This window comes from Semicossyphus pulcher, unplaced genomic scaffold (assembly GCF_022749685.1).
Source record: "Semicossyphus pulcher isolate SPU_LCO1_2020_fin unplaced genomic scaffold, fSemPul1.0.p SCAF_17, whole genome shotgun sequence".
NCBI classification, from domain to species: Eukaryota; Metazoa; Chordata; class Actinopteri; order Labriformes; family Labridae; genus Semicossyphus; species Semicossyphus pulcher.
In genome coordinates this window covers 23,813,879-23,956,952 of record NW_027211681.1, presented here as the reverse complement: position 1 = coordinate 23,956,952, position 143,074 = coordinate 23,813,879, and the positions used below count along the sequence as shown (strand labels likewise).

At 40.4% G+C, this 143,074-nt stretch overlaps 9 protein-coding genes across 9 annotated transcripts; 4 read left to right on the top strand and 5 right to left on the bottom strand.

The window, feature by feature from the left end:
• The first annotated feature begins 34,237 nt into the window (after nt 1-34,237).
• Nucleotides 34,238-41,402, top strand: grap2b (GRB2 related adaptor protein 2b). The gene is made up of 8 exons (XM_069666274.1): nt 34,238-34,259; nt 34,472-34,630; nt 35,236-35,323; nt 37,033-37,124; nt 37,349-37,471; nt 39,517-39,679; nt 39,806-39,886; nt 41,124-41,402. Exons 3-8 carry the CDS (start codon nt 35,246-35,248, stop codon nt 41,307-41,309), a joined length of 723 nt encoding a protein of 240 aa, XP_069522375.1. The 5' UTR covers nt 34,238-34,259; nt 34,472-34,630; nt 35,236-35,245; the 3' UTR covers nt 41,310-41,402.
• A 1,988-nt stretch (nt 41,403-43,390) lies between these two features.
• On the top strand, nt 43,391-53,857 carry fam83fb (family with sequence similarity 83 member Fb). The gene is made up of 5 exons (XM_069666806.1): nt 43,391-43,962; nt 50,082-50,249; nt 50,564-50,685; nt 51,479-52,227; nt 52,360-53,857. The coding sequence occupies exons 1-5, from the start codon at nt 43,492-43,494 to the stop codon at nt 52,398-52,400; spliced, it is 1,551 nt and encodes a 516-aa protein (XP_069522907.1). The 5' UTR covers nt 43,391-43,491; the 3' UTR covers nt 52,401-53,857.
• Nucleotides 53,858-56,843: 2,986 nt separating this feature from the next.
• On the bottom strand, nt 56,844-74,389 carry cyth4b (cytohesin 4b). Its single transcript, XM_069665793.1, has 13 exons — nt 74,304-74,389; nt 70,526-70,608; nt 70,331-70,395; nt 68,705-68,771; nt 67,017-67,135; nt 66,351-66,431; nt 64,524-64,636; nt 64,123-64,271; nt 62,198-62,309; nt 61,632-61,708; nt 60,961-61,032; nt 59,777-59,931; nt 56,844-57,866 (listed from the first exon to the last, which is right to left on the bottom strand). Exons 1-13 carry the CDS (start codon nt 74,320-74,322, stop codon nt 57,785-57,787), a joined length of 1,194 nt encoding a protein of 397 aa, XP_069521894.1. The 5' UTR covers nt 74,323-74,389; the 3' UTR covers nt 56,844-57,784.
• A 2,326-nt stretch (nt 74,390-76,715) lies between these two features.
• Nucleotides 76,716-98,152, top strand: rac2 (Rac family small GTPase 2). The gene is made up of 7 exons (XM_069665278.1): nt 76,716-76,846; nt 88,270-88,341; nt 91,304-91,421; nt 92,033-92,095; nt 95,594-95,753; nt 96,465-96,598; nt 97,573-98,152. The coding sequence occupies exons 1-6, from the start codon at nt 76,812-76,814 to the stop codon at nt 96,593-96,595; spliced, it is 579 nt and encodes a 192-aa protein (XP_069521379.1). The 5' UTR covers nt 76,716-76,811; the 3' UTR covers nt 96,596-96,598; nt 97,573-98,152.
• Nucleotides 98,153-104,987: 6,835 nt separating this feature from the next.
• LOC138594916 (kallikrein-8-like) lies at nt 104,988-107,481 on the bottom strand. The gene is made up of 6 exons (XM_069666194.1): nt 107,442-107,481; nt 106,947-107,118; nt 106,194-106,382; nt 105,965-106,026; nt 105,469-105,623; nt 104,988-105,352 (listed from the first exon to the last, which is right to left on the bottom strand). Exons 1-6 carry the CDS (start codon nt 107,479-107,481, stop codon nt 105,200-105,202), a joined length of 771 nt encoding a protein of 256 aa, XP_069522295.1. The 3' UTR covers nt 104,988-105,199.
• Nucleotides 107,482-114,286: 6,805 nt separating this feature from the next.
• LOC138595047 (putative trypsin-6) lies at nt 114,287-116,954 on the bottom strand. Its single transcript, XM_069666366.1, has 6 exons — nt 116,915-116,954; nt 116,104-116,290; nt 115,736-115,930; nt 115,494-115,555; nt 114,924-115,075; nt 114,287-114,798 (listed from the first exon to the last, which is right to left on the bottom strand). Exons 1-6 carry the CDS (start codon nt 116,952-116,954, stop codon nt 114,655-114,657), a joined length of 780 nt encoding a protein of 259 aa, XP_069522467.1. The 3' UTR covers nt 114,287-114,654.
• A 6,003-nt stretch (nt 116,955-122,957) lies between these two features.
• Nucleotides 122,958-126,548, top strand: LOC138595046 (anionic trypsin-2-like). Its single transcript, XM_069666365.1, has 6 exons — nt 122,958-122,997; nt 123,921-124,101; nt 125,263-125,463; nt 125,642-125,694; nt 126,030-126,187; nt 126,257-126,548. The coding sequence occupies exons 1-6, from the start codon at nt 122,958-122,960 to the stop codon at nt 126,407-126,409; spliced, it is 786 nt and encodes a 261-aa protein (XP_069522466.1). The 3' UTR covers nt 126,410-126,548.
• A 2,745-nt stretch (nt 126,549-129,293) lies between these two features.
• On the bottom strand, nt 129,294-134,184 carry LOC138595045 (serine protease 1-like). Its single transcript, XM_069666364.1, has 5 exons — nt 134,145-134,184; nt 133,754-133,928; nt 133,348-133,524; nt 133,106-133,167; nt 129,294-129,316 (listed from the first exon to the last, which is right to left on the bottom strand). The coding sequence occupies exons 1-5, from the start codon at nt 134,182-134,184 to the stop codon at nt 129,294-129,296; spliced, it is 477 nt and encodes a 158-aa protein (XP_069522465.1).
• A 6,009-nt stretch (nt 134,185-140,193) lies between these two features.
• Nucleotides 140,194-142,202, bottom strand: LOC138595044 (kallikrein-8-like). Its single transcript, XM_069666363.1, has 6 exons — nt 142,163-142,202; nt 141,612-141,786; nt 141,214-141,309; nt 141,004-141,065; nt 140,475-140,632; nt 140,194-140,358 (listed from the first exon to the last, which is right to left on the bottom strand). Exons 1-6 carry the CDS (start codon nt 142,200-142,202, stop codon nt 140,194-140,196), a joined length of 696 nt encoding a protein of 231 aa, XP_069522464.1.
• Nucleotides 142,203-143,074: the final 872 nt, after the last annotated feature.

The window sequence follows — 143,074 nt, the reverse complement described above, 5'->3', positions numbered from 1 at the left end:
GTCTTCTTTAACATTTATTTCAGGTTTGTGCAGAACTCTGTGAAATAGCGCTTCATGAAAGGAGAGATAGAAAAAACAATCTGATGAATTGGACACCTGCGCGCATCAAAGCCCGATCCGACCATGCGCCTCGGGAATCCACGTGTCCATCCAGTCTTTCCTCTCCTCCCGTCTTTTTTAATCTCTTCTCTTCACCGAAACAGGGGGACTGGTATTGATGAGGGGCCCGGAAAAGGTATCCAAGTTGACCAAGGAAGTAGCCGCTCCATCAGCGCAGACTAATGCGCTGCGCCCCGGAGACTGGAGAGGTTATATGCGTCTCTAGAAGGCAGGTCGCTGTCGTTTTCACCGGAGAATATCAAAAACCGTCAGAGAGAGAAGAAGGGGAACAATCGAAAAAGACCTGCAGGATTGTCTCCAAGCGAACCTCTGTGCTCTCACCTCGCAATCGATGCCCCCACGACCCCCGCAAGGTTTTGGCAAAACGATGTCCCCAGATGAATTTCATTCGAGGCAGTTAAACTGAAGGATATCGTTCACCGCCCCTACCGACAGTGGGTTTGAAACTGCGCTCTCCTTGCGCGGCTCGTTTCTCCAAAGTCAGGGAATTCCTCAACTAATGCGCAAATGCGCCTTATTGCATCAAATGCTGACGGAGTCGATACACCCAGGCGGTGGAGACTATACAGCCTCCTGTTGCGGATGTTTGGTGGCTCCCCGGTGCATTCCGGAGGGGTGGGGGCTGATCAACAGTTTGCCCAGTCGCCACTTTAGCCTACGCACAAAACATTAACGGGCTCCGCAGGTGACTACATCTCAGCCTGAAGATGCAAGCACTGACTGACCGACAGTGAGCCACAGACCGCTTCCCTTGATTTATAATATGTGATTTTAGACATATTTAGTAACGATATGATGGTATATGATGAATGTAAAGTAATTCATTTACATGTAAGAGCTTATAAAATATAATTTTGATAATGTCTTTGTTTGTTTCCACAAGCCACAATCTATATGTGGCTGCGCTGGAGGATACAGGTGGGAGGCAAAAACGGGCCTTTGAGGTGTCGAAGATTAATATTTTAACGCGGGAGGTGTGTGCGCGCGTGCGTGGCAGAGAGACACACAGAGAGAGAGAGAGAGAGAGCGAGAGATTTAGGAATCAGAATCAATGGTAAGCAATGTGAGTGTGCGTATACGTGTGAGCCATAGTTGTGAGTTTCGGAGACAGTGAGCCAGAGAAAACACTGTAGAAAAGATACAAAAAGAAACAAGTGTGTGATACAGAAAAACCGGCTCAGAGAAGAAGAGAGGGGGATTGGTTGTGTGGGCAGAAAACAGATTCTCAGATCAGCACCACGGACAGCGACTGGGCAAACATTCACCGCTCTGGCCGCGCTGGTTTCACTTTTTAATGGTTTCATTCCGTATTTAAACCTTACAAGCTGTAACTAAAATGTGCGAGAGGTCAGGCAGTGTTTCCTGACTGTGTCAGACACACAGGAGTTAATTATTTATGGTCCAAATTTGGCCCTGATTGGCTGTAAGGCTGATCATTACTGGTTCCGGCTCGTTTCCATGTCGATATGCAAGACAGCAGCTTATAGGCACATTAACACTTTTTTATTCGAAACAACTCGAATCACTTTTCACATACAAATCGAAACAACTCAGTGTATTTACTCTTCAAGTTCATTCTATTCTGCTATTATTAGAGTTCCTGTATAAGGTTAACGCCATACATGTAAGTAAAATGTAGTAAATCAATATTGCTGGCAAGTTTAAGTATGGAATGCTATATAAATATATACATGCAGTCTGTCTGACATGTAAGAAAAAAATCACTGCTTTGCTGCAATAAAGTATTGAAGTGATGACTAACACATTCGCTGTGTGCTTAAACCCACTGAGGAGAGACTCAGTCCACTCAGGGAACAGTCTTCAAAATAGAAAGAATAGAGCTAGAAGTAGTTGAAAACTCAACAAATATGTAGACTCACTTTACTGCAAGGAACTTTCATGCTGTGTTAATCTTGGCGATCCATGTGGACAAAGTGGTAGCCTACATCTCATCTCTTTGCTGATCCTGTCCTGTACATGCGTAGGTCATATTCTGTAATGGAAAAGTTCATCCTGCCGTCTTTTAACAGTGAAACAAATCTCTCACTGTGATATGTCAATGTGATTAAAGCCACTTTCAGTCAGAATCTTGCTATCATCATATCAAAGGCTTCTTTTGGTGACTGCTATTTAAAGTTAAGTCAGACATGTTTGAAAAATCAAGCAAACTAACAACAGGGATTTTTAAGCATCAGCTGCCTTTGAAATCACTGTTGCACTGTAAGCAACTGAATGCAAAGACAGAAACAAACATTGAAAGTGGCAAAAAGACTCCATGTATGCGGCGTTAACTTAAAACTTCTCATACTGAGTCTGAGCAACAACAGAAACAGAGTCAAGCAGCTCTGGCATCTTAATTTCAAATTTCTCCATCACCAAAAATAGATTTGGTATTTATGGCTTGTACGAGGAAGTATATGCAGACAGTTTTTTCTCATTTGTGTGAATTGGTTTCTGTGTCTGTCCCAGCCTTGCTATTTATGTATGTAAATGGCTGACACATTAAATCCACTGAGGCAAATCCTTTTAAAACCCAAAAACAAAACACTGTAAGCAAAGCCAGGGTGTACGTGCCAAGTTGTGCTGGGACTGCAAAGTTAGAGGAGAGAAACCTTCAATGTTCAAATGTTTCTGCCACACTAAACACACACATTTTTTTTACTATGTAAGACAGGTCAGGTTGCTTTTAAAGGACCAAAAGAGTTTTCTTTTATAATCATTATCGTAAAATACAGTGTATAAGACACACTTGATACTTTTTTTTGTCCTACACTGGTGCAACCAATATACCAGAATAGAATGCAGAGATGTGTGTTATCGTGTTACGGTATTTTACCCAGGCGAGGGCGCTATCCGGCTGTTAAGTGGTGACGTCACATCCCCACATTAAACTGTTTCTTGTTCCAAGCCACTACAAAGTTTCCTGTTTACAATATGGCACAGTGCTGTTTCCCTCGCTGTTTTAAGCTAGGAAAGCTAACATGATTGTTGCTAATGCTTCGTCACAGACATGCACCCACATGATCTCCATTGCAGCCGCTACCTTCACAACAATCAACATTGCCGTAGGCTGCCAGCTACTGCTAGCGACATTACCAGTCGCTAGCAGGATTGCAAACTTGACATGGCGAAAACAAATGCTAGGCTGTAATTTGTGTGTTTTCAATGTGTTTTAAATGAAAATAAATTGATATAGTGTTGAAATAACTTGTATACACGTTTTTATTAATAAATAGCTATAGAAGCCTTTTTTTCTACGGGGATACCCCCAAAAACATATATTCCGGTGCAACTTGTGATAATCTGGATTTTCATCCTAAAGGATCGCACGTACGCACACACCCCGGTTACACCCATTTCCACAGCGCACTCACCGATTCGCCCTGGCTCGCACCACCATTCAAACCCACTTCCTTATTTTGCTGTCAGTGTTGAGTAGAGGGAGAGAGCTGAAGCTTTTTACTGAACTCAAACTTTGACTTAAAAAATTAGTTGAGACTTTGATTTGAAAAACTGAACTTTATATTTTTTGCTTGCAATAATATATTTTTGGACTTTAACAGAAGAGTAAAGGAAAAAAGAAAACCTGAAGTGGAACTTTGAGTCGGACTCTTTTGTATTGCTTTGTGGATTTTGGGATTTGTTGTTTTGTGCTTTAATATATTGATTTGCAACTGAGGATTTTGAGTTTGTGTTGTTCTTGCTGGGTGGGGCTTTGGTTATTGTGGGTGTGCATTTTATGTGTTCATCCATTGTGAGGTTCAATTTATACAAAACTAACTGACTACTTATTTTACGGTAGTTCATCTTACCATTATTATAATCAGAGCTAGACCAATATGGGATTTTTTCAAGGCCGACACTATTTTGATTTTAGAAGTGAAAAATGCACCAATAAGTGATGTCTTGCACAAGGATGTAAATTTTTGAGATGGAATAGACTTTTTCTTTGAGCATTGTGCACCAAATTTGCACTGAAATGACTTTTCAAAAGGGACTCAGACTTCCTGGAAAATATATTTTACTAAAGAATATTTAACATTATTATAAATTGTCAACCAATTCTTGTGTGACCACCATCCGCTTAGCTGTGATGCTCTCGTACATGTGCTGCAGACGGTGCTGAGAGTATTGTAAACAGAGGACAAAGGGTGCGCTCTGCTGGCCAAACTATGTGATTACACTGGTTCTGAGAAGTTCCAAGCTTTGTTTTCTGCGTAAAAAAAGATGTCATATCTGCGCTTAACGGAAAACAAATATGCAGATACTGATATATCTGTAATAGGCTCATATTGGCCCACCAATATATAGGCCTATTGGTCAAAGTCTACTGAGATGATAATTAATTGATAACATTTTTGACATAATAAACAAGAATAATACCAGCATCCTGCCACTGTCCTGTTGTTTAGTCGTATCGCTTGCCTTCAGGGATATCTGAACTGATCCCTTGTCTGTCAATGCTCCCATAGTTGCTGATTTCATGACCCACAGGTTTGGTACAGGGCTGGACTTTAGTTTAACATCAATAGACTAACATTTCCAATAGAACAGACTTTTTCATGTCAGAGGTGAGCTCTGTCGAGTGTCGAGGGTGCCAGCAAGCTAAGTCCAAATCAATTCATTTACATTATAAGAAGAATGTCAGGTGCTATATTCTTCTATTACTATTTAATCAGTTCGGCTAACTTATTTTATTGATCGTCAACCAAGACTGGAGTCCTCGGGGTCTTGACTTGGCATATTAAAGTGAAACTAAAGACATAAATTACATTCAAACTGCCCTGAGGGACAACTTGCACCCACCCAGAATTCAGTGCAAAAGAAAATGAGCCAAGATGCAAATTTTGAACAGCCATTCCAGTGTTGATGGATCGGTGAGCGGTGTACGATATGATAATATCCACTCTGACTTTCACTGACTTTTGTTCTCACGTAGTCAAGGGCAGGCTTCTTGTTTTGAAGATTCACTCATCCTTTCCACACAATTCATATGTTAATGCTGAGCCGGAGATGCAAGAAATCACTGATTGAACACACTTCTATGTGAACAAGACACACCTGCGGTGTTTGGATGCTGGTCATCCTCTCCTTATCATCATTACAGCTATTTACCTCCCCTTGGCTTTGCACATCAGTGGGCCCAGCAGCCCCAACGTCGCTGCTGTTGTTGCCCATGATGCAGATGTCTGCTTCACTTGAGCTTGTTGAGCTTCGAGGTGGAAATAGAGCTAGCAGCAAACCAAAGAAGTAGTTTAATATTTGATAAAAAAAAAAATTTTATAGGACATTTTCTGTTATACTTCTCTGCGTGACTTGGGCCACTTTGGTTCATTTATTCCCGTCTCCTGCAGCAATGATGGAAAATACCCTATAATCAAAAGGAAAATAACCTTTTTCTATTCAACGTTTCTTTCTGCTCTGCTCTTTTTGGGACATCTTCTTGCTGGCAGTTATGGATCCAATCACAAAACCACCCCTGAAAATGACTGTAGTTCAGCTCTTTTATCTGTCAGAGATGTAATATCTGCTCAGAGACCTTCAGTCCTCAATTTTAATCTAAAGCCACTCTTACCAGTTGGTCAACATACATTAGTACCACTGTTTGTCTGGGTCGCTTTCAAGGTAATCCTTGGCGTCTCTTTTAAGGTCTGTTTTCTTCCTTTTTTACATGTAGCTAGTTCTTTTTCAATCTCGGATCCCATCAGCTACAGTCTGAGACAATACAGGCCCTGGGGACACCGGCGAACGTGCCGGGCACTAAGCGATAATCGACTTCCTGTAAAGACTTCCTTATCCACGAGCTGCATTGTTACAGAAAGAGAAACTGTTCTCTTGTGATTTACTTGTTATTAACGGGTCTTACCTTCGCCCAAATTTCAACATCATGATGCAGATTTGCAAGAAGTAAAAATTCAAGCTTTGTCAGGTCTGTCCTCAAGAGGAGAAGGAAACTTTTAAGATGCTCGTTTGTTGAACGGAGGCTGGATCGATCTGATGCATTCGAAGAAGTCGGGAAATCTGAACGTTGAGCGGCTTTCGTTAATTCATCTCAAGTAAAAAAAAGATCTAGAATAGATTGTTAGCTGTTCGCATGCAGATGTCTGTTTATAGAGATTAATAAGACGATAAATCGTTGGTCGACGCTGATGGGAGCCAGGATGTCATTACAGCGGGTTACGTTCCTCTACGGACTGTTCTTCCCGCATACGCCGCAGCCTACTGATACATGATTGGTCAATATTACTCAGACTACAAGCGTAGTTCAAACAGAACATTTGCCTTCCCAGAAATCCACGTCCTTGCCTACTGATTCTACATTTCTATGTAAATATGTAAATAGAGATTAGTTCTGTTTTAAAGATATCTCGAGGACTTCAGTTTCGTTCTCTTTGGTGACACCTTTGGTGATAAACGGTAATTTCAGGAGTACACTTTCCAATTTAAGCAGATACTATGGTTGGCTCCCTTTGTTACGGTTGTAACTCTTGATTTTCCTCGATGACGCTCGCTTTCCTTTTTGCCTTCATCTGAGCGTCGAGTTTGTTTCTTTAGATTTTTCACTTATTGTTGAAGTTGTATCTGTAGTCATCCATCTTTTCTTTGTTTGTTCAGCCATAGTAGATTACTGTTTACTTGCAACACTTGCAGAGAGCGGAAAAGCAGCTGCTTAGCTCCGCCTACCCTCTCTGGCAGACCAACCACTGCTGGCTGATGGGAAACGTGTCACTAACTGGGCGCTGCTTGGGATTTTTTTGCTTTCTTACGCCTGGTTTCATGTCTTTTTGGTAATGCTTAGGTTAAAAAAAATTACTTGGCCAAGTTTGTTAAAAACCTTCAAATTTAAAAACATCATTCAGAAATGTACGTTTGAAAAATGGCTGTAAAACCAAACAAGGTGCAACAAATCACACTATAGCAGCTGATGAACCTACCACACTCTTCCCGACACAACTCTTCCCTACTCTATCTCACACACACAGCCACTCACAGAAACACACAGAGAAGCACAGCGGAGGTGACAGCATACTTTATCAAAATCGTATTGGATTTCACCTTGTCCCCTGCCCCGGCAAACAGAACAAGGAAGGTCAAGCGGCCTCCAAGACGCTGCTGAGCAATCCCACCCCGGAGGGAGAGTGGTTGTTGTGCACCTCGGTCACGTTCCCCGCTGTCCGCTCAATGCCCACTTGTCTCTTTTCACATCAGCTCCTCATACATACCGGTGATGGAGCACGGGGAATAGTAGGAGGTAGACCACTGAAATATGGCAAGCAGCATTGCATGACAGAACACACCCTGATTGAGTTTTTTATTCTGCGTATGCTGCACACATGCTTCTCCAGGACAAACTAACAAGGTGAGAATAAGCTAAAAGCAACCGGTGGCAAGGGCTGCAAAGATCTGAACCAGACATCTCAGTGCCATTATAACAATGAGGAAGCAGGGAAAAAATACTTGCCAATGCAGGATGTTGACTGACTTGTAACATAAGTGAGAAACAAGTGGTCTGATAAAATTGTCTCCCCATTTAGTCTTGTGTGTGTTCAGTCCACTCCCAACCGGAGACAGCTGCATGAGTTCAATGAATAAATATATAAACTCCAATCAGCTACCACCACAAATAGAATCTCATTCTGTAAGAGACACAATTGTTATATCTTAAGCCAGCAAATGAATTATGCCAGGGCATAGACCATCTTCAACCCCTTGTTCCCATCCAGCGCCACCCTCTTGTCAAAAACGGTCACCTTTGGTTCCAAAAAGCAAGATGGAGGCGACCATAATGGCAAGATTGAGGCTTCAAAACTGAAGTCCTACAACCAATGGTTGACGTCACGGTGGCTACATATTTGATAGCTAGCGTCTTGCAACCCCCTTGTTCCTATCCAACGCCAACCGTCTTGTCAGAATACGGTCACTTCTGGTTCCAAAAAACAAGATGGCGACGACCATAATGGCAACTCCAGGCTTCTAAACCAAAGTCCAAAAACAAATAGTTGACATCACCGTGGCTACGTCGATTGTTGCAGTTGCCCTACCAATGTGACTTTGAGAGTGTTTGGTTTTTCAAGTTAATCAAAGAAACAAACTATTTAGAAATTGGTATTTCTGTATGGCTGCATTGATCTCATTCACGTGTGTTATTATATTTCTTGCTCTGCCACATGTATATTCGGCTCAGTTGCTTTTTAGTAAAAAACTTATGAATCACTCTGTATTAAATTAACACAATCTGAGATACGGGCAGCAAAACACACAAATGCACAATGTTCCTGAAAGGCCTATGAATCATAATTACCTTGCTTTACACATAAAATGACACAGGTCTTAACAACACTGCACATATGGTATGCAAATGTTAACACAGTTAATCTTTTGGATGGTGTCTTAACTGGGCATTTGGAGGTAGTCATCATGTATCATGTTAACGACCATCGCGTTCACGGTTTATTTCCTGTTTCTATATCACACTGACATTTATAAGCTCTCGTGGTGCTACTGGGAGTATCTAATGAGAAAAGTGAGGTAAATAAAAATGAAGATAACAGTTTGTTTAATTTAGGGGAATTATCAAACCCATCCAGTTAAATTAGACCAAGATATTAAAGCTTGAGTCAACAAGTTTAATATTAATCAAGCTTAAAAGAAATACACCTGGCATCAACTCAAATGTCACGAAAGGTGACATTAAAGCGCTCACTCCTTCATTAGTTTCACAACTCCAAGATAAAATTGTTCATCCGTGATTTCATGATCGGAATAAAAAATTGGATATCACTCAGCTTTGCTTTGCACGCATGAACAGTATTCCAGTCACGCACAGTGAAGTGCTGATCACACATGAAGAAAGGTCCCCTGAGGAGAAGTCTGTTCACAGTTTGTCCTCCACTCGGTCACCCTTTCACCCCACCACTATGTGGCTGCTACAGTCTGTCAGTCTTAGACCTCAACTAGACAAGGCTTTTATCACGGAGGCCACTTCAAAACGTCACCTTGACTCCACCAAGCATCCACTGAAAGCAAGGTTTTACAAGAGCCGTCTGTTGTTGTTGAGTGTCTTTAAGTACTGTTTAACTAAACTTCTCTATAAAAATGAAATGATAAGAAAAGCCTGCATGAAAGAGAGGGATTTTTCTTTTCTTTTTTTACCTTGAGGGCTGCAGCACACTCCATGCTGACAGAAGTTGGATGTGGCCGGTCTGATGACGGGCCATTGAGCAGCCTCAGCAGGGGGATCTTTGCAGATGAGCCTGTTCCAGCTCCATTACAACTCACTCGTGGCTCTGTGTCAGCTGGAGTGACCTTGATGTAAGAATGAAGTGTCCCCAACAAATGGGCCTACTCGTGTCTGGACAAGGGAGAGGAAAGAGAAACTTTAATCATGCAGACATGGGTCTGAGACTGCAGATGGATGAGTTTATGGCAACATTTCAGAAAGGCTAAAGTATTAATCACATAAAACAGGGATGCATGATAATAAAACAGGTCATTCATAAGGCCAGATAAAGGCTTTAAATGTAACATTTAATGCCAATATGACAGAGGAGATCACCATTGAATAATGCTTGCCTGTTGCAGGCTATTGACCATTCAGATGATCCAACGGCATTCACTACACACCCCCAATTTATCAGGCAAATCTAGCACTTTCAATACAAGAGATGCAGCCTCGCGTCTACAGTGACGTCTTATACATTTCCCTTAAAGTGCACAGCCAACCTCTGCACTGTACCCAACCACCAACTTCACATCTAGTTACGCTAAGTCAACCTGCGTATTGATTGTAAGGCTAAAATTAGCTAATGTCAACTTTAACCCCCTCATGTTGAGAGCTTTATGTTTTTGTCAGTTGGTCGTTTCTTGTAAAGACTACATGTCTTTTTATGGTGTTCAATAAAATGTGGATAATCGGCAGACAGCAAGTCCAACAAGGGATGGTTTATTGTGGTACTGAGGCATCAAGTGACGGCTGTTAGTTAATTCCTCAACACACAGAGTGCTTGGAAGGGTGAGTTTGTTTGGTTTCCCATCCTTGCCAAATATTAAAAAAAACACCCCAAAAAGCATATATTACATTAAAGATATAATCTCGAAGATTTTCATGTAAATAAATGTCTGTTAAGTCTCTATCTATCGCCGAATGAGGTAACACATTGGTGATTGAGCCTATGGCCCTCTGATGAAAGCATTTGCATTTGCAGTATTGTTACAGACTGGGCGTCTGTGGCAACATTCGCGGCGCTAAGCGGCTGCTTTTCCGCTCTCTGCAAGTGTTGCGAGTAAACAGTAATCTACTATGGCTGAACAAACAAAGAAAAGATGGATGACTACAGATACAACTTCAAAAATAAGTGAAAATCCAAAGAAAAAGAAACAAACTCGACGCTCAGATGAAGCAAACAGTCTTAAAGGAAAGCGACCGTCAGCCAGGAAAATCAAGAGTTAGCCTACAACCAGAACAAAGGGAGCCAACTGTAGACGTCTGGTTATCTTGAACGTATGCGCACACAATTGCCTTTTATCGCCATAAGGTGCAGCCAAATAAAACGAAACTTCGAGATTATATTTTTAACTTAAATCACCCTGGGGCTGTTTAGTCACCTAAAACCACACTGTGAACTTTTTTTTTGCTTGACATAGCACTAATGAGATTTGCCTAATGTAGAGCGATCAGTCAAAAGACACACTTTTGACCAATGCAGATTTGACTGAAAATCAATGACCACCACAAGGACATTAAGTCTTTCCAAAAGAAAACACATATGTAAGCATTAGTGCTTTAAAGGTCAGCTGTTATTCTCTTTCAAACCACATTATAGAGCACCATCATCAACAGAATATGTCTGAAATATCTGGAGAGTAGTTTCAGAAGTCATACAGGCTTCTTTTCTCTGTCTCTTCTGTCTGTTTTATATAAGCTAGAAGACATGAGATGATTGAGACTGATAATAATTTGCTTTGAGTCATTTTAATTTGTGTAGAAGATTTTCTCTGACCTTAAACCTCTTGTTATAATTGGAAATGATTCACATTTTACAAGCGCAGTATTTAAGTGAGACATATCCCCAGTGAATGAGCCCAAATGGACCAGGAAGTAACGTTCGTTTTACAGTGTCATTTATGAGAGTGACTGAAATAAGTTAATAATTTTAATATGCACATTATCATGTCTTTAAAATGCTTTAGCTGTATCTTCCTCTCACGTCTTTAGCTGTAAAACCTAATCACTCTCTTCTTCTTTCTCCCATCATCACAGCCTGGCCTCCATCCTCCATGCATAGAAAATGCCCACAATAAAATATGATACAATACAATTAAACAATACTGATGAATTTTTAAACTATATCCTAACTGTAATAAGTACATTATCTTATTCTTATCAACCGTTGCACTGGCTTGTTTCACACATTGTGATGTCTTGAGAGGTCGGGAGCTTTTCTCTTGGAGCTTTAGAGGTGTGTGTGCAGGGAATGAAGACAGTGAAGCGTTGTTTTCCAACATAAAGACAGTGTATTCAGTCTTATCGTACAGGTAAACTTAATTCTTGCAGAAAATAAATTAAAAACAAGGATTTCATTTAAAATTCTAGTCTGCGGTCTTATTGTTAAGCTGCCAAAGGCCCTGTTTCGTCTGTCGGCCATTCTCCTTCTTCTCTCTACACTGTTTCCCTCTCACTCGTTTCTCCCTCAGGGTAATCAGCTAATATGGTTCAGCTGGGCAGCAAGCATTGTCCTGACTGCCCTGCTGACCATGGGCTTTGTAGTCTTTTAATGGAAGCCATGACGGGTCGTAGTCCTTGTTGCAGCCACAAGGAGGTAATGTATCTCCCCCTCAGTGACACTGACACTCATGACATGCAAGCTCTAAGATTTTTTGCCATCTAAACCTTTACTTTGTTTTGGTAGAAGCACCACACTCATAAAGTAAACCAATACTAAAACACCACCCTGTTGGAGTTGTTGACAATGTCAAAATTGTTACAATGTTACAAATGTAGTTGTTAAGCAAACCAGAAAAGCTTTACTGCCAGTTCACCAACATTAAAACTGTGGGAAAATGAACTATGAACATTTAGGCTCTGTAGTTTAATTGCATGCTAAATAAGCAGGCAAATAGCTGTTAGGTTAGATAGCTTGTAGTCAGTTGATAGCACTTAGCCTTCAGCTATCTAAGTGAATTAGTTTGCCACCCTGATAACCTGTTAAACATCCCTATAAACCTGTACTTTTAAAGTCTTACCGTGGTTCCTTCTGTACTGTCAAAGGTTGCCAGGCAGCTGTCCGGTGGCATACCGAAAACATTTGAGTGCTCTGGTTCCTCCCACTTGTTTTGTCAGCCAACCGGCGCGTATACCTGCGACGCCATTTGTATCAGTGTTGCCAGATTGGGCGGGTGTCCGAGCTTCTTTTGAGTACCTTGGGCTGGGGGAAATAGTGTAGGGCTGGTAGATGAATGTTGGGCTGCTTCTGTAAACATTTGGTGGGGTTTTGAACACCAAACAAGCTGTCATTTTATAATCAAAAACAAAGATTTCATTGTTTCCACTCACTCATTGTTTACCCATTTGATTGACATGAGTTAAGTATTCAGTCGTATGAATTGTATGAATAATTTTGCCACATTTCATGGCAGTATTTGATCACTTTATTATGGTTTCGGCACAGCTCCAGGGTTGCATTTTGCAATTTGTGTTTTTTGGTTTTCTAACTACCTTCTTTTCAGGTTGCGATAGCATATTTATCTAACATTTTATCTTTGGGTATTTGATGCAGATATGTAGCTTTGTATACTGTTTTCTGTTGCGTATGTAATTGTTTTACACAAGTTTCTGGCAAGGTTATGAAAATTGGGCCGTCTTTGAGTTGTAATTGGGCTGGAAACTGTCAGTCTGATCTGGCAACACTGGCCGGTCAATTGCGCAGACTCGTCCGGGGCGCGCGGACTCCCAAAGTTACGGAAATTGAACCGGGCCAGTTAGGTTAAAGCCACCACGGGGCTTTTGAAAGTATTTTAAACCCGGATTAATACAAGGACTACTGCTGAAACACACACCCATCTCTAGGGAAATTAGCTCGCCTGTGAAGGCTGTCTGAACTAGCGCTGCCAAAGCTTACCAACGTTTACACTGTCGGCGGTTGAATGGGAGATCAAAGCGACAGCAACAAGTAACTTAAGATCCAGATGCGGTCAGAACCCTGGATTTTACCACCGTCTGTGTGCCTGCTCATAAGGGAAATGAAAACACCTGTTTTGCGGTAAGTCTGCGTCCTTTGTAACTGCGTGATGTGTTTGTTTTTCTGTCTGTCTGCTTGGCTGAATTTCAGTGACTGACTTTGTGACTGCAATAATACAGAATGAATGTGCAGCTTGAGGGCTTTGAATAAAAAATGCATCAAAATGTAATTTTCAGCGAGTCATGCGTGTTTGGTTTCCTCTCCTGTGGCTATTTATTAAATTGTCAATGTGGATATTGTACATTAAGGGGTGTAAAGATACACATTGCAGAGATTTAATGCTGTGGTCAATTGCTAGTACAGACATCAGATGTTTTTGTAGGCCTATGTAAACCAGGACAAATTTAATAACGTTTTTGTAATTCGGAGGCAGGCACACTATTAGAGTAATTTTTTAATTGCATAAAACTCAGCTGCTGTATAAGTTATGTATTATTATGTGAAAAAGCCTTACAAAGTTGGTGTAATATGGACTTCACCTAGAGCACCTATGTAGTCATTAGTGTTCATTACTTTGCATTTGGATGTAACATTGTTTATGGTGTGCTTTGTGCTGTCTGATTTAGTACATAATCAGTAGCCTTGATGCACCCACATTTGTAGAACAGTCGAAATAATCATGTCTGGACTTGAATGCTAATTTTAACCACACAGACACCTCAACTACGACTGCCACAGTAGGAGACATTACCGGGAAATTGAGATGACTGTTTCACCTTATTGCATCTTGTCTTACTTCTGTTTGCATTATCACAAATTGGCACATGCTTAAAAATCCTGCCTCCACTCTGAGGACCTCTCTCTCTCTATGTCTCGTCTTTTCTCTTCCTACCTCTCTCTCTCTTCTCCTCTGTCTAATGACACTACACTGAGACCATTAGGTAGATAATTAAATGTGAGACTCGTGCAGCTCCCCGGTGCTCTGCAGGCCCTGATGGTAGACTACATGCTTGTCTGTTCTTTGTCCATCTGTCTGTGTGTTCCTCTAGAGCCCAGTTGCTCTTCCTTGCAGCAGGTTAGGACTCTTTACTGCAGAAGGGACGGCACACTGGTGGCTAACATGAGTAACTCTCATAAGAATTAAATGGAGATGATGCAGTGTTTCTGTCTTCTGCAAGAGACCCAAATGTAGTGCAAATTTGTATCCAAATTATTATACAATTGTCTAAAGGATATGCTAATTAATCTCCATTTCCATCCACAACTATTATGGGAATGATAGGAGCTGGGAAAATCAAAAAACAGTTGGTGCAACTTTGCAGAAGAGGAGTGCAGAACAAGATGACTATTTTTGTCTCGTGTAGTATTTTTAGGAAGGTTACACTCTCCTCAGGGCTCCACACATCTGGAGTTTTGGTATGCCACTATCTTTTCATCTCTGTGGAGCAGAAGCTACAGAGAGTTTTTTAAGATTTTAATCACATGTTTTATTCACACCATTTTTTTTTGCTAAGTCCGGTTTGGTGTACGGAGGGCGAGTTGGGTCGCCACATTTTTTGTTGATCGCATTTCTTTTGATCGCTGTTATTACTTTAAGTATAGTTTGTGCACGTTATAATGGCTTTTCGTTAATAAACCTTTTTCAAACGTACTTTTGAATCTCAGCGAATCTTTTGTTAGCGCGTCACAGATCATCCAGGCTCAACCTCAGCCTCCAAGCGACTTGTTTGTTTCAGTCGCTACATTGTGTTTTTATCAATGCTTCTTCCTCTTAGCAATGCTACTTCTAGCTTTTTGTCTCAGGTAGAACGATTCACACTTCCTAATAAAGGATTACCGTAAAATTTGGTGTATAAGACGCACTTTTTTCTCATCTAAAAAGTGGGCTGTGTATACAGATGTGACCAATATAACTTTATAAAATGCAGAGAGTTGTGTTATTGTGTTACGGTATTTTACCCAGACGATGGTGCTATCCGGTTGTTAAGTGGTGACATCACATCTCCTGGTCCAAGCTGCTTCGTCTCCTATTATCAACATGCCTCAGTGCTGTTTTCCTCGCTGTTTTAAGCGAGAAAAACTAAGTTGTTGCTAACACTTCGTCACAGACATGCACCGTCATGATCGCCATTGCAGCTACCACCCTCGCAACAATTAACGTTACCGTAGGCTGCCAGTCGTCAGGTCTTTCCCTTAAAGAGTACTTTTACCCAAATTACAAAAAATATAATTTACCACTTACCTCTAATAGTATCTAGTCATATATTCAATCTTCCACAACTTCCAGTACCTAAACTGTGGAAAACTGCAGTACCTACTTATTTTGGAGAAAGTCTGACTTGGCATTTCCCCTGCCTCTCTTCATACAGACAGGGTGCCCTTGAGCAAAGTACCAAACCTCCATCTGCTGCAGTGGAGCAAGTTAGTGGGGTGATTGCTGTTTCCCTGGCTGTACCCTGTATGTGGACGTTTGTGAGGCAGGAAGGTTCAGATTGTTTGTGAAATTAAAATTGACTGAGAATATAAGTTTTAAGTTACAAATGTTTTGCGTGTGTGTGTGTGTGTGCTCTCAGAGATATCTGTTAGTGATTCGTGCCAGATTCCTTGGGTGAAACTGCACAGATATTTAAAGTAGGCAATAGGTCTGATGAGTGAGTGAGTGCTTTGCTGCTTCAGTCGTTGCTGCTTAGCGGTTATGATAATGTAATAATGTATCAGTGAGGCAGAAAATAATTTCTCTGATGTCAAGAATATATGTTTTTTCCTTTGTGTATTATAGTCGTTTATGTTCATCGTTGTGGTTTTTATGAGCTATGTGGATACACACTTCTCTCCATGTGAAAATGTATCATTATTATCATGTCCTATGGATGGATGGATGGATGGATGGATGGATCAACAAGACACACTCAACTCACTGATGCTTAAAAGGACACTTGTAAAAAGTCTCCAATCAGACACACCACATGTTGCTTCACAAAGTCCTGCCATCTGCAGACTCATCAACGCCTACAGACTTGGCCTATCTCGACACTTCCACACTCAACGTTTAAACGCGCTCACACAGACACATTTGCTTACACACACACACACACAGTTAAATGCTGCTTTGCAGTAATGCTGGCAGGCCAAGAAGTAAGGTTGCTCTGCACTTAGCGGCACTGCTTTTTTACTGACTGCCAGCCGACAGCTCAGCACTTACGTGTGTGTGTGTGTGTGTGTGTGTGTGTCCTCGTGCTTGCGTTTGTCATTGAACATCTGTCAGCAAACACATTATACAGTACTCATGTGAGTTGACAGCTAAACACCTGTGTGTTTGGCAAATGCATTATTCATAGTCCCATATGTACAATATATTATAAAGAAACACGCGCACAGTGAGCGTGTGAGTAACTTCATTAGTATGCGCACATTATGCTTCTCTTTGTCCGATTTGGAGGAGCTGGACCCGCTCCAAGGCTCGCTCCCTGGCTGCACAGCCCAGATTAGTGGCCCCTGACTGGGCTGCGATGGCAGAGCGAGCTGCCTCATCATCCGGGAGCTCCAGGGAAGCTGCAGGCCTCTGAGCACTCCTTAAAAAAACTCACATTGTACAGCAAGTGTCTATCTCTCTATCAGCAAGCCAGGAGACTTGTGCTCTTTTGTGCTTGTCATGATACTTTAATGGCCAATTATTTTGGATGCACTGGGCTTTGGCCTGATTTGCTGAGACATTTTGACAGCCGACAGTGGGCACAAAACAAGGCCACAGACCCTCATGTTTACTGTGCTTTTCGTTCTGCCTTCCTGCTCTAGCCAGAGTGTGGTCGCATGGCCTCGTGCTGCATAGTGCGCACCAGCATACTGTTGGCAGGATCTTTACTTTTGTTTGAAAATGTGATTTACTACAATTTAGGCTTGTACAAAGTAAAGGTTCTCAAATATGACAAATAACAATTATCCTAATATGTTATCTAATTCTGACGTTTACTTGAAATCACACACGTTTATGCTTTGCTTTTTACTGCAGCAAAATTAATTCCAGTAAAAGATTGAATACGCCGCGCTAGTGCTGGGTATCGATAAGAATTTCTCAATTCGATTCGATTCTGATTCACAAGGCCCCAATTCGATTCAATTACATAGCGATTTGGTTAGGTGTATTTCAGTTACAATATCAATGCACCTCTAACCTGGTGCATTAGCAAAAAATAAGAATTGACCCCAAAGAAGTTACATCATGTTTATTTAGCATGACCAACACACAGCAGTCAAAACAGTATTAACAATTTTATGAAGTAGAAAGCTTATGAACTTTTTTTCCAGTCTCAGATTTTAGTCTGAACATCTGGCTCATGGTTTTGATTAAACGAACTTGCGCCACGAGCGCGAAGAGGAAAATCACACGAGGCTAAGAGATATGGGGAAATTCTACCATTTGTTACCGCCTAAATATTTAGTTTTGAATACAGTAGTTAGAATCCCGATCCACACTCCATACCAGTTGGTGGCGGTAATGCACCATAACGTTGTTTGCCGACTACCATAACATACCACAAGAAGAAGAAGATATAGGGAACGGTATATTGTAACATCATACCGAAAATACGCTTGCGACCAAAGCCGAGAGCAGAGAGTAACATGAACATCCGTGCAAAACTAACTTACATATGCATGGACGCACTCACGATGAAAAGGGGTCGGCGATGATCACTGATGTCTCCGTAGGTGGTGTAGTAAACAAGTCCGGGCATGTCTCCCTCACTGCCGTGTTTCGGGGGGATGCGCTGAGTCGTGCTGCGTTCAGGAGCGCTCAGAATCGTGAGTGATCAGACATGTTTTTATACTTTTTAAAGATCGATCTCAGGATTTTGGAATCGATATTGGGTGATTGAAATCAGAAAAAAATATTATTTAAACCCAGCCCTACACCGTCCTATACAGCAAGGATTCACAGGAAATGATGCAACATGTTTACCATCAGCACTGGTTTTAATTGTGAGATTTAATGTGAGCTGAAGTCTCTTTTTGCCGTTTGGGAGCGACAACATGTGGCGTTGGTTCCATGCACGTTTCTAATGTGTGTTGTCTCAGTAAGACACCCTGGTTGAAAGGCAATCTGTCAGCTTGATCCCAGATCCTGTTGTTTTTGCTGGCGTCACTTGCTAGAGGAAATAATCTGCAGTATGTTTCTTTTCTTAAATGCCTCCTTTTGCCTATTCTTTCTCCATCTGTATTTCTCATGTCTGTTTTCAAAGAGTTAGCCTAACTGAAGCAAACTAAACTTTCTGGAAGTCTCTCTCCTCTTATCTACGCCTTGCCCGTCTCTGTCTGTGGTCTCTCAGTGCTGTAAATGAGCTGACAAAGAGCCTGAAGCGAAGAGACTGAGCTCCACGCAGCAATCTGGTCCAGGTTCAAATGTCAGTCCCTCAAACTCAAACAAACACACGGAAACGTTCCCCTTTCATCTCCTGTTCTTCTGCCTCTCCTCTGCAGCTATTAATTTGTCCTCCCCTCATCCCCCACCTCTCTTCCTGATTCCTTCCTCTCTCATCGCTCCTATTCTCTCTCTTGACATTTAGAACCTGCACTCATCTCTTCTGTAATTTCTTGTCATGCTCAGAAATCAAGCTATCTAAAGGGAGGACTGGAGCTAACATAGACAGGAAGGGGTCGAGAAAAGGGGCGTGGATGTTTGATGGCTTGTTTACGGCTGCTGCAGCCGTCGTACACGGAGCCGATTATTTGACGGCGCTGAGCGGTCATTACGGGACTTTTAACTGAGAGCTCGACAGCTGTGAGCATATCGCCTCTGTGTGATGCTGTCAGAGTCTGGGACTGTCATAGTCACAAAACACAATCTCAGTGTAAATTCTACCAGATCGTCTCACTGTTGATCGTCCTCGCCAACCAACGGTTTGATTGCACAGAGCAGGAAAACCCATTTCTAACGTGTTCCTCATCTCCATCACAAAGAACAGCTTGAACAGAACGCCCCCTTGTGGTTTGGTGGTCAACTGCCGCCCCAGCCCGCTGCCAGAGTATGCTTTGTTTTTTTTTCACTCTAGCGCATCCCCCAGACGGTAAAACATCATCGACATGAGTGAAAACAGCATGCGCGGTGGAAACGCGAGTTTATCATCACTACTAAGTTTGTATCCCTGTTTGTTCCGAGGAAAGCCGTGGTGACGGGCTAGTTGTTGTTGTAGCGGCTGAACTTGCATGTTACGAGACTGCACACGGGCTCATCTGTGTCGATAAGATGCACAGAGGGTTTAAACAACGGCGCTCTGACAGCAAGGTTTCTTTTGCTGATTACTGTGATTTTTAGTTTGTTGTCCACAGTGTCATTCATGTTCATTCTGTATGGACAGATGAGGTGCGTCCCTGGGACTTATGGATTAAGGCTAGGTAATCAATATGGATTTCTATACTCGATTCAATTCCGATTCACAGGGTCTCAATTTGATTCGATACGATATCGATTTTTGTTTGGGGTATTTCAGTTACAATATCAGTGCACCTCTAACCTGGTGCATTATCAGAATGTTAAATGTTTACAATAGATTTGAATTTGAATGCGCCAGAGACGCAGGGCGCGCACCATCACTACATCACTGGCTCTATATTTAAACTTTATTCTATATTTAAAAAAAATAAAAAAGCGGGGATGACTGTCACTGGGTCTGATTTGGGTTTGATTAAGTGTGTTTAAGAGATGTTAAACAATATGTGTGAAATATTCAGATGACTGAAACACACTCCGGTCACATTTCAGTTTTGACATCCGACTAAAGTGCTGCTCATTTAGCTTTGCGGTTGAGAGGATTTTAAAGTGCTCGAAACAATGATAGGGCGCTTTTATCATCTCGTGTTCACTTAACTGGACATGTACAGCAAAATGTTTTACATTAAACTGGGTCAACAGTAAAACTGTTTGAATGAAGAAAAATACAGAGATAAAGACTCAAGATTTGACACACTGAATTATTCTTAATGTAATGGCTATTGGCAGTCCTGCTATTTTGCCATTTTAAGTTTCATATAAGCAAAAGCTAGACATCTGCAATGTGCAAATCTACATGTAAATGCACTTTCAGCCTTTCAGGACCTGCCCTGTACAAAGTGCATTGGCTTGGTGGAGCAGGGTGGGTCTTGGGGTCTGTATCGGTGCTGTATGATGGGGGGATGGAGGCCCCGTGGCCAGGCACACTCCCGTGGATGTGCCATCTGGTGCCCCTGGCAAACAAGGGCATTGGTGTGACCTGGTCTGTACGGACAAACATACAAAACATGGCAAGCTGAACACAGAGAAGTGGAATGGGCACAGGAGTGAGAGGATGTAGAGAACAGAGAGAGTGATGGTGCAGGTTTGATCTTTTAAATCACATAAAGATAAGAATAAAAGATGTGCGGAGATGCATTAAAATAATGTGGACTTGTAGGGTGACGATGGGGCAGTGAAAGGGTTTTGTCGGGCATGACCATATTCAGTATCTGGTTCTATAGAAAGCAACACTGATGGGATTAAGCTGGTAAGCAATTATGCTGCCCACAAAATGGAAACAGTAAAGTAGCCCATAAACTTCTTTTTGGTTTGTTTTCGTGATGTCAGCCGTCTCTTAAGTCGTCTGTGAAGTTCTCAGTCATCCAGCTCCTGGTAATTTGGAGCTCAATCTAAAAGGCAACTGGACTCTAAACTGACTGGTGGACGGAGCTAGAAATATAAGCCTCTGTAGGTCATTAGTATGCTAATAGATGTGTAATCAATGGAGAGTTGTTAACCCGGGCTGTTGACCTATAGCACGGAGAGTCATTAGCATCATAAGAAGCCTTTCGGATGAGAGGTGAAACGTCTTCAAGAACTTCAACCAACCAGTTGCCTTTTAGATTAAGCTCTGAAGCATCTCTTAAGTCCTTGCTTTGGCTCACTGTTCGGTGGAATTAAGTACGAACCAGGACCGAGTGCAAAACCAAACCAACAAGTCCTTCAGCCAAGAGGACCACAAAGGTAATTTGTTCCTAGGCGATTAGACTTCCTGCGGGAAGTCTACGCTTAATCCAAAAGGCAACTGGAACTGGAAGACGGTTCACCTCTCATCCGACTTCTAGCTCCGTCCACCAGTCAGTTCAGAACTGAAGAAGCCTTTCGGATGAGAGGTGAAACGTCTTCAAGAACTCCAACCAAGTCAAGTTGCCTTTTGGATTAAGCTTAGAATTACCACGACCTGGATGACTGAGAACCTTCACAGACTTCCTACAGGAATGTTTGTTAAAGTTTAGCCATCAAAATGACTTGATTAAGTTTAGAAAGAAGATGTGGTTGATGTCAGGTTTGGTATGACGTTTGTTGATTAAGTTTCTTACTCGGCATAAGCGATGTTACGCAAGTGACGCTTTGTACATAAGTGATGTGAAGCATGTAAATACAAAGAAATCCAAGTAGTGTTATGGTTTTATACGAGATTCGAACTACAGTCTCCTTAATGAATGAACCATCCATTAACCCCTGCCGCCCTCCCAGACTATATCGCTGTATTCCTGATCACCTGGCTTCTGATTTTTCTCCTATTATATGAGAGAAATAGCATCATAACTGGCACTGCTATAAGTCCAGACAGTTTATTACTGTCCGTCTGACACTCCGACCCTCACCCAGCTGGTAGAGTCAGACGTCTGTCCGTCAATGAGTCTGGTTCTGCCCGAGGTTTCTGCGTGTTACAAGGAAGTTTAAAAGATGGATTGTTTGAATAATACTGCAGGGATCTAGAGGAATACTGCCACGGTGGCTCTGGGTTTCTAACTTCACTGATGAACATTGAGTCTGTAATGGATTGGTAGTTTAGCTCAAGGAGAACATCTCGACCTGCACGTTAGCAGTTTACTCAAAACATCCATCAAAAACCACGAGGGACAAAACTTTGTGAGCGAGGGTGAAAACTGTCTGTGTGTTTGTCTTAGTGTCAGTCAGAAGGGAGAGAGTGCGACAGAGGATCAAAGACCTTACTGTGTGTGTGTGTGTGTGTGTGTGTGTGTGTGTGTGTGTGTGTGTGTGTGTGTGTGTGTGTTTTGTGTGTTAAACACAGAGGCACACCATCAAGGCTGGTGGCTGTCGGCTTCAGAGCAGCGTGAGCACTGTGTAGCATCATTACTCTGCCATGTCTGATGGACGGGCTGGTCTGTGTGTGTGAGTGTGTGTGTGAGTGTGTGTGTGTGTGTGTGTGTGTGTCTCCCCTCTACTCCACTGTGGATTTTAAGTCTGCATATTTAATCAGACTGCAGCGCTCTACTGACCCCTGCTGATCAGGGCCAGTAGTATCACAAAGCCCCTCGATATTCATCAAGTGTATAAAACATGTTATATTAACTTTTCTCTTATTGAAGACTTTTTTTACGATCACATCCCAATTACATCAGATATTGAAATGAGCTTTGTTTTATCCTCTGTTATGATTGGCAGGGACTTAAGAGGGAAATCAGTAGAGCTGTTCTTAACCTCTAAGCTTAAGAGCCGCCCTTTCATTGTTCATAGTTCAGAGTTTATTTCATTCAAATGACCTCATGGGTAAAAGCATACATTCCCATTTAAAGGGGACCCCGTCGAAACCTTCACTTTTGGCAGTGTTCTCCTTGACTAAATGAAGACTCTGTCTCATTCACACTGCTTTAGCCAAACAAAGCAACAACACAGAGCTGAAACTGTACTCATAAAATGTATCCTCTGGCATTTAACTCTGGAACAGGGAGAAAACTAAACTTTTACAAGAACCTCAAATTTGGAAAGTAAGTAGAGTTCTGCAGGCACTTGATCAACATTAATTTCTTCCTGTCAGTTTCTGATAGAATTCGAGGTGAAATGGGACTTTATCAGAGAGCCTGGTTTGATGTGCTGCTTTGCCTTACTGGAGAAGAAAGTGTTTTAGTTCGATTTGGGCGAAGTGAATGTAGGTGTCACAAATTGTGGAGCTCTTTCCCTCTGCAGCTCCATTTGATAATTTAGACTGAAAATGTGTGTTTCAGTGACTGTGGCTGACCATAGACTCATCAACTATGTGAATCATCAGTGTGGATGACTCTGACACTGGATGAATCAGTAGGCTTTTTAAGCTGTGTCATTATACTGTCGGGCAATGCAGGAGCAACAACACGGCTGGCTGTAAATTTGATAAACCATTTGTTTTAAAGGAAGTAGAGGTGTGTGTCATTCAGGGGTGGAATTACCCACAGAGATCCTCTTGTCTCGTAATCAGATGGACCCTGCAATTAAGGCCAGTGAAGAAACTGAATAAACCAGCTTCTTGTTGAAAATGTGTTCCAGTGCTCTTCAGCTGACTTAAATCCCTTATCCAGGTAAATGATAAAACAAAGTTGAGGTGACATGAAATACTAGTAAAGTGGAGACGTGTAAGACTGGAGATGTTAGAATGTTTGGCTGACAGTCGGGCTGTACGATTGGCCAAAATGATAATGATTGATGATTATTTTGATCAATATTAAGATCACAATTATTAATCACGATTATTTCTACATTTTAGGGACCTTTTTTATTGCACATTTAAATAAACAGAACTCTTTCAGTAACATTTTGTGCTGCATTCCAGCTCATGTACAAATTTTGCATCAAACTAAGACTTAAAATTAGGTTCCGTACCTGAATTTGGTGCATCATGGGTAATTTAAGTGTGTCTTTGGGAGTTGGGTGGATAGGGTGTTCTGGATGTCTGACTTGACGCTGGATGAGGACGAGGAAATGCTCGTTTGTTGAATGGAGGTCGGCTCCATTATTTGTGATGCATTCGAGGAAGTCGGGAAATCTGAACGCTGAACGGCTATCGCAAAACGGCGTCAGGGAATTTATCTCAAACTCTAGAACGGATCGTTAGCTGTTAGCATGCAGATGTGTGTTTATAGAGATTAATAAGAAGCTAAAACGTTGTCAGATGGCCGCTGATGATCTGGAATTTTATTATGGCACATTAAAGTGGTGATGCACGTATCAACTTTTACATCAACATCAACAGACAACTTAAACATCAACAATCAACATGATGAGAGACAGGGAAACAGGTCTATGGGCAACGAGGCTCTCTGTACTCCTCTGTTGCAGCCACAACTACGGCGTTACCATAGCAACTCCAAGTACGACCGCAATTTAAGCTAGCTCAAACGATCTAATACAGATCTGCTCACTGACAAATTTCACAGCAATAAAGCATCTCAAATGTGGTTTTAGTTTATCCAATTATTTTTACCTGACAGATGTTCTCCACACATTCAGTCACCAGAGAAATGTTTTATCAGGATGACTTCCTTCTCCTCGGTCGGAACATTTTTCAAGCCAGAGAGATCACATGACCCCAAATCTGGGCTGTGATTGGATCTGGTGTAATTATACATGTTGACCACAAGAGGTCACTGCTGATCTGACATTTCCAGATCAGAGGAGGTTGACCTTTTTCATTGTAATAATGTACAGTCAATATTGAACGTTGACGTTGATGTTAAAGTTGATACGTGTGATCACCACCTTTACGTTCCGCCTGATTTTGCTCAAGGACCTGCATACGCCGCAGCCTGCTTGATACGTGATTGGTCAATATAACTCAGACTACAAGCGTAGTTCAAACACTTGCCATCCCTAAAAGTCCACGTCCCCGCCCTGAAAACAGAGATTACAACAAGAGTAATATTGACTCTTAAAATGGTGAAAACAGCCAGATCTGAATTTTGTCTTGAAGACTTTACGAGTCGTTAGCATACGCCATAAAACCTGAAGAAGTTTCATGTATCCTCATCACTGACTGATCACTGACAGTTTTATGTTCCTGTTCAGTTTCCTTTTCATCGTCTATCCATCTTCTGTTTTCTTTTCTGGTCTGCATAAACCGAGGGCTGCTTCTTTAAATGATTGCCACCTGTGTTGTCTTCCATATGTCTCGTGTGCTCTGCATCAATCTTTTAGTGTCTACTTTCTTTGTACTGTTTGCAGTAGGGCTGAGGTTTCCCATTAGCTGTGCTCACACTATCTAAGTTAATCTGCCTTCTTGCCTGTACAGAAACATGTACAGCTGTATTTGGCAGTAAGGACCTGTTAGCTGATGCTTGGTCACTCTTGTTTTCTCTGATGAATGCTGAATGATTTTACCAGTCTAAACTGACTCTCTGTCAAGCATGTGTTATGATCATCATCGATTAGAAATGTTGTTTCTGCACTTGAGCGCCAGAAACTCATTAGTCTTCCTCTCTCCTCCTCCTTCATTCCCCACCTTCCTCCTGTCGCTCCAATTTTCTGCCTCCATTTTCTTGATTTTTCACCCCCCGATCTCTGTTTGCCTCTTGTCATTCTCTCTCTGTGTCTCTCAAAGTGTGAATTAACTGCTATTCCAACAAAATCACGAAACAAATCATTGGCACAGTCTGGTCAAACAGACGCTGATTCATGCAGGTTCAGTGGTTTTGCGCACAGGGCAAAGTGCTCACAAAAAGGTGTGTTACTCATTCTTTGTTTACAGAATGAAAGTGACAGAAGACAGATGAGAAAAAGTGAGGACAGAGGAATTATCAGAGACAGAGCAGAGATTAAACTCACAAACTATAATTCTACGCTATTGGACGTTCATTCAGAGCATAATTAGAAATATGTAAAAGGTAAAGCTGGTGATATTCTATATTTTTCCTATTGTTGACAGATCCAGTTATAACCAACAATGAACTTATTCTACCAACGATTATTGCTGGTATATTCAAAGCCTTATACAGCTTATTCCCCCTGTGGCATAGAGCTCTGCTGCTCCAAAAAACTATTAAAAACACATCAGTGATCCACTGGCTCACATGTTCCTTCATCACCAAGCACACGGGCACTGCTGACATGAATACCCACTCCTGCTCTCAATGTGTAAAGTTAAAAATAAACCCCAACAAGTGCACTCTTTACTCCTCTGATATTAAGTACTACACTGTGCAGATGATTCACAAATGTAGTAGCTATATTTACAGAGTCAGGGTCTCTATTTACAGACTACAACTAATTCCTGTTTAGATTACTTCCCCATCCTGCTCTTGATGTAAATGGACAAGAAGGAAACAATGGAGCAGGAACAAAAGACACTTTTGTCCACAGCTGCGCTTGGGTGTGCAGTTGTTGTTGTTATCCACAGTGGTTTAGGCCTTAGCTTTAGCTGGGTTAGCATTTCAAGCGACCAAGACCCTAATGGGGCATTTCTTTCCTGCCTATTACTTAGCACGTTGGTGTTCAGCTTGGGTGAGCTGCTGAAAGATATAAAATGGCAAGAAAACACCCAACTCTTACATTCAGGCAGGACACAGTGACCCTGTCCCCTCCGTGTTTACATCTACCAGGTTTGCTACTTCCTGTTTGCTTCTGGAGAGAGCAGCTATTGGTTGCTGATAATGTTTAAGTCAAGTCACACTATTTGCATGCGCAAGACTAGAGGGACAGAAGACTCACTTGACCAGCTTCAAATTAGTTTAATGACCACCTTACACCAAACAATTGAGATGATGGAAGCAAATCATGGTGGTGTGCAATCGCTTGAAAAGGTGTTTGGTGTAAGGCCAGCTTAAAGGGCCAGTTCAACGATTTTCAACCTCAGTCCTATCATGCTATTATGGGGAGCTAATGTCATTATGGTAGGGAAAAAATGCAGTTTGCCTCTGTGCCTTTGGAGGATGCTATCCGCTTCTCCAATGGGCCCTGGTAAACCTCCGCCAGATGACGGGTTTTACGTAGTCTGGCGAGGGAGCTTCCTAAACTACACTTCCTCAATCTAAGACACCTGCCTCCGATGTCATGTCTCGTTCAAAATCGCAAGGTTTGAAACGTAGACTGCAGACCTGAAGATTTTTTTAGATGATCCACCGGTATATTCTCATCGTATTTCGGATTCTGTCCCGCTCTGAGCTGTTGCCTGCAGTGAAACGGTAGTTTTTCACTCCAGCGTCTCTCGCTGGGCCGTTCCTTTCAGAGGGAGGGGCGCAATGCATGCTGGGTGTTGTAGGAGTGTAGAAAGGGCGAAACCACAAGCTGTTTGTACAACTTTCTCCACAGCTATGGCGCCAATTTAAAATATTATTGCTTCTATCGATTACAGAGAACACCAGCTTTGACTGACAGTGGCTTCCTTTAATGCATGTTGGTCTTCTCGTGGGATTTGGTGGCAATAAGAAAAATAGTATCCAGATTTGTTTTTATACCAATAAACATGGGCAAAACTGAATATTCTGATGTACCCCTAAAGTATGTTTAAGATAACACATGGCATGTACAATCTTTATACAAAAATGTTTTATACCACTGTGACCAATATCCATTTACATTGCAAAATGGTCAATGTATGCTAGACAAAAACTACAGAAAAAAAAAATATATATATATACATTATTTCTTTTTTTTGATATATATATAATTTTATTTTATTCTTATTTAAAAATATATATATATATATATATATTTTCTTTTTTATTTATTTTTTTATTTTTTTTAATTATATATATATATATTTTTTTACTAAAAAATATATATTATTATTAATTTTTTATTATTATTATTATTATTTTGATTAGGAAACCATCAAAATTCAGTATTCAGTATGGTACCACTCCATTACCGCCTAGTCTCACATTCGTTGTTACATTCCTGTAGTATTAGGGATCGTGTCTACACCTCAGTTCTCTGAACAATAACAAATCTAACTGAAGCATGTGATCAAAGTAGAAAAATGTAGTCATGATATCAGCCGAGCTATTCCTACAGTAATGACCGACTGATTAACCAAACCGTTGTGTGTGTGTGTGTTTGTGTGAGACTGACAGTCCACAATCCACACACCGCTGCCCTCAGAAACATCTCTGCTCTGCTGAATTATTCAACTCCCAAACCTGGCAGGGGGTCATGTGTGCGTTTGGGTGTGTGTGTGAGTGTGTGTGTTTATGTTTTTAAATGTGTGCACTGGCTTCTATACAACTCTTTCTCTATGAAGTACTTGCCTTTCTTCATCCCTCCATCGCCCCACTTCATCGCCACCTTCACCCGCTCTGACCCATCCTCTGTTTGTGTGTCATGCAGATGAGATGAATATGCATGCTATTGAAATGAGGGTCATCAGCGCTCTTTGCAGTGGCTCAACACATGGGAACTGTTGCTATGGTGAGGAGCATTTTATGCAGATTGACACATCAAGCAAACAGTCATACACATATTTGATATTACTTTTATTTGCAGCAAACATTAATACATGCCGGGATGATAATCTCATGTTAAAGGAACATAATGACATCTTTAAACAGAATCCCATTCTTAATTTAGCCTGTAACTTTGAGTGTTACAGACCTTATATTGGTTGGAAGAGCATTAAAGGGACAGATAGCTCTAAAGTAGAGTTTTAGAATAAGAAAAAAAGTATTCCAACGACTTCATGAACTTTGATGGACAGTTTCTGCAAATCGTACCACCATTAATTTCACCGCCGTTTGAACCTGAAGGCACCATCGGTGTTCTGCAGCATGATGCATGGATACAATGATGTATGATGACGTATGAGTTCAATGGATGAAGGTGAGGGATTGACTGAAGGGCTTTTGTATATCATTATGTCCAGAACAAGAACAGGGCACTAAAAAGCAAAGGAGGGCCTCCTTATATATGATGTTTTATTGATACTTGAGGTAAAATTATCGCTTCACTTCAGCCCATTTCGCAGAGAGGTCACGGTCAGCCATGAGTGGAGTTCATTCAGTCTTGTATTGGAGGAGACTTCAACAGTGCTGCTCTGAGCCCTCTGAGTGTTCACTCTGCTTCTCAAACGTTACTACAGTGGGAAGGCTAGCTCGATTAAATATGTATAATCAGAGACACAACAGAGAGCAGCAAAGAAAAACTCAGAAGTTGAGGTGGACAATACACAGAAGAATAAAGAGGGAAAGGACCAGAGAAGTTGGTAGGCAAGTATCATTTGACAGAGGTATGCAAACCCTTGGCCAGGGCTGGACAGTAACTAAGTAAATTTACTTGAGTACTGTACTTAAGTAAGTTTTTTGAGTATCTGTACTTTACTTGAGTATTCTTTTTTTGGGGAAGCTTTTTACTTTTACTCCACGACATTTGAGAGATAAATATTGTACTTTTGACTCCACTAATTTCATGAATGTTCTCGTTATTCGCGACTTTTGCTCTGAAGTCAGCTGATGAATTTTCTTTTTCAAATATCCAAAAGACAACAAACTGTGTTCGTGTAGTTCTGCGTGTGGTTTGTCTAAGTAGTGTTGCCGTACGTGACACATGCATTCAAGGATGCTCCGTAACCAAGAGTGTGCGTGAGGACATACGCGAACTTGCGAGCTCGCAAACAGCCGCGGTAGTGCAGATTTTTTTGTCACAACGAATATTAATTTTAATATCCGAATATCTGTTTTTTATTACAATTCGATTATATATATTCGGTTTTAGAATATTCGTTGACAGCCCTACGATACAGCGATTCTAATCGTATAATGATTCATTAAGATATCTACAATGAACTTCTTCGGCCAGGTAATTTCTGTTTACGTTATCCTCATTCATGTCATGTTGACGCATATGCCATGTGCCATGTTAGTGGTATAGTAGTTGATGTTATTGGTTTCAAACTGGTACATGAAGATTCTGCTTCTTATAATGGAGTGCCAGTGTTATACACCATCCGATTTATGAATGTTGGAAGGAATTTTGTATTGCAGAGACACATTGTTGGATTTGCTGCTTTTCAAATCCTGGTGGGATATTTTCCATCTCTTTTTAAAATTTCAGAGAGTTGTTGTGTCACAGAACTTCAAAACCCAGAATCTTTCCTTTCTTCCACACTCCTTTTGCCTCCCTCTGCCTTTTTCAGATTTGGACAGAGGCTCTCGAGGTGGGAGAGGAGCAGAGCGAGGTAAGGTAAACAGAAAGAAATGTGAAGTTTGCTCACAGAATACTTATCATATATGTCTCTATTTCTCTGCCTCTCTGTCAGCTAATACGTCCATCTCGCTCTCCGTCTCTCCTCCTTCCATTTTCACCCCCTCATCTCCAGAGTTTGAAGTCCCTCAGCACCTAAAAGATGCAACTGTCGCAGAGTGTTCACACACACATATATGCACACAGTCACGCACACAAACAGGCCCATTAAAGCTGAATGGCACCTCTGCATTTAGCAATATACGACTCCTCTCCACCTGTTTAAACAGAGTTTTATGAGCTCGGTCATGGAGCTGGATGGAACATTTCATGTGTTCAGACCATTAAACACAGTTAGTAGCATCTCGCACACAGAGACAAACACACTCACCATTTAAATAGTTACACCTGTACCTGTTTTGTTTTTTATGATGCTGCGTAACAGGCAGAATAACAATAGATGCACGTACCTCTGTAGGTCACCTTGGCAACAGCTATCAAGAGGCAAATGATTTTTGTGGCATTGTGAAAACGAAGCGGTAACACAGACGTCTATGAGGGAACATTGGAGTCCATTCATCAGCCCTCTCATAGTGGGAAGGCTGATTGCTTTGAGCTGCTTTACATTTGCTTTTCAGCCTCGTCGCGGGATTCAATCCCCGCTGAACACCGCACGGGGATCTGAGCATTCAAGGCAGGCGGCCGCTGAGACTCACTGTGAATGTCAGAGGCAGAGCGTTCGTGTGGCAGGATTTCTGCTTGCATTGCCACTCGCTGCATCTCTGTTTCTGTCTCACTCTCTCTAACCTCTCTTAAAGCTTTTCTCAGCTGACTCTTTCTCCCACCTCAGTCGATCACGGTAAAGAACTCTATAATGCACCTCCTCCTTCTCCTATACATTTCTCTGTCTTACCTCCTTCCCCTCAGGGCACATTCCATATTTCTGACACTACAGGTGTGATCACAGGCACCATTTGATTTCTACTGTATGTAACACAGTGTAAAATGTTGCATATTGAATTTTCAATGTAGATAATAATATGTGAAGGAAGGCTTTCAAGCCAAAAGTGACATAAACATATACGTGGCTTTGCTATACAAAGATTGATGTATTGATTAAAGATCTATTAGAGCTGCACAATTAATCGAATATCAATCCCGTTCACGATTTTCACGATGCGTGCTCCGCTTGTAGAAAACTCTGCTTCTAATGCTATTTGCTCCATCAGTCAAACAGCCACTCCCCCTGGAGACGATGGAGAGTTTTGGCTTCGCTTTTGGGGGAGCTGGCATGTCATGCCATGAGCATAGAGTGGAAGAGCAAACAATGGAGGTGTTGCAGTTCAATGAGTGACCATGTTAACTGGCGACTTTCAGCCAGTTGCATCTGTGGTTGTCCTTGTTACAGCAGCTGTTGAAAACGGGAAGAGGATATGTAGCTGTCCTCTTTGTTGTTTTCATTACGAGCTCAAAATATAGGTATGCGTAAGTCTCTGAAGCGTTTGTGCAAACGTGTCCTGAAGGCTACTGACGCTGTTGTTACGCTAAAACAGGAAGAAAGCAAGTCGGACATTAAACCAAAACACCCGTCCCCCGAAACGGCTCGTCATCGGTTCTTTAGGGGTATGTAAGTGACGTTAAGCAAGACAAAAGAATATGCAAAGAATGCATGAAACCTTTGTCTGTGCCACAAAGCAACATAACTAACATACAGCACCAACTGCAGCATGATGAGCGAATGAAGGCCAAGAGGAATAACGTCCTTGTCCAGCGTCAGTCAGCCATCCATTACAGAGACCCTGTACGGCGCAACACCCTACCCCCCCCAACTCCAAAAGACACACTGAAATTACCCATGATGCACTACATTCAGGTAAAGAACCTAATCTTAAGTTTTAGTTTGTACATGAGCCGGATTGCGGCAAAAATTTTTACTGAAAGTGTTACTTTGTTTATTTAAATGTGAAAGTACATTAAAAAATAATGTGTCCCTAAAATGAATAAGTAATGCGTGATTAATAATCGTGATCTCAATATTGATAAAAATAATCATGATTAGCATTTTGGCGATAATCGTGCAGCACTAAGATCAATTGAATATTGACTTTAAGTTCTGCTCGTTGATTAACAACATTGCCCATAATGGCCTAAAGCTGCAGAATGCTGCGGCCCACCTTGATATCTAAAAGTATTCTGGGGCCAACCAAAACCTCTAATCACACAATAGTGATGATCACTTGACAAAGTATTGGCCAATACATTTATACATTTAAACAGAAAAATTCTATGTGAAAGTGGGCCTACGTCAATGCGGTGCTAATAAATAATCCATCCACATACGCATAACAATTTGTCTAGCAACAAAAAAAGTTAAGCACTGCAGTGCTCTTTAAAGGGACAGAGACTGATCACTGCAGCCGTCCGGGCAGTGATTGCATGCTGCTTGAGTTTGTCGTCATTGCTCTCGGCCACCAAAGTTATTTTGTCTCTTTCCTAACAGTACCTGAACATATTCAAGATGTATAACATCAGCAAAAAAACAATTGATTATTATATTATATTATATATGACCTGTCAAACCACTTCTTCTTTTCCTCCTAAAACTGGTGAGGGACTTCTTGAATTATAAAAAAAATCTTAATGTCTGTCCTGAAATGTCACCGTCTAAATATTCCAGGAGTGTAGTAAATGTATGTAAATATAATGAATGTACTTGGTTGTGAATAATAGAGATATTTGAAATAGTTTGTTATAGTCTGCTGCCATCATGTGGCGAGCATTCACTATAGCAGGATTTAACACAAACATCCAACTATAGGAAAAGACGATTCCACCATTTTCACAATCTTATGTAGGCCTGAAGTTGTGTCACTGTCACATTTCACAACAATGATCACTAAAAAAACAATAAATGGAGACATGCAACTTTACCATTAAGTATATTTCACTGAGATTCTTCAACTCCTGCTTTTTCAACAAGAATGAAACTAAAATAATGCTTTATTTGGCTGTCACAGCTAAATACAGGTAATCAGACTAACAGGTAGATGCTGTTTATGTGCAGACAAACTTCAGTATCACTCGGTAACTCTGTTTGCGGACAGGAACCAAACTTCTAATTAATTTAAATGTTTGTGCTTGTGTTGCTGTCCTTTGCACTTGTGTCCACTGGTTAACTAAATTAACGACATTAGCAGGGCTGCATTGGGGGGATAGTGATGCGGGATTGCATCTATTTTGTTTTGGTTATATTCAATTCCATCCGTCCATTATCTATACCGCTTATCCTGTTGAGGGTCGCGGGGGGCTGGAGCCTAACCCAGCTGTCATTGGGCAGAAGGCGGGGTACACCCTGGACTGGTTGCCCGTTAAGAGTTCAGACGACGTTAAACTTTCGCAACTTTCGCACTCACACCCACACCTACGGGCAATTTAGAGTCACCAGTGAACCTAACGAGCATGTCTTTGGACTGTGGGAGGAAGCCGGAGACCCCGGAGAGAACTCACACAAGCCAGATTATGTGTCCAAATTTTGAATAAAAAAATCCCCAAAAGACTCCAAAAACACAAACAGGAGAAGTTCAGTTCAGTGACTGTGTGTCTGTGTTGACGTCTAGCAGCCAGCAGTATCCACCTGTCATTCAAGTGAGCTGGCCCCCATGATTAAAGGCTTAATATAATTAAAATGTGTGAGTTAAAAAAAAAAATCATCCCCCGTACATCTTGAACAATAAAATTAGCCATTTATAACAGAACAACTTTTTGTGCCAGGCTGTAAACATGTAAAACATTGGCATTTTCCCATCTGGACTAATGTTATTTCTTGGCTTCTGGAGCCTCAAGTGGCCACTCGAGGAACTGCAGTTTCTTGCACTTCGGCATTGGCTTCCACACCGGAGGCTGCCGCTTGGTTTATGCACATAAAAAAAACAGTGTTTCTGGGGGCGGAGCTTCCGCAGGAGCACTGAAGGGAGAGATGTATTTGTTGGTGTGTTGAGTTCAAATATCAGCCACTTTCTTCTGAATCACATACCCAACCAGTAAAGGTGAGTAAAAGGTAAGCTTTAGCATGCTTTAGGCTGCCCTGGTGTTTTTCTACACTCAGTCCATTCATTTATAAACCTGTGCACTGTGTAGGACTATTTATGCTTTCTAAATATGCTTTCTAACAATAGTGTATTCACTTCCCTTTACATGTGTGCTGTGCATCTAAGTCCAAAGCTTTTACTGCGTGTCTTTGCACCTGTTTCTATTTCAGTGTGAGCTCCTGTGACTGTGCATGCAAGGGGTCAGCAGCAACAGAAAGTGTTGCAGCTGCAGACCGACTGCGTTTCCTGTGAGCCGACTGCAGGAGTTAGTCACTTCTCTTTGTTTAACTCTACAATCTCGGCTCTGCAGGTACAACGGCACATGCATGGTGAGTAGTGCAATGTTTCCGTCTCTTAAAGAAACCAAGAGCAGCAGTTTGTCATTTTGAAATATGGTTAAGTGGTTTACTGTTTTCCAAGCTGCACAGACTTTCCTACTTTAATGCACTGAAGGTAGCATATTGGATATAATTGCACTCTCCATGAAATAAGGGAAGTAGACAGGTATAAGCACTCCCTGTGGGGCTTTGGACTGCAATTTATCATAAAGGTGTCGTATATAAAAGATGTTGTCTGCATTTGAACACCTTTAAATGTTAGGTTCGTTTTAACCTCACAGTGTGTTTATAGTACAACTACATCCAGGCAGCTTTGTTCATTTGTTTTAAAATCTTGTATCATGTTCATATACTGTATCAGTAGCTGATATAACCTGCAAGCCTGCTTGTACCTCTAATATTTAAATTGCAACATGTTATCAGAACCTAAGAGTGTCAGTTAATTTGACTATAATGCAAGTTAAATAAAACTATATAATAATTTATTAGTAAAGTAAAATAAGAAACGTAGCAGAAGATAATTTACTTTGACTGTTTGTAAGCTTGCTCATATAGCTCTGTTACACCTTGTCTTTGTTTTAACCATCTTCTTTTAGCTGCTTTACTATGGAGGCTACGGCCAAGTTCGACTATGAGGCGACAGCTTCTGATGAACTCAGCTTCAGAAAGGGAGATCAGATGAAGGTTAAGGAACACACACACATCTACAACACACTCACACCAAACACTACTGGAGTTTCTACATAGTTCCAACTTTGTGTATTAAGGCGCCTAATATGTAACTATATCAAATATGGAAATTAACATTCAAATTGTCGTCTGTCGTTATGGTGCGGGCAGCGTTTCTATGTAAATCAATGAGGAGGTGACTGGACATTCAACGAACCCATACAGTGTGAATAAGGACAGTATTTGCATCTTTGTGACACCGTTCTTCAGTTTGCACAGCAGGTCATGAAGATGTGTGACGGCATCTTTCTGATGTTTCCTTTTTTTTTATTACAATATACTGAAATCCTTATTTCTTTTTTGGCTTTTCTTACAAAAATAAAAATAGAAAAGGCAAGAAAAAAGTTCAAGAAAAAATATTGATGCATGACTACGGAGCTAAAATAAAGTACATTAACAACATTCAAGCAAAGAATGCAAAAAGTTTGTAGTCTGGCAACCAGAAGGCAACAATTTCTGTCAAACCGACAAAGCTTGCAAAACAGCAATAATTAACGTGTACAAAATACAATAAAGAAATACAAGACAGTTTAAGAACAAACCATTCAGCCTCCAGAGACTTTTAACATACCTTAGAAACAAAAAACCACAACCACAGACACACACACACACACACACACACACACACACACACACACACACACACACACACATGACAGTAGAAGTAAACTAAATAAAACTCTGTTTACAAAGGAGAGCCGTTCCAATGAACAGGACGTACAAACTACTTTTCTAAGAACTAAATTCTTCCTTCAGCCAGTCATTATCTGCGTTTCCACCACAAGACCCATGGAGATTAGGCCAACGCTGAGGTGGCCAACCCCAAAGGGACTTTTTCAGGGCACCATTAGTGCCAGGAACTTTTAGTTCCAGGAACCTCTCTTCAAGGAACTAAATGGTTCCTTTGGCAGGTGGCAGGAAGATTATATAAATCAGGCCAATGATGTAAGGAGAAGTAATAAAAGTAACTGCAATACACGGCCAGTCCAGTACGTGGTGGTAAGCAGACGATGAAAGCCACACAACAAAGATGACGGCATAAAAAGCAACAAATGGGCCGGTATCATCATTTGTGCGACACTACAGTTAGCCTGTTAGCATTCATCTCAAAGCATGGTGATAAACAATATGGAAGCACAGTTATCACGCTGCGAGTACTAGACCAATCAGAAACGATCAGCACTGCAGGCCCCGCTTCGAAGGCTCCGGGACCTTTGGAAAGTACTACCCCCCGAGCAGGCACTTTCCAGATGGGTAAATCAATTACCCCGGAACTAAATTTAGACCCTGGTTCATGCTATCAAAACGCACAGAGTTCTTTGAAAGGTTCCAAGTTCCTGGGGAAAGTTTATGTTGTCGCCTAAAATCCCCAGAACTTAATTCAGACCCTGGTCTCTGCTGTAGAAACGCACTGAATTCTTTCAAAGGTTCCTAGTCCCAGGGGAAACACACTTATGAATTAATATAAACAGAATCCTTTTCATTAATGAACAAAAGGTAAAAAGACCAGCCATATAATTTAGTTTAAGTCCTGGTTATAATCCTCTACTTTAGTTAAACCTCCAGATCAGTATTATGTCAAGAATGCTGTGTAGTATGTTCTATTTGATGTTGCTTAATTTTGAGTGAATGGGTCTTATATATTTTTTCTCCCACTGCTACAGATTCTGCAGACCACTGGAAACTGGTACAAAGCAGAACTCAATGGAGTTGAGGCGTTTGTACCCAAAAACTTCTTAAACCTTCATCTGCCGAGGTACATGTAAACTTAATGCCAAATGTAAAAGGGGAAAGGTCATAAAGAGGGGGATAGACATTGTTTTATTGTTCTGATATAACAAAGAATAAAGGATGATGTCATCTTCACATGAAAGAAGCATTTTATTTTTCATAAAAATACCATAACGTTAAGTAATCACATCACACTCAAAAAATTCATGAATGGTAATGTCTGTCATTTCTGCCTCCTCCATACTCCAGCTGGTACCTGGAGGACTGCAGTCGCAGCGACGCCAAGGAGAAGCTGATGTCACAGCACGTCGGGGCCTTTGTCATTCGGAGCAGTCGTGATTCAGCCGTGGGTCACTTTTCCATCTCTGTCAGGTGTGTTCATTGTGTCTCTGTATGTGCATATAGAACTAGCATGAGCTTAAATGTGGCTACTGTTTTCCAAATAGCTTAATGTTAGCGGTACGTTTTTAGAATACTGCAGGCAAATTTATTAAGGTGCTTCTCCAATGTTGCTAGCATTAGCATATGCTAGGCCTTGTAATATCCATATTCAAATTTACATGTATATTTGTATGCCTTGAACTCAAAGATGAACCGATTAGATTATTGTGTTTAAAGGTTAAAGGTCACTGTTATTCAACAAAAATCAGGGCCATAACCATGCGGCAACCTCCAGTGTTGAAAAATATACATGTTTACAGCCTGGTACAAAAATACGGTTTTGTTATAAAAAGCTGATTTTATTGTTCAAGATAACTGTACAGGGGGTGACTTTTTTCACAACACTTGTTTTAATTAGATTCAGCCTTAAATCATAGGAGCCAGGTCACTTGAGTAGCACATAGATCCTGCTGGCTAGACGTCAACACAGACACACAGACACTGAGCTTAACTTCTCCTGTTTGTGTTGTTGGAACCTTTTGGGGATTTTTTCATTCAAAGTTTGGACAAATAATCTCTCTCTGTGGGATGTATGGATCGTCCTTGCCATGCAAGAAGTCTGAGCTCCAGCTTTTCAGTGAGGTAAATTCTAGTTTTATTGTATTGATATATATTTTGCACTAAGTAGCAGATAACTGTGCTCGCTATAGCTGGCTTGACAATCGGTTATTTTAAGTTTTCCGTTACGTGTCGTTCACCGGCCGCTATTTTACCTGCCGCGCGAGTGGCAAGTCCGCTACTTCTTTAGTCTGATAAATAAACACCTGCAGTTCGTCACCACCACAAACAGAATCTTCTCTGTGGGAACAGAAGTTAAACTAGCTCATTCCCGAGCTAATAGATCAGACACACAAGATTTAGCCAAGTCTTACACTGATAACGTTTTTCTGCAGCACCACCCTCTCATCCAAATATCGTCACCTCAACTCGCATTTCTCTCCACCTCCCTCTCTCTCATTCTGTGTCACTATCACACCATTGTGGGCTGCAGTGAGCCAAAATTATTTCTGGCGCGTGCACTCTAAATGTTATGTTTGACCACACAACTTCCTCCATTCAAGGCACTTCTGAATGTAACGGCTAAGGTCATGCACACACCACACAGAAAATGAAGAGGTGTGTAGGGTTCAGAGGTAAGGTAAGGGCGACGAAGAGAGACAGCAACGTCTATGGTGCAACATTTGTGTACAGGTTAAGTCCACGCTTTAAGCCACTGAGGTGCTACACCACGGGTTAAGTAATTGACGCACCTTACCGGGTCTGATGCACGTCTTGTTGAATTAAAGACCAACTTTTCCTTTGAACAGTTGTCTGTTTATTTTCTCCTATTTTCCTTTTAGCCTCCATAAAACTCGAACATACAATGCAAATACAAGCAAACAAACATCCAACACATGAATGCTACCACCAGTTACCGCAGCATGTGTGTGGTCAAAAACTGTTGAGCTTCTGGAGGGAACACCTGACCGGACAAAGATTGGTTCCTATTTATTAGCTCAGGAGCGCTTATTAGCTCCTACAATTTGTTTGTTTGTGACAGAGGACGGGGAGAGAGAGGCAGCCTCATGTACACGGTAAAGTTTAGATATTTAAATGTAGCAGCAGGGTTATTCTCAAGATGTTCACCCTTGTAGACCCCTTCCTTTACAGCAAGAAAACAAAGTCTGACAACCAGCTTTGTTCAATGATATTTAGATCCGTGAGCTTAAGCTTAAGTGAGCTTAAAATACATAGTTTTGTAAATTAGTGACTGGATTAGATTGGGTACAACATTTGTTGGCAAGTGGTGTAAGTTTCAAAAATACTCTCCAAGTTTGCATGCTCCATGATTGTAATGATTGTGGTGGAAGCACCATCTTTCGCCCCTGTTCTTCTCAACAGTATTTGAATGTCGTCTGCTTCTGTCACGAGAAAAAACTTGACATTAAAAACTAAAAATAATAAAGTATTCTCTTTTTTTGTATACTCCACTGTAGACATGCAGCAGATGTGCAGCACTTCAAGGTGTTGCGGGACAGCAGGTGGCAGTATTACCTGTGGTCAGAAAAGTTCCCTTCCCTCAACCAGCTGGTGGAACATTACAAAAACAACTCCATCTCTAAACAGGCTCAAATATTCCTAAAAGAGACGCAACAACAGGTAGAAAGCTGTGTGATGAAGCTGAACCTTAAAAGATCAAATTAATTCTATAGAAACATTCATAGAATTTAAATAATTTAGTTACAGCTGTATTTTTCAAATGAGAAACTCTTTGTGTCCTTACAGCAAAGAGGAGGTTTAGACAATGAACCATCTCTTCCTGCTCCAACACCCCCAGATTGCCCACCTATACCTACACCACGACAGGTGTGTATTTGTTTGTCTCTGCATAAGCTGATGGGTTTGTGCATGCTGTCTGTCTGAACAAATGCCTGTCTAACTGTAGGCTACTTTGTGCATCTATGCCGAACAGTAAATCTACTCTATTATTTAATATACCCCGGTTATGTCTTTGTGCATTGTGTTCGCAGCAGCTAGCTACCGTAGTTAGATGACTTCTGCTGTATGCTGTTGCTCGGTATCTCCAAGATATCAACTAGACAGATGATAAACATAAGAGTTTATTCTGGCATGATGCATTCTAGAAATCTTAGCAGATAAGGAAAGGGAAGTTGAAACTGAATCAAGCTCTATCGCTGTAAAATCTTTTTGATGAACCTGTAAACTTTAAGGGGGGAATTCACTAAAGGATTGCACGGCTTTTGCGCCCGCTAAACCTGTGCAAAGGACACAAAAAGACTCCGCCTCATTCTCCAAGCACATGCAGAGGGTTAAATGCACCCCAAATTGCACTGCAGACCAAACCGCGTGCTCCGGTGCTGTTTGCATGTATTTAAATTAGTTATTATGCAGACATTCGGGGCAAATTTGGTCCCTTTCTATGCAAACTGTGCTGCAATATTATAAGTTTACACTGATCATGACGACAATTCAACCTTTTGTGTGACCAAAAAATGTAATTGTCTGTAAATATAGTCTGTTGATAATATATTGTCATTATTATTATAATCGGGAGATCAATCTGTCTGGGGCTGAGCATCATGGGTACACTTTGTCCACATGTGTGGAGACGGTCTGGAGCCGTTACACATGACAGGGGTTATTACATGGACCAGCTGCTGTTGCGTGCTCGTTTATAAAAAAAGCTTCGTTACAGACAGTTAAACTAGTAAACACCTGTCGAGTCTGGACTTACAAATAGAAGAGCTGCCCCCTCCTCTTGATGCTCATCACCACGTGTGGATGGAGTTGAGATCCATCAGTGTGCAGCAGAGGCGAGGTGCTGACAGCTTCTCTTAACAATCAGATGCACAACAAGAGCAAACTGCACGGATCTGCGAAACTTTAAGGGCGTGTTTGCGTCTGAATATCATCAGTGCAATTTGCCTTGTGAATCAGACCTTGAGACGGAGCAGATAGCGGGTGCAAATAATATGCAAATGATGGTGCTATCAGCGGCCGCAATTCATTCTGAGTGAATCCCCCCTAAAGTTTGTTAATCTGACAGTTTCTCATCAAGTATGTCTTCCTCCTCTGTGTCCAGCACATTGCCTCCTCTGCACTGCAGGTCAGAGCTCTGTACAGTTTCCTCGCTGAAGAGAAAGACGAGCTTGCGTTTAAAGCTGGCGACATCATCAAAGTCCTGGAGTGCTCGGACGAGGCCTGGTGGAAAGGCCAGCTGGGGGGCAAAACAGGCCTGTTCCCCTCTAACTTCACCAAACCCATCTGAGGAACTCACACAGACAGACGTGTTCTGTTAACACAACTTTTCATCCAAGAGTCTATTGCCAAGTCTTTTACTTTACCCTAATTTATAGTAAGTTACAACAATAAACTAACAGCAGAAGCTGCAGTGTTTTCTAAGGAAGTGTCTGATGTCAAGATTGAAATGAAGACTAACTTGTTGGTTCTGGCACACAAACTGTCAGGTTTGTTTTAATTCTAACGCGTCTCCTCGCGTCGCTTCCTTGTGTCTTAGCTCCTCCCAGCTAGGATTTGAGAGATGCAAGGACAGAGAAGGCTAATTTGCCAATTGAGAAATCCGTGGTTCAATAGTTTCACTCTAAAGCGACTGATGACGTGCTGCACAGCTGTATCAGCTGTCAAACGGATCCATAGAAATGTTCACAGAACTGCTTCTACAACAATTTGAAACCTTTGATCCTTAGTGTCTTAGATATATACATAATTATTATAGACAGATAGCTGCTTGACTTTGTTCATTTCATTGTAAGAAAAAAAAGTCACGTCTTTGGTTTCACAACTTTTTTTTATTTTTTGGGACTTTTATGCCTTTACTTAGAGTTAATTTAGACTTGTAGAGTTTTAAGTTAATATGCACACCCTTATGAGTGAAAAGGCAACTGTACAGTTCAGGAGTGCAGATTTTATTATTCAAAGTACGAAGAAAAGGAGGAAAACACAGAGGCCTTGCATACCTTTTGTCAAATTGAAACAAGTATTCATTCACTGTCTCAAGGCATGTGACACGGACGCTACCTCATATGACCTACGTATAAAGTTGCTGATTGCTCAGTTTATGGGGCTAGTGCGTCTTTGTAGCATGAACAAGCAGTGACCAGGCCTAGAGGGGAAAGAGAAACTCCTTACAGCCCCACATGCTCTTCAGCAAAAAACCCAGGGAAACATCTGCTGCCTTCAGGGTCTTTCTGCAAGTTGGATATCCTAAATGCCATCACTCTGTGTTGTAAAAGTTAATTGAATTTCTTTTTGAAAGGGTCTGGTAGTGATGGAGAGTTGAGGTGTGTACTTGGGTTGACAGTCCAGTCCTATCATGCTGTTATGGTGAGCTAATGCCATTATGATAGGAAAAAATGCAATTTCGCTCTGTGTCTTTGGAGGACGCTATCCGCTTCTCCAATGGGCCCTGGAAAACCTCCGCCAGACTTCGAAGAACGCGTCATCTGACGGAGGCCAGGGAGCTTGATAAACTACACTTCCTCAATCTATGACGCCCGCCTCCGATGTCATGTCTCCTACAAAATTGTCACGTTTAAATTGTAATTGCTCCTTTAAATTGAAACAGTGTGGCAAAGTATGCCAACGTATATATTATGAAAAGACAAAAAACACGAGATGTCAGATTAACAGCAGAAAAATCTTTGCATTTTCTCCACGGGTACAGTTTCAGCAAGTCTTAATGCTCCAATCAGGAACATCATTTTGGGGACAGTTGCAACAACTGTATTTTATTTTATAGTTACATATTCATCAACCTTAATTAGATTGCAAATTGTTCTATTCTTCCTCTATTTCTGAAATAGAGGGATAGAACATAATCAGTAACAATTGTTTACCTGCTAGGCCTATATTCTAAAGAACGCATAAACTAAAGAACTACAAAAACTGTTAGATATTTTTTAATAATCAAATATTAAGTATTGTAGTAATATCTACATAAATAATACTATTTATTGTAAGCATTGCATATATTTCGAATACCTTGCTTATTGAGACAAAGATCAACTTGTAGAAGAACTTTAACATGTTGAACTATAACAGGGTCAGTTTCAGTTGCAACATCTGACTTCTTCCGTTCAGTTAAATATAGCAAACAATATCATATGTAATCATTTTGAAATGGAATAGGTAATTAGCAGACATGTAAGTTAACTTTGACGAATGCAAAAAGTGTTGCAACCTTGCCCAGTCTCCCCTAATTTCAGGCTACTTTGACATCAGCTTCTCATCAGCGTGCCTGCAGAGCTCTAAGTTCCGTTTGTATATGAAGGCAGCACGGGTGTTCTGCCCTGAGCCCCACCTTCTGCCTCCCGGCCAGGTAACAAAACTTTCCCAGCATTATTATCTCTTAGGCGTCACACAACTGACAAACCCCACAGGCTGTCAGGACACTTCCTGAGGTCCAGGAGGGGGGAACCGCCGCCACAGCCATGGCCGAATCCCAACTCGTGTGCATGGAGGACGGCCACATCGGTGTCAAGATCCCGGAGTCCAAACCCGAGTTTTACTACTGCGAGGAGCATCGCGCGGCCATCGAGGAGCTTCTCAAGAATGGCGACGGTGCCTTTAAAACGCGACTCAAAGATGACAACATGAAAGACTTTCTATCGGCCCGAGAAGTCAAACATGTCACGAGCACTTTCAAACAATACGATTTGGGAAATGAGGAGAGCAGCAGCGGCAGTAAGGCGTCACCGTCCGGCACAGACGCGGATTCAGGGGTCCATTCCACCTACTGGCCCCAGATGTCGGACACCGAGGTGCCGCCGCTGGATATCGGCTGGCCCAACGGGAGTATATTCAGAGGGGTGACCCGGGTGGCCGTGCACACACACCCACCGAAGGGAGACGGACCTCACATCAAAGAAGTGGTGCGGCGGCTCATCCAGGAGGCCAGCAAGGTGAGGAGGACAGTGTTATTAATGCATTATTACAGAGCATTTGGAAGGTAACGGCATGATACTATGGCGCAATTTAAACCTCTAAAATACCAAACTTAATTAAGTATTTAAATAAATAAGTCATTGGATTTAAGAAAACGGGGAAAGAAGATGGTGTGAGGTTCGTCATCACAGAATGTGGCTAAATGTTATAGGCTACAGTGAGATGAAAGGGCGTGATTGAAGCTCTGAGAGTGAAAGAAAAGTTTTGTTTACTTTTCCAGCTAACTCAACACCCTTTAACAGGAAGTCACAATCAGTGTATTACCTGCTGAAGCTGTAAATGCGTTGTGACCCACTTCACATTGGCCCCACCTTATTCATCACACATCTTATCTTTTAAAGACAATAAAGAAAATGGTTATGGTGACAGTTTTGTTAATTTCATCCTGGTTGGTCAGTTAGTCTCCAAAACCAAAATGTTCACTTTTTTGGTCACCAAATGCACCAGTAAATATTCACGTGGAAAAGTGGCAAAGTAGAGTGAAATTTGGGCATAATCTCTAAAAAGACTCTCAAATAGTCTGTTTTCTTTATCAGTTACTTTACAAATTAAGACATTGAGTTATTGATTCATTCATTGATATTAAGATTTATTAAGCTGGCTCCTTTTTTTAAACAAATGAAACAAAACACTGACAAAGGGGAAGATCTTTGGTATAAGAATTGCACCAGACTTAGAATTCTGTCAGAAAAATCTGATTGGGCTGTTCAATATGAAGATTGGGTGATAAGTTCCTTAACTACTACATCAGTCTACATGACCCTCATATTTTACCTGTAAGACTGACGTTTATCACAGATGCTGTCAGGTCCTTTTAAACACATTTCCAATCGACTACTTTGTTAATGATTTAGTACCAATATTTTAAATTGTCATTTACACAGACGAGGGGTTGCTCTGCTTAGCTTGCTGAAAAGTGTCTGAGAGTCACAGATTTTAACATGATAATACTTTATTCAATGTTTTTACAGGTTTTAAAAGCATGATCCGTTTGTTTTGGAGAGAGGGAAACCTACGTGAATAATTCAGCTCCTGGTGAAAACTGAAAGAATCTGAAAACCAATCGCATAGTTGTCACAAATCCTCCTGACAACCTGTGTCCACTAAGGAAGAGCGACGAAAACACTGATTTTTAACGTGCAGTGGTTGATTTAGGGTTTTTACCTGTGAAATTCACTGGCTCTGTTTCGTTCTGAGAGGCCTCAATGGGGTTATTTAAAAACACTAAAGCTGTGTGTACTATAATGCAACTTAAAGCTGTAATCTCGAAGATCTCTGTTCCGTTCTCTTTGGCAGCCCCTATGGCAAATAAACGGTAAGATATGATTAGATATGATAAGAAAGACTTTATTGATCCCCCATTTGGGGAAATTCACTTGTTACAACAGCTCAAAGCAAAAGACCTTTGCCTTCATCTGAGCGTCAAATTTCTTTTTCTTTGGATTTTCACTTATTTTTTAAGTTGTATCTGTAGTCATCCATCTTTTCTTTGTTTGTTCAGCCATAGTAGATTACTGTTTACTTGCAACACTTGCAGAGACTGGAAAAGCAGCCGCTTAGCTCCGCCTACCCTCTCTGGCAGACCAACCACTGCTGGCTGATGGAAAACGCGTCACTAACTGGGTGCCGCTTGTAATTTTAACAAGACTTCCATCAGTGGGCCATAGGCTCAATCACCATTGTGTTACCTCATTCGGCGATAGATAGTGACATTTATTTAAATGAAAATCTTGGAGATTATTACTTTAACAAAAGTGCTGATCTTCCTGACGGTTGACATTTTCAACCAATAGGGGGCAGCTCTATTTGGTAACTAGTCAAAGAATCAGCAGGAAGGGACCTTCAACAAACTTGCCACAAACAAGCTGCCACAAAATTTACAGGACACTTTTCTCTTAAAGTCATTTCATGTTGTGATGAAGTATTAAGATTTCCTATATTTTGAAATAAGAAGCCCAAATCATTAAGCCTGCCCCAGACCAAGAGGAAAAACTGGATGGGAGATGTTAAGTCTGTATACTTTCATCATACGATAGTTTACTGGTACAAACTAACACACAGTCTCCTTGGCTCTTAGATTGTTTGCACGACTGCAAAGCGTTCAGCGTTATATTCAGCTGCTTAAGTCCCAGGCGGGTTGAATGGATGTTTGAGTGATTAATAATTCCTTACACAGTTACAGCTTGAAGTGGGGCTGTGTGTTTGAGTTACCCATCTAAATGTTTACTCATGGACTGCCGGAGCTGCGCTGAGTCATCTGTTCCGCACACTCACAGAGACACAGAGGCTCTGCTCTGCTCTGCCTGACTTGACTTGACCTGCCTCATTGTGCCTCTTTGAAATCAGGTCAGGGAGGATGACAGACGCATGTGTCAGATACTTAGTCAGGGATTTTTAATTATTATTTATTATGCAACTCATCCGTGGATTTCCTGATAATTTTCTTTAGAAATTCCCTGTAATTTTTTCTCTTTTTTTGCTTACTGCACCATTCATATCGGAATCGTTGCATGTGTGGAAACGAAAACACTGGCGGAAAAACTGCTCTTTTCCCTGCTTGTATGGGCTGTACGCACATCAGTCTTCGCTTCCTTGTTGTTCAGCCTACCAGTTATTATCTTGTCATGAGAAAGTACTTAATTAATTATACAGCAGGTTGTTTAGCTTGGTGTGAAGTGTGGAATGTATCAAACATAACAGGTCTGTCATCTTTTATCAGAAAGGAAAGGAGCTCTTCCAAAAATAACACACACACACTCTCTGCAGATAACACATGATTAGGAACCAGTTCTCCTGGCACCGGCGTGCTCGTCACAGATATTAAACTTACTCTCATGATCGTCTTTTGTTATTTCTCAGCCTGTAGACTCAGATTCGACTGTTTACATGACTAAACTTGTATCTCTGTTGTAACACAGGTCCACTCTGTAGTTTTCCTCAATGAGAGATAGGGTGGAAACTACAGAGCCTCTCAGAGAAACATTTGTTGCAAATTTAAAGAGACACTTTTTCCATGACTTTGCTCTTCAGGGAACAGTGGAACAGTCGAATAATACACGTTTCCCCAAACTACCTCCTCTGCTCGTGCTGAACATGTCCCGACATGTTGGAAAGGACAAATTCTCTTTATTTTGTCCCTTTTAATCTTTAATCCTGCACATCTCTGTCACGTATATCAATAAAATGAATCTTGTTCCAAAGCACTGTGGCGTTCACTCTTAACTTTACACATAAACTCAACTAAAAATGTATGGCCTGCAGACTTTTCCTTGTAATCTGCAGGGAGTTAACTTCTGTCCATGCAACACTTCTCTGAATATCTTAAGCTTTATAAAAACAAGCCCTTTATTTGAGGGTATCAGCAACAGTGCTCGTAGGCCATCTAAATGATACTGAGTTACATGCATACCCTCCAATCTTGTAAGCAGTTGGGCACAAACTTTGCTCAGGACATTTATGCTCCCAAGGCGATAAACCCTTGTTTGTTATCACCTTTTTTATGGCATTTTATCTTGCTTATTTGTAACTTTTATAGCAAAAAGACGCCTGGTTGAGAGAAATAGCAGCCACAGCATGTGCGGGAATATGCCAAATAACCCCACTGAGGCAGCTCCTGGATTTCTGTATGCCCACTTTAGAGTACTCAATTCAAGGAGTGTAGTTACGCAAACACAAGCTCTGCAGAAGAACAACATCAAAGAGAAATTATGTAATAACAATGTTTGGTTCATACTGAACTGTGTCAGGTAAGAATGTTTGAAACAATGGAAACCACACCCATGTTTATATGTATGCACATCATTAGGCTGCAGAGCTCGGTGATGACAGAGCGGGTTGCCAATCCAGTCGCTCAGCGTGATACACATAAAATAAACTATTAGTAATGCATTAAGAATATATACAAACAATTAAGTAGAGAAAAATGATTAGAAAAAAGCCGTACTCAAACTTTATTTAACTTCAGCGGCCAAGCAGAGAGGCTCTTGTCGTCTTTTTTGCCCCCACTCGAAACCCCACCATGAACCAAACCCACCAAGTTAGTGCACCAGCAACAAGAAGCTGATGAACTGGAAAAGGGCGCAAAAGAATTCAGCTCAGGGTCCAGAGGGTTCAAATCTACCTGCCTTTAAATCCTTGTGTTCCTAACAGTTAGCTGTTACAGAAGGTTTCACTGATAACACATACCCAGCCTTTTAGAGTGCTCTCAGTCGTATGTGAATGCATGTTCTATTTGTGTTGATGGGTGTGGCTTTGTTTATGGCATGTTGCAGTATGACAGGTATGTGCGAGGTTGAAAGTGAACTCTCTTTGGCCTTGTTTTACACCTTGTGTTTACATGCGTCCTGAGTGATCCAATCACAAGCAGACAGCTCCAAGTACAGGTGTGAACACAGCTAAGACACTCTTTCAGCAGTATGTGCGCAAATGTGTCCTAAGCCACACTAAAAGACAGTCTACTGAGTTCATACTGGTACTAGGTTACACTTCTAGTGTGTAGTGTAACTGCTGACCCTTACAGTTCCATTATTTGGTCAAAGTGCAAACCTCTGCAAATCGAAACGCTCTGGCAGAGGGGAAGGAAAAACCTGAATGGAAGCCTTTCTGGAGACAGAGACTGATTTAAATCTGGATTCCTCCCCTGATCTCCTCTTGTTTTCATAAAGCTCTATCTCTGTGATCTGTCAGCCTGACTGGAACCAGGCAATGCTTTCTACCCCACCTAAGTTAAACCAGCAGCTTAGACTCTTTCATGTAGCCTTACTGCGCCCTCTGGGTGAGTGCATCAGCAGGAGGCAAAGTGCTTTGGCTAGACAGATTGGCTTCACCTGCTGGTTGAAAGCTGTGTTTAAAGACTCTGCTTTAACACTTGTATTGTTCTTTTCTTGGCAATAGAAATGTAACACGGAGAGTGCCGAGTCTAAGCTGACACTCACAGTTGAACAAGCTTGTCCCCCTCAACTGTCCTACTTTGTTTGACATGCTGGAAGAAATGAGTTTTGCTTCCGTTTTTGGTCGACACAAATTACATCCAAACCTTCCAACAGATATTTGTTTGCTTGAGACCAGGATCTCAAAACCAAAACCTCTTCCTGGTGACTTTTTGGGAACGATGGCCTCATGTTCTTTTAGTGCTAGTAGATGCGCAACTGTCAAAAACGTACCTGTGAACAGTTATACCTTCTTATACATTCATACCTTTAATTTCAAGTGAGAATGTCGAAGATTTTCATTCAAATAAATGTCACTATCTATCGCCGAGTGAGGTAACACAATGGTGATTGAGCCTATGGCCCGCTGATGAAAGCCTTTGCATTTGCAGTATTACAGACTGGGCGTCTGTGGCGACTTTCGCAGAAAAAAATCACAAGCGGCGCCCAGTTAGTGACACGTTTCCCATCAGCCAGCAGTGGTTGGTCTGCCAGAGAGAGTAGGCGGAGCTAAGCGGCGGTTGTGAGTAAACAGTAATCTACTATGGCTGAACAAACAAAGAAAAGATGGATGACTACAGATACAACTTCAAAAATAAGTGAAAATCCAAAGAAAAAGAAACAAACTCGACGCTCGGATGAAGCAAACAGTCTGAAAAGGAAAGCGACCGTCAGCGAGGAAAATCAAGAGTTACAACCGGAGCCAACCGTGGACGTCACACATGCAGCACTGTCTGGATATCTGGGAAGTGTGCTCCTGCAATTACCGTTTATCACCATAGGTGCCGCCAAAGAGAACGAAACTGAAAGCTTCGTGATTAGCACTTTAACAAAAACACCCAGCATGTCATTATGTCATAATATTTTCTGAAACCATTGAGATTACCACTTTATGGTTACAATATATTTTAGTTTTCAAGCACAGCCCTAAACCATAAATTTCAACTTCATTGATTAAACTGATTGTAAGAAAAAAGTTAGCACACATACGCCAAGTCTGCTTTTTCTTGTCTTTGTCTAGTTTTTGTGTCAAAGTTGTAGCTCGTTGTTTCAAGTGTTGAAGGAGAACTTTCTGTAAATGAAGCTATAACCAGGCACAGTCAAACACTCTGATTTGCCTTTAAACCATTCCACTGTTTCTCTTGCAGGTGATAGCGATAGTGATGGACATCCTCACAGACGTCAACATCCTGCAGGACCTGATGGATGCGGCCTGGCGTCGCTTCATTCCAGTTTACATCTTGTTGGATAGCCAAGGTGTGCCGCACTTCCTGGACATGTGCTCCAGGCTGCAGATTGGCTCACAGCACCTTCGGGTAAGACAACAGCATACCTAACATATACCTGAGGCTCAGTGAAAGGCAGTATTTAAACTTGTTCAAATTTTTGGGTAGATTGAATTTCAGTGGAATCCTGTCAGATGCCCAACTGAGATTTTTTTTTCATCCTTTTGCAATGTAGCTATTGTAATTTTTATTGTACATACAGATCTCCTTTTAGATCGTTCATTTACTTTTCTTTTAAAAAGTATTTTAGCTGAGCTGAATGTGTAAAGTTCATGTGCTTGTTGAAACTGTTAGCAGTGTTGACTTCCTGTTCACATTCTGACTGTGATCCTCTGTGGCTGCAGAACATCCGAGCCAGGTCACTTCGGGGAGTCGGCTTGGGTTTGTCCTACGGCAGACTTCCTGGTTCACTGTGTAACAAGTACATGCTGGTGGACGGGGACAAAGTCATGTTCGGCTCCTACAGGTGAGGTCCGCTTCAGCGTACAGTCAGTGCACTCTCTGTGAATTGTATGTGTTTGTTTTGTGTGGCGTTGTTAAGTAAGGGATAATGACCAGTGAGCAGGTTGTTATCGCGGAATGGAACCCGGACAGGTTGAGCAGGACCGGTCTTGTCTCACCCTGAAGGGCTTCCTTTGCGATAACAACCTGCTCACTGTACATTATCCCACTTATTACACTGCTTTTTACCAATGAAATCAATTATTTGACACAAAATATTGGTTTGGAAATGATTTTATTAATTAAAAAATGATTATCTTAACGTTTTCCGTTTATGGATTTCCACTGATGGTGAAGTAAGACGTAAGAAGTAAGTTAAACGGGACTGCAGGAATCAGCGCAGCACCTGATTGAGGTTTTCTGTCTCGTCACTGTCTGTTGACATTTTCTTTTCCATTCACTGTCTTTAAAATTTGCCGTATCCTGTACTTTGTTCTGTGTTTACTTCATGTGCCGTCTTTAGTTTTGTGGATTTGTCTCTGTCGTGGTCTACAGTTTCTGCGTCGTTTCACCTTTATTGCTTTCTCTCTGCTGTTTTTGTCTCTCTTTTTTCCCTCTGTAAACAAATCGACTCAAATTTGATCTGGATTAATGCGTTTAAACTTTAAATGTCTACAGCATTCTTTGGCAGTTTTTAAATATTTTTTATGTCTAGTAATTTATTTATTTGTACATTTTATGGAGCAATACAGACACACAGAATGTTGTGAATAATAAAATGAAGTTAATACCTGTTGTCACACTCGTCTGTGTCCCAGTTTCTCCTGGTGTACGTCTCGTTTGGACCGGAACATGATCACCGTGATGTCAGGACAGGTGGTCGACTTCTTTGACCGGGACTTCCGAGAGCTTTACGCCGTCTCTGATAAGATGGACCTCTACAAGGAGTTCCACGTCAGCCCGCCTGCTGCTGACAAAAATGCAACATTGCGCTCCAGAGCGGGGTCCAAACGTCCACCTTTACCAGCGACCACATCTCGCTTCCAGGTTACCTTAGGGGATTCAAAGAAAGCTGACATTCAGGTGCCTGCACACAAATTCTACAACCCCAAATACTCTCTGGTGTTTGGGGACAACCCTCCACGACCAACGGGGTCTCTGCAGGAGCCCGGGTCCAGGAGAAAGTCCATTCTGGCTGAGGTTGTTGAGGAGATGGACCCAGAAAGGCCGCGATTGGCGAGCAGTGATAGGACGGAACGGATGAGTCCGCTGCCTTTAGAAGACCCGAGCGAAATCTTCAAGAAGCCAAATGGGCACACACAAGAAAAGAAGGGACGGCGGACATTGAAAGTCGACTGGAATAAATTCTCCAACAAAGATCAGGTTAGCAGCCTGGCGCACAGTGTGAGCCCCTCAACCACAGAAATCAATACGACTGAGGAGAACGAGGACAGCTTTGAGGTTATGGTAAAAACTCCAAGCAAATGGCGCAAGAGTAAGAAGCTGTCGAAACTGGGCCGGAGGACAGTGTCTGAACAAGCAGTCAACACTGGACAGGACAATGACAGTAAGTCAGAAATATATATTGAGAATATAGGACAAAAATTACTCTGGCATGTCTTTTCTTCAATCATATATTAGTGAACTCTTAATAATGTCTCTGTCAACTCACTCCTTTTAAATCCTCTGTGTTTTTCAGGCATTCTGAGTAAAGACAAAAAAGGCTGCAAAATCTCCTGAGAGGAACCTGCCAGTCCAACCGCAGAGCAGATTACATCCTTCTTTAACACTAACATTACCTTTGATTGTGCAATAGTGTAAGGACTTCATAAGCAGCACCTTACAGAAAGACCAAATGAATGTATGGTCCTTCAGTTACTGACGAATGCAGTTTTTATAGGATTGTGCCAAATGTAAAACACTGAGTCAATAAGCGGAAGGCTCTGGGATACATGTTACTGTTGCCCTGGTGGGTGCAGAGAGCTTTAATGAGATTTTCCTGGTGATAGTTTGCATGTAGATTGCTCTGGTGATTCGAATCAAAGGGATTTTCGATATGTGTATTAATACAGTGATTCCCAAACTGGGGGGCCCTGAGTAATTTCAGGGTGGGGGCACGGCAAGGCAATAAAAACAATGCACACAGTTCTGCGCTGCTAGCAAAGCTTGGTCAGTTTTATGAAAGGACTGCCAGGTAAACATTAGTCTGACGATGAATCTCTACCAAACAACGCAACTACCAAAAAAAGACTGTGAAATATGAAGAATCATATCTCTCCTACGTCTCGTATTGCCGTGTGTTTGCCGCAAGTGAAGCCGCTACACGGCTACGCTACACGTTAACACTCCACGGCACGTCCACCCCGTGAACATTCCGTTTAAGTGTAAATCAGAACCAGGACGTGTCGCTGATAACAGCGTATCGAATGTCTACACGACAGAGCTACGTGTTTTTTTATTTTTTGGTGGTGGAAGAAAATATAGAAAAAGCATTTTTCTAAGGAATACAAATAAAAAAGTGATCAAATATCCAAATTGTGAACCAAAGATTCAAAACCCAGACGAGCAGCACATTGATCCAAAGACCAGTGAGCCGCTCTTAATGTGAAATCCAATCTTGGTACGCGTTGGCTATCGACTGATTAAGTTTTCACCTGGGCCAGTATTTCAGGGATGAAGGGTAAAGGATACACAGGGCGAGACTTAATTTTCCATGCACTACATGCTTTTGCACTCCATGCATACAGGTATGCTGCATACGATCATAGCCCAGTCAAACATCAGAACCACACAGTCTACGAGGGGAAACCAGAACTCTTCAGACATTAAGAACCCTTTCGCTCTGCATTCATTCGTAGATATCTGTTTATAAAGATGAGGAGAAACACAAAGCTGGACACTGTCTGGCCTTGATTGATTTCTCCGACTCCTCCACCAAATAAAACCAAACCAAAAGAAGGTTTATAAATACCTACCTGTGTCACCCCTGTGTGATGAGGTATTTGTCCTCCATGTGTACTGTACTGTCCTATATTCTTTATTTTTTTCTGTAGTTTTTTTAACAAATTAATTATATGTCACTTAAAGATTAATATGTGAAAACATGTTGCACAGTGTTTTTTTTCTATGTCCATTCACACTTCTAAGATGTGGGATCGTTTTCTACAAAGTGCTCAATAAATGGTTTCAGAAAATGTTATGACGTAATGACATGCTGGGTGTTTTTGTTAAGTGCTAATCACGAAGCTTTCAGTTCTGTCGCTTTGGCGGCACCTGTGGCAAAAAACGGTAATTGCGGGAGCACACTTCCCAGATATCCAGACAGTGCTGCATGTGTGACGTCCACGGTTGGCTCCGGTTGTAACTCTTGATTTTCCTCGCTGACGGTCGCTTTCCTTTTTAGACTGTTTGCTTCATCTGAGCGTCGAGTTTGTTTGTTTTTCTTTGGATTTTCACTTCTTGTTGAAGTTGTATCTGTAGTCATCCATCTTTTCTTTGTTTGTTCAGCCATAGTAGATTACTGTTTACTCGCAACACTTGCAGAGACCGGAAAAGCAGCCGCTTAGCTCCGCCTACCCTCTCTGACACACCAACCACTGCTGGCTGATGGGAAACGCGTCACTAACTGGGCGCCGCTTGGGATTTTCACAAGACTTCCATCAGTGGGCCATAGGCTCAGTCACCATCTGTGAAAGTCGTCACAGACAAATAAAATTTGACTGAAGTCTTCGAAAACTCTTTTTGTGTTGATTTTGGTGACACCTGTGGACAAAGCGATGTGTCCTTTTTTGATCCCATCCAGTACATGCTTGTGTAGTAAGAGAAATCTCATCCTACTTCCTGTTAACTGTCGTATTACGTGTTACTCACTATTACTAGTCACTACATCGGACTCCAACTTGGCGGAAGTGGTTACAGACATTAAGAATAACTTTATAGAAACATTCTTCCTGTTGCTCTTGTAGGTCATATAGAGGCATCATTATTAATTTAAGCCTGTTTAATCCTCACAGTATGTTCAGGATTGTTCATCAGTTTTATTCTGCCCAATAATTATAATTTTTTTAATGATAATTCTGCGACAAAAATGATGTGATTTAATTTTTTACTGTTTTGCCCTTTAAATCAGCCAAGTCATTCCAAACCTGAGGCATCACTTTGATGAGCGCTCCACCCGGTGGTAAGACACAGTAATACATCAACATATAAGATAGAGACTGATGATTGCACGGCACTAACCCACCACTAGCTGCCTCCCTTGTCCTCTCTTCCTCAGCTTGTCTGTTCTGGGTGTTTGCTCACAGCTCAGACCTCAGAGAGCAACCACAGGCCTGTTAGGAGCTCAGGGTTGAGCTGTGGGTGGAGGGGGCCGAGAGATGTGGTGCAACAGTGAAACAGGAAGTCAGAGATGCAGCAGGAAGAGGCGTTATCGCAAGAATTTATAGACTAAAGTTTACTGACAGACTATAAGCTTGAAATTAGGTTAAGATATTTTTTCAGAGTTCTGCTTCTTAAACGTAGCGGTCAGATCTTGTCAATTTTCATCAAATTTCTCATCTAGAACACAAGTTTGGTTAAAACAGACACAGATTACAGTATGAGGCAGCTCACCCTCAGAATGGATCACATCTTGGGTTGCATATTTTGTTTTCTTGCTGATAGTTTTGCTGAATTGAGCATGCAAAATGAGATTGACTGACAGAGTATGTTAGAATCCATCTGCATCATGCTTTCAATAAATCAGCCTTTGATTTGACTTTTGTTTACAGCAGTAAAGGCATCTTTACAGACAGAAAGTTATTAGAAAGTTACCCTACATCTTCTTCTGTTCTTCTGGATTTATGACTTCAGTGAACTTCTTCCCAATGAGTTTATAGTCTCAATCCCTACTTTCTGGATAGACGGTAGCTCAGTCTGTAGAGACTTGGCTTGGGAACTGGAGGATGGCCGGATTAAGTCCTGGTACGGACTAAGGACTGTATATATAGCTGGAAAACGCGTCTCCATCTGCTCCCATTGTACGAAATTAATGCCAAAATAGCCCCTGTAATAGGCGCTGCCATCTTGCGATGGTGACGTCATATGGAGCCAGAGACTGCCCAGTAGAGATCGGCGAGTGAAGCGGCTGTAGCCACGTCCGCTCACCCAAACACAAACTTAACTTACCGAAAAGACAGCAAGGATCCCGCACGCCAGCGTGTTTAACAGCAGAACAGCTTCTCTGTGTTGGTCTGAGGTTAACGTTCACAGATTTCCCCTCAGGGATTAAAAAAGCATATCTTCTTCTACTCCAAGTCTTCTTCTTCTTCAGGTCTTCTTCTCCAAGTCTTCTACTCCAAGTTCTCTTCTCCAAGGCTTCTTCTTCCTCTCCAAGTCTTCTTCTTCTTCTTCTCCAAGTCTTCCTCTCCAAGTCTTCTTCTTCTTCAAGTCTTCCTCTTCAAGTCTTCTTCCTCTTCAGGTCTTCCTCTTCAGGTCTTCTTCTTCTTCAATTCTTCTTCTTCAAGTCTTCTTCTCCAAGGCTTCTTCTTCTCCAAGGCTTCTTCTTCTTCAATTCTTCTTCTTCTTCAAGTCTTCTTCTTCTTCAATTCTTCTTCTTCAAGGCTTCTTCTTCTTCTTTTCAAGTTTTCTTCTTCGAGTCTTCTTCTTCAATACAGCATGATGTTCATTGTGTAAATTATAGGCCCATAAAGCAGGATATGCTTTCGTGCATTTATACCTTTATATATAAGTAAGCGAGCGCTAGCGTTAGCTGTCTTAGCATTTGCTAACCTTGGAGCTTACAGTATTTACAACTCAGCTGCAGCAATAACTGCAGTTGTTTATTTAGAAGCTGCATAGCATTGATTTGGTCACATTCAGGAGAGCTGATGTCTAACTCACAAACATATTTGAATATTGCATAAGTAAGTAAGTATAAGTATAAGTAAACATAAGCGTCTTTGAATGCAACATGAAGAAGAAGGGGTTGAACATGTGAGAATGAAGAGGTCAGAGGAAGCTGCACATAGGTATGTTGTGTTTAACAAAATTAGATGGTTTCTAAACCTATATTGGTGATTTTGCATCACACGCATGCTTTACCCTTAAAGCTGCTCATGTAAGGATGTGAACTGAGCATCACAACAATACTCACACATAGTAACATAAGAGACAGTAGAGATGAGGAAGTGAGGTGTGGTCTGATGGTTTCAGTGCGTTCTACTTAAAACACAGCTGTCGAAACCAAAAACAGGATCCAGTCGACCGGTCAACAGGCACCTGTATACGTTTTATTAAATAGTAAATTCACATATTACATTTACAATTCTAACTCAGAGGTTTCTTCCATTTACAGTGTACACATTGCAGTTAGATCAAAGCAGATGGAGTGTATATTGCACTTATTTTACTGTGCGAAAAATGTAGATTACAGTATTTAAAAAATGCTTGGTCTGATTAGAACAAGAGGTCAATCTATAAAGTACTTTACAACAAAAAAATGAACTCCCAAAAAATCGTGAAAAATGTGTCAATATTTACAAGATGAAGCAGAACGCACAATCCCCACATCAAACTTCACCATAACAGAAGGCTTCGATGTGGATCCGACTTTATGCAACAAATAGCGATCCACTGCACAATAGTTAACCTGTTTACTGATTTTTTTTACTTCTCTGTGTCCATTTTAAGCCTTCTGGAAACTGTTAGAAAGCTGAGAAACATCTTGTTTTTATGCCGCATACATAGAACTGCTTAGTTTGTCCTCTAAATCTTGGGGACATCAGGCACCAATCACTGACTCGCCGTAGATGACGTCCTAAAAGATATCCTTTTTAATTCTGTGGAAACAAAGCTGCTGACAAAGATTCAGTTCTACCAACAGAATTTTGTCGACAAATTCTTTGCGGCTTTTCACGCTGACAGTGAGGGCAACACACACGAGTCAGTGTTTTTCACCTTTCACACGGTTCCGTCCGGGCGGTAAAAAAGAGAAGTGGAAAGAGAAGTCCTTTATTTAGACTGAATGTCCACAGTCTGTGTCTAGCCTCCAGCATCCTCTCTCAGTTAGGTGTTTCATTCAACTTGGGGACTGAATCCCACTCTGGTGCAGTACTTTATACATCCATGAGGGGGCGGTGGACAGCTCAGTCCTGGGGAGCTTGGTTTATCACCTTCTTCTTACGGACTGAGACCAAGTCGTAGAACGGATCCTTGGTGATGCTCGCTCTGTTAAAGTAAAGAAGATAATGATTAAGGAGTGGCCAGTGCAGCATTTTGTGTGTGAGTGCGTGTGTCCTGAGATGGACTGTTAAAAACTCACACAATGCACATTTACAGTTCGGGACCATGTTTTGTATTTTGTCCAGCGACTTATAATATTCTTTATAGACACATCAGGCAGCTATTATCAAAGGAAAGCTCAGTAAAAGTCAGTGTGTTTTATTTGTCTACTTCCAAATGGCAGACAGATGCAGTTAGCGGCTAGCTAGTTAATAAAGTTGAACATTTAGCAACTTAAATGCATAGGTTTTTCAACAGGAGTAAGTTGGAACAAAACCAGAGTTAAAGGCCGAATGAGTGTTGCACTTCATTATTGATTCTTCATCAAGGATGACTGTGGACTATGGACTGTATATAAGAAGTGGATGTAGCATGTTTGGGAAGTGCCATAAACCTGCATAAGTATGCCCACTAACGGCGTTTTTTGCGCTAGCAGCGGCTATTTTCTATACAAAACCGATGCTTTTCAGCGCTCAGCGTCCTCAGCGTAAAAACGCCCTTGGCATCAGTCGTTTTTTTGTCGCACTCACAGCGCTCTCAGTTGAAAATAATTCAACTTTTGGAAAGCCACGCTTGTCAGTGTCACTTCTTCCTCACCATCCAATCAAAATCAAGAAGGGGCGGGTATTCCAATATCAACTTTGTCAACAATAATAGCGGAGGAGAAGCTAATCCTTTCGTTTTTCCGCGGGTACAAATTCAAGGTCTAGAGCTGCTGCTAACGCCAGGACCCGATTCTTTGTTTTAATGTTTTCCTTGTAAAATTTTATTGAATTAAAGCAAATATCAAGCATACAAAACAACTGACTTAACAATCCCTACCGAGGGAAGGGAAATTCCGTAACCTGGCAACAGTAAGTGCCGGCGAGAAGCACTCTGAAATTGAGGTTGTGGGCGCTGCCAGTGCAAAAAGCGCCGTTAGTGGACACAGGCCCTAATTTCTAACGGCCATCAGGGGGCGACTACAATGGTTGCAAAAAAGTCAGATTGTATAAAATGTCTGTTACAGTCATGCCTCACCTTTCAGTTGTGGTAAGCAGTTTTTTGCTTTAGTTGATTTAAATTGACAGACGCTTGCTTACCGAGCTAACGCTAGCATTAGTTCTCAACTTAACAACTTCTATGCTCTTACTCCTCTCCAGCTGAACCCTCGTGTCTAATAAAAAACATATTGTCACTTCTCCAGATGGCGGTTAGGTAACTTTTATTCTTGATCATTGGACCATTGGACTGCTTTTCTGGGTTTAACCTGAACATGAAAACACTTTTATTGGGTGAACTGAGGCTAAAGGTTCATGCGACCTTTGATGACTTTTATGGTCAAGATATAACAAGGAGGAGCTCTACGAATAAGTATTTATGGGTTCCTTTTAAAGGACAGTAGTTATGATGTTTTAATCGAAGCATAAAGAAATAATGGCTATGGTAAATTTTCCTTTAAAGAGTAGCTACACCTAGCATAATAATCCTGCTTGCACTGTCAAACATTGGTGACTGTATGCTCTTCCTACATCCTGTCTACCAGCCTCCACAGTACAACACAACAACAGATCTGATCACAACTGTATGTGGTCTCAAGCGAGGGAAACCACACTTGACTTTCCCGCAGCTGTGATGCTGGGCGTTGGCAGATGTTTACCAGACAGACTTTTCAAACCCCAGAAGTGAAGTGCAGCGATGCTTTTCCTCCATGAAAGATTTGGTGCAGCGTTACAGTGTTAGGTTGGATGTTAAGATGTATAGAGAAGGGACCAACTTAATAATGGTCCTAACAAGTATTGTAATACAATCAACAGGGACTGCAGATCAGTGTGTGTGTGTGTGTGTGTGTGTGTGTGTGGGTGCATGTGGTTTACCTGATGGCCTCGATCCATGAGTCTCTCTCCTCTGCGCTGGCTGCACAGATGGTATACGACTGGTGCTTTCCCTCCACCACTCTGCCATCTGTCTCTGTTTTGCACGCTTTGATCTTCTGCCCACGACTGTTGGGGTTGTAGAGCTCCAAACAGTACTAGATGACACCAGAAGAGATAAGCGATAATTAACCTTTATGTCTTTCCATTGACTGAACATTAGTGATTATCCAGTTATTAATACAGTTGTTGTTCCGTTAATAGTACCAGTTTGGAATCAGTTCAGTACCACAGTTGATGACTTAATTAACTAAAACATCAACTTGTTTCTGACTTTTGAAAACAGTAGCCTACACAGCAACTACTGTTTTAGAGCAACAAAGAAGAGCTGATTTCAAGTAATTTACAATGTAAGATTAGTGAGCAACAATTGTGCAGTGCTCGCTAAGAATGTAAATGTAATGTAAAAAGATTTACAACCGGAGCCAACCGTGGACGTCAGACATGCAACACTTTCTGGATATCTGGGAAGTGTGCTCTTTGAAATCTTCGAGATTATATCTTTAAGTGTATGAAACAAATTTGACACAATATCTTATTTTTTTTACTTTAGTGGTGCTGTGGAATTTGTTTTAACCTTTTTACGGAGCTGTTTCCAGTCTATATGCTAGGCTAAGCTAACTCACTGGTGACTGTAATCTGAAGGCAAACTGTCTAAAAAGGAAAGCGACCGTCAGCGAGGAAAATCAAGAGTAACAACCGGAGCCAACCGTGGACGTCACACATGCAACACTGTCTGGATATCTGGGAAGTGTGCTCCCGCTATTAACGTTTATCGCCATAGGTGCCGCAAGAGAGAATGAAACTGAGATCTTCGAGATTACAACTTTAAAGATAAGAAAATTCAACCTGGAAAGATGCAAAAGAGTATAGTTTAAACAGGAAGTCAAGAGTAACTGGAAGCCCCGCTGCTGCTAACGTTTGCTTAGCTAGTATCTAGGTGCTCTAATTCTGTTTATAGCAATGGCAGCAATCATATCACAGGGTTAGTAGTATACAGCTGCTAAAAAGCTGCTAAAAAGTTTGTTTTATCACATAGGTACTGGAGTCGTGCTATTGGCAAATACTCGAGGCTACTTATCGGTGAGGAAAAATTTACACTGGAAATGGAATAACAGCTAACATACCGGTTTGCGAGGATATGGCACTTCTCTCACACACAGGTTCTCTAGAGGGATGATGCCTCTGGGCTCTTTATCCTGCAGACAGATGGAAAAAAGAAATGGAGAGAGATGGGGATTATCTAGTGGGCAGGAAGGAAGAGGTGAGAGTATAAATGTCAAAATATAAGATGAAGGGAGGCCCCAGGACTCTTGTCGCTGTAGGGGCTCTCCTTGTTTATAGGTTTGGATTCAGCTAATGTTAATCATTAATGAGTTTTAAACTGAAGCCGAATTATCCACAGAGGCCTCCTCCTTTCAAAAACAAACAAACCAGATCTTTATATCGAGTATAAAAACTGAATGAAGCAGTTTCTTGTTAAAATCGGTGTCTCTCAGATGCTGTTTGGTGGGGCATCAGGACTGCCGCTGACTAAGGCTCACGAGCTGACTTAAATCCTTCAGCCGTAATAATTATGTGTTTAAAACACAAGAAAGTAGTTGGAAATGTTTTAGTATCTGCAGCAGGCACTAATTTAAACTCTGATAAACATGCAGCGAACAGGTTAGACATGAGACTGAAATAAATGTTTGTCATATTGAACATTCAAATCTGAGTTCTAAGATGGGTGCAGCCCTTAAAATAGAGTAAAAATAGTGAGAAAAAGAGGGAAATCGTGGCATGGTGGGAGCCTTACAGTGGTGAACTCAAAGTAGTAGAGGCAGTTGTCAGTCAGGATGAACCATCGCCTCTTCCACGTCTTAACTCGACCTCCTGAAATACAGGAAAACCAGCATATTAAGATATAAATACACAGTTATTTGTGGAAACCAACAAGCATTCGAATGTTGCGTAACTGCACATTGAGTTGACTGCAATACAAATCTTAGCGGTTATTTATCAGCAGTTTAACTTCTTCATAACCTCATGTGGTGTGGTTCGCATGCAAACACGTGAGGGTAGACTCCACTGTTGGGTCATTCTCTGGCCGCTTCCTCTGTACTTTCCTGTTTGCAGCCTTATGTTGCAGATTAAAGTGGCACAGTACCACAGAGCACACTTAAACATCCTCTTGTCTGGTTTTTTGGTATCTTAAAATCTATTCATTCATTCTTCAACTTATTTTCTTCTTTTTGAATTATTACTTATTTCTAAAGCAAATCCGGGAAGTCACTTGCAATCCCACAAGATGCAATCAGATTAAATGCAAGACAACATTTCCTTTAAGTCATTCGGAAAGTCACACATGAAGAGGTGTTTTACCCAGTTTGAGCAGCCAGCCTTCTCTGTCGGGGTTGAAGAAGGTGTGCGTCAGATCATTCCCATCATCCTCTGGGATTTTGAAAGGCTCGTTACGAATGCTCTCGTACAGTTTCTGCATAGAAAGAAGTCGAAATGTTTTTTAAAGTAAAAAAATAAATAAATAAAGGTTCAAATACTGCAGCCATCATTTGTATACAATTCCATTTACTCAAACTGAGACACCAAACATGTCTGTGTGTGTGATTTCAGTTAAGAGTGACACTGAATCATGGGTTTTTCTGTTGGAGTGGGACATTAATAGTGAACCATGTTCAGCCCACAGCTCCTGCAGACGACCTCCAGACCTGTGGGTGGAAACTGAGCCTGAGAACAAGCTGGACGTGTTCACTTTATGTATGAGTGTTTCTTTCCAGATGATGCGGGGATTGTGAGATAGTGGTTTTATTCGTTCAAGCAGACGAAGTGCTGTATTACTCATTAAAAAGTAAACCAGCATGCTTGGAAGCTGAAAAGTATGAATTCAGAAGTGAAACTCAGGCAGAGGGATTCACTTGACTGACAGTAAAAAAAAAATGGCTAGGATGGTGACAGCAACATTTGATTTGTCAAGCTGAAAACATACCCCCGATGTTCTCTAGGATGTTTGAAAGCCAATCACAATCGCCTTGGATGAAGCAATGTTCTCTTGCAAAATAATGTCACAAGGCACCGTGCTTTGGTGGAACATCCATCCATCCATCCATCCATTATCTATTACGCAGGGTCGTGGGGGCTGGAGCCCATCCCAGCTGTCATTGGGCAAGAGGCAGGGTTACACCCTGGATTGGTCGCCAGCCAATCACAGTGCTGACACATAGAGACAGTCAAACTTTCACGCTCACACCCGCACCTACGGGTAATTTCAGAGTCACCAATGAAGCTAACGAGCATGTCTTTGGACTGTGAAAGGAAGCTCGAGTATCCGGAGCGAACCAACGCATGCACGGGGAGAACATGCAAACTCCACACAGAAAGGCCCGCTGCGTCCGAACCGGGGTTCGAACTAGGAGCCTTGTGAGGCAACGGCACTAATGGGGGAACATTGGCACCCAAAATAATTGAAAGAAACAAGCAGATCTGCCTTATAACATGATCCAAATCTTTGTCAAACGTGTTGTTTGCTTGCTGGATTGAGGAAAAATCGGCAAACTGGCCCTATAAAGCAGCAGCAGGGATATTAAAAACGGATGGTAACAGATAGAGGAAGAGAGTTAAGTCTGCTGTAGGTACCAATAGGCTTATGTGAACAGTCTACTTCCTGTAAAACAGGTCATTCTGAAAGGCGGGAGTGTTTCTTTATTGCTTACATTTGCTAGCTTTGACTCATATTACAGTCTCTGCTGACTTCGTTCTCTTCTTCTTTGCTTCTCTTTAATAGTAGTTGCAATTGGCAGCCATGATTAAATTATTGCTGTGTTGGGGGCTGTTTTGGAGAGGAAGAAACAAGCTGATTTTTGGGGTGATGATAGATTATCGTATCAGATTGATGTGTTAAATTGTGCATACTGGATACTGCATTTTAGGCAGTGTCAGAAGCATTATCTGTATCGGAACAACTTTAATTGTAACTTTTGAATATTACCCCTAAATTGGTCTTTTGTGTGAAACAATTGGACTGAGGATTTTGTCTCCCATCTAATTTCTTAGTAAGCTTCAGGAAGACATCCACTAATGGACCGCTTAATGATAATTTCCGTATAAGATGACTAAATTTAGAGATGGACTGCAAAAGGTGTGAATATAAAGTCATATGTTGCACTGAGCTGACTGTAATAACCAAAATATCTTCAAAAATAGCCTGCCAGTTTTTCTCCAGCTGATTTAGCATTTGGGTAATGACTTCCTGGTGTATGGATTGGACGCTGTGATTGGCTGTTGTTTCTCACCGACAGCAGGTCATCAGGTAGATTGTCTCCGTTGTTGATGCCTCTGTTCATGGAGATGAAACGCTCCAGCGTGGTCTTGTCCTTCACGTTGGGGTTGTGCAGGCTGGTGTTGAGCATGATGATGGCAAATGACAGGATGTAGCACGTATCTGGAGTTGAAGAGGAAGATGCACACGCACAAATAATAAGGAAGCAACTTGATAGTCATCATATAAATTCTAAGAATTAAAGTAAACAAGAGTCAACGATGAAGAAAAAGAAGAAATGAAAGACAGAGAGAGAGAGACAGAGAGATGATGTGGTCACATAAACACATCTTCCTCTCACACACGCATTTTCACACAGGCATACACCGACTGTTCAGACAGGAAGTGGACAGGTGTATATTTAGCGTAGCTCACCAGTCGACTGGAAGACTTGAGCGTTGCAGTCACAGTAGCGTGTGGCGAAGGCCTCCATCATGCGGTCAATCTTCTGGGCTTCACCCGGAAGACGGAAACTCCACAAGAACTGTCTGTCACAGTAATACGCACCTCAGTATGTGATCTATACATGTTCATGCTGAGTGAGAGTCTGCTGACAGCAGGTGCACAGTGACCAGCTGAGGAGCTAACATTTCCACACAGCATTGGACGTACTGTCATCACTTATTGTATAAAAGTTGTGATTTGTAATGGCTCTCATTATTAGTCTTTTTAGTCATGTAATGCATCCTCAACTACTCCTTATGTACTACTAACACTGTTGAACACATGTTTTGAGTGAGACATTTTGAATGCTTAGCATGCTAACCCTTCTTTCTTATTCATTACTTTTACCTAAAATCATTATATTTCTGTTTCACTTGATTGATTTGACAGCTATAGTAACAAACTAACAGTGTTGCCATCGCCAGCTTCCAGCCCAAATCATAACCTTGTCAGAAACCCATGTAAAACTGTAAAACCATTACATATGCAATAGAAAACAGATCATAAGTATACACAGCTTCATATCTGCATCAAATAAACAAAGATAAAATGTCAGATAAATATGCTATCACAACCCAAAAAGAGTGCAGTTAGAAAACCAAATACAAAAGTTGCTAAATGCACCGCGGCGTCGAGCAAAACCACTAAAAAGTGATCGAATGCTGCCATGAAATGTGGCAACAGAAAAAATCCAACTTATTTAAAAACTATAGGATTATGGAGGAATGAACCTGCCACAATCAAACATAAATAAATAAACAAAATATAAAAAATATTATATGACGTCAAAGTAAAGTGAAAACAACTCATGTCAACCAAATTGGTAATCAAAAGAAGCCCTGCAAACTAAATCCTCCTTTCTTGTTGTTTATTCTAAAATGGGCACTGCATTAACTAAGAATTGTAGCCTTCTTGAAATAGATGCTAACACCCCAATGCTAACTTTCTCACAATAGCAATACGCTGTATGTGAAATAGCATGCTAACTTAGGCAGGAAAGGCCTCAGCAGAGGAAGAGGTAATGCGACTTTGTGGTCACTGGTGTGTTTAAAGCCCAACTTTACATCCTACAATTCCCACAATGCAACCAGAAGTACTTCTCCTGCCTGGTATTTGCCCACACACTTCAAACTCCACAACCCCGATAACCTAGATGACATCACTGTTACATCATCAGACAAGACAAGGGCCACTCCATTTATACATTAAACAACAGTTTCCCCAGGCTGAGTGGTACTCCCCATGACGAGTTAACGGGTTCTTATGCGTAAAACTGGTGGAGTATCCTTTTTTGACTCTGCCAGTCACTGATGTTTCTATGGTAACAGCCCCTTTCATTGTATATGCAGAAACTCACTGAAGTTTGTGGATAGTGTGTAGTGTTCGGTGGTACTCGTGTGTCATGCTACACCACAGTGATAGATGGTCACTTAAATTCCATTTTGTATTTTTGATGTTTATTATATATATTTTTGGACTCTTTTGTGTTTGCTAAAATAACTGGAGAATATCCCAATGTTTTATTTAGCTGGACAATTTAAAAATCCCAGGCCTAAATAAGTTGTAATTCCTCATTTTGGTGACCCAGTTAATTCTATAAAAACATTTGTGGCATTATTAAAACAGAACTAATGACACTCAGAGGATCCAACCCTTGCTCTTGTAAGTCGCTGCTCATGTCCAAATGTCCATGCTTTAAATGTCCCCAAAGATGATGATATAAAAGAATCAAAGAGACAGGACACTAAAGGAGCCTACCTGAGGGCCTGGACCAGGTTGAGGTCGGAGAACTCGTGCAGCTCCACAAAGGCCTTCAGGGTCTGGAGGTGGAGCTCCTCCCTGTGGGCCAGAAAAGGAAGGGAGACACCTGAAACCAGAGCTAGAAACTCACTCTCCCTGTTGGAACCTGCCTTCAGATTTCTCTGTTTCTCTCCCATCTTTTAGTTCCTCGTTTTTCCTGGTGAGTCTTCTCTTTTTACATATCTTCTTCCTTTTCCCACCTCCATCTTCCTCCTCCCTCTCTCATAAGTTTTAACATTTGCTTTTTCTTTTAATCCAATTATTATTCTTTTCTCCTTGTTCTCCCGTTTGTACCTTCTTTTCCACTGTCCTATTTAATGTCTTCTTCCTCCCTAAGGGGCCCCCCATTTCAACTTGCTTTCATGACTGCTTTTCCTTCCTCCACCTTTCTTCTTCTCCTTTCTCTCTGTCATAAATTTTACATTTGTTTTTCCTCTGATACACCATGATTCTCTCTCTCTCCTTCTTCTCCCGTGTCCAACTAATACTTATCCTGTCTCCTCTACCTCTTCTTTCTTCCTTCTTCCTACATTCCTCTTTGACCTCTTTAATGGATATACTATACTTCCTTCCTCATCCTATTCTCCTACTGTCTTTCCACTCTTCCCTCCTCCTCTTCCTCACCTTTCTCCGAGAAATTCTCCAATAGCTGTCTTGTTCAGTCCCTCCTCCTTGTAGAGGAACTCAGCGATGGACTGGGCGCGTCCATCCAGCAGCTTATTCTCCACCAGGTAATTAATACCCTGCAAACACACAGACACAAAGTAGGTCGTTCTGTTAGTATACTTCCTCATTGTTTCCGTTTTTTTTTGTTTTTTTGCATGTGTTGATGGCATTTAAAATTTTTGACAGTGCTGGAGACACATGCACTGTAACACACGCACACACACTGCTGTGCTGTGGTTAAATGTGCTTAGTTTCATAATGATCTCATCTGCTCGCATAGAGCGAGCTTACACAGCTTCTGTAATCCTTATTCCTTAAAACAAATTTCTCTTCCTCTTTTGGCTCCATCACAGCGCTTGGAGAGGAAAAGGATGGTTAAAAATATATTTGCTATGAAAATGACAAAATAAAAGCTCTCTAAAAGTAGCAGCCTGATTATTCAGCGTTTTTGCCCATGTCTATTGAAGTAATGAACTCTCATTCCTTCATTGTTATTTTTGCACTAATAGGAGAAAAATCACATCTGCAGCCATAAAGAAATGAAAGCCTTGAATTTACTTTGATAAATATTTCCTCTGAAATATCTAACCACATCCTTTTATATATCACACTCACTTTCATATCGGTTGGAAGCTGATTTTTTCCCTTGTAACAGTGATATAGGAATGTAAACATATGTCATTCTTAAAGTGATAATCTCGAAGATCTTAGTTTCGGTAATTGCCGGAGCACACTTCCCAGATATCCAGACAGTGCTGCATGTGTGACGTCCACGGTTGGCTCCGGTTGTAACTCTTGATTTTCCTGGCTGACGGTCGCTTTCCTTTTTAGACTGTTTGCTTCATCTGAGCGTCGAGTTTGTTTCTTTTTCTTTAAGATTTTCACTTCTTGTTGAAGTTGTATCTGTAGTCATCCATCTTTTCTTTGTTTGTTCAGCCATAGTAGATTACTGTCTACTCGCAACACTTGCAGAGAGCGGAAAAGCAGTCGCTTAGCTCCGCCTACCCTCTCTGGCAGACCAACCACTGCTGGCTGATGGGAAACGCGTCACTAACTGGGCGCCGCTTGTGATTTTTTACGCAAAAGTTGCCACAGACACCCAGTCTGTAATACTGCAAATGCAAAGGCTTTCATCAGTGGGCCATAGACTCAATCACCACTGTGTTACCTCATTCGATGATGGATAGTGACTTAACAGACATTTATTTAAAATGAAAATCTTCAAGATTACCACTTACCACTAAATAAACAGAAAAAGTTTGAGTCTAAAGTCTAGCTCCAGTAAAACAACCACTACAGTTCAGACGTGTTCCAGTAAGATCAGTGGTGATGCTTTTACTTTGTATTTTTGTTGCAAACATTTGTGTCCACAGCAGCAACAGGCCTGACGTGCCACTGAAACCACAGAAAGTGTCACTTCTCTGACTCACAGCATCTGCACTGTGGTGAGCAAGAGGAAGTTAAGACGGTGACAAGCTGCTTGTGAGGGTGTTCAGCTAAAAAAGCTCAGAGACACAAACCCTTCAAGAATAGCTTGGAGTCACTTCTTATCAATTATTATGCAAATGTCATATTTCCAGACATTGAAGCTAAAACATGACCACTATATATTTTTACTTCAGATGCACACATGCTCACAAACTCACCTTTTTGGGGTCCATGTTGAATTTCTTCTTCCCATTTGAGAACCGTTTGCTCTTCTCGATTGTCTTACTGCAGGAAAGTCAAGATTTTCAAAAGTTTTAATAAATATTCATAATTTTATTACACATTTTAAATTAAATCAGACAGATGTTAAAAAGCAGAAATCTCCATAAAAGTAAACTATTTGTTAAGCTAAAATATTCATTTTATTTCTTATCAGTATTGTGCTTTATTTATAATGCAGATTAAATTAGTCGTTTTGTTTATTTTTTATTTCACAACTTGACGTGAAACATTTGACGTGGCAGCATCACAACTGTAATACACAACTGCCCTGTTTTCAAGTTAGCCTCTGTAGCACTAGCCTCGACTTTCTCATTGAGCGTTTTTAATCAGACTTTATGAAGCGCTGAAACATGACAGTGATGTTTTCTGTCCACATTCTTAGTAAAGAACTATACACCCATGTAAATATCTATGTAATTATATCTTAATAGCATGCAAAACCTTCACCTCCCATCAGGTTTCGATAGAACACTTAGGGTGAAGAAGCATCACGCCATCCCAACAAAATAATATGGTGAAATTGTACCGTCCAGTGCAGACAGAGATTCTTATTTATTATTCTTACAATGCATCCCTTCAGAGTAAGGCTACAGCCAGCAGCAAGTTAGCTTAGCCTAGCATATTGACTGGAAACAGCTCTGTACAAAGGCTTAACAGCACCTCTAAAGTTCAAAAATCTAAATATTGTGTCAAACTAGTTTTATACACTTAAAGAACCCCTCCGGAGAAAATCAAGTGTTTAACCTTGTAAACATCTCCATGTGGTGTTCTTCATGTGCTACAAGACACATCAGGGACTACATCAGCAGTCATCTCCATGGCTGGGCCTGTCTGCTTTTAAACTGCAGTGTACCAAGGACAGGCTGAACAACATGTTTTCTGATTGGCAGGTTTGAGACGTCGCAAACTTAAGGAGCCAATCCCGTTAATAGACGGCGTGATGCCATGCATATCATTATGTGTAACCTATGGCAACCACTTCGGCGATGTGCGAGCCAGCTGTTACCGTCATCGTAATTTTTGTAAACTCACCACTGACTACTAACTACATAACTACATTTCAAGCAAGCTGAGTTTCAACAAGTTGCCACTAAACGATGGCAGAGACGTGTTCTGTTTTCGTGAAGGCGAAATTTAAATGCACTGCAAACCAGCAAACTTTTAGTATCATGAGAAAAGCAGTTTGGTTTGATTTGGCCAGACGGACAGATGGGACTGATGACATTTTTTGGATTAGTTACCTTGATGGATTTTTGGTTTCAGATCATCAGTCAAGACACATTTCTTTCCTGAAGCTCTTTTGGCAGATTTTAGAGATCAATACAAGGACTATTTTCTTGAACTATTCCTTTAAAATCCTTCGCGTAAATACATTGAGAAGTAAAATGTAGTGGAACAGAGGTAAACCAAAAGGTGGGTGAAAACTGTTGCAGCGGTTACAGTGAAAGTGAAAAATACGTGACTGATAAGCAGAGTTGGAGCATTTAGTGGGAGTTCTAAGAGACAGGAGTTCTGACTGCTTTGTTAGGGAGGCGTGTGGGTTTAACTAGATTAAAACTCACTTTTCCTCTGCAGACTCGAAGCTGAGTATTTCCGCCATGACGTTGTCTATCTCCATCTTTAACTTCTGGACAGAGAAGATCGAAAGAAAAGTCTTGAACATGTGTTTCCTCAACAAAACAGGACAATGAGATCAAACAATGTTATTATATTTAGAAGACACTTATATCGTAGGATGTCCGACAGAGTGTTTGTACCTGGATGTCATCCAGAAGGTCTTTCTTATACGTCTTAATGCTCTCAATCTCCATCCTCTCATCTGCCGTGAAATCCGAGGAAACTGCAGAAATGGGAACAGAAACAGCTTTTAATAATCAGCCCAAAAATGAAAAGTGTTTGCACCTTATAAACCAAAGGAAATGTGCAATAATATGTGATTTCAATTTCTCTGGCATAGATCTGTTCAGCTTTATGATGACATCTTTCCATCCATTACCTATACTGCATATCCTGTTCAGGGAGCCAATCCCAGTTTATATGATGACATGATTATGATAAATAAATCTATAACCGATACCGAGCAATATGGGGTTTTTTTTTAAGATAACCAAAGCATAAGGGAAATAGCTTTCTCTGGAAGATATGTGAGACATGAGGTGTGGTTTTCACATGAAAGATATCTGTCACCGCAAAATGTAACCATGAAGATTTTTTTTCTTGAAAAACACGAGACATACAAACACATGAATTCAGACACAGCCTACAGGCTCTGTGTAGGCTTCTCCGTCATGTTTCCACCGTGTCAACCGCTCCCACTTTAAAAAGTTCATTAGGAAGTGATACAGTATGAATCATTAAACACCTACAGTACTTAAAGGTTGCTAGGTACCAAATAATGTATCCATCAATAAACTTGTTGTTCAAATTGACTCAACACGCTGGTTCTTCTTACCAAATATCCTTTGTAAAGATACTGAATGGTTAACGAACGTAACATCATTTAGTACATTAAACAAAGCACAGCTGGGCTTATAGGAATATTATTATTTTTAAATGTTTGTGGTTTCTAAGACGACAATTAAAACTGTAAGCTTTGACCTGGTTATGATGAAGAGCTAAGGGATCACCAAAGGTTTTACAATTTTTCCTGATGGGCGCATGATATATTTTAATAGCAAACAATGTTGTTTCCATTCCAACACCTGTCAGCCTTACACGGTGCTCGAGGAAAGTCAGATAACAGGCAAAATCATTAGGATTGATCTCTCAACCTGCTGTTGGTGCTAGAATAAAAGTACAGTGATCACCAAAGTAAGCAGGATTCATCGTCCTGGGACAATGAGGGCCTGTGTCCACTAACAGCATTTTTTGCACTGGCGGCGCCTTTTTTCTATACAAAACCAACGCAGTTCAGCGTTTTCAACGCAAAAAACACCCTCGATGTCAGCTGTTTTTTGCTCACAGCACTCTCAGTTGAAAATAGTTCAACTTTTGGAAGACCGCCGCACTTGTCAATGTAATTTCTTCCTCACCGTCCAATTAAAATCAAGAGAGTGCGGGACTTACAATATCAACTTTGTCATCAACAATCAACAACTGCCTTGAATCAAAGCAAATATGAAGCGGACAGCGCGATTTTAAACAGACTGAACAGTCACTACCAAGGGAAGCGGAAGTGTCGACAGACAACGTTCGTAACCTAGCAACAGTAAGCGCCAGTAATGCCTCTTTCCCACCGAAATTAGGCCGTTGATGCGGGTTTTTCAGACCCAGGAAGACCTGCTTATAGATGCCAATTGTCTCGTTTCCCATTGCCAGTGAAATATACTCCTTTCAGTCTCTCTTTCTGCTGCGTCACCATCTGACGTCACAAACGCGCCCGAACCAGGGTTAGTAAACAGTGAAGATGTTAAGGTGGTTAGGTCTTTATTGTATCGATGAATCATTCAGTCTATTCATCAAACTCGGCGCCGACAAATTTGGAACGATGTTCGAGCGCTGCTTGGACAGAGACGGGCCAGTTTTGTAGTTACCGACGGAGCATAGCATCGCGCCGGAGAGGGGTTGGAGATGTGTCGACAGGGGTTTTGTGTTGTGTTTTTTGTGTAGCTTTTACCATTGAGAAAAAACGCCGGGTGTAAAAGGGTTTTTTGACCAGTGGGAAAAGACACACTCTGAAATTGAGATTGAGGTTAAAAAACAGCGTTAGTGGACACAGGCCCTAAATGTCTGTAAGAACACTGTTAGTAATTAATTCAATACTTGAGGCCTTTGAGTCTCGGCCACAGCAATGGACTGACTAATATACAATGTCATCCCCAGATCCACGGTGCTTAAATAGCCCAAAATTCTGAGAACAAGTTTGGATTTTTTTCAATCTCCAATTTTATCTCTTGTTTTCTGATTTTGGACATTTTCCTTTTCTGAATCACATTTATTCTCACAGAATTCAGACTCTGCCCTCAGAATTTTTAAATGAATACCAGACGTACCTTTTTCCTTCATTTGTGTTTAAGGTAGCTGTAATAAGACTAATGCATATGCTGAAAAAACGTCTTCTTACATGACCTAACTTTTCTAGAAAGTACTCTTCCTGAAGAGAATGTTTGCATTGTACCTCTGTAAAAGTGAAGGTATCATTAGAATCCAATGCACATATTAGTTCTAATATTGCTTTTCTGGCTTTTTCTAGTAGCTTGGACAAACATTCACATACTGAGATGGTATCAGTCATTTCCTTTTTCTATGTAAAGATGTCTAATAGATATTTACTGAGTCTTCAAGGCTTCATTCTCTTTATTGATTGTAAAAAATATTTTTTCCTCTCACCAGCGCGTTAAACTTTGAGTCCTCTTTGATTGGCTAGAATAACATAACACCCTAAGAGTGTCGTGACCTTGTGGTCGTTACAGCTTTTGCATGTAGAGAAAGAGCTGTAGGCAATAAGCAAGGGCTAATTTGAACCTCAGCGAGCAGAGAGCGGCTCCCACAAGGCAAAAACAGAAGTAATATAAATATCTTCATCATCAGCGTAGAAGATATCGTGATAAATTCAGCTTAGTTTTTTTTTATAGTAGGCTGCCAGTAAGACTAGACCTGACCTGACCACCTGCAGTAGGTTGAGGGATTATTTCACACAAACACAAACATGGCACTGAAAGATGTAAGAAGATGAAAACACTGGCACTTCTTGCATCTGTAAGCTGAAAACAGGTCAGCAACTTCTCCACCCTTCCTTTGCACACATTGTGCAACAGAGCTGAAAGGCGTAAACCATCCAACGCTTCATTTGCATCATTAATCTGAACACTGACTGTGGACATACATGAGGAAACACTTTACAGGTGGATTGTTTAGACGTCAAACTAAAAATAACAACTTCTGTTTTTATATCATATCATCAGCTGCATGGCGTCCGGTGAGCTCTGAGTGTGTCTGCCTCTTCCCCATTTCAGCTGAGACCCACACTGTGTAACCCGAGCATCATCTCACCACAAGATCAACACAGTAACTAGCGCTATATCGAGAGCTGTGCAGCAGAAATACTGACTGTTTAAAAGTCACCTGTTCTCACATCCAAATGATCGGTCAACCCAAAGACAAATAGTTTTGTTTTTGCATCACAACTGTTTAATTTAATGGAAAGCTACAAATATGAGGAGATAGAAGTTGCTATAACAAACAACAGGGACATCATTATTTATGAAACTTTCTTGTCTAGCTTGTGTCATGAACCCCAATGTGTTGATAGCCAATAATTTGGGCTCTAGTGTTACAAATATCAAGTACAATAACATCAACAGCAAAGTTAAATACCTCATCACATATAGTTATAAATTAAAAGACAATTTTGCAGCAAAAATCTGTTGATAGATCTTTAAAAGGTGCCTTATTCCTCAATTCAAAACACTAAATAACATTTATTTAAACTGCAAAATGGAGACTCCAACAAAAACTCTTTGTAGATTCATAGAATAAATTATAAAACATGAGAATTAGCAATTAAAACAGAGAAGGTAAGCAAATATGTCTTACCCATTTGGCAATCAGTCATTTATATCCAATCCCAACAGTCACATACAGTCGCGTTAAGCTGTGAAGATATGCGCCCACCTCAGCATATTAAAGCTCAGTAACACTTGAATGAAGTAGATGTTCTTTTTTAACCCCACCTCTTCCCCATGCATCACCACATCGAGCTCACGTCAACATAAAGACAGGAAGGACGAAAAGTGGAACCTCCTTCAAAATAAAAGCCCAACAGAGTTGATGAGCCGCACGAAGAGAAGCACTGAGAGCAGGGTTGGATGCTCCTTTTTAAAAATGATTTGGCCTGCAAGATGTTTATTACACTTGAAAGAACTTGTAACATGTGATTGACAATAAGGTTAGAAAAAGTCTTTTACTGTTCATCCAACAATTAAACGTGATAAAAACATAAGAGACCCCCTCAAGTGAAAATCCAGTGTTTAGCCTTGTAAACATCTCCATGATGTGTTCTTCATGTGCTACAAGACATATCAGGGACAACATCAGCAGTCATCTGCTTTTAAACTGCAGTGTACCAAGGACAGGCTGAACAACACGTTTTCAGATTGGCAGGTTTGAGACGTCACAAACCTAAGGAGCCAATCCCGTTAATGGACGGGGTGATGCATATCATTATGTGCAACCTATGGCAACCACTTCGGGCGATGCGCGAGCCAGCTGTAACCGTCATCATAAGTTTTGCAAACTCACGACTGACTAATAATGTTAACGATACTACACTAATTACCACATTTGAAGCTAGCTAAGTTTCAACAAGTTGCCACTAAACGATGGCAGAGACGTGTTTTGTTTCGCGATGGAGGGGGCAGTTGTAAATGTGCATAGTGGGCGGGGACTATGCAGATTCAGGAATTTTTTAATGAGGGAGAAGGAGGAGATGTCTCGGGAGGATTTTTACAAGGTAATTAAACATATTTTGCAGAAAGAACATATCAGACACATGTCTTAAAACATGACTGGAGCGGCTCTTTAAATGTCCCTTTGTGGATTAAGTTGACAATTTAAGGATGTTAGATTTCTTACAACACCGGTAGCACATCGTTGCTGTAAGGTTTCGAAATTTAGTTCAAGAATGAAACTTGCAAAACAAACTTCAGGACAGGAAGTGTATTTTGAAAGCCAGGAAACTCTTGAGATAATGAAGTAAGTGTGGAGCCCCTGACACTGATCCACAGTGCCGATGATAAGTGAAGATAAACTCCAATTTATTCTTCTGTAACTCCAAATTAGACACTTCTATTTTGAAGATGACAGCATCTTCCGTCTTGTCCTCTTGTAGCGTACTAGCTAAGGCTGACTTGACAGTTGAATACCTTTGTTTATAGCATGACAGATAAACAGAGAGGTGGTTATTGAAATGACTGTGGAGTATCTGCTAAATGAAATATTGAAAGCACCTCATAAAACACAGGACAGAATGTGCAAGTTTTCATTACACAGAAGGATTTAGGAGGAGAGCAGCGTATTGAGGCATATTAAGATGCCATCACTGTTGGTATAAACAGTTTCAAGACATTTGCATGAGCTTAAGCTGCTCCTCTGATGTACACTAGTTTAGTTTATAATTAATAAAATAATGCTAAAGCACCCTCTAGTGGTGATTACGTAACATCACAGGTACTGTTAGTCTGAGAGGATTATAATGAGTGTGTGAAGATGTGTTTGTAAATTGCTGTGGCTTTTTCTGAATTTAAACTACAAAACAATCAATTTAAACTAAACTACAAATGTGTGTTTGCGTGTCCATGTGTAGTAGGAGGGATGTTTTTGTTATCTCCTGGGTTTGTTCCCACTAAATTCTGTTTCTTATCATTTCACTATTTGTATTAAATGACTTAAAATAAATTGAATTAACTACTTATTTTAAATGACTTAAGTCGATGTGTAAAAAATCTGTTGTGGGGACTCGCCAAAAGAAGCCAAGTGAAAATCATTAAATCTTCGGCTAAAAGAGCGTGATGATAAGGGTGACTCCAGGAAATGGATGTAATGATAGCAACCAGGCTGTGTGTGTGTGTGTGTGTGTGTGTGTGTGTGTGTGTGTGTGTGTGTGTGTGCGCAAACTCATGCACGATTGCAAATGCACAAGCAGACAAAAGAGGAAGCCTCAGTGTTATTGCTGCTGCATCTTCCTCCTTTCAAAACAGCCATTTCACAGCTCTTATCAGTTGCGTCACAGCGTCCGTTTCCACACCATTTACCTCATGCAATTTTAAAATTTTACCTCATGTACTTTATACTGTTTTGCGCCGTGTTTGCATAAGTTCTGATATTTAGAGGAAGCAAAAACACAAAACCGGAAGGAGAGATTTGTGCGAAAATGAAGGGGAAGAGAGACAGAGAGAAAAAAAAAAAAGAGGCAGTGAAGGGTGTGGGGAGCGAGGGAGGTGTAAGAGTTTCCTGTAGCTGCATGCTGAACTGCGCCTCTCAACCTTCCCCTCTGAGCCTGTTACTGTCAGAGTGACGAGCACAGACGAAGCTGAGCGGAACAGGATGCAGGCTATCAAATGTGTGGTCGTGGGAGATGGGTATGCCATTATTTCAATTTACTTACATTGTTATAATTTAAGCTGAATTTGACTGCTGAACAGGAGGTGTTGGGCCAGTTTGCGCACGATGAGGATGTTTGGCCCGAGGCTAAGAATTTAGAGTTATTCAGTTAAATGTCAAAGTTTTTCACACGGCCTGAAGACCTTTGAGTTACAGTTTGATCAACTTCTGCGAGTGTGGCTGTGTGATGTTCGTTCGCTCAAAAAACTGAAGGTGAATGTACTTTTTGAAGGTGTTGAAGTTTGTCCAGCGTTACAGTCTTTAGGCGTGTGTTTGACAGCGCTGATTCAGAGTGAGGCCGCTGGAAGGTGCAGGCCACAACATGCAGGAAAATGCTGCAGCAGGCTCACAGCACAGGCTCCTTACTGAAGGTGAAATATACAAGAAATGCAACTGAAAAAGTGGCTCCTAAAAGACAGAAAAGAAACAAAGAACAGAAAAAGAAACAGGAAGACACAGAAAGTTTGTTAAAGTTTGTGCTCTTTAATGTAAGAAAGAATTTGTTCAGTCTTGAGCTTAATCTTTCTTAAAACAAGTCTAGACAAAGTGACGTCTGCCACATCAGAAAGTCTAACTTCTTTGTATCCTTAAAGGTTGGGCAAAAGACGCCATTCATCATGAGGGGGAAATAGAGAAGCGGAAGTGCTGGTTGTTGCTGCAAGAGATCAGTAAATAGTTAAAGACAATTAAATCAGGTGGCAGTTCCTTGTACGTTTGAACTTCCTGCTGTGTTTAATATTGTAGACTGAAGCAGCAGGGAGATGAAGTCTGCTTAAACTTGGAGGCATTGTCTCTTGTTTTGGTTTCATTTATGCACTAGCTTTAAAGTTCTCTGACAAATAGGTTTTTAAGTTTAATCTTTGTTTCACATGTCAAATAAAATGCATTCAGAAGAACAAAAAAGTAATTCTGAAGGTTTTTGTAATGATTAAAAAAAAACCTTGAAACCTTGAAAATGTAATGACTCATTCTGAACTCTGAGGTGTAAACTAACTTCTAGTCCAACTAAATGCTTTAAAGTCGAGCTGAAACAGCATTTCGAGAGTACCTGGCTTCCGTATCGTGATGTATTTCCGAGTGAAACAGGACGTGCAGGCGGGACATATCATTAGAGGGATTTGATTTGATCGTTGAGAAGTGGGCGTAGACAGACGTTCTCCACAGCACAGTAGCTAGCTAACTGACCGAGCGTTCTTGGTGCTCTGCGGCTAAATGTTGCAGATTGATTGGTTGAAATTGTTTGGTGCGAGCTTACATAAGCACACGTGAAATTTAGTTTTACCGGAAGAAAAAATGATCGGATTTTGATATAAGAATACGGAGAAATGGATTTTCTGTATTTTTTTTGGCCTATATTGTCAAATAGATGCACAATATTACCGGGGATGTGATCTAAAAGGATTAAAATGACATTTTTCATTTCACCTCGACTTTAAAGACAAGCTTCAGTCATGTTTTAGGTCATATAAAATGCTCTGCTTGAAATAATAAATTGAGTCTGATATGTTTTTCAGCAAAATCCGTTTAATTACCTTGTAAATTACCTTGTATCCTTCCAAGGCATCTCCTCCTTCTACCTCATTGAAAATTCCCAAATCTGCATAGGCCCCGCCCACTATGCAAATTTCCAATTGCCCCATCCATCGCGAAACAACTTTTAGTGGCAACTTGTTGAAACATAGCTAGCTAGAAATGTAGTAATTAGTAGTAGTAACATTAAGGTTAGCTGGCTCGCACATCACTGAAGTGGTTGCCATAGGTTACACATAATAATATGCATGGCGTCACCCCGTCCATTAACGGGATTGGCTCCTTAGGTTTGTGACATCTCAAACCTGACGATCAGAAAACGTGTTGTTCAGCCTGTCCTTGGTACACTGCAGTTTAAAAGCAGACAGGCCCAGCCATGGAGATGACTACTGATGTTGTCCCTGATACGTCTTGTAGCACATGAAGAACACCACATGGAGATGTTTACAAGGTTAAACACTTGATGTTCACTGGAGGGGGTCTTTAAAGATTTTTTTGTCACCATGACTGCAAATTCTGCCAGTTACTGTTTGGAGTGCAGGGCCTATAGCTGGCTAGCTTGTTAGCATCCCATGCTTGCTAGCCTTTTTTGATGTCCCTGCCCTCTCCTTGCTGTTCTCCTGATAAAATTCAAAATCTGTAAATTCTCTATATTTATAAGATAAAGCAGCACCGTGTTAGTGACTGTGTTTTTTTAAATAACTACATATTCTACATATTTGTCAGTTGAATACAGAAATAGATCAGAAGGGCAGAATCGCTCGTTGACCGGTAGTGATTCAACAACCGTCCAGTCATGTTAGCTTGGTGTGTTGCAGCGTTTCTACCTCCCTGCGGTTGAGTAAGCTGCTGTGTTTTTATTTGACAGTTAAAAAGGAATGGCATGTGGGGTGTGTGAAATGCACTGCCACGCTGTGGGCTGCTGCAAACACAAATCAATATCCACAAGAAGTCTTTCTGTAGCATTTAGCTTTTACAGGAAATATGGGGGAAACAAATAGCTTTCTGCTAGCTGTTTCATGGTAACTGCAAAGAACAATGGTGTGTGTCAATAATAGGAAACATCCTTCACATATTCAGTTTTGTTTCGGTGGTTTTGTTTAACCCTGTACAAAACTAAGTGCTTTTATTTGGAAGCATGGAAAGAAAAGTATCATATGCTAACCCTAACCAACCTGTTTGGAGCTTAACATAACCGAACTTCAGTCGTCTTATTAAAAGCAGCATCAAAGCAAAAACGAATGCTATTTTGTTTGATGATTTCGAGGACTTGTAGTTAAAATCACTTAAAGCTGTTTTATTTTGATTCTAAGGAATACGGCGATGACGAGAAAGAAGTCGGTGTCCAGATGGACTGCTGTGCGTCTCGGCTTGAAGTTTGTGGAGGTTGTTGTGTTGACTGTGTTCATAAAGTTCACGAGTTGTGACATAGAACATGAGCAGTGGAGGAAGTAATGTGAGGAATGTGAAGAAAAGCATTTGAAGAAAGCTTGGAGCTCTTCCAGGTTAAACACCTGGTCAATCAGTGCAGACAGTGTGTGTTTGATGGTCTCCAAGAAGTGGGTGAAACACATTCAAGATGTCCCTGCTGAAATGTCAGAAAGTCGCTTCACAGTTAGTCCAAAAACAACCCTTCAGAAAGCGACAAGAAACTGTTGGAGCCGGTGGTTGTGTGAGTCATTTTTGACTTGTCGACTCTGCAAAGAACTGACACGACATCACGCTGCGACGCTGTGACCTTTAAAACATCCTTTGATGTTTGCAGCAGTTTGAGATCGAGGCCCCACCGGTGTCGCAGCAGATGATCACTCTATTGGTCGACTTTATGTTGACATCACAGTCTTCCAAAAGAGCCTCAGCAGCTTTGTTATCTGTGTGATCTGAGAACACGTGTTTGTTCGTCTCGGTAGTCTAAAATGGGATTTACAGCTTCCAGTAACAGAGAGAGAAGAGGAAGTTTGTCTAAGGTTGTAGGGAAGTCTGCTGTCACTAAAGTCACTGTGTAAATACAAGCTAACATGTTGCTGATATATAGCCGTTTTATGGTGTTTGCCTTTTGAAATTATATTCTTAAAATCAATGTTACTCCTTGAAACGAAATGCTGTGTCATTGAGGTCTAACAAACGTGTTCTAAATATAAAGCATTTGCCGAAATGCCTTTAACCTGCAGTCTGTTAAGCAGCCAGCAGGGGTGAGTCCACTGGTTGCTTACATGTCGGATTGTATGGAAGTCTATAAGAAAAAGACCCTACTTGTGACTTCATTTATAACCTCAGTAAGCATTTAAATTATGAGTTTATGGTCACTAATTTCAATCATTTCTTAAACTTCAAGATGCTGATTTGGTAAATAATGGTCCCATTTAGTGTTAGCTGTTAAACCAGAATATGCTTATGGGCGGGGAAATCTTGTAATTGAAAAGTTGGCAGTCTGTTCCTTTTTTGTCAGCGCATTTTGTTGCAAGCTTGTTTTTCTTGCTAGTCAATATTAGCATTCCAATGACTATCCCAGATGCACCTTGCTAAGCAAGCTTGCACTAGCATTAGCTAATACCTTAGATTATAACTCCTTGCTCCTCTTGAGCTCCACCCTCTTGTCCAAATATGGTAACTTCTGGTTTGAAAAAAACAAGATGGCAACGGCCAAAATGCCAAACAGCTTCAAAGTAGTGGTCCTCAAACCAATTGGCGACTTCTCAACGGGCTTCACGGTACTTCAAATAATAGTGGAAAATTAGTATGGCAAGCTGATTCAAGCGATATATAAAATAATACATAACCAGAATGTGTGCATTTGATTGAAAGATGTGGCTATGAAAATGTTGGATTTGTATGTCATCATAGAGATTCAATAACTTTATGAGTAATAACTGCTAAACAAATGAAGAAAGGTGTGCAGAACGCCGTGAGAGATTCTTGTAGGCCTGCATATATATTTGTTCTTTCTAGTTCCCCGTCTAATCCATTGAATACGTTAAAGTGATAATCTCAAAGTTCTCAGTTTCGTTCTATTTGGCAGCACCTGTGGTGATAAACGGTAATTGCGGGAGCAGATATCCAGACAGTGCTGCATGTGTGACGTCCTCGGTTGGCTCCGGTTGTGACGTTCGCTTTCCTTTGTAGACTGTTTGCCTTCATCTGAGTGTGGAATTTGTTTGTGCCTTTGCAACACTTGCAGAGACCGGAAAAGCAGCCGCTTAGCTCCGCCTACCCTCTCTGGCAGACCAACCACTGCTGGCTGATGGAAAACGGTTCCCTAACCGAGCTCCGCTTGTGATTTTTTTCCACGAAAGTCGCACCAGACACCCAGTCTGTAATACTGCAAATGCAAAGGCTTTCATCAGTGGGCCATAGGCTCAAATCACCATTGTGTTACCTCGTTCGGCGATAGATAGTGGCTTAACAGGCATTTATTTACATGAAAATCTTCGACAATTATTATTTAAAGCTTGAAAATCTACTGTCTATCTTTGAAGTTCTCAACTTGTTAGCTTAGCACTTAGCTTGCAGCTGATGTAGTTCAACAACTGGCCCTGTGTTTCGTACCTCTCTAAGCCTCACCTCTAGAAACACTTATTTCATTATGACACGTGCTTTTCTCTGTTTCAGGTTCTGGGGTGAGCAGCTTTAAGCTGAATACTAATTTTTTTTTTTAAGGCTAAACTTTCTTATTTCTTATCACATCTCCAGCTTAGTAAATAAACTCCTGATAGGCTATTCGGCACCTTTTTGTTCCAAAGTAGTTGAGATCATTTGAATACTGCTGAGGCTTGTGCTGTTTGGACTGAACCAAATAGAGGTAGATAAAGGTGTCATATGCAAATATAAAAAAGTCATAGAAAGTATGTTGTGGTTACCATGCCAGATACGGGCACATAAATGGAATAAATCTCCTTTACATAGCTATAAAACCAGATAGGCTGGTGTTAGCAAGAGACAGAGAAGTTGATGGAAAACCAGTTTAAAAACAAAGCGAAAGAGTGAAATCGTCTTTTTTTTCTCTCCGTTTGGCTGGTTCCTGTTTTCAGCTAAACCGATGCTTCTGAAACAGATCAGTTCCTATTTGACTCACACAAACCTCAAAAAACCACACATGCTTGTGCATTACACTCTTATCAACCCATTAACCTAACCATCACAAAACCACGTTTAAACACAACCTTTACACTTTACCTTATTCAAACTCGGACTGACAAAGTGATGACTTTAAAAAATGTCACTAAACTCGACGCCTGAAACTCATATTGGTCCACACATAGAGACACACACAGCTGGGCTTCTCAAACCGCTACTGAGTCATCTACTTCCTGCTTTGTGAAAAGGGCCGATTTGTTGTGCAGTTCCTTTTATAAAGAGAATATCTATATTTTCTGATTATTTAGATTTTAACCTAACATGATCTTAATATTTTCCATGTGCCTTTTTTTTTTTTTAAGTGAGTTTGTTGACTTCCTCTTAAAGATCAGTCCAGCCGCAGTACAGACAGATATGTTTTCTCAGTTATATCTAGTCAGAGGTGCCCAAATACAACACATTTTTTGTTCTAGTGGAAGTGCAGATGCTTGAAAAGAAGTATAAGTACTTCACATCCTTACTGAAGTGAAAGTGGAAAAAGTACAGGCTCTTAAAAGTACGCACAAAATAAAAGTAGCCGTTGCATTTTCTGTGCAGAGCTAATTGAACCTGGTGTTATATTTGGGAGGATATTAAACTTAAATCAGAATTTTAAATCAATTTAACTTCAAATAAAATAAAAACACAATACACAACAGAAAATGAACGATAACTTTGCCCCAAGGTAAAAAGAGTTGGGAGTTTCATCCTCTTGTTCTCCTGAATCCTCCGAATACGTCGGCCGTCGAGTTTCCTTCTCGTGTCTCCTTCACCTTGACTCATTCTGTCACATCTGTCCTGTATGAAATACAAAGGGTTGGGAGGGTTACGTATTCCGATACAGTTATTAATTACCTGTTAAAAAATGTAATCAGTAACCTAATCCAGGTATAACAATTTTAAATTAACGTAACTGAGTTCTTTTAGTTACTCTTGGATTACTTCAACACTAAATCTGCAAGTAAAGACAAGAGAAAAGAGATTTCCACCCAGTGAAACATTTTTTTTTTTTCACCACAGGCTGTGGCAACCATCAACTGTTGATGGCAACTTTGCGGAGCGGTGTTGTGAGACTTGTGTGTCATGAAGTGTCTGACATGTGCACGCAGGTGCGTGGTATTATCAGAGACGGTCAGACGGACGGTTTAGAAATGAGACATCAGATGTTACAGAGCATCTTTGTTATTATATCGTCCCCATTTTAAAATGTGTTTTAAAAGTGTAATCCTGTTAGTAATCTCCATTTTTAATAAATGTATCTGTAATGTAATTACCATTTATTTTCCTGTAACAGATAACAGTTGCCTTTTTGTGTACCCGAATTACGTAGTGCCGTTACTTGTATTCCGTTATTCCCAAGCCTGGATATACACTGATGTAAATGCGAAGGTATCGCCTTTTCTCTGCGGTACTTATCTCCCATGGAATAGCCACATAGAAGATCAGCCATGAGCATTAAATCAAGATTCAAGACAGTCATGAAAACAGTTTCAGCATTCATTCCCAGACTGTTACTGACATACCTTTCATTATCACATCTATGAGTATACGTAGGTAGCAGGTGAGAATAAAAGTACTATAACGTCATTACTACTTTTTAAATATCAGTATGGTCATTTATTTTAAGGGAAATGTGTATAACATTTATTAGTGGCAGCTAGGTTCTATTAAATATGCTTTAAAATGGCCACAGTTTTGCTGTAAGTAGGACTCTACAATGTTGCACCACAGACAAATTTCCAACCACTGTCAACCGAATGAAACCGAAACTGTTTGCATGAGTAAGTACCAGAAAGTGTAAATGGGTTCTGTTTTGTGTGTCTGATCTGGGTAAACTGACACTTCAAGAGCGCAGGTGTCAGTCCCTGGCCCCGACTTTTTTTGTAAAAGTCACATTATATAGTGCCGAGGACAGAAACGAATCTATAAGCACAGGCGAAGCTCTCAACTGGACTCTATGGGTCCTCTAATCATATTGGCCTACTGAACTGTTACATGAACGTAGCCGGCCCATCAGGGCGTGCCTACCTGGATACATCACCGTCCTCCACAGTATAAAGGCAGCACACTCCGCTGTCTGCTATAATACTCTCTATTCAGCAGTGTAGGAGCGACAGCGTCCCTTGGTAGAGGGCTCCACTTGTGGGTGGGTGAAGCCCCAATTCATGACTGTTGTGACTAAACCATCGAGGCAACCCCACTGACCCTGACCGGCAAAGGTCAGTGTGCAAAAACACCGCTCGCTGAAGAGAAAAAGGATAGCAGACAGCATATAAAAGTTAAGTGGGCGAATACGTGCTAAGAGGAGAGTAGTACGCATAGAGTCCAGTAGAGGGCGGAGCCTGTGTGAGATGGAAAATATCTTGTTTTCTTTGTGTGTTTCCTCGTGTTTTTTTATACATTTTGGTGCAAGATTTGTTCCACATGTTGCCAAGAATAAACCAGATTGTCTCTCCAAATCATTAATACTAAGTTATTACTATACTATAAATACTCTCAGTTTCGTTCTATTTGACGGCACCTTATGGCGATAACAGGCAACCAGACGTCCACGGTTGGCTCCGGTTGTAACTCTTGATTTTCCTGGCTGACGGTGGCTTTCCTTTTTAGACTGTTTGCTTCATCTGAGCATCGAGTTTGTGTCTTTTTCTTTGGATTTTCACTTATTGTTGAAGTTGAATCTGTAGTCATCCATCATTTTGTTGTTTGTTCAGCCATAGTCAATTACTGTTTACTCGCAACACTTGCAGAGAGTGGAAAAGCAGCTGCTTAGCCTTACCCTCTTTCGGCAAAAGTCACCACAGACACCCAGTCTGTAATTCTGAAAATGCAAAGGCTTTCATCAGTGGGCCATAGGCTCAATCACCATTGTGTTACCTCATTCGGCAATAGATAGTGACTTAACAGACATTTATTTAAATTAAAATCTTTGAGATTATTACTTTAAGTTATAACCAACTCAGTAAATGTTTCTAGTTTTGAACATTTCAAATATCCCCCCTCAACAATACAGGCTATAGCAGGGCCTATCAGGCAGTTCCTCCTGCACCCCCAGCATATAACCTGATCTCTTCCAAAAGAGCTTCAACAATGGAAATCCCCTCTGCCGCGTCGCCTGACATTACTGATGATGACAATGAGTCATGCATTAATAATAGCTGTGATTCTCAGCTAACTGCATCTGACTGCATCTTTTAAAATAAACCAACATGGCTCGTACAGCGCAGTCACCCCTCTGGGCTGTGAAACCCTTTTGAAGACTTGAGTTTGATATTTTGGTCGCCGCCATCTTGTTTTTTTTTTTTTTTTAACAGAAGTAATTGTGATATTTGGACATCAGTGATGATACATATTGTTATGTCTCCATCCTGTCAATCACCAGGTAGCCACAATCTAAAGCAGCGAGTCCCAACAACACAATGAAGTTTTTCCCCATGTGTTTTTATTGCATAAACAGAAATAACTTTGTGCCTTTAGCGATGCAGAGCAAATAATTTATCCATTCATACACACGTAGCAATTACTTAAGCAACCAAGAAAGTGCAAATATTCAAATTTTAAAAAAACATTTGATTTACTTACTGTCAATGACCTCTCAAGGCCAACATGCAGTACCTTCACAGCACACCAGGGGGCCTTTGTGCACGCTTCACTGCCCGAAAGCTCACCCTGCTTTTTTGTCTACTTTAAATTGAAGAAGACTTGAAACTAGTGATCAAGACAATAAATCATTAGGAAAATGAGATGTAGGCATATTTTCTTGTCTGGTTTAGGACATTCCTTTTTGTGCAACCTCTGGAGCCGCCCCCTGCTGGACGTTGGAAAGAATGCATGTTTAAGTGACTTCCACTTTGACTTAACTTTTGAAACAGGAGGCTGCATCTTCTCCTGTCACAGTCTATGGTTCAGTGAAGCAGATGCAGAAAACCTGATCGGTTTTCCGATTGTGTGTGAAGTATTTGGGCCTGAATCCGATTCATTCACGACTTTTCCCCTGCTTTGTAACGTCTGTTTGATTACAGCAACAAACTTCTCCTCATAACTTCTTACCAATCAGCAAAGTTCATAATGTTACCCGCACCGTGCATGAAAACCCAGGTAGAAACGAGCACTGGTGTTATTGCTGAACTGCTGAAGGCAAGTCTCTGGAACAAAATATGAGCAGGGCCAGTTGATACTTGTTTGATCGTCTCCTGCATGCCGCCATGCGGTTTCATCACTGTTGATGTTGAGATAAGCTGCTCGCTGAGCTGCTGTGATGAACATTTTATTTGGACCAATGCTTTCTGTTCAATTAGAACATGTGATACTGTGCATGTGTTTTATATTGATTGAATCCAAGCAGGTCTCTCAGCAGTTTTTGAAATAGTCATGAAATGTAACCTGTAGATACATGAACATACATTTTCTGTTGCTGCATTTCTGAACCACAAAAGCCTTCAAGAATTGGAGTAAGGTGGTTTTAAGGGCAGAAAAAGTTTGCATCACAAGATAGTTATAGTGGATGAACGGGTCAAACAACCAGAAATGAGATTCATGTGAGAATGAAAATGTATTGATGTTATGATAACCAACGCTAGTTCCACATCCGATTTCCTTTTTAAAGTTGTAATTTTGAAGATCCCAGTTTTGTTCGCTTTGGCGGCACCTGTGGCGATAAACGGTAATTGCGGGAGCACACTTCCCAGATATCCAGACAGTGTTGCATCTGTGACGTCCACGGTTGGCTCCGGTTGTAACTCTTGATTTTCCTGGCTGACAGTCGCTTTCTTTTTTAGACTGTTTGTTTCTTTTTCTTTGGATTTTCACTTATTTTTGAAGTTGTATCTGTAGTCATCCATCTTTTCTTTGTTTGTTCAGCCATAGTAGATTACTGTTTACTGGAAAAGCAGCCTCTTAGCTCCGCCTACCCTCTCTGGAAGACCAACCACTGCTGGCTGATGGAAAACGCGTCACTAACTGGGCGCCGCTTGAGATTTTTTTCCACGAAAGTCGCCACAGACGCCCAGTCTGTAATGCTGCAGATGCAAAGGCTTTCATGAGTGGGCCATAGGCTCAGTCACCATTGTGTTACCTCATTCGGCGATAGATAGAGACTTAACAGACATTTATTGACGTGAAAATCTTCCAGATTATTACTTTAAGGAAAACTCCACCATTTTATTCTTAATCTGACCCAGCAGTTTCTAAGAGTAAACCTCAACAAACTGTCACATTTCATTCAACGTGGTTAAGTTTAAGACAACATGATGGTTCAGGCTTAAACAATACATCAACATGTTCTTGTGTACACAAACAGCGGCCTCCTGGTAAAAGAGAAAGAGCTGTCTGTTGAAGGATGACATGATACCACCAGTCAATGCAATGTTAAGAGGCAAACAGCATGAAAAAGAATGTATTTTATGTAAACAAGTTCTATAGATTCAATTTTGTGGCAGGTCAACTCCTTCTTCCTCTTTCTCCTCTTTTTACAAGTGTGTTCATCTACGCTGGTTAACACTAAATGAAGCAGTCAAGACTGTCAGAGTTGTATTTGCATTTTATTTGCATGAAGCTGTTCAGCAATCTAATGCAGCAAACCACAAAGAAGAACCTTTCTGCTCGACCTTTCATAATTAGATTGTCGATCGGCTACTTCCTGTCAAGTATACTCTGAAAACAAATGTACTGTATGGTGTGCTGTCTCCTTTCTTGTAGCCTGAAACATTGTTACTGTCTTCTCATAATGTCTCACTGTGTTTTTACTTGTTTGATTTAGAGCTGTGGGGAAAACATGTCTTCTCATCAGCTACACAACCAATGCCTTCCCCGGGGAGTACATTCCTACTGTGTGAGTATAACGCACACCGATTCACGCTCTCTCAATCCTTCTACATGGACATGAAAAACCAGTAAACTACAGGATTTGCACGTTTTTGTTGGAACACTTATTTATTGTAAAAGGCGTTCATGTCCGTGCACGGACACATTCGGCACTCAAAGGTTGTACAGTAGATGTGCAGATATCTGAAGGTGTTGTACTGACAGGTTTGGACTGGCAGCAGAAAGATTAGGAAAGGAAAACACACACCTGTCTAAAGGCAGTCTTGGTAAAATAAAAAATCACCTAAAATATTTTTTATAGGACACGAGTAAAAGCAGGAAATCATTTTTTTTATTAAAGATGACCCAGTAAGAAAAGATAAAGACACGTTTCAGAGTTGATTTTAAGTTTCTTTTAATGGTTTATGAAGCTTTTAATGATCTTGCTCCCACCTATTTATCAAATTTGCTTTTATCATATGAGCCTACCAGAACCCTCAGGTGGTCTTTAAAGGGCCAGTTCACCAATTTTTAATCTCAGTCCTATCATGCTATCATGGGGAGCTAATGCCATTATGGCAGAACAATAATGTGATTTTAAACTAATCTGATGTAAACTACACTTCCTCAGTCTAGGACGCCCGTCTCCGATGTCATGTCTTGTTCAAAATTGTCGAGTGACGATCACTGGCATATTCTTGTCGTATTTTGGATTCTGTACCGCACATTGCCTGCAGAGAAACGGTAGTATTTCACTCCAGCCCCTCTCAATGCATGCTGGGTGTTGTAGGAATGCAGAATGGGCAAAACCATGAGCTGTTTGTGCAACTTTTTCCACAGCTGTGGCGCCAGTTTCAAATATTATTGCTTCTATCGATTACAGAGAACACCAGCTGTGACTGACAGTGGCTTTTTCCAAGGGGAAATTGCTTCTTTAAACCCACAGTGAGGCATCTTTATATTACCACGTCTGTGGTACAGCCATCCTGAAGACCTGAAGGCAGCACAGCATGTCAATATCTTTAAAAGCAAACTCAAGACCAACCTCTTTAGTCTAGCTTTTAATTATTATTTTTTTAAATCCTTTATGTAATGCTATTAATTTATTATGTATTTTAGTCAGTTTTATATATTTTTATATATTGTGATATTCTATTTTATTTTTCATGCATTATCTCTTAGTGTAGGCGGCACGGTGGTGCCTCACAGCTAGAAGGTTCCTGGTTCGAATCCCGGTTCAGACACAGTGGGCCTTGTGTGGAGATTGCATGTTGTACCTGTGCATGCGTGGGTTCCCTCCGGGTACTCCGGCTTCCACCCACAGTCCAAAGACATGTCGTTAGGTTCATTGTTGACTTTAAAAATAACCCGTCTGTGTCAATGTGTCAGCCCTGTGATTGACTGCCCGTCACTCAAGGGTGTAGCTCCGCCTCTTGCCCAATCACAGCTGGGATAGGCTCCAGCCCCCATCGACCTTAGACAGTATAAGCGGTACAGATAATGGAGGATGGGTCTCATTTTATTTTGATCCTACCTCCTGCGTTTCCTCATCATGATTTCATGAAGGCGTTTCCTCAGCTCGTCACTTCCTGTTTTACTGAGTCCTTCATTTCTGACCTTGTGCATGGATTGTGGGGCTGATCATATTGTGTTTATTGATTTTCTTTTTATGCAAAGCACTTTGTGTTACATTATTGTTGTATGAAAAGTGCTAAACAAATACAGTCTGATTGATTGATAGTGACTTTAACAAAACAGTTAAGATATTTTAGAAATGGGAAAATAAACAAAACAAGAGTATTTAAGTGAGAGGTGAGTTAAATGTCAACTCAAGACAGGAGAGTAAAAAGCCTCCAGCGGCTGCTTTTATTTACTTTTATTTTGTTTTCTTTAGTATTAAATTGACTTGTTAATGTTTTCATATCATAGTGACATAGTATGTGTAGCAGCAAGTGTACAAGCAGGAAGATTAAGAGAGGAACAAGTAGAAGCTGGCAGATGAGACCGTCAGGTTTCAAAGTGACCACAAGGGGGCAGTGCTGCTTTAATGTTATTACAGTATGTAGAGCATTGCAGAGTATATTGTCAAGGATGGAAGAAGCACATATATTTCTTTACTAAAGAGTGTGTGTGAAAATACTTAAAAGAAAAAGCAATCAGCCTGAATTCGGGACCAGAAGTGTTCACAGCGTGATGAAATTAAAATATCAGAGTACTCACAGGGAAGGTAGTGTTACATTGTCGCTGGAATAAATAACACATAATAATGGCACATAATGAGGAGTAATTGAATATCACAGCTGCTTGAGGAAGATTTTAAATTGTTATCACGTTTGGTACATAACGAGAAACAATAGTGTTCAGACAAATGTAGGCGAGTGAAGGTACATCATCTCCTCTGTACTGGAATACAGGTAAACATTAGAAGTACATCTAACTAGCACTAAAATACGGTACTTGAGGAAATGTAGTTTCATATTTATGTTTTGTTTATTTCCTTAAAAACACGTTAACAACAGGGACCAGAGATATTATGTCACATTATACTTTTATGGCAAATAAACCCAGGGAGGGAATAAAACCTTTCAGGGCCCGATCAGACAGGACGCGTTTTAGCAGCTGGGGGCTTTTTTGTCATCTTCAACAAGAAAGGCAGTGTGGTGCGCGTTCTGTCTGATCGGGCCCTAAACCTTCCAATTACTGACTGCAGATCACTATGTAGTTTTATGGTTATATAAATAATTGTTAATTATTATTAACATCTTTTAGTTTCCATCACCAACTCTATTTGACGCTCCCTAATAGACTCTTATAGTCTCCTTATCTACTACTGTATCTGATGACTTACTTTTATTTATGATACCCTTGACATGACAGCATTTCTATGGCATTTAAAAGTCAAATGATTGATGTTTTTAAATAATCAATGAAATGAAAAACCCGCCTCACAGACTAATCGATTGATTGACGAATGCCTGTGCTCCCCACAGATTCGACAACTACTCAGCTAATGTGATGGTGGACAGCAAGCCGGTCAACCTGGGCCTCTGGGATACAGCTGGACAGGAAGACTACGACAGGCTCCGCCCACTGTCCTACCCACAGACGGTAAGCTCTGTGCAACCTCTCCCCCTCCCCCCCAACACACACACACACACACACACACACACAGTTAATTTGAGAAGATCAAATCCACCGCCGCTCTCACAGTGAAACCCAGGTGAGTTGAGATTGCAGCCTGACTGAGCTCATTACATTAAAAGGCAGCAGAGGGAAAAAAATAATACATTTTACTGAGGAGCTTTTTTATCTGTGAACACCACCTGGTTAATATCAGACAGAGAAAAGTGATTCCTAGAAAAGCTTTTAACGTTATAATATTTGACTGGCCATGTGACATGGCATACATGCAAATAACAATAATCGTATTGGCTCAAGTGTTCTTTATTGTTGCAGTGGTTGTTTTTTTTTGTAAAACACTAGTAGAAGAAATGAACACTGTTTAACATTAAACAGTTAGTTCTGACCAAGTAATCTGATTCGACAAGAGGTATTCCATGAGTGCTGATATAGAGAACAACATCACTGGTGTTCTGAATACTCTTAATTAACATTACAGCAGACCGTGTGAGGTCTGGTGGTTTGGTTTTTTTTAAAAGGTTAAAAGAAAGAGTTCCCTGAAAGCTACGCTCACTCACATCTCATTGTCTTCCATGCAGGATGTTTTCCTGATCTGTTTCTCCCTGGTGAGCCCAGCGTCCTACGAGAACGTCAGAGCTAAGGTGAGTCACAATAACTGCGTTACAATATCATTAAGGCATTTTAAACAAACCTTTGACACATATACTTTTAAAAGCCCCTGGAAACCCGTATCCAAAATAGTCTCCTTACTATGTAATCTAGTGTTAGCGTCATAATAATAAGTAGATAAAATGTATCAGAAATGAGTTTCAATGTAAAACCAAAATTCGGTCACGAGTGTCTGTGAGCATTACTAACTTTAAATCAATACAATAACAAACATTTGTAAGATAAAATCATTGGGGAAGCTGCTGCCTCGGCTGTGGTTCAGGAGCTGTGGCCACACAGAGGTCGTCCATTAATCCCAGGGTTGGTGATTATATTCCCTTCTCCTTCTGCCCATGAGACTAAGTGTCGTTGATCAAGATGCTGATCTTCGCAGCACCGGCACCGTCTGTGTGAGTGTGAGCGGATAAATGAGAGGCCAAATTGCAATTAAGTGCTTTGTCAAATAAGGTAGGAATTCATTAAAGGCTAGGCGTCATCTTCTACCACACTTGGTTTGGAGAATCAGATCGACGGAGGTATTATCCATGTGTATGCAAGGCAACAAGGATTGTAGAAGTGTGCTTTTTTTTTTAGTGTAAGTGATCGACATTCCAGGTACATTCTGATACAAACCTGAGCCTTGTACAGATCCTTATTGGCTTATTTAAGTGTTCAACATCCCTGTTCAGTGAAGTTTCCCCCCTGAAATGAGGTGATTTCAATTATCTTACAGGGGCCAGAATCTAATTACCTGTGTGATTAAATGGTCAAACGGTGTTGCTTTAAATTTCCCCTGTGTAGCTGTCTGCAGAGCCACAGGCAGCCTCTGGTTTCCAACACACAATTATCCTGAGTCCTTTGATAAATCATTCATACCTTTAATTATTACCTTCATTATTTTCCTTCTGTCTTTTTCATACTTTTAGCTGCCGACACTGTTCTGTAGATTCTGCTTTATTTAACTGCAAATTCTGGTTGAATTTTTGGACAAACTCCAGGGAGAGATTAGCACTACTCCTCCATATAATAATGTATTGTCTATTTTCCGTCCATTATCTATACTGCTTATCCTGTTCAGGGTTGTGGGGGGGCTGAAGCGAGAGGCGGGGTACATTCTGGACTGATCGGCAGTCAATCGCAGGGCTGACACATAGAGACAGACAACCTTTCATGCTCACATTCACACATACGACCAATTATAAGTTACAATGAACCCAACGAGCATGTCTTTGGACTGTGGGAGGAAGCTGGAGTACCCGGAGGGAACCCAAAGACACCACACAGAAAGGCCCACTATGTTTGAACCAGGAACCTTTTAGCCGGTGACAGCGCTAACCACTGCACCTTGGAGTGTGTTCATCATCTCCTTATTTCCAGGCAGTTTGGTCCTCCATGCTGTCACGAATAAATGCCTATATTAGATCTAGTTATTTCTCTGAAGCGATTTCTCTGTCACTTCAGAGTGACAACTCTTCAAATGCAGATTTCAAGTGACCACGTTTTTCACAGTCCACTCTGTGTCACTAAGGTTGCCATGTAATCTGAAGAAAAACATTTTCACACAATGTAAAAAAAAAAAGTACTTAATTCAAACCAAACCTTAGAAATCACAGGACATCCTGCGGCTTCTCTTATCCATTTGCATACTTTACTGCCACTCCATTTCTATGCAAATCAATGCCTATCAGCAGATTATAGCCGATTTGCATTTTCTTTACTTCAGTACAATTTCTTATTTTATGGTACTTTTTTATTATACTGCACCACATTTCAAAGAAAATATATTAACATCTTATTTCACATTTGATTGAAGGACATATAAAAAACCCCACATAAAATTCAATATATCTTTTAATGTAAAACTGTTTCCGACCTTTTCAGTTAAAGTATGAATCTAATCGCCGTTGGTTTCTATTTCTATTTAGCATTTCCATCCCCCCCTCCATCCATATTCTCATGCTGCTTATTTCTTTTAATGGTCATCAGGGTTAAATCATTCCGTCCTTCAGTTTGAACACACCGACAAAGACACCAGATTGCATTCTAGGCAGCATATTGTGACATAAAAGCTTTCATGTGCAGCCCACAGATCTCAAGTGCTCTCTTGATTTTAGTAGTGTTGTCCTTCATTTCCTGCGCTACACTGACGCAAAGAGTTCTGCAGCAAAAGCGGAGCCTCTGGAGGAGCTTTCCAACATCATCTCCCTTTTAAAACCACTCACTATGAGAACATCAATACAACACAAGAAAGGAAATAACAGGAACATTGATTAGATCCGTTTTTCTATTCTGCTCTGCTCTTCATTTTGAATCCAATGTGGGTTATAGTCAGACCGAACTGGAGTGGTAACTTGGAAAGTGGTTTCCGCTATATGTAAGGACGGAAATGAGAAACTGCAGCTCAGTCTTTACGACTCTGCCCAACACTCCAACCCCGACACAGTCCGACCCTCCTCTGTTTCAGACAGCTTTTTCTGTGTGCAGACTTTGACAACTATTGATAGCAAGGAATCCGAGCGCCTAAATGTGGAGTCAAACATAATGACCTGGTGGAGTAGAGATGGACTAGCATCCTTTTTACTCAATGTCCACCCATCACCAGTCAGATTGCATTCACTCTGTGTAATGGTTGGCACAAAACCAGAATGTTAAAGTTAAATTCTGGTGTAAAAAAACAAAACATGCTTCATACGAGGGGTGGGCGCTATACCGGTTTCACACCGTCACCGGTGCCGCGTTCTGCCACAACATGGATTTTGCAATACCGTCAAGGCTGAAGTCTTAAGATCTCAGAACGCGCAGTGGGATTCAGGACACACTCACTTGACAAGTTTAGTTTGAAACAATTCCCCAAAACAAATTTCACATTGGCTTTGACCATGACGGCATGTCACAGTTTAATTTTAATGTATTTTAATATGTTTTTGGAAGTTGAAGCTAGTGGAGAAGAAGGAGACTCAAGGAAACCACAGATTTCTATTACATGATGGTTTAAAACGTCCAAGCACTCTTAAAAGAACCGTGGGATTCATCAGGTGGTACTTATAATCCCAAAATGCCAATCATCTGGCTTGTGAGCAGCCTACTCTACTGAGCAGGTTGGATTTGTCAATCAATAACAACAACTATGACTTAATTCTTTTAGCAGATAGCATCGCTCATTTTCTCACTGAGGGAAACGGATGAAGGGAGTAATTATAAGAGGCAAAAAGTAGAGTGAGAGAGCGAGAGGAGGAAGTCTCAATGGGAAAGCGAGTCCTGAGGTGAGGAGGGATGTTTGGCAAAGAGAGGTCGGAGGATTGAAGGGAAAATATATGAAGAATCTTAACTTACGTACCACCTCATTCAGTAGAGACATAACATGGCGAACGTGATGCACAGCCTTGAAACAATCAGTAAAATTTGTAAAAATCTGTGTAAAAACATAAATTCAGTTTATACGTCCCCTTTCTCTCTTCTCATTTTGTTTGCATTCTTATGTCCTCTGCCAGTGGTTCCCAGAGGTTCGCCACCACTGCCCCTCCACACCTATCATCCTGGTGGGCACCAAGCTAGATCTGAGGGACGAGAAGGATACCATTGAGAAGCTGAAGGAAAAGAAGTTGGCACCGATCACCTACCCCCAGGGCCTGGCTCTGGCTAAAGAGATAGGTGAGTAAAACAGAAAGTCGTAGCCTCCTCCTAATACAGGCTTCAAACAAAGGACTGCCCATTGCTTAGTAAGTGATCATTTTAAAGCATTTGTAATTATCTCAGTTGGGTATTACAGTATGGAGAAACAGTACAACCTGTTGCATCAGCGCCATCATTGTTTGCAGTGAGGCCGTTGGTTTTAGGAAGAACTTTCTATTCTCTGTCTATTCTTTACTTTAGATTAGATTAAAATTAGCCATGAAAACAAACTACAGACAGTAAAACGGGCATCCCATATTCCAGTATCCCAGTATATCCCAATATGAGTGCAGAAGATGCAACTCTTTGCATGCCACGCAACCTGGTTCAGACTTGTGGCTCCCATTAGAAAAAAGGTCCTTTGAAAGGCTCTGATAAACCAGTATTAGCAAACTGGCCAAGGTCAACAGGCAACTAAGCAGGTGTCAGGGGTCCATTGTAACCAAAACAAGAACTTAAAGTATCGGACAAAGATTAGTCACATGGACTGAAACAAAACTCCAGTGAATGTATAGCCCGTGTTATTCAATTATCAAAGAGTGTAAATTCTTCTTTCTTACACACACAGCTTTAATGCGTCACTTTTCAAGTGTTTTGTTTACTTAAGCTAACTTGCTTCATTTAGTCTTTATGTTTATATGTGTACTCTTATGGTTGTGTTATTCTGTCTGTCCTTGTTTCTGTGTATAGATTCAGTGAAGTACCTGGAGTGCTCTGCTTTGACTCAGCGTGGTCTGAAGACTGTGTTTGATGAGGCCATCAGGGCCGTGCTCTGCCCACAGCCCACCAAGGTCAAGAAGAAGATCTGCATCCTGCTGTGAATGGTAAGACTGAAGAAAACACTTGGTTGAAGTTCTTGAAGACGTTTCACCTCCAGACCTACAGAAGTTTATATTTTTTGCTCTGTCCACCAGTCCGTTCAAGATCTTCAACCAAGTCCAGTTGCCTTTTGGATTAAGCTTAGAAGTGTTCCCAAAAAGGTCCCTGCTGGGGGATAGGACTTTCTAAAAGCACAGCGACTTTGTGGCAGGACTTACAGCATTGAACAGTCCTGATTGGTCAATTACATGCAGCATTCAGAAGAGTCTTTTACACGACAGCAGAGTAATTTGCCTAATGTTCTAATGTCTTCAGTCTTTGGTGAAAACCAAGACAACAATTTGCTGGGGGATCCCTTGGAGAAAAAAAGCTCCCTTTGTACTTGGTACTTTTACTGGAAACGTGGGTATAGAGAGAAACAATGCAAGAAAGACAAAGACAGGAATAATGACAGATAATTGGAACTGAAAATACACAGAAAATATATGGCAATTCTTTTGAATTTCACAAACATTATATTTGATATGGGAAACAAAGTTGGGTTAATATTTCCAAGTTTCAGGGCAGGTTTCCAATTTGCTCAGAGGAGGGGTATAATGTAATGAGCTAGAAATGAATTTGGCAGATCCATCACTTTTTTTCCAAACGTAATAAATGCCACTGAAAAACACAAAATCCAATTAAAAACAGGAGCTTTGTAAGCTTTTACGTTTTTGAAATTACCAAAATAATTGCAGCACCGATTACATCCCCTGGGGAGAGAATTAAAAAACCTGATGCAGGGAAATAATTACCGCTTTTACAAAATTGCATATGTAAAAGTGATCACTTCTTTTCTGAGAGACAGAATAGTTTTGTTCATAATGTTGAAGCTGCAATGAATTATCTCACATGCAATGCCAAATCAACGTGTGTGTGTGTGTGCGTGTGTTTCATGAAGGTGTTAACAGTTTCATACACTTTTTTCCAATTCTTGCAGGACCTGAACAGAAGAGAGCGACAGATTCAGACTGCTGACCCTGGGTTAAAAGAAGACATTTTGAAAGTTCTGTTATGTTTCTAATATAAAACTATAACTAGATATTCACTAGTTTAAAAAAGAGTTTTTACCATTATCATTAAACAGTAGCAAAACTTTCTGTACAGCACATTCTACGACTGATTTTTTTTAGTGCATTATACAAACTGCAACCTGAAGAATTTAAGTGTAAAATATAAAAGTTTATCAGATTAAATTACTAAATGTGGACGGCAAAGTGCGCACACTATGGATTAGCTTAAATGTAAGACCAGGGGCAGCATGCTTGCTTTAACTGATGTACCCAAACCCCCCAAAATAGAGATGTTTTGTGTAGGCTCAAACAATGATTGGATAAGTGACGTAACAACTGTTGTTTAAAGAGTGATGAACAATGATAAAACATGAGGATCAGAGGATCAGGAATGTGGTTCAGTATGGGCAGGAAGCTCATCAATGTTTTATTTGAATAAAACTTCTTAACAAATGTATTATGTATTCATGTGATATAAAAATAAAAGTCATTTGATCAAGTAAAAAATATGCACAGAAAATGTTTTTTATTCGGCGTTGACTGGTGAAATACGTGAGAATGAACCATGTGGTTTTCCAGTGGCTGAATGGTGCCCAAGGCTTCCTGCAGGCAGCACCATGTACATGATACGATACGATATGATATGATATACACTGATCAGCCATAACATTATGACCACTAACAGGAAAAATGAATAATATTCATTATCTAGTTACAATGGCACCTGTCAGTGGATGGGATATGTTTGGCAGCAAGTGAACTCTGTCCTTGAAATTGATGCATTGAAAGCGGGAAAAATGAGATAAAGCCTAAGGATTCAAGCAACTTCAACAAGGGCCAAATTGTGATAGCTAGACGACTGGGTCAGAGCATCTCCAAAACTGCAGCTCTTGTTTGGTGTTCCCAGTCTGCAGCGGTCGGTACCGACCAAAAGTGGTCCAAGGAAGGAAAACCAGTGACCTGGCGACAGGGTCACGGACAGCCAAGGCTCACTGATGCATACGGGGAGCAAAGGCTGGCCCGTGTGGTCCGATCCAACAGAAGAGCTGCTGTAGGTCAAACTGCTGAAAAAGTTCATGCTGGTTCTGATAGAAAGGTATCAGAATACACAGTGTTCATTGCAGTTTGTTGCGTATGGTGCTGCGTAGCCGCAGAGCGGTCAGGGTGCCCATGCTGTCCCTGTCCACCGCCGAAAGCGCCTACAATGGGCACGTGAGCATCAGAACTGGGGCACGGAGCGATGGAAGAAGGAGGCCTGGTCTGATGAATCACCTTTTCCTTTACATCATGTGGATGGCCGCGTGCATGTGCGTCGCTTACCTAGGGAAGACATGGTACCAGGATGCACTATGGGAAGAAGGTGAGCCAGTGGAGGCAGTGTGAAGCTTTGGGCAGTGTGCTGCTGGGAAACGTCCTTGGGTCTTGCCATTCATGTGGATGTAAAACCTGCCTAAACATTGTTGCATACCAAGTACACCCCTTCATGGAAACAGTATTCCCTAATGGCAGTGGCCTCTTTCAGCAGCATAATGCGCCCTGCCACACTGCAAACATGGTAAGGAATGGTTTGAGGAACACGATGATGAGTTCAAGGTTTTGACTCGGCCTCCAAATTCCCAAGATCTCAATCCAATCGAGCGTCTGTGGGATGTGCTGGACAAACAGGTCAGATCCATGGAGGCCCCACCTCGCAGCTTACAGGTCTTAAAGGATCTGCTGCTAACGTCTCGGTGCCAGATACCTCAGCACACCTTCAGAGGTATAAGGGGTCCTACACAATATTAGGCAGGTGGTCATAATGTTATGGCTGATCGGCGTATGATACGATACAGTAAGATATGATATGCAACTATATGATAGAATATGATACGATACGTTATGATATATGATACGATAAGATACAACACGATACTCTACTATACAATAGAATATGAAATGATATATGGTACGATACGATATGACATGATTTGAGATGCTACTTTACCTCAGAAAATAATACGATATGCTACAATATCAAATGATACAATATGATACGCTTTGTCCCCGTAGAGAAACTAGTCTTAGACTCGAGTGCTGCACACATTTAGCTGCCTCCATAGTAGTGTAAATAAATAAATAAATAAATAAAAATGCAATAAAAACAAACAACAATCCACATGTTAGCAGACGTGCTTATACCAGAGACAACCAAAAACTTCACATATTGCATGTGACCCACATTAAACATGTTCCGCATAAAAATAAATATGTCAAAAAGATAGAAACCCCGTGAAGCTTTTTCACAGTCCCCACAGCCTCAAGAAACATTATTGTAATCTTTAATTGACCTTGGCACATACGAGTTAACGGTTAAAGTTGCATCGGGGAACTCTGTACCTGCTGCACACGGTAAAAGCTCATGTGAGACAATACTTTCTGTGCTTGCCTGAATACAGACTGCTCATTTATTGACCGGAGTGTTACCAGAGTTTGTACCAGGCGAGCAGGTTTGGACACATGATCCCACGAGTGAAATGAATGAGTGTAACGTGGAGGCGCTGCCTAAGGTAATGCTGATAAAGGTGACTGCTTTTCTTCCATCTGCTACATAATCATCTGTCTTACTTTGCTTTTCTAGAGGGCGACACATCAGGACAGCGTTATTAATCTGATTTATTTATCTGTGTGGATTAACATTGGCTAACTGATTAATGGTGGACATTAGGGAGAGGTTGCAGTTCTCCTCGCCATGTGGGAGACATCGCTCTTTATCTGTTTAATTGTTTGTGTGTCTCTTCCTTAATTAATATAATGGCTTTCCGAGATTAGTTTATGAAGTCTCATTCTATGTATGGTAAAACAATAATTGGCTTATTTTCAGCTTCAGATTTGTTCAAATAATTGAAAAACTCTGTGATCCTTAATATCTTTAGTCATGATCCAACCCTGTCCTGCCAAAATGTAGTTAGATTGATTAGTTTTGAGGGTGACATGATTGCTGCATTAATCATATTCTGCTGTTCTTTTGTTTTCTTTCATTGAGCGAGGTGCTACAATTTCTACACCACAGAATCAGGATAGGCTTACCCCTCGATTCCACAGGATCCGTGTCCGGCGTGTTCCGTGTGCGCCGCGACCTCTGGAGTCGATCGCACCCATTCAAGTCAATGTTCGTGATTCCACAGCACGCGCTGCTGTCCGCCTCCAGCGCGTCCCAGAAGCGTGTCTCTCACGCTGCTCCGCTGAAGACACGTGCCGGGTCTATTTTTAACGGAGGCCTCAACAGAGCAGATCGTTCCAAACAGGAAGTCACACACGAAAGCAGCATACAGCATCCGGTCATTTCAAAATAAAACACCATGTTCAGACCGGTACAGACTACTGTTTTTTCCGTTTATTTTAAGATTAAAAAAAGAAACACTTTTAATTAAGAAGTGTACTCCTCCATGGTAGGAGCACAATAATCACGGAATGATTTCCAAATGAGCAGATAATCAACCTCGGATATGCAAACTGAACTGTAGTTTGTGTGTTGTAACATTGATGTTATTGCGTGATTTCTCAATTCTTGCGCGATAATGTATTTCTCTTGCGAATCCAGCTGCTTGGGCCAGCGCTCCGCTGCGCTGCGGACCAGACGCGCTTCTTGTGGGTGAGAGCTCGCGGCAGATGTAAATGAAGCATGTCAAATCATGACTTTCAAACTGTAAACAGCTTAAAGAAGGAAAAGAAACTTCCTCAGAAACTTCAAGATTCTCTGTGATCAAAAGATAAATATACTCATTTTACCGTTAAAGGACAACATACCGTCACTGTGCACTAAAATAGCAAAATAGATTTAATACAGGAGCTAATGCTTTTGCGCTATGAGAAACACATTCCTTCATAAAATCAATTTCTTTTTCTCTTCACTCTCAAGCCTCTTGAGAGGCTTAGTGATTTGTCAAACAGCAGCCAGTTAAAAGGCATTTGGTCTGCAGCAATGAGGCAGACAGCCTTTTTAAATCAGATTATGCTTGACTTGATGATTACAAAGAACTTGGGCCTGACAGCTAAAGGATCAATAAGGACACCCATCACTTGAAGGGTTGAACACTTGAAAAATAGAGTGCACAAGGAAATAAGACACAAGTGTTACAACATCATTTTCACAACAATTCACAATTTTATTCTGTCATAGCAGGAAAAGTATAACGTACATAAATTTTAGCTCAGATCACTAGTCATTTAAATTCAATGCAGCAATTAATATTGACAGGTCAAATCGTGGCTGTGAGAGGGGCCTAATGAGGTCCAGCAACTTGACTTTCACTTTGCATTTTTTTTACACTTCACCGTCTCACACTTTTAATCCAATTGTAGCTAGACCCTAATGTTGGTATAAGACGGTTAAACTATGTACAAGCCTACATTCAGCATTAAATATTAAACTATTATCTACAAGCTAAGACAACAGTGCAAATATGAGGGGTGCAACGATGCTAAAATATTTAATATGATTACGAAAAAATATGTATTTACGCAACAGATGGGTTCATTTACGTGAGGTAGATGGTTTCCGGTGTTTACAGTAATGCATAGATTCGTGCCAGATGACGGATGATATTTACATGAATAAAAAGGGTGTCCACTTGTCTTACTTACAGGTGACAGGGTTTTTCCACACTGATTGTTCTGACGCTCTGTGACTGTGAAGCATTCATCAGCCTGTGGGAAGAAACAGTTTTTGTGTTTGGTTGTTTTAGCATACAGTGTTCTGTCATACCTACCGGAGGGGGGAAGTTTAAACAGGTTGTGTCCGGGGTGTGATGGGTCTCACACACACACACACACACACACACACACACACACAGATATTCTGTTTATTGTGTCATATGATCCTCTTGTAATCCTTAAGAAAGCTTGTAATAGATTTTAAAATGCACTCCTTCAAATACTACACATTTCAGGTAGCTGTGATCTGTTAACAGTTAACGTCTAATATAAAGTGTCAGAGAACACAAAGACCCTTGTGTAAAACCACAATGAGATAGTGAGATTTAAATACTCATTTGGATACATTCACAACAGGGACAAGAGCAGTGTTACGACCCAGCTCGTAGGGGGAAAGGGAAGCAACATAAAACCAGTTCAGGGTAAAATAAAGTGATTTATTAACAAATCGTTTTATAATAAACAAAAAGTGAGGCAAAAATGTACAAAGAAAAGGACCTGTGGGTGCTGATCAAATCAATAAATAATTAAAACAAAAAGAGAACTCTAACCGAGAGCTAATACCTAATCTTAATTTGAAACAAAAACACAAATAAAACCTAACTAACTAAATTAACTATCCAAACAACAACAAGTGAAACAGCACCCCTGCACCTAGTGTGTCTAACAAATGAAACCCTAACGCCGGGGACACACTGGACGAGGAAGCGCTGTGAAGCGGCGTGCAACGGAAAGTGCCGGAGCACTTCCGTTCACGCCAGACGCGCATTTCTCCGCGCCAGTCGACAAGCGCCTCTGCTCCTCAGCTGTTGTTTACTCACATTTGGAACTGTTTTTTCATCATGCTCTCTCTCTCTCTCTTGCTCTCCCTCTCTGTTTGCGTGTGTGTTTTGCCAGTCCAGGTACCTTAAACAAGTGCCTCAGAAAAATGCAGCACTAGCTGTGAATAGAACATACACAGTTTCGACAATATTGAAACGAACGAGAGGCACAGGGCACAGCGGCGAGCTGAACTCTATTAGAATGCTGCCCCCGAATGACGGGTTGTCCATGCTCTTAAAGGGGAGGTCGGCTGCTGTTCTCCTCTGATTGGCCGTCCCTCTGGGCCGACGCCAATCTGTTATCCTGCAGCAATCAGCGCAGGTGAAGAAGATCAACCTTAGATGCGACTCCCCAGGCAGCTACACACACACAATCAAACACACTCCAACATAATTAATCACACACAGGGAGGTGATCGGCGGCGGCCTCAGTGCGATGAAGTTTTGTTTAATAAAATATGATGTACTGAGACACCACGAGGCAAATTCAGGAGATACAGAGAAATTAGGTGCGAGCTCCAATGTTCTGATAAGCCAATGAAAAGGGAGGTAGTGCAGGCCAGCTGGTCTCGTCACATTTCTCAGCGCGCTGTGCTCTGACAGTTATTCATCCTCCCATTTCCCAGGGACATGATTTACTCTTTAGCTTTGCCCCAAGGTAGTTCCAAGGAGAACCACTTGAAGATTCATTACACAGTACAGAGCCCACCTGTTTCCTGGTAGTTTTCCTTAGCTATGTGTTAGCTTGCGCTTGTCCACTGTTTTGAGTTAACGGTAAAGTGGTGTCATTCCCACACAGTCCGTTCACCTCCACATTCACTGGTGCTGGATTTTTGTCTCCAGCACTGCAATCTTTTGTAGGAGTTTGTGGTAGTCCATGGAGAAGGAAGGCATCTCCATGCGAATTAGCTTTAGCTGTGTAATATGTTTCCAAGTGCTGCAGCACAGGCTTGTGCATCCAAAATTGAAAGCCTACAGAATCAAACGTTGCAATACATGATTCAAAAATGTCAATTCTTACCATAAACTTGTCAAGAATTGTAGAAAAATACTACAACTATAATAGACCTTCACAATAATGCTTGCACATCTCAAAGAGGAGTTACAGCAGAGGTTTGTTCATTTGTGTGTGAAATCTTTTTTTGAGTCTAAGTTTAATAGGAAATAATGACATTTTATGTTTGCTGTAAGTAAATGTTTTTTTTTTCTGATCCACAAAATGTTAGACCGTCTACGCTCTAGTGTGCAAACATCCCGGTTTCCGACTATCAGAACTTTAGAAAGTGTTTGCAGAAGAGCAATGGGCCCTACTCTCAGATCTACACCTATCAACACTGTGGTTCTGTGGCAAATCGAGTTTTTTGGTGACTTTGGAGCTTCAAACACAAGTTGTGAAAGCAAGACTTACTTATCATCCCATTTTAAGATCATATGCCATACTGTTAGCACATAAAAGCTTATTTACTGCAGCAACATCATCATTCTTTTTTTAGAATTGTGTTTTTCTCCAGCTTATAAATTCTAGTAATAACGATAATAACTTGCATTTGTTCGTGTGTGAGAGATAGAAAAAAAACTGTGTCTGTACAGTAATTTAATGAGTGAACATCAGACTTATTATTTGTATTGCAATTGATCAGGTGGTGATAAACAAACGAATGAAAATGTTTCTCCATATCTGCTGGATGAGTGCACTAACTAAAATAATGCTCATTGTAATTTTAAAGATCTCTAATAATGGTGCTTTGTATTGTGCAGAGACGTGTTTGTGTATCGTATTTTCTTTGACAATGAAAGCATTTAAAACAATAATGATTGTGAGTCATCTTTACTTTATTTCAACATACACAGCTTTGTGAAAGCAGGCGCATACTGTTAATCATTAACTTTAAATTGACATTTGAAAAACATTATTTGTTTTGAACAAATCAATTTGTCCTTTATCATTTCAAATGAAGAGCAACTCACAAGTGAAATGTCTTTTTAATGACAATACATTTCAGTAGTTACCATTAAGAAGACGTTACTTTACTTTGTCTCTTTAAGGTATACCAGCAGTCTTTCTGATCCATGTCATGTATTTACAGACGTTCATAAATGCAGCTGGTGCAACACAGGCAGTGTGACGATCAGCCATGAAAGAAATGACCCCATAAATCTTGCCATCGAGCACCGCTCCTCCACCAGAGTCACCCTGTGAGAAACATATTCTTGGTTACAGAATTTATGCAGCATTTGTTAATTATAAAACTAAACTATAACTATAAAACAAAATTATATTTAAGTGGCAAAACATGTGTTTATACTCACGAGAGATATGTCCACTTTTTTAGATTTGACACAGAAGAAGTCTTGATAGTGGCGGATCTGGTTGAACTCTTGCTCGTTCTTCATACAGTTTTTTAAGTTCATACAGTCGACAACCGTGATGTCTGCACACTCGAGTGTAGGTGAGTCCTCGTCTTCTAAATGAGAAAAGAATAAAAGTATTACTAAAAAATGTACAAAGAAAATGCTTTGCCCCAAATTGAACAAAACTATTCTGTACATTTTATAAAATGCCTTCAACGTCTAGAGTTCGACATTTTAAAGATTGGAACATCTTTAAATTAATTTGTCTCGTTGAGTTTACAAACATGTTGAATGTTTTCTGACTTAGAGTTTAAAGTAGGTGTACTGGCAGATTTTTGTCTTATGTCTGAAACTAATGAGCAAAAAACTTTTAGGACAAAAAAACAAGATGTGTTTAATGTTATTACTTTCAGCCATGCAGCCAAACTGATAGAATAAACAAGAGTCATCTCACGTCTCGTGTCTAGCTGACCCAGAGTTTTTGATCCATGACCAGCAATCTGAACGTTGTCATCTCTGAAAAACAACAAAAACAAGAAATGTTTATTTCTTATTTAAAAGAAATGTCTAAAACATTTTCTAAAACACAAACTACATTCCCCAATAATGACTTTTCTTTCTCGTTTTGAGTGTCTCAAGAGTTCAGCTTTTAGACTCATTGAAGGGAGGAGCTCACAACTTACTCATCTGGATGCTTTTTACAGTCCCCTTCTTTGGGAAGCTCTACAGGTTTAATATCAGTAGACTGAGGTAACTGCAGCAGCATGATGTCATGAATCCTGTTGTTGTTGTCCCCGTAGATGTGAGGTGGTGCTGTGATTAACACCTGTTTTTCTTCACCTCCATGCACACCTACAACTGCTTTTATAGCCCTAAAAATAAGTGGAGGTGAAAGAGGAACACCATTTCATTCCTGTAAATACATCTCATTTTATTAATGAAAATAACGTTAATGATGTTTATAGAATAGAATAGAATAGAATACAATCTTTATTGTCATTGTACATGTACAACGAAATTGGGTGCAAACCTTATTTGTGCAGACAAGAACACATAAAACAGTAAAAAAAAACAGTATATAAAAATATATATATATCACATAAAAACCACACACAGGGCATGTTCCAGTTCTAATAAAGTGATAATAAATAAATAATAAAGTACATTAATGCAGTTAAGTGCCGTTATGTATTGCAGTTAAGTGCTGTTATTGCTTTTGGATAAAAACGTTTTTTTAACCTGTTTGTCCTTGTTTTAATTGTCCTGTATCTTCTGCCCGAAGGCAGCAGTTCAAACAGGTGGTGACCCGGGTGTGAGGGGTCTCTGAGGATCTTGTGATTATCATGTTGGGGATGCTATATTATTACATTTAACCAATATACTTATATTCAGTACTTCCAGATTAAATTTGTGAGCGAGAAATATACAGTACACACCACTCCCAGCAGTGCGCTGCAGTCAGAATCCACCTGTCACTGATGAGAGAGCCACCACAAAGGAGTTTGTCCTTTTTACCAACCAACTTCACATGGTAGTGACGCTCATCTCCACATTTGTTACCTCCAATGACTCTCTTCTGCAGATCCACAGCTGTGCTCACTGCGACACCTGAAATTGAAAGTCCTTTGTCACTCTAAAGAGTTATTAATATACTACGCATGGCGACATGAGTTGTGTTAGCATTCCAGCAAGAGCCCAGTATTACTAAATAACTTTAAATTCTTCACTTTTCTCTACAAAATGCTCTAATGTGACTTGAGTGTTCCACTTTCCAAAAAGGGAAACTGTTTCAATATGAGGTTGTGTGTGAGGGTAAGAGGACTGTAGTACTGAATGAGCGTGTAAAACTCTACTTTAGTTAAATACTTTCTCAAAGCATATAGAACAGTAAAAGGAAGCAGCAGACATGAAGAAGACAGTTGGCTACTCACCGGCCCACAGCAGAAGCAGAAGACGTGTCGTGACACCCATCTTTCTCCCTGACTGCCCTCCTGGTGCAGCACTGGTGCATTTTAAATGCTATCACACTGACCTGTCGGCCCTCGAGCCTCCAATCACCTCATTAAAGCTTATCAATACATCCCCATTGGCTACAAAGTTTTTCCTGTGCAAATTTTTTTTTTATCACTGTCCAAGTGCTCCTGCCCTATTTGCATTCAACAACAGCAGGAAAATGACTGACATAGAAAAAACAGTGAGTAGATGAACACAGTGTCTAAGCCTCTACAGAATATTTACTTTGAAATGAATCCATTCAAAACAATTGAGTTGACTTGTTGCTGTATACTTGTACTGTAGGCTTATGTTCCAGTTATTTGCTCACACAAACAAACACACACGCACACACACACACACACACACACACACACACACACGCTCTCTTTCACAAAACGTCTTCAGCTTTGTCCAAGAAGCATCCTTCCCGTGTGTACATGGAAGCTGCTAGAAACGCTGCAGTTTGCTTGTGGTGCTGAAACACTGAACATCTGTAGTTCATGTGTTCCAGCAGGGCCCCCGACTGTAAAGGATCTGTAAGACATGGATCACTTGAAGTCACAAATGATCATGTTTTGGAGGCTTTATAAATGATGAAACCCTCTAAAGGAAAGGTGCATTGTGGTAAGAGTTATTTCCATTTCATTCTTAAGTTGTTTCTGCTGTGTTTTCTGTCTTAGGTGCTCAGAGTATTTTCATTGTTAACTGTCAGTTGAAGATTAAATGAGAGGCACGTTTATGAAAGTTACTCAGTCAAATTTTTCATGGGCTTATCAGAACACTGGAGCTTGCACGTCCAAAGTTCATGGTGTCAATGTACATCACATTTTATCAAACAAAACCTCACCGTACTGCGGCTGCTCTCTCCTGTTGTGAATGTATCCAAATGTCTATTTAAATCTCACTATCTCATTGTGGTTTTACACACACAGACACATATTGTGTATTTTCACTGATAACTTACTGTACGAGGTAACAGTCTCTACTTCATCTCGTTGTACAAAAGTGATCTAAAATAACCCTGAGGTGTGCTTTACCATCCGCCGCTGATGTAAACTAGAGCCAGAGTCCGCACAGTAGTGATGGGCTGGTGGAGTCGTGGTGTTGACCTCCTGACCCTTCTGCTACCAAAAACACACATTTAACTTAGAGACAAAAATAGTAAGTGAAATGTGCGTCCCTCAGACTCACACAGTCAGCAGAACAGCTTCTTATGTTTGTCTGAAGCAGATATTCACAGTTTTAGAAAGTTCAATAACTGTAGTTACGTCCTTTCTAGCTGTTGCTGCCCTCCCTGCCGCTAAGGTGTTTGTGTGTGTGTGTGTGTGTGTGTGTGTGTGTGTGTGTGTGTGCGCGTGTGCATTTGTTGGTCCCCTCTTTGTCATACTAAAATCATTTAAAACCACTTGGGTGACTTTTTCAAAAAGTCACAAGGAACAAGTCAACTCTAAGACTGAAAGAAAAGAAAATACACATTTTCTAATGAAAACTTGCATTTGTGTGTGTGTGTGTGTGTGTGTGTGAGAGAGAGAGAGATAGAGAAAAAAAAAGTGTGGCTGTGTCCATGCTCTGAAGGTAGTCAGACAGACAGCAGACGACGGTAGTGGCCGACATCCTCCAGTACGTCCCTCCTATAAAATGAACTGACTGACGTGTGACGTCTCATGTTAAAGATGAATCTTTGTATCTGTAGTATTCTATATGTATATGTTTATTACAATATCGTTATTGTTACCATACCATACGGTAACATACAGTATACTATATTATATTACACTACACTATATTATACTATAATTGCAATCTTTACCGTTATTCTACTTACGCACTTTATCTGCAGGTGGATCACAGCTGCACATCTCCTTAGACTGACCCCTTCAGCAGGAGTCTGCAGTCCATCAGGACCAAAACTTCAGGCCACTGACACTGTTTCTTCCTGTGTTGTTTGCCTCATCATTAAGGCCTATTTAGATTGAATGTCACTATCAAACACAGTGCATTTTGATTACTGAATATAAATTGGCCGGGTAATTCTTTTGGATCATAGCTACCACGATGTCATGTCTTTGGAGGCATCTCAAGCTGGAGCAGTTACAGTACACAGCTTTGATCTTCATTTTAACGGTAGAATATAAGAGTAGAATGTGGCTCGTGGACATTGGCTCATTATCCTATCCCATCATAGGTCCTGGCTAATATTCTACATTTCTTTGCTTCGGTGGCACAAAGTGTAGTATCAGATAACTGATGGTTCATCTGGTCTCAGGATGAAAACTTTCACTTTTATATCAAAATATAAAAACTAATTTAAGACTAATTTAATGTTTTATGGTTCGTACAGAGTCTGTGAACCTCATGGTGAGCTACTAAAATCCAGGCCGCGAGCTACCTGTTGGAGACCCCTGCTCTAATATGACTGACAGGAGAACTTCTTGACTGTAGACCTCTACTGATGGTCAGGACAAATAAGAAGTACACATGGTTACATGTGCAAAAAAACTACACTTGTAACTCAAAGTTCGGTACATTAATGATGTTACACACATGATTTAAAGGAGTCAAGATTGACTTGTGTCTCTAAGGTCACGTTTGCTTGACAAATCCATCGCCCCTGACCATCATTCCAAATGAGCTTTGTCACACTTTTTCTCTGAGCGTCCACCTCTTATCCCATCATAATTTCTACAGTACTGTAGGCTTATGTTCCAGTTATTTGCTCACACACTCTCAAAACGTCTTCAGCTTTGTCCAAGAAGCATCCTTCCCGTGTGTACATGGAAGCTGCTAGAAACGCTGCAGTTTGCTTGTGGTGCTGAAACACTGAACATCTGTAGTTCATGTGTTCCAGCAGGGCCCCCGACTGTAAAGGATCTGTAAGACATGGATCACTAAAAGTCACAAATGATCATGTTTTGGAGGCTTTATAAATGATGAAACCCTCTAAAGGAAAGGTGCATTGTGGTAAGAGTTATTTCCATTTCATTCTTAAGTTGTTTCTGCTGTGTTTTCTGTCTTAGGTGCTCAGAGTATTTTCATTGTTAACTGTCAGTTGAAGATTAAATGAGAGGCACGTTTATGAAAGTTACTCAGTCAAATTTTTCATGGGCTTATCAGAACACTGGAGCTCGCACGTCCAAAGTTCATGGTGTCAATGTACATCACATTTTATCAAACAAAACCTCACCGTACTGCGGCTGCTCTCTCCTGTTGTGAATGTATCCAAATGTCTATTTAAATCTCACTATCTCATTGTGGTTTTACACACACAGACACATATTGTGTATTTTCACTGATAACTTACTGTACGAGGTAACAGTCTCTACTTCATCTCGTTGTACAAAAGTGATCTAAAATAACCCTGAGGTGTGCTTTACCATCCGCCGCTGATGTAAACTAGAGCCAGAGTCCGCACAGTAGTGATGGGCTGGTGGAGTCGTGGTGTTGACCTCCTGACCCTTCTGCTACCAAAAACACACATTTAACTTAGAGACAAAAATAGTAAGTGAAATGTGCGTCCCTCAGACTCACACAGTCAGCAGAACAGCTTCTTATGTTTGTCTGAAGCAGATATTCACAGTTTTAGAAAGTTCAATAACTGTAGTTACGTCCTTTCTAGCTGTTGCTGCCCTCCCTGCCGCTAAGGTGTTTGTGTGTGTGTGTGTGTGTTTGTGTGTGTGTGTGTGCGTGTGCATTTGTTGGTCCCCTCTTTGTCATACTAATATCATTTAAAACCACTTGGGTGACTTTTTCAAAAAGTCACAAGGAACAAGTCAACTCTAAGACTGAAAGAAAAGAAAATACACATTTTCTAATGAAAACTTGCATTTGTGTGTGTGTGTGTGTGTGTGAGAGAGAGAGAGAGAGAAAAAAAAAGTGTGGCTGTGTCCATGCTCTGAAGGTAGTCAGACAGACAGCAGACGACGGTAGTGGCCGACATCCTCCAGTACGTCCCTCCTATAAAATGAACTGACTGACGTGTGACGTCTCATGTTAAAGATGAATCTTTGTATCTGTAGTATTCTATATGTATATGTTTATTACAATATCGTTATTGTTACCATACCATACGGTAACATACAGTATACTATATTATATTACACTACACTATATTATACTATAATTGCAATCTTTACCGTTATTCTACTTACGCACTTTATCTGCAGGTGGATCACAGCTGCACATCTCCTTAGACTGACCCCTTCAGCAGGAGTCTGAAGTCCATCAGGACCAAAACTTCAGGCCACTAACACTGTTTCTTCCTGTGTTGTTTGCCTCATCATTAAGGCCTATTTAGATTGAATGTCACTATCAAACACAGTGCATTTTGATTACTGAATATAAATTGGCCGGGTAATTCTTTTGGATCATAGCTACCACGATGTCATGTCTTTGGAGGCATCTCAAGCTGGAGCAGTTACAGTACACAGCTTTGATCTTCATTTTAACGGTAGAATATAAGAGTAGAATGTGGCTCGTGGACATTGGCTCATTATCCTATCCCATCATAGGTCCTGGCTAATATTCTACATTTCTTTGCTTCGGTGGCACAAAGTGTAGTATCAGATAACTGATGGTTCATCTGGTCTCAGGATGAAAACTTTCACTTTTATATCAAAATATAAAAACTAATTTAAGACTAATTTAATGTTTTATGGTTCGTACAGAGTCTGTGAACCTCATGGTGAGCTACTAAAATCCAGGCCGCGAGCTACCTGTTGGAGACCCCTGCTCTAATATGACTGACAGGAGAACTTCTTGACTGTAGACCTCTACTGATGGTCAGGACAAATAAGAAGTACACATGGTTACATGTGCAAAAAAACTACACTTGTAACTCAAAGTTCGGTACATTAATGATGTTACACACATGATTTAGAGGAGTCAAGATTGACTTGTGTCTCTAAGGCCCCGTTTGTTTGACAAATCCATCGCCCCTGACCATCATTCCAAACGAGCTTTGTCACACTTTTTCTCTGAGCGTCCACCTCTTATCCCATCATAATTTCTACAGCCACAAGAGTTAGTAATAATTAACATATTCATGGGTCGTGATGAACTGCACCATCAACCTATATGGTCGTTTTTTACACTTGCTTTTGTAGTGGCAGCTGCTAAACTCTGGAACAGTCCTCCCCAGTACATCAGGTCTGCAGAATCTGTGGTGTGTTTTAAACAGCTGCTGAAAACTCATTTCTACAGGTCGGCGTTTTCATTAATTCTGTCTGTCATGCTTATGTTTGTGTATGAATGTGAGCTGGTATGTGTGTTTGATGTATATATGTATGTTTGTAGCCTATGCCTGTCTGTAATTTGGGATTGGACTTGTGCACGCTCTCCTGTACGAGCAGCACTTTGTAACTGTTTTAAAGATTCTTACACATGTATGCATCAGTTAATATAATCTAATACTATATTATTCTGACTATTCTGTCTAATGAGCAGTTGTAATTATGATGCTTAAAGTATGTTTAAATATAAATTTTTTTTTTTGCTGTTATATTTTTTTAAGTAAAATACTTGAGTAATTCTTCCACCACAGGTTGCAGGTTACAGGTTTGTGCTACTGTGTTCTAGGTTGAAAGTAGCATAAACGTAGGGACTCATCATTACAAGACTTGAAGATTGATCGTGAACTGAAAAGACAATGGATAGAGAAAATCAGAAGGGACACAGATCCACATCACAAGGTAAAATAACATATTTCATTACCCATGATCTACCATTTGATAACCGCTTACATATATATTTAACCCCTTCCTAACTAACATTTCTATCTGATAGTGTTACATGATCCAAGTGGAAAGGAGCATGTTCATTCTGCAGTCTCTCCACACCTCTTGGACTCATTCATTAACGCCTGGAAGTAAGTCTACCCAAAACCTGGGCGTCATAACTGACGACCAGCTAACCTTTAAGGTTCATGTGGCCTTGATTTCTCGGTCATGTCGATTTGCCCTGTACAACATCAGGAAGATCAGACGCTACCTTTCAGAGCATGCAACATGACTGCTGGTACAGGCTCTCGTAATATCACAAATGGCAGGCCATCCTGCATGCACATTCAAACACCTGCAGATGATCCAGAACGCAGCAGCGCGACTGGTCTTCAACCCAAATTGGCACGTCACTCCACTGCTCATATCCCTCCACTGGCTCCCAGTCGCCGCTAGCATCAAATTCTAAACCCTGTTGCTCGCTTACAAAACAGCAACAGAAACGGCTCCTGCCAACCTGAACGCCCTCATCCAGGTCGACACTCGGTCCCGCCCACTACGCTCTGCCAATAAAAGAGTTACCAAACTCCATTCAGTCCGCAGAGTTCCTTTCATCTTTAAAGCTCCTGTGAGGAACTTCGGTTTATGTTGATTTTGGCGCCCTGTGGACAGAGCTGGGCCTCTTACCTCTTTGTTGATTTTGTCCAGTCCTTGTCCTTAAGTGGTGGATTATAACAAAAAATCTCATCCTGCTTTCTTTAACAGTCATACGTAAAAGTCACATTAAATTTTTGCCCTGGATAATGTAAACAAAGGCAGCGTGCAGTTCATCAGTTCGTCTGACACCTTTGTTTTTTGGCCATATGAATTTAAAATGGGATGATTCATCAGTCCTGCTTTAAAAACTTGTCAGCTTCCCCCGAGCCACCAGAAAAAAAATCAGTTATAGCAGTTCTAAAGATCTTGATTAATGCTGCTTTAAATTGTGCAGACGTGTGTTCGTGTGTCTTATTTTCTTTGACAATGAAAACATTTAAAACAATAATCATTGTGAGTCATTTTTATTTTATTTTAACTTGCACAACTTGGTAACATGAAGATCACTTTGTTTTAAGTGTTATCAGCAGTGTTAAAAACAGCAGATTGTTTTTGTCTCTCTGTGTAACAACAAGGAAATTCAACATGATCGTAGATATGTTATTTTCACAACATAACTAAAGTAAAATGGTAAAAATCTGTGACAGAAAATTTGTTGTAGAATCAGTTATTGTTTGTCTAAAAGGGATTTTCAAATAATAGTTGAACATTTAATGCAAAGCAACCAATTGTACATTTATCAGCTGCAAATTCTGAATAACTCACTAGTTTTCTAAATTAATCTGAAATGTCTTTTAGATTACAGGACATTTTCATATTAACCAAACATCAGACACGTCTATAGTCCGGTAATTTTCTTGATCCATGGCAAGTATTCACAGACGTCCATAAATGACGCTGGTGCAGTACAGGCCTCGACACCAGTCAAAACATTGACCCCGTAAATCATTTTATTGAACTCCACTCCTCCACCAGAGTCACCCTGTGAGAAAGATATTATTTGTTACTGAACTTTTGCATAATTCATAGAAAAACTTAATTATATCAAAGTTGAAAAACATGTTATGACTGTAGGAAATATATTAGGTAAGAAACAATTTAACTCACTTTAGCTGTATCCCTGGATGAATGTTTGCCACAGAACCGGTGTGTATAGTCGTAGTTCTTAGCTTCTCCCTGATAGCTTTTGTCCCAACATATTCCCTCACATTTGGCAACCATGAGGCTTGCACACTGGAGCTCTGATGGTTCATCATTTCCTAAAAAAGGAAAGAAAAAAACATTTAGGTTCTGCAAAGGTAACAACTTCATCATTCTCTATTAAACTCAGAAAAAGATTTCACCCAGAAATACACAAACGTCTGCTGTAACTCTTCTTTGAAGGCAGATTATTTAAACTTAAATAAACTTTAAAAAAATGCACACATTTATTAACATCATTTTTTAAATTATTCTTTTTAAAATGGGTTTTTGATTGTTCCCAAACATAAACTGTGCTGATTTTAAAAAGAAATGTTTATGTTTTATATGTATAATTAATGATCAACAAGCATTTGATAAATATTTATATATTTAATGTTTATATGTGAAGCGATGTTTCCAAACATACAAGCAAAAACTAAATTAACTGTGATAAACATAAATAATTGTTAATATAATGAACAAGAGTCATCTCACCTTTTGTACCATCAGGATTCACAGTTGTTGGTCCATAACCAGCAACCTGAACTGCATCACCGCTGAAAAACAACAAAAACAATAGATGTTTGTTTCATTTAAAAGAACAAAACATTTTCTAAAGCACAAACTGATTTCATCAATAATGACTGAACAATTCCAGATTCATCTTGGAAAGGAAAGTTTGAGTGACTCAAGAGTTCAGCTTTTAGACTGATTAAAGGAGAAAGATCACAACTTACACATGTGGACGATTTTTACAGTCCTTTTCTTTAGGAAGTTTAATAGTTGGAAAATGAGTAGGGTTAGATAACTCAGGAAACGACAGCAGCATCATGTCATGTTTCTTGCTGTTCTCATTGTAGATCTCATGTTCTGTGATTTCCACTGGTCGTGTTATTATACCTGGATGCACACCTAGATCTGCTTTCATAGTCCTGCAAAAAAGTAAAGATGAAAGAGGAACATAACTGAATCACTGTAAATACCTCATTTTTAATATAAGGGGTCAGTTATTACTAAATATGAACATAAGCAATGATATCTTCATGTTGGGACTGTGAGAAATATATTGTTATTCTTTTTGTAAGTTATACTGTCACTTTCTCACCATCCGTCCTCCCAGCAGTGAGCTGCAGTCAGAATCCAGCGGTCACTGATCAGAGAACCACCACACAAGGACTCATGGGTTTTATTATCTGATCTCAACTTCACATGGTAGCGATGCTCCATTATTTTACATTTTTGACCTCTAATGATTCTCTTCTGCAGATCCACAGCTGTGCTCACTGTGACACCTGAAAGTAAAAGGGTTAAAACATGGTTGTTGTGCAGATCTTCTTCTTCACTTTAAAGAGTTATTAATATACTATACATGGTGAAATGAGTTGTGTTAGCGTTTCAGAGAGAGCCCAGTATTACAATATATGTTAGCAAACATTTGACCATACTGATTTCCTTCTCTGTTCTTTCACATTCAAAATGCACTAATGTGACCAAAACACTTCATGTCAGCATCAAATAAGATGCTGAGTGTAATTCAAAGTGATCAAATTAGAACTTAACTAGTTCCACTAATGTTACACAAATACAAATGCAATACACCTGGGAAAGAACCGTTCTACATGCTTGATCCATCTCGGCAATCTCCTTGAATTGAATTGTTTAGATATGAATTTCTGTGTGAGTGTAAGGGGACAGGCAAGTTTACATAAAAAGTGAAGTAAAACTTGCATTAATTGCCATTTTACTATTATTGCCTTACGAGAAAACTAAAAGAAAAACCACACAAAGACATACACTCTGAATAACTGCTGCCTGAGCCTGTTAAACTGCCTCCCTCAGGTTTCTGTTAGACATCTCAAAGCGTGTAGAAGAGTGAAAGGAAGCAGCAGACATGTAACAGACAGTTGGCTACTCACCGGCCCACAGCAAAAGGAGAAGACGTGTCATGCCACCCATCTTTTTCCCTGACTGCCCTCCTGGTGCAACACTGGGGCATTTTAAATGTTTTCACACTGACCTGTTGGCCCTCGAGCCTCCAATTGTCTCATGACAGCTTAATACACCCCCATTAGCGATAAAGACCTGCACCTGTGCAAACTTTGGTTAACTTATGAGGTGTTCCCGCCCTATTTGCATTCAACAACAGCAGGAAAATGACTGTGACATACGAGAAAAAACAGTGAGTAGATGAACACACTGTCTAAGCCTCTACAGAATATTTAGTTTGAAATGAAACCATTCAAAACAATTGAGTTGACTTGTTGCTGTATACTTGTACTGTAGGCTTATGTTCCAGTTATTTGCTCACACTCTCAAAACGTCTTCAGCTTTGTCCAAGAAGCATCCTTCCCATGTGTGCATGGAAGCTGCTAGAAACGCTGCAGTTTGCTTGTGGTGCTGAAACACTGAACATCTGTACTTCATGTGTTCCAGCAGGACCCCCGACTGTAAAGGATCTGTAAGACGTGGATCACTTGAAGTCACAAATGATCCTGTTTTGGAGGCTTTATAAATGATGAAACCCACTAAAGGAAAGGTGCATTGTGGTAAGAGTTATTTCCATTTCATTCTTAAGATGTGTCTGCTGTGTTTTCGGAGTATTTTCATTTTAAAGAGTAACTGCACACTTGAACATGTTTTTTTTTGCTGTAATCTGAACTATAATGCTGTACTGTGATGAAACACATCAATGCTGGTGTTAAATATATTTGACAATTCTTACCAGACTTATAAAAATTGGCATTTCATGGGTTGGAAATGGCTCAAACAGGCCACCGACTCTTCTAAATCAGCCCTGGACCCTGCCAGCCGATGGTGACGTAGAGACAACCGTTTGGGACAAAATTACATCATGAAATTTATTTAAAAACAAGAATGTTTTCGCCTGTCAATCAGAGGTGGGCGGTACATCCCCCCCAGCCCCGTCTTTGAGAGGGAGTCTGTGAAACCACGCTCATTTTCAAATATACTGTATACTCGTCGAGACACATCATTCACGAGAGCTAGCACACTGTACATTAGCTTTCTAGCTAACCTTACGTTACCACTCGGAGACTGCGCCCATTCTCTCTTCCGGCTGCACACGCGGTCGGCGTATGCGCACTTTGCCGCATTGCCTCGGCTCTAAAAGCTCCGGCTTCAGGCATTAGTGGGGCTGGAGCCAACGGCTCAAACTGATAAGGCTCGGGACCACCACGGTCCTCCACCACACTGAAGTGCTCTTCTGGGGACTCTGGAGGGGAGAAGTCCTCCACCTCAAAAGAGCCCTCTGTGGCATATGTGCCATGTGACTCTGTGTCGCTCTCAATTTTTCTCTGGCCAGGGGAGGGGACGTCACTGAGCTGCCGTACACACCAACCCCCTCCAGGAGTTATGGTCAGACCTTTGGGTGCAGTTACACTTTAAACTGTCTGCTAAAGATGAAACAAGAGCCTTTTGACACCTTTATGAAAGTTAGTCAAATTTTTCATGGGCTTATCAGGACACTGGAGCTCCCAAGTTCTCTGTATCTCCTGAATTTGCCTCGTGGTGTTTCAGTACATCAGATTTTATTAAACAAAACTTCACCGCACTACGGCGGCTCTTGTTCCTGTTGTGAATGTATCCAAATGTCATTTAAATCTCACTATCTCATTGTGGTTTTACACAAGGGTCTTTTTGTTTTCTTACATTTTATATTAGACGTTAAACAGTTAACAGATCACAGCTACCTGAAATGTGTAGTATTTGGAGAACATTTTAAATGTATTACTAGCTTTCTTTAGGATTTCAAGAGGATTGTATGACACAACAAACAGAATATCTGGTAGTGATAGTAGTATTAGTAGCAGGAGTGTGTGTACATGCATTTTTGTATGCATATGTGTGTGTGACTCAAAAGGATATTAAGTAAGGACGAGGCTGTGGCTCTCTCTCACACACACAAACAAATTCATGTTTTCATTAGAAAATCTAGACGTATTTTCTGTGCTTTCAGCGTGACTTAGTTTTCTTTTTTCTGTTGAAATACTTGATACTTTCACCTGTCTGAGAAATAAAACTCGCTCTAATGTTGAACTGCTCACAGATCTTGTCCAAACCGAAACCATAGCTTGTGATAAGGGGTCACTAGAAGTGGTGGTAGATTTATGTTTTATTGGTATTTGTTCTGTACTTGAGCATTTCCATTGAATGTTACTTTTTACTTCTACTCAACAAAATTCTGAAGGAAAATTAAAAAAAAAGGTCACCAGAGTGGTTTTGACCTGATTTAAGCTCGATTTAAAGCATTACCAAGAGGGGACCATATAATGTCCCCTGTTGACCGCATCGTCCCATGTTGGTGTATGTGTAGAGACGCCAAAGTCCACTGTTATAATATAAACAAGTTCACGCACACACACACATACACAGATTGTACATAGAAATGTAGAATCTGTTGGTGTGGGACCAGATTTTAGTTGAGGAGTTCTGGTTTCCGTCTGTTGTACGTTTGTAGTCTGAGTAGTATTGACCAAATCCCAGATCGGCAGGCTTTGCTATATGCAGGAAAACCAGTTTGTATAGAGAGCAATGGGGGGCAACAAATTCTGCTGTGATACAATCTTGAGGAAGAGAGAGAGAGAGAGAGATGGCACCAGAAGAAATAATATGCAGCAATCAGGAAGGAGCTGGAGAGTGTCACTGGAGGAAGACACGCCCACACACACACACACACACACACACACACACACGGGAACACAAGGCAGCACAAAGAAACAGGAGGAACAACTGGTGGCCTGGCCAGAGCCATAACAATAATGCTGAACTTGATGTTATTTCTTTGTTTCTTTACAGAAATGGCAGATTGTACTTTTAATTTGAAAAGCTGACAGCGGCAGGAAGGGCAGAAACAGCAAGAAAGGACGTAACTAACATTTAAACACATGATGTGGAAAGGGGCTTCCTCTGTAATATCACAACTACTTAAAAGATAGTACTTGAATAAATGTATGTACTGAATGGCTAGCTCTGAACTGAGATTGGGAGGGGGGTAAGCCGCCGAGGGGGGTGGGGGTGGTCAGGCGGCAAGGTGGGATGGCATTTGTTTAGCAGAAGGTTCAGGACGCCACACACCGACTCCACCAGCCCATCTCTAATGTGCAGACTCTGGCTCTAGATTACATCATCAGCGGGAGATGGTAAAGCCCACCTCAGGGTTATTTTTGCATCACTTTTATACAAAGAGAGGAAGTAGAGACTGTTAGTGTATTACAGCACACTGCATGGAAGAATAGGTAAGGACCATCTCCTAGTACAGTCAGTTATCAGTGAAAATACACAATATGTCTGCTGTGTAAAACCACAATGAGATAGTGAGATTTAAATAGACATTTGGATACATTCACAACAGGAGAGAGCAGCCGCAGTACGGTGAGGTTTTGTTTGATAAAATGTGATGTACTTTGACACCACGAGGCAAATTCAGGAGATACAGAGAACTTAGGACGTGTGAGCTCCAGTGTTCTGATAAGCACATGAAAAATGTAAATAAGTAACTTTCATCAACGTGCCTCTCATTTAATCTGCAAGTGACAGTTAACAATGAAAATACTCTGAGCACCTAAGACAGAAAACACAGCAGAAACAACTTAAGAATGGCTGCTTCTCATGTCTCTTAAATTGCATCCATGCTTCCTCCCCTTGCGTCGTTCACTTGCGTCTTTGTCCCTCCCACCAGAGATGCTTGGAGAAACGCGAGGAAACCAAGAGAGGAGAGAGGAAACGAGGGAATGTTTTTTAAAGTCGAGGTGAAATGAAAAATGTCATTTTAATCCTTTTAGATCACATCCCCGGTAATATTGTGCAGCTATTTGACAATATAGGCCAAAAACAAATACAGAAAATCCATTTCTTTGTATTCTTGTATCAAAATCTGATAATTTTTTCTTCCGGTAAAACTACATTTCACTTGTGCTTACGTAAGCTAGCACCAAACAATTTCAACCAATCAATCTGCAACATTTAGCCGCAGAGCGCCAAGAACGCTCGGTCAGTTAGCTAGCTACTGCGCTGTGGAGAACGTCTGTCTACGCCCACTTCTCAACGATCAAATCAAATCCCTCTAATGATATGTCCCGCCTGCACGTCCTGTTTCACTCGGAAATACGTCACGATACGGAAGCTAGATACTCTCGAAATGCCGTTTCAGCTCGACTTTAAGAGACATGAGACGTCCTTTCTGATGAAGCGTCACGTGCAGCAATGTCCATTTGTGATGACGGCATCAGCTGATCACCACTGGATTAGCTGTCAGTCTGCTTTAACAGCTGTGTGTGCCAGCACACATGTGCACTGTATTAATACTAATAAAACACACAGTAACAGTGTTTTCTCTCTGTATCCTGTTACCTGTTTATCAAACACCTGCACATGAAGAACAGGCTGCAGTCTGTGTTCCTGCTGCTTAGAGCCATACGGACATTTCTTACCAGCACCATGTCTTTATATTATTTGTTCATTATTTACATCTTTGATTACTGATAATCTGATCTGAATTCATTATTTAATAAGCCCAAATACTGTCTGTTCATGAACTATGAAAATTATTTGTTAGGCTAAAAGTTTCAGGGAAAATAGAAATCACTTCACGCTGATCAAACCCGACCTCAATGATGATCAGTCTCACACGTGACTGAATAAAAAGTGGTGCCTGCTGACAGAGAGACTCTCCTGTTCCCTCTGAATTCATTCATTCATTCATTCATCAGTAATAAAAGTTACAATTGACTGATTATGATGTATTTGTTTTTAATTTCATTTCATAGAAATGAATCTGCTTTTGCTACTTTTGATTTTTAGACAACTTATTTTTACTCAGATGGTGGCTCAGAAAACAAATCAAATCGGCAGTTATTCACTGCATTATATTTCTTTCATGACAAGTTATGCTCAATATTTTGTTCTAAACGATCTCAGTCAAATACCAACTCATTATACCGACGTTGTTTATAGTCGGTTTCAAGGCACGCTGTAACATCTGTTTAAAGGTCGGCTTCTTCCTCTCTGCGGTATGAAACTCCGGTGACGTGAAGTTTCACGAGTCTGTTCTGCTGCAGTGTCCAATCACTAACTGATATCTAATAAGGGGGCGTGTCGGCCAATAAAAGACTTCTGTGGAGGCTGCTCTTGTGTATCCTCACTTATCGCTCTTCTGAATTCCCTCCTCTCTCCTCGATTCTCGCTCCTCCGAGCAGCGATAAGAGCTTTGAGATGATCCTCAATATGGTGGCTCTGGATATACTTCCGGTTCGAGCGAGGAGCGATGAAATATTAAATAAGAGACATGAGAAGCAGCCAATGAAATGGAAATAACTCTTACCACAATGCACCTTTCCTTTAGTGGGTTTCATCATTTATAAAGCCTCCAAAACAGGATCATTTGTGACTTTAAGTGATCCATGTCTTACAGATCCTTTACAGTCGGGGGTCCTGCTGGAACACATGAAGTACAGATGTTCAGTGTTTCAGCGCCACAAGCAAACTGCAGCGTTTCTAGCAGCTTCCATGTACACATGGGAAGGATGCTTCTTGGACAAAGCTGAAGATGTTTTTTTACAAGAGTGTGCGTGTGTGTGTGTGTGTGTGTGTGTGTGTGTGTGAGAGAGAGAGCAAATAACTGGAACACAGTACAGTATACAGCAACAATTCAACTCAATTGTTTTGATTGGATTCATTTCAAACTAAATATTCTGTAGAGGCTTAGACACTGTGTTCATCTACTCTGACTGTTTTTACTCGTATGTCACAGTCATTTTCCTGCTGTGGTTGAATGCAAATAGGGCAGGAACACCTGATAAGTTAAACAAAAATTTCCATAGGTGCACACCCTTGTCGCCAATGTTGGTGTATTAAGCTGTCGTTAGGTGATTGGTGACTCGAGGGCCGACAGGTCAGTGTGAAAACCTTTAAGTTGCACCAGGAGGGCAGTCGGGGAGAAAGATGGGTGGCACGACACGTCTTCTGCTTCTGCTGTGGGCCGGTGAGTAGCCAACTGTCTTCTTCAGGTCTGCTGCTTACTTTAAATGTTCAACATGTTTTGAGATAGTATAAAACTGAATCTTACAGAAACACATAGCAGTCAGTTTTACAGTCTCACACAGGCACATACCGTTGGGGTATTGTAAGGTATTCTTTTTCAATTTTCTCAAAAAGCTTTTTGTGATCTTGTCGACTTTCCTGTCCTCTTAAACTTTCAGCAACAATTTCACACTTCAATGTTTTTTCTCTCTTGTAGTCAAGGGACGTAATGCATGCATCGATAAGCCATTATTTATCAACAATTAATAGCTGTGAACGCAACCCCACACAAGAGAGGTGGCTAGTTGGTGGCTGTTTATAAGACAAGTGGGACAAAATAATTAGTGTTGGCGGCTGGATGACTGAATGGGAGAGAGAGTAGAGGTGAGAATGGATTAACAGAAAGTTTTTGATATCACTAGGAATTATTTGTAGGACTACAATGGCCAGATAGCAGTGATGACAACAAGAGAACTGAAAGGGCCAAATGCATCCATCCATCTGTGAGCTATAACCTGTTAAAAGTTGGATGTCTGGACATATTTGCAGGAGATTGAAGCATGTAGAATGATTCTTCCACGGACACAAGGTGTGACGTCAATGAGAACTTGTGGCTCAGTGCAAAAGGCATGCTTAAAAAGAAGAGATTGAAAGGATGAAAATGGTTGTGCGAGCTTCATTTCCTCTGGCAGGCTGTTCCACATAGTTTTCTATTGCATTATTAAAAATAATAAGAAAATGAAAAACACTGGACTTCCTCAGGAATCTGTCACAGCGCAACCGATCATGCACAGTATAGTATATTGATATCTTTCTGGAGTGAAGAATTAATTTTCTACAACAATCATGGTTTTAACTCACCTGGTGGAGGACTTTCTCTTTCAGGTGTCACAGTGAGCACAGCTTTGAATCTGCAGAAGAGAATCATTAACGGTCATGACTGTGATGCTGCAGAACGTCAGTACCATGTGAAGTTGATAGGATCTAATCTGATGTATGACTATAAGTGTGGTGGCTCTCTGATCAGTGACCAGTGGATTCTGACTGCCTCTCATTGCGACCACTGGTAAGAAAGTGACAGTTTTACTTTAAAACTAGCAGCAATATATTTTCTAAAAGTCCCAATAGCTTTCCAAACATGAAGATAACTTGGCTTGTGTTCATGGTCAGTAACTACTGTAGGGCTGCAACAACTACTTGATTAAAGCGAGTAATATCGATTTTCGAATTTCATCATCGATTAGTTGGGTCTTTGTTATCATACACGGCATGCGCTGTGAAAACGTCACTGGGGGCAGCCAGCCAATGCCGCAGCTTGTGTAGCTCACGTGATGAGTTACAGAAAGTTACTCCGCCTCCTCCTCAGTTTGTTGTGCGGTGCTGATGATGTGTCCGCCTCCGGTAGATAAGAAACGCATGATTACGGTTTCTAACTGACGGACTGAAACTCCGTCTATTTTCTATCCTCTCTGTTTTGTGATGGGCCCATAGCCGGGCCGCTGATGAAGCAGCAGAGGACAGTATACCATAGTAGTCAAGCTGTTAATAAACTAACGCCATGGGTAAAGCTAATTTAACGCTAATTCTTGATAAAGCTGCCCGGCTTCATTAAACCATCACAACATGGAGAAAAAACTGACGGAAAATATTTCTGTCCGTCACATTGTTTTTAGTTTACCTTGTAGTCGTGCGTTTGTTTGTCAGAACGGACACTAATCTATCGCTAATTAGCTGAAATTCGGTGGAAGAAACTCTGGAGTATAACGCCGGGGACACACCGGACACCGAAGCGCCGCGAATAGCCGCGAAGCGGAGCCAGTTTCCTTTCGGCGCCCATGTTAACCGATTGTGTCGTTCACACCAGACGCGGCGCGCACCTCTGCGGCCGGCTCGCGCCCTGCAGCGATTGTTTCGGCGTCTGGTCTATTTTTTGCGCGAACTGCGTCAATCCTGGCAGGAAGTCACACATGAAACAACGAGAGAATCCGGTCAATTTTCAAAATAAAACACCGCGATTGACAAATGCGATGTTATATTTGTGTGCTTTTATATATTTGTCAGTATCTAAACCGAGTGCTGATAAAATAATCAATTAATCGTAGAAATAATTGACAGATGAATCGATTATCAAACTAGTTGTTAGTTGCAGCCCTAAAATACTGATATTGAAATATGTTGTAGTTACAGTCATTCTAAGATGTTTCTGTTTACCTCAACTTATTTGTAGGTTTACAGAGGCAAACATAGGTGTTCATCCAGGTCCAGGAAATGGTAAGAAAATAAAGTCGTTCTCTAAGATCTTTAAGGAAAAGAAGAATTTTATAATGAAGAAGAAACACGACATCATGCTGCTGAAGCTACCTGAAACTACTCAGATTCAACCTGTAGCACTCCCTGACGAACAGGACTGTAACACTCGTCACAATATGTGAGTTGTGATCTTTCCCTATTGATACGTGTGCAGCTGAACTTTGGAGGAACTAGAATTTTCAGTTGAATATTTTTTAAAACTTTTGTATTGGGCTGAAAACAATACATTTCCTGTCTTTCAAAAAAAAAAAAACTTCTGTAAAACATAAACTTTCATTTCTTTAATTGTGTTTCAGACGTTCATTTCAGATTGCAGGTCACGGAGCCACAACTAAGGATCCTAAAAAAGGTGAGAAAATTATTTTTTTTAAGGTTATAACAGTTAGTGTTTATATTTTTGCCTTTGTGCTTGGTAAAATCACTGCCCAATATATTTGTAGTTATACATTTTTAACCATTATATAAATATATACAACTCAAGCTCAACCCAGCAAATACACGATATTTGGGGAACATTTTTAGTCAGATAATAACTTGATGCAGTTTGACTCCTTAAAGAAATAAAAATGTTTGTATTCATTTTAATAAAGGATGAAAAACAATACATAATCTGATTCCAATGAAACAGATAAAAAGTGTTTTTTTTGTCTTTTAAGTAAAAAAAAATGTTAAATCCTCATTTAGGAGTTGATGACCCAGCTAAACTTCAGTGTGCAGACATCCCAGTTATGGACTGTACAGATGTTATAAACTGTATGAAGAAAAATGCCCCGAAGTTCTATGAGGAGTACGGCTCTCAACACTGGTTCTGTGGCCAATCTGATCACGTTGCTACAACTTCCGTGAGTTAGAATTGTTTCTCAAGTTTTTCAGTAAATTATGCAAAATTCTGTAACTTCTCTTTCTCACAGGGTGACTCTGGTGGAGGAGTGGTGCACGATGGCAAGATTTATGGGGTCATTTCTTTCACTGGTGCTGCTTCCCCTAATTGTGTTGCATCAGCTGGATTTATGGATGTCTGTGATTACTTGTCATGGATCAAAGAGACTGCTGGTATACCTTAAAGAGACAAAGTAAAGCAACGTCTTCTTAATGGTAAACACTGAAATGTTTTGTCATTAAAAAGACATTTCACTTGTGAGTTGCTCTTCATTTGAAATTGATAAATGATAAATTGATTTGTTCAAAACAAATGTTTTTCAAAAGTCCATCTAAAGTTAATGATTAACAGTATGCGCCTGCTTTCACAAAGCTGTGTATGTTGAAATAAAGTAAAGATGACTCACAATCATTATTGTTTTAAATGCTTTCATTGTCAAAGAAAAACGATACACAAACACGTCTCTGCACAATACAAAGCACCATTATTAGAGATCTTTAAAATTACAATAAGCATTATTTTTGGTAACTACATGTCAGCAAACAAAAGATGTACCAAGACTGACTTATCGTATCTGTTAGCAAATAGTTGTTTAGTTAGTGAACTCATCCAGCAGATATGGAGAAGCATTATCATTTGTTTGTTTGTTCCTCACATAAACATAGTGTGACCACGAGCACTTTTATCTAAACACACAATGCCATTCTCTGACGCTCGTGAATTAGAAATCACTTTGTTGATTTGAACCACTTTGTACGGTCCAGTTCAAAGGTCTGCAGAGGGTGACTATAGAGTTTGTTCTGTGTGAAAGCTAAGTGATGGCATCTCTGTGCAAATGAGGCTAGGAACGAACACTCAGTGAGGATGTGACCGTTTATGTCCCTGCAACATTCAGCGCTGAGTTTGATGTCTATGCGTTTCTTTTTCTGTTCTTTTTTTGTTTCTTTAGTTGTTCTTAATTATGTAAAGTGACTTTGAGTACCATGAAAAGCGCTATACAAATAACATGTATTATTATTATTATTATTATTATTATTATTATTATTATTCAGTTCAGTAATATTTTCAGTGTTTGGCTTATTAATTATGGTTTTACTTTACTAATAGCTCAGTTTTTCACAACAGCATCACATTATGATTTATATTTTGATTCGCACAGTTTTTAAAAAGGTTTCCCAGCTTCCTGGCTGAGCTGATAAAATCTGAGACACCAGTGAAGGAACACCTGCTGCTAAAAACTCCTAATTCAAACGGTCATTTTGCCCATTTAGAATAGTCATTTGACTTTGCAGATTCGGTGTGAAAGAATACTTCTTTACTTCTATTGACCTAAGATTAGAGCTAAGGGACCTGAGGGATTTGGGGTTGGAAGTAACTTCAGGGTTAACCCTGGGTGTCTTTAAAGCCCTTTGGCATTCTCTGATGATCTGTAGGAGATATTCACTGTATAAGAAAACATCTGAGCTACACAATACTTTAATGGAACACTGGATGTAATGATACTTAACTCTACTCTTGCCCTTACAGTGAGGCAGTGGTATTACAAGCCTGTGAATTTATGAATTAATTCAGTTGCCAGCTGTACTTCCTGCGTTGCGGAAAGTTAAAAGATAATACCCACAGTATGTTACAAATTTAAAAGTGTAATAAATTGATAATGTTAAAATCTGTGATGAGGATAAAATGATCATTAATTCATGATTGACTAAATCAACAAAATCATTAAAATGTGTTAAAAATGTTACAAGCTTCAAGATGGTTAAAATTCCAGAAAGGTTTTTATCTTTTAAACATCATTTATTGTTAAGAATAAACCCACCTACCGCAGGTCATTCATCTTATCTGCAGTCAGACTTTATAACATCAGCATCACTGTCTGATCACAATACTCATCCACCAGTCACTACATGGCAGCTACTTTGCACGGTTTTTCTATGTTTGCATATCAGCTGTAACATATTATTATACTTTGGTACATGGTACGTACTTCTGCATTTTTATTACCTCATCCATACCGTGCAACTATGTCTGTGCAATTACTTCTCATGTGCAATTGTTACTTATACTGCAATATGTCACTTGACTTATCATCAACCATATCACCATGTATGTGTTTTTGACTTGGTGCAATTTATTTTGTACAAAAAATTAATATGGTCACCTTTTCACTTATTGTGGATGGTTAACAATAACATGGGTGTAACATAGGTGAGTCCCGCTGATGAATGACTGGTTTAACATGAATAAATATGGTTCTAAATCCCAGTCGTCAATGAAGATGCAGAAATTGTTAATTAATTTGCATACGACAGACCACATGCTTATAATTATGAACCTGTTAGGGGTCAGAGAGAGCAGGTACAGGCCAGGATGAGGAGAAATAACGGCCACAGGAGAGACATTGAGCTGCAGTGCAACAAAAACCGGTGGAGAACTTGGCAGGTGACGTGATGAGTGACCACCGTTAGCTAGCGATATCTAATGCTGTGTTCACATCACAACATGGTACATTTTATCACATACCAAATCATAAGTAGTAGCAAGTGGCAATAATACTAACCCATTACAGTTACTAATGGGCAAATGTCAGCTTGTATCAGTTGTATTTCATATTGCCTTCTAAAACAGTAAATCCGTATTACGTTTTGTGGTGCCACAATGGTATGAGAGAGAGACAGAGAGGGAGAGAGCAGGGACAGTTTCTGTTTTGACAATAAGCGCTGCAGACAACAGCGTTTTTCATGACCGATGCAGAGTCCCGTCTCTTCACCTGCAAAAAACACATCCAGGCTAGGGATGGGCGGATCGATTCTGTGTTATTGTCACTGTAATTTTCAAACAAAAAGGGAGAGGACCCAAGGTGCAGACAAAACTAAAAGTTTAATTAACAAAAAGGCAACAAACAAAAGCTTACTGTGAACAGTCCAGGTAAAATCCAACAAAAAGATCCAACGTAAAAGTATAACCAAAAATCCAACGGAAACACAGAGAGGCACAAGAAAGAAAGGTAACAGGTGCGGGTAACAAAGATACAGGATGATTATGGAGCTATGACAAACGAAAAGGATTCAGGACAGAGACGACGACGAAACTGACACAGAGACAAGGGAGCACAAAGACTAAATAAACTTGGGAGGTGATGCTAATTAGACACAGGTGAGACAATCAAGAGGCAGGTGAAATGTATGTGTTTCACAGCTCTTTTTTACGTCACGGTTGCCGTAAAGACTTCAAAAGGATACACCGGTGTATCCTCGCTCATAGCTCCTCCGACAAGCCTCCTCAATCCTCAATCCTCTCTCCTTGAGATGCATTTTATGAATTGAAACGTCCTTCAAGATGGCGTGCTGAGATCCATTTCCGGGTCACAGGCAGGAGGACGCAAAATGGAGGAATGAGAAAGGCAGGAAATTATCTAACCCATGAAACACAAATAAAACGCAGAACTAAAGTAGACTAAACAACGACAAGAACATGGAATAAACTAAGCACAAAACTAAACAGTAAGAACTCATGACAGCAAGAGACAAAGTGACCAAGAAAAACAGGAAATAAAATCTAAACACGAAAATACAAGATAAAACCAGAACTAAACTAGAAACTCATGACAGTTATCTATACTTTGAGACTCACAAGCTACTCATTTGGCATCGATTCCTTGAAAAAAATTTCGATAATGATATTATATTTTAAAAAAAGGTAGCTGCATCTGTAACCCAGGTCACAAAGAGTTAAAATCCTTAGCCAATCAGAGCGCAGGTCTGCAGCACTGCATACCAGCTAGACACACGCTAGACGCTGGGTGACGGTGCAGAGAAAGGAGCTGCTGCTGAATGGTAAAAAGTCAACACAGATAAAATTGTAATAGCCCTATAATGTTGTCAAATCAGAACAGTAACAGTCTGTACTTTGTTGTAAGCTTGTAGACGTGTGTGTGAGAGACCCCCTCACTCGAACCTGCCGAGTGACCAGAGCCGGCCCGAGGCATAAGCGAACTAAGCGGCTGCCAGGGGGCCCCAAATCAAGAAAAAAAAATTCTATTTATTTATTTATTTTTTTTACATATTAAATAAATTAAACAAGTGACATAAATGAGTGAGCTTTACCCAAATCTTTGGGTAGCTCTCAGGATAGCCTGCACTCTGCCTGTGACAGTTGCCTCAGCAGAGAGGAGCTTTTCCAAGCTCAAATTGATCAAAACATACCTGAGATCCTCAATTGCCCAGGAAAGACTAAGTGGACTTGCTGTTATTAGCATTAATAACAAAGTTGGCCAAGCAATACCATACAATGATGTCATCAGTGACTTTGCCTCCAGAAAAGCTAGGAAGGAAAGATTTTGAGGACAGTTACACTGTATTGAGACTGTGAAAATATTAAAACTGTTTTCAACAATAATTGTCATTGTTGAACCCTTGATGTTATTATGTTTCTGATTTCTCAGTTTTGTCATTATTTTAGCAAATAATTTATTTGATATGTTTTGTGACAGTTTGTTTTTAGTTAATAAAAGAGTAAAGTCAAAGTTAAAAGTTTTAAAAGCAAAAGTGGAATACTAAGGCACTTTTATTATTTAAGTATCTATTCTTTTTGGAACATTTGATTATATTAATGTTTGTCTGTTTTGGTTTTATTTTGTACTTGAAGATTGCTAATTTAATTCATTTTAATTTGAAAAACAAGTCATTAAACTGGTTTACTTGTTTACAACAAATGCAATCTCTGCTGTTGTATTTTGTCATTTTTCAATTCGAGTTCAGTAAACCACACTTAGTACTTCACTTTGAATATGAAAGTTTAAAATACATTTGTGATTTTAGTACCCTCTAAGGTTAAAAGGTGACTGGTTTGGTGTAAATAACAACTATATTAATACAGGGGTCTACCAAGCCCAGGGGGCCAGAGGTCTAGAGGGGCCAGGAGCCCCAAAACATGGGGGCGGTGGGGGGGTCCTTATGCATCTGTGCCCAGGGGGACAGTAGTTCATAATCCGTCACTGTAGTAATACAATTTATAATGTAAAGTTGTAGTGTGACATTTGTGTCAATAATTGTCAAGCGCAGGTGACTCCGCGGTGGTGGGAGAGGGGGCCCCAAATCAAATTCTGCTTAGGGCCCCCAAAAGGCTTGGGCCGGCCCTGCGAGTGACACAGAGAAAGTCCCCAACTGGTGAGTCGACACGACGTTAAGCTAGCTGCAGTTGTATAGCTCAACTAAAGTAAAGCTGTTTGACAACTCATCTGGAAATAATATAAAAACATGACTTAAACTGTGTTTAATTGGTCAGTTTTTTCACTGGCTGGTATCGCTACTGAACTGTTTGATACTGAAGCAACATAAGTTTGTTTTGTCAGGTATTTTATTTCATGTTACAGTAAATCTAATTTTAAAAGAACAGAAGACATACAAATATTGTTCCAAGTTAACACTGTATGGTTTATCATTCATGTTTTGCTTTAATTGAAAAAGTGTATAAAATATAAAAATTTGTTTATACTTTACTGAGAAATTCATTTAAAATATGTTTATTGTACAGTTTTCATTATATTAATGTATGTGTATATTTTGTTGATATCGAACTATTGATATTGATCGGTCTTACTTTTATAGTTGCAATTTAAATTGTTAATGTTAATCTTAAAGCTGCTAGACTCCAATCTACTATAATGAATATTAGTCCTCTCAATATTATCATTATTATAGTTGCTAATGGTAATTATAGACCTGTTGACTTCAACTGTTACAATTAATATCTTTATTATTGTTTTTTATCATTACAGTACTGGACATATGTAGTTGATGCAACAAGAACATCTATTGTCGTTGTTGCTCTCTGCCTGTCTCCTACATCTGTACATCTCCTACAAATGTGTTGTAGAATCAGTTATTGTTTGTCTAAAAGGGATTTTCAAATAATAGTTGAACATTTAATGCAAAGCAACCAATTGTACATTTATCAGCTGCAAATTCTGAATAACTCAACAGTTTTCTAAATTAATCTGAAATGTCTTTTAGATTACAGGACATTTTCATATTAACCAAACATCAGACACGTCTATAGTCCGGTAATTTTCTTGATCCATGGCAAGTATTCACAGACGTCCATAAATGACGCTGGTTTAGTACAGGCCTTGACACCAGTCAAAACATTGACCCCGTAAATCATTTCATTGAACTCCACTCCTCCACCAGAGTCACCCTGTGAGAAAGATATTATTTGTTACTGAACTTTTGCATAATTCATAGAAAAACTTAATTATATCAAAGTTGTAAAACATGTTATGACTGTAGGAAATATATAAGGTAAGAAACAATTTAACTCACTTTAGCTATATCCCTGGATGAATGTTTGCCACAGAACCGGTGTGTATAGTCGTAGTTCTGACCGCTATTCTGCAAACATATTCCCATACATTTGGCAACCATGAGGCTTGCACACTGGAGCTTAGACGGTCTATCATTTCCTAAATAAGGAAAGAAAAAACATTTAGGTAGTGCAAAGGTAACAACTTCATCATTCTCTATTAAACTCAGAAAAAGATTTCACCCAGAAATACACAAACATCTGCTGTAACTCCTCTTTGAAGGCAGATTATTTAAACTTAAATAAACGTTTATAAAATGCATACATTTATTAACATCATTTTTTAAATTATTCTTTTTAAAATGGGTTTTTAATTGTTTACAAACATAAACTGTGCTGATTTTAAAAAGAAATGTTTATGTTTTATATGTATAATTAATAAGCAACAATCTTTTAATGAAAAAAATAATATTTAATGTTAATATGTGAAGCGATGTTTCCAAACATACAAGCAAAAACTAAAGAAACTGTGATAAACATAAATAATTGTTAATATAATGAACAAGAGTCATCTCACCTTTTGTACCATCAGGATTCACAGTTGTTGGTCCATAACCAGCAACCTGAACTGCATCACCGCTGAAAAACAACAAAAACAATAGATGTTTGTTTCATTTAAAAGAACAAAACATTTTCTAAAGCACAAACTGCTTTCATCAATAATGACTGAACAATTCCAGATTCATCTTGGAAAGGAAAGTTTGAGTGACTCAAGAGTTCAGCTTTTAGACTGATTAAAGGAGAAAGATCACAACTTACACAGCTGGACGACTTTTACAGTCAGGAAGTGCAATAGTTGGAAACGGAGAAGCTTTAGGCAACTTCAGCAGCATGATGTCATGTGTCTTCTTACTCTCCTCGTAGATCTTGTGTTCTGTGATTTCCACTGGTTTTTGTCCTTGAAGTGGATGCACACCTACAACTGCTCTCATACCCCTAAAATAAGTGAAGGTGAAAGAGGAACACCATGTCATTCATGTAAATACATCTCATTTTAATGTGTCAGTTATGAATGAAAAATACTTTAAAAATGATTATCATGTTGGGAATGCTATATTATTACATTTAACCAATACTAACTGCTTCAGGACTTTCAGATATATGTAAATTGGGGAACAAGTGCAAAATAATACAGCTCTGTAAGTTACAAATGTCATTAACTCACTCCTTCCAGCAGTGAGCTGCAGTCAGAATCCACTGTTTACTGATCAGAGAGCCACCACAGATGAGTCCATCAGTTTTATTAATAAACTTCACATGGTACCATCGCTCATTATTTGTACATGGGTGACCTCCAATGATTCTCTTCTGCAGATCCACAGCTGTGCTCACTGTGACACCTGAAAGAGAAAGAGTTAAAACAATGGTTGAGTGAAAACAACTTCTTCTTCACTCTAAAGAGTTATTAATATACTATACATGGCGACAGTAGACAGTCGGACTAACTGCTGCCTGAGCCTGTTAAACTGCCTCCCTCAGGTTTCTGTTAAACATCTCAAAGCGTGTAGAAGAGTGAAAGGAAGCAGCAGACGTGTAAAAGACAGTTGGCTACTCACCGGCCCACAGCAAAAGGAGAAGACATGTCATGCCACCCATCTTTTTCCCTGACTGCCCTCCTGGTGCAACACTGGTGCATTTTAAATGTTTTCACACTGACCTGTCGGCCCTCGAGCCTCCAATCACCTCGTGACAGTTTATCAATACAACCCCATTGGCTACAAAAGTGTGCACCTTTGCAAATTTGTAGATCACATATCAGGTGTTCCTGCCCTTGTGATGCATTCAGTGTCTCTGATATGCAAGAAAAAAAAGTCCCCCCAGCTGCACTGTATTCAGCAAAATATGCAAATATACGCAAATATGAAGCACATCTTAACGTAGTGTAATTGAATGAACATCGATGCATTCATAACAAATACAAGTAAAAGTTGGTCTTAAATTGATGTTGTGTGTATTTAAATAAAAGGAATTAATTGGCATCAGTTAGGTTAAATTGTTACTGCACATTTGTTCTGTAGGTGCTACAAGTGCTGCATAAAAACACAACAAGTGTGTCAAATGCAGAGCTCATCCGATATGAAAGTTAAGAACTTCTCTAGTGTCAGAGCTTTGGAGGGGCAGAAGTTGGTATCCTCACGTCTAAAAGACGTAATTAAAACAAACACTAAACTGCTGATTCTTCCCCGAACCACTGAACAACAAACCCCACATGACACATTTGTTTTATTCATACAAAAAACACAACCTATCTTCTGTGCACCGTTTACTTGTTCTGACCTTTTTGTAAAACTCACCAGAGTCAGTGTGACGCTTACAAGTCATTGGATAGAAACGATGACATTGCCTGTTAATTTACAAGCTGAAAATGTTTGAACAAGAGCAAAGACTTTGTGCTCATCCTGGAGCTTCATGAGCTTTATAGAGTTTGCTTTGCTTTCCGTCTGATCATTTCCACTTTTCAGTTTTTCTTTTTGTTTTTTTCTTAGTCTATTGACCGCCTGTCACACCCAGGCAAGATGGCCGACACGGACGTTAGTGGCCCCCCGAGTTCAAATCAAATCATTATCGTTCCAGTGCTTCAAGATTGATCAGTAACAAGAAGTGAAATTCAGAGTCATATTTCAAAGTAACAGATTTGATAACATGCACAAACTGAAGATATTTTCAGCTCCTGACAGGCTGGAAAAGCCTCCGAACTGAATCGAAGACACTGTGTCACATTGCTTTTCTGACTTATCTGAGCCTGCAGAGTGAGAAGCAACTTAAACTGTCCAGATAAATGTATCTGAGTGAAAACTACAATATTTGTGTTTAAATAAGCTTTGAATGTACACAAACTATAAAAGCTCCTTTTTGCACTTTTGTTTCAGGTTTCTTGTTTTTTTCTAACAGTTTTTTCTAATCTAAGAGCTCAGACTTGTTTTCATTGTTAATTGTCAACAGAGCGTTAAACACTGGGATTCATGAAGGTGATATCACTTACTTTATACATACTTTATATAAGAAATATTTCCTCTTTACACTTGGCTTTTCACAACAGAGGAGCTTCACAACCTTGAGGTTAGTCCTCAGTCATAGGCTTCAGCTCGGTCGCACTCAACCTCTTTGGATTAGCCGCCTCTGGCATTTCCAACATGGCAGAACCCAGCGCCGGCGCAATTTGGGCTTCAAAACGCTTCTTCAGAAACCAATGGGTGGCGTCACTTAGACGATGTCCATTATTTTATTCAATCTATGTTTAGACTTAATGAGTTTAAACACATTTGGATGCAAAATCACCAAAGAGAAGGTGGATTGTGTCCATTTTTCTTCTTTCTTTTGTAGTTGCATGCTCAGATGCGTTGTCTGTCTTTGATGCTCACAGCATTTTCATTTTTAACTGTCAGCTGAAGATTAAAAAAGACGGTTTTGATAAGCTCATGTCAGTTACTCAAATATTTCTTTGCCTTATCATATCAGTGTTTTATCTCTTGAATTTGCCTCATGGTGTGTTGGTACATCATATTTTAATCAACTGATCTTTGGCTCACTGTGACTACTCATGCTCTGCAGTGCATGTAGCCAAATGTTAATTTAAATCTCACTATCTCATTGAAAGAATGCTAAAGGATCTTTTTATTCACTGACATTTTACCATCGGTTGTAACTTTCAGAAACATTTATGACCTGTGTATTTTTGCTGATAACTTTGTACCAGGAGATTGTCCTTACCTATATTTCCATTTTTACATATGGCGCGCACACACACACACACACACACACACACACACACACACACACACACACACACACACACACACACACACACAGAGCACATACTTTTGTGGAGGGGTTGTGAGGAGTGGTGAAACAGGATGTAACTAAATACTTGATGATTTTGGCAGCTTTAATTAATACTTGCTTTGCAGATACAGATTATTACAAACACCTTGCACCTGGCCGATGACCTTAATGAGAATCAGATACAGTGTGAAAGTCCCGACATCATCCCCTGTGACTCCAATCACCAGCTCCAGCCCAGCAGCTCCAGCTCCCCCACAAAGCAGGGAACACTTGCTCTCTACAGCTATCAAACCCTAACCGTCTCCTTCCCTCGCCCCACAATGACGGCTGTCTTCATCCTGGAGATAAACTTCCACAGGATCTTTAAGAGTTAGAACCCCACGTTAAGCAGCAGGAACAGACAATGGTCCCTTTTACACTGTAACACCATTATAATGCCTCTGCGGACTTTATAAACGGTACAAAGGTTTCTGTGATACAGCTGGGGGAATGAAATGATGCTCTAGCATGAGTTCAGTTAGGAAGACTATTTTGCATAGTTTTATTATTCATACCTTCATACCATTCTGCTCACGTTCCCCTCACGCATGCTCGCTCATCTTCCTGCAGTCATCAGCTGATCTCATCACCCGGTCACATCTGTCCAATAGTACTGCAGCACACTCTCCCTGTTGGCCATCATATTGTTCATGCATTTTTAAATAAGGCTTGCTCTATCTCCAGTTCATTCATGCCGACCTTAGGCGTGACCCTTCACCTCCTCATCACCGCCCAGTTTTCATCAGCAGCTTCATCATCTCATCAGCCTCAGAGGACATCATCGGCCAACACCACCACCAGTGTCTGGGCTCCATAGCGGGATATATCTAGCTGCAGCTCAGGGCCGACAACCTTCAATCACCATTTCTCCCTGTGGAGTCCAAGCGCCAAAGACTTCTGACCATGATTAATTTCCTCATCATCATTGTAGAATATTTATCCTTTCTTCATGTACCTGCCTCTCTTGACTGAAGTAGTTCCACCAATCTGCAGCACTTTGTAAGTGTGTGTTTTAAAGATTCTTACACATATATGCATCAGTTAATACTATATTATTCTGACTATTCTGCCTAATGAGTACTTGTACTTATGCTGCTTAAAGTATGATTAAATATAAATTCCTTTTTTAATGCAGGGCTTTTTCTTGTCACAGATCTGCACACTGAATTTTTGCTGTTGTATTTTTATAAGTAAAAGACTTGAGTAATTCTTCCACCACAGTTTGCAAAGAGCGTACCACTATAGTGATTTATATGTTGGCACTTTCCCTCTTGACATTATTTGGTGCTACTGTGTTCTATGTTGGAAGTAGCATAAACGTAGGGACTCATCATTACAACACTTGAAGATTGATCACAAACTGAAAAGACAATGGATAGAGAAAATCAGAAGGGACACAGATCCATATATCAAGGTAAAAAATAATATAAAAGTCATTCATGTCAGAAAGGAAAGTCATAATATATGATAATATTTAACCCCTTCCCATCTAACATTACAATCTGATAGCTTTACACGATCCAATTGGAAAGGAGCATGTTCATTCTGAAGTCTCTCCACACCTCTTGGACTCATTCATTCATTCATTCACCTGGGCATCATAATTGACGACCAGCTAACCTTTGCGGTTCACGTGGCCTCGATTGCTCGGTCATGTCGATTTGCCCTGTACAACATCAGGAAGATCAGACCCTACCTTTCAGAGCATGCAACACAAGCTGCTGGTACAGGCTCTCGTGATATCACGCATTGACTACTACTACTCCCTACTGGCAGGCCGTCCTGCATGCACATTCAAACCTCTGCAGATGATCCAGAAGTCCCCCGGTGGTGGAACGAGCTACCAAACTCCATTGGGTCCGCAGAGTCCCTTTCACCTTTAAAGCTCCTGTGAGGAACTTATGTGTGGAGGTTTATGTTGATTTTGGCACCTTGTGGACAAAGCTTGGCCTCTTACCTCTTTGTCCAGTCCTTGTCCTTAAGTGGTGGATTATAACAAAAAATCTCATCCTGCTTTCTTTTACAGTCATACGTATCAGTCACATTAAATTTTTGCCCTGGATAAACAAAGGCAGTTTGCAGTTAATCAGTTCGCCTGACACACAAGCAGTTTCAGGCATTAAAAATATCTCAAGAAAGAAATCAATCTTGTCGCTGATGGTCTGGTTTGCACACCACAGGAGCTTTAAGAAGAAGCTAAAGACACAGCTCTTTCATGATCACCTCTGCACTCGACATGATTGATCTTGTTGATGTTGCTGATGATGATTATGAAAAAACAAACAAAACGCCCCGTGCACTTCCTGTCAGCACCAGTGTCCAATCGCACTTGAAGCTGTTTGTTGGCACTTACTGACTTTGTTCGCTCCTGTCTTGATCGTTGCTTGTGTTGTATTAACTCTCAGACGTACGTCGCTTTGGACAAAAGCGTCTGCTAAATGAAATTGTTACATTGTAAGTAAAACACACTGGATGTTATCAAGGGTCAGACTTTACTGTCCTGCTCTTCACCTAACTGCAGATATGGTGTCTGGCCACCAGAGCCTGCCCCTCCTTGACTCATTCACCTGGACCTCCTATCCTTGCGACCCCAGGTAGGCAGTGATGGCTCAGGCTGATGTGGCTAAGGTCGACAACATTCCCAATATTCCTGAACCTGCTGATGCAATTACATTTTTTCATCATATTATTTCAGCATCCTTGCACTCCTCATCCTTGCGCTATTGTGTCTCGTAGCATGTACATATTAGTTTAATGTTTGATATTAAATGTCTAAGGTAGGCTTGCAGTTTTTTAGGGTCATGTTTAATGTTTAATGCTTGTACATAGAGAGCGAAGTGAAACTGGAGTCAAATTCCTTGTATGTGTGCAAACCTGGCCAATAAAGCTGATTCTGATGCATCTTAGTAGCATTGTGCCCAAACATGGCAGGCTGCTCAACGGGTGACCTCAGAAGGCACACCTTCCACTGGTTTGCAGTACAGTCTGTGATAGCCACAGGTAGCACCTGAGCCTACGAAGTCTTGGCATGGCCTTGCAAGTCATAACCTTGTGGAGAAGTGAGGAGACCTGTTGCAGCTCTGTTAGTAGGTCTGCATCATGCTAGGGCAACATCTCATCCCAAGAACCGTCTAAATGAACTTTTGGACTTAAGTTCTTTACTTAAGAACAAACATGCGACCTCTTAGCTTTGAAAAGGAGGATTTTTGTTTTTTTGGCCATATCATTTTAAAATGGGATGATTCATCAGTCCTGCTTTAAAAACTTGATTAATGCTGCCTTAAATTGTGCAGACGTGTGTTCATGTTTCTTGTTTTCTTTGACAATGAAAACATTTAAAACAAGAATGATTGTGAGTCATCTTTATTTTATTTTAACTTGCACAACTTGGTAACATGAAGATCACTTTGTTTTAAGTGTTATCAGCACTGTCAAAAACAGCAGATTATTGTTTTTGCCTCTCTGTATTTTACCGGACAATGACTGTATAATAACAAAGAAATTAAAATGACTGTGGATGTTATTTTCACAACATAACAAAAGTTTAACGGTAAAAATCTAAACATCTGTGACACAGACAATTTGTGGATTTACAGTCATGTTGTAGAATCAATATTATTGTTTGTCTAAAAGGGATTTTAGAATAATAAAACATTTAATGCAAACCAACCAATTGTACATTTATCAACTGCAGTATCAGAATAACTCACCAGTTTTCTATATTAATGAGAAATGCCTTTTAGATTACAGGACATTTTCATTTTAACCAAACATAAGACACGTCTATAGTCCGGTAACTTCCTTGATCCATGGCAAGTATTCACAGACATCCATAAATCCAGCTGGTGCAACACAGGCAAAGTGACGATCACCAGTGAAAGAAATGACCCCGTAAATCACAGGTTTTTTCTTTGGTTGAGTGTACACGACTCCACCACCAGAGTCCCCCTGTGAAAAACACATTAGTCACAGAATTGAACATAACTTATTTAAAAAATGAATTACATTTATGCGGTAACGTGTAATTTAGCAAACATATAAGGTTAGAAGAAATTCTAACTCACAAGAGATATATCCACTGTTTTAGATTGGCCACAGATCAGGTGTTGATAGCCGTGCTTCTTATAGAACTCTGGGGAATTGGTCTTCAAACAGTTTAAAAAGTTTTTACAGTCGATAACCGGGATGTCTGCACACTGGAGCGTAGGTGATTCAGCATCTTCTAGATGAGAAAAGAATAAAAGAGTTTACTTTAAAAACAAAAATGTCATCTTTAAAGATTGACGTTGTACAAAGGAAATCATTTCACCCGAAAAGGAACAAAACTATCCTGAACATTCTCAATGGAATCAGATATATTGTACTTAGATTGGTACAGCATCTTTAAATTCATTTTTCTTCTTAGCTTAAACGTTTTCAAACATGTTGAATGTTTTCTGACTTAGATGTTTGTCTTATGTCTAAAAACTAATGAGCAAAACACTTTTAGGACAAAAAAACAAGATGTGTTTAATCTAAATACTTTCAGCCATGTAGCCAAACTGTGATCAATATAAATATTTGTTAATATAGAATAAACACGAGTCATCTCACGTCTTTTACCACCAGGACCCTTGTTTCTTGATGCATGACCAGCAATCTGAACCTTAGCACCGCTGAAAAACAGTAAAAGAAACTTTTTATTAAAAACAAATGTCAAAGAAATGATTTTAAACACAAACTACTGACACCTGGAATGACTTTCCTTTCTGAGATTAATGAGGAATTGTTTAGACTCACTAAAGGAGAAAGATCACAACTTACACAGGAGGACGGTTTTTACAGTCCTGTTCGTTAGGAAGTGCTACAGGTAAATACGTAGTAGCTTCAGGTAGCTTCATCAGCATGATGTCATGTTCCCTCCCCTCGGTGTCTTACGTTCTGTGATTTTCACTGGTTTTTGTCCTTTAACTGGATGCACATCTACAACTGCTCTCATACCCCTAAAAATAAGTGAAGGTGAAAGAGGAACACCATGTCATTCCTGTAAATACATCTCATTTTAATGTGTCAGTTATTAATGAAAAATCATTATCATGTTGGGAATGCTATATTATTACATTTAACCAATACTAACTGCTTCAGGACTTTCAGATATATGTAAATTTGGGAACAAGTGCAAAATAATACAGCTCTGTAAGTTACAAATGTCATTAACTCACTTCTCCCAGCAGTGAGTTGCAGTCAGAATCCACTGTTTACTGATCAGAGAGCCACCACAGATGAGTCCATCAGTTTTATTAATAAACTTCACATGGTACCATCGCTCATCATTTTTACATATTTGACCTCCAATGATTCTCTTCTGCAGATCCACAGCTGTGCTCACTGTGACACCTGAAAGAGAAAGAGTTAAAACAATGGTTGAGTGAAAACAACTTCTTCTTCACTCTAAAGAGTTATTAATATACTATACATGGCGACATGAGTTGTGTTAGCATGCCAGAGAGAGCCCAGTATTACTATCTGTCTTTGCGATTGTGAACAAACATTTGTCCATACTGATTAACTTCTCTGTTCTCTCACATTCAAAAATCTTGCATTAATTGCCGTTTTACTAAATTAAAACTAATACCACACAACATCCCTGCAGTCGGACTAACTGCTGCCTGAGCCTGTTAAACTGCCTCCCTCAGGTTTCTGTTAAACATCTCAAAGCGTGTAGAAGAGTGAAAGGAAGCAGCAGACGTGTAAAAGACAGTTGGCTACTCACCGGCCCACAGCAAAAGGAGAAGACGTGTCATGCCACCCATCTTTTTCCCTGACTGCCCTCCTGGTGCAACACTGGTGCATTTTAAATGTTTTCACACTGACCTGTCGGCCCTTGAACCACCAATCACCTCATGACGGTTTATCAATTCAACCCCATTGGCTACAAAGGTGTGCACCTATGCAAATTTTTAGATCACATATCAGGTGTTCCTGCCCTTGTGATGCATTCAGTGTCTCTGATATGCAAGAAAAAAAAGTCACCCCAGCTGCACTGTATTCAGCAGGAGGATAACAAACATGAAGCACATCTTAACGTAGTGTAATTGTAAATGAACATCGACGCATTCATAACAAATACAAGTAAAAGTTGGTCTTAAATTGATGTTGTGTGTATTTAAATCAAAGGAATTAATTGGCATCAGTTAGGTTAAATTGTCACTGCACATTTGTTCTGTAGGTGCTACAAGTGCTGCATAAAAACACAACAAGTGTGTCAAATGCAGAGCTCATCCGATATGAAAGTTAAGAACTTCTCTAGTGTCAGAGCTTTGGAGGGGCAGAAGTTGGTATCCTCACGTCTAAAAGACGTAATTAAAACAAACACTAAACTGCTGATTCTTCCCCGAACCACTGAACAACACTCCCCACATGACAGGTTGTGTTTTTTGTAGGAATAAAACAAATGTATCTTCTGTGCACCGTTTACTTGTTCTGACCTTTTTGTAAAACTCACCAGAGTCAGTGTGATCGCTTACAAGTCATTGGATAGAAACGATGACATTGCCTGTTAATTTACAAGCTGAAAATGTTTGAACTAGAGCAAAGACTTTGTGCTCATCCTGGAGCTTCATGAGCTTTATAGAGTTTGCTTTGCTTTCCGTCTGATCATTTCCACTTTTCAGTTTTTCTTTTT

What these genes read in the sequence shown, in the direction of transcription:
- LOC138595047 (XM_069666366.1), bottom strand. Translation starts at nt 116,954, where the DNA reads ATGGGTGGCATGACACGTCTTCTCCTTTTGCTGTGGGCCG. An exon ending in TCTCCTTTTGCTGTGGGCCG is followed by an intron (nt 116,291 to 116,914) that starts GTGAGTAGCCAA and finishes TTTTACTTTCAG; the next exon opens with GTGTCACAGTGAGCACAGCT. An exon ending in GAATCCTGATGGTACAAAAG is followed by an intron (nt 115,076 to 115,493) that starts GTGAGATGACTC and finishes TTCCTTTTTTAG; the next exon opens with GAAATGATGAACCATCAGAG.
- LOC138595046 (XM_069666365.1), top strand. Translation starts at nt 122,958, where the DNA reads ATGGGTGGCACGACACGTCTTCTGCTTCTGCTGTGGGCCG. An exon ending in TGTAACACTCGTCACAATAT is followed by an intron (nt 125,464 to 125,641) that starts GTGAGTTGTGAT and finishes ATTGTGTTTCAG; the next exon opens with ACGTTCATTTCAGATTGCAG. An exon ending in AACTAAGGATCCTAAAAAAG is followed by an intron (nt 125,695 to 126,029) that starts GTGAGAAAATTA and finishes ATCCTCATTTAG; the next exon opens with GAGTTGATGACCCAGCTAAA.
- LOC138595044 (XM_069666363.1), bottom strand. Translation starts at nt 142,202, where the DNA reads ATGGGTGGCATGACACGTCTTCTCCTTTTGCTGTGGGCCG. An exon ending in TGTAAAAACCGTCCTCCTGT is followed by an intron (nt 141,066 to 141,213) that starts GTAAGTTGTGAT and finishes ACTGTTTTTCAG; the next exon opens with CGGTGCTAAGGTTCAGATTG. An exon ending in AAACAGTGGATATATCTCTT is followed by an intron (nt 140,359 to 140,474) that starts GTGAGTTAGAAT and finishes TGTTTTTCACAG; the next exon opens with GGGGACTCTGGTGGTGGAGT.
- fam83fb (XM_069666806.1), top strand. Translation starts at nt 43,492, where the DNA reads ATGGCCGAATCCCAACTCGTGTGCATGGAGGACGGCCACATCGGTGTC. An exon ending in GTCATGTTCGGCTCCTACAG is followed by an intron (nt 50,686 to 51,478) that starts GTGAGGTCCGCT and finishes TCTGTGTCCCAG; the next exon opens with TTTCTCCTGGTGTACGTCTC. An exon ending in CACTGGACAGGACAATGACA is followed by an intron (nt 52,228 to 52,359) that starts GTAAGTCAGAAA and finishes TGTGTTTTTCAG; the next exon opens with GCATTCTGAGTAAAGACAAA.
- grap2b (XM_069666274.1), top strand. Translation starts at nt 35,246, where the DNA reads ATGGAGGCTACGGCCAAGTTCGACTATGAGGCGACAGCTTCTGATGAA. An exon ending in TAAAAGAGACGCAACAACAG is followed by an intron (nt 39,680 to 39,805) that starts GTAGAAAGCTGT and finishes GTGTCCTTACAG; the next exon opens with CAAAGAGGAGGTTTAGACAA. An exon ending in CTATACCTACACCACGACAG is followed by an intron (nt 39,887 to 41,123) that starts GTGTGTATTTGT and finishes CTCTGTGTCCAG; the next exon opens with CACATTGCCTCCTCTGCACT.
- LOC138595045 (XM_069666364.1), bottom strand. Translation starts at nt 134,184, where the DNA reads ATGGGTGGCATGACATGTCTTCTCCTTTTGCTGTGGGCCG. An exon ending in TCTCCTTTTGCTGTGGGCCG is followed by an intron (nt 133,929 to 134,144) that starts GTGAGTAGCCAA and finishes TTTCTCTTTCAG; the next exon opens with GTGTCACAGTGAGCACAGCT. An exon ending in GAATCCTGATGGTACAAAAG is followed by an intron (nt 129,317 to 133,105) that starts GTGAGATGACTC and finishes TCTCTGTGTCAG; the next exon opens with TTTCGTCGTCGTCTCTGTCC.
- LOC138594916 (XM_069666194.1), bottom strand. Translation starts at nt 107,481, where the DNA reads ATGGGTGTCACGACACGTCTTCTGCTTCTGCTGTGGGCCG. An exon ending in TCTGCTTCTGCTGTGGGCCG is followed by an intron (nt 107,119 to 107,441) that starts GTGAGTAGCCAA and finishes TTTCAATTTCAG; the next exon opens with GTGTCGCAGTGAGCACAGCT. An exon ending in GGGTCAGCTAGACACGAGAC is followed by an intron (nt 105,624 to 105,964) that starts GTGAGATGACTC and finishes TTTCTCATTTAG; the next exon opens with AAGACGAGGACTCACCTACA.
- rac2 (XM_069665278.1), top strand. Translation starts at nt 76,812, where the DNA reads ATGCAGGCTATCAAATGTGTGGTCGTGGGAGATGG. An exon ending in GGGGAGTACATTCCTACTGT is followed by an intron (nt 88,342 to 91,303) that starts GTGAGTATAACG and finishes TGCTCCCCACAG; the next exon opens with ATTCGACAACTACTCAGCTA. An exon ending in ACGAGAACGTCAGAGCTAAG is followed by an intron (nt 92,096 to 95,593) that starts GTGAGTCACAAT and finishes GTCCTCTGCCAG; the next exon opens with TGGTTCCCAGAGGTTCGCCA.
- cyth4b (XM_069665793.1), bottom strand. An exon ending in TTCGAGTCTGCAGAGGAAAA is followed by an intron (nt 68,772 to 70,330) that starts GTGAGTTTTAAT and finishes ACTTTCCTGCAG; the next exon opens with TAAGACAATCGAGAAGAGCA. An exon ending in AACCTGGTCCAGGCCCTCAG is followed by an intron (nt 64,637 to 66,350) that starts GTAGGCTCCTTT and finishes TTACTGTGACAG; the next exon opens with ACAGTTCTTGTGGAGTTTCC.